This window comes from Gavia stellata, chromosome 19 (genome assembly GCF_030936135.1).
Source record: "Gavia stellata isolate bGavSte3 chromosome 19, bGavSte3.hap2, whole genome shotgun sequence".
Classification (NCBI taxonomy): domain Eukaryota; kingdom Metazoa; phylum Chordata; class Aves; order Gaviiformes; family Gaviidae; genus Gavia; species Gavia stellata.
In genome coordinates, this window is record NC_082612.1 from 14,101,365 (window position 1) to 14,211,085 (window position 109,721).

A 109,721-nucleotide genomic window follows, 5' to 3' on the forward strand; every position below is an offset into this window, starting at 1 on the left:
CAGGGCAGCCTCATTTTTGAGCCTTGACTCTGTAGGGCAGAAAGAATAACTCCTCAGGTAACCTCCTCGTCTGTGCCACGTGGAATGGAATGCACTTGGCACAAAGGCAAGAGCCTGACTCCAAAAGTTGCAGGGATTAGTACATCTCATGTGAGGCAGCCAAACTTCTCCCTGAATCACATTCTTACTGGCTCTTATTAAAATACAGCTTTTACTCTGCATCACTTTTACTAATGGCTTTGATCTAGACATGAATAACAACTGCACAACATCCATATTCACTAGGCTACTGTGGGAGTCTGTCTGAAACCAGCTAATAATTTACATGGAAATTGTATCTACCAGAGGGAGCCCGTACGGCCAATATAATAGAACAATATTGACACAGCCAAGAAAAGTTAATTAGACCTTTTAGATGAGGGCTACACAGTTCAGACAAGATACAACCCTTAGTTCCACAGGCGCATGGTTTTACAAAATTCAAAGGTAACAGATTATGTAATTGCATAAGTTTTTAGGATCTGCCCTTCCAAACTGAGTTGTTTAAATGCTTCTGCTGTACGTAACGTCTGAGAACTATAAATGACGTAATCAAGACAAAAGATCAAAATGTTTTCTAGCTTTATTATTATCATCATGAGAGCTTTGAAGTATGCTGTTGCATCACTGAAAGAAGAAAAAACCCCAACTGATCCAGATCCCCCTTGTGATACTCAAGAATTTGGAATGAAACCAGTAGGTCTCTTTACACAGACTACTCAAGACCAGTAAGATAGATTTTGAACTGGTTCTGATCAATGTGCAGCAAAAATGAGTAACTCTCAACACAATTCTGAAAATGCAAGATGTGCTTGGTTTTCAGTATCTCTGAAGGCAGCTGCCAGCAACTTCACTGACACCAACAGAAAAGCTTAAATAGAACTAAGCAGTTAGAAGAAACTACTAAATAGCAGCATTACATTTAACATTTCTGTAAGCTGCACCAATTCCAGTGCTTAGTGTCTTATGCCCTTTATCCTGCAAAGTTACATGCATTTACCTTTGGACATAGAAGCTGTCTCAGGAGTCCAAATCAAGATTATGTCTAAAAGTGTGAAAGGCAAACTGTGAATTTTGAGAACTCTCATCCTATAGTCGGACAGTGCTTCACAAAAACTAAGATTCAATTTTCAGTGAGACTTCAGAGAGATTCCTAATTACAATTAAGAAAAAATTATTTGTCAACACCCTAAACATACAGTCTTTTTCTGAATACAAATTAAAAAATTAAAAGACAGGTAGATGCTGAACATGCAGCCCCCTGAAAATGAACTGGATCCACTATTCACTATACTGTCTATAATCAAGACCAGGGCCATTTATACTTTTAAATTAATTGCAAGAAAACATTCTATTCCAGGAGGACAAAAGACAGCTATTTCTAAAGAGGTAAATAGTTTGAGGTGAATTTCTAGTTTATATGTTCAAACTATGCCTAATTTCCGTTAAGAAGCAAACCAAGACGACTAAAGTGGGGTTTTCTTTGAACTCGATTTCTCTTCCTTCCTCCCATCTACTATCACAGACCATCACACACACTCACTTACACAGTGTCACTTGTTCACATTACCTGATTGGTTTTGATGTGACTGTTCGTGTAAGAAAAATTACTGACGTTCCTAAGTTTTTAAGATTACATTTTAAATTTGTGGCTCCCAAATCTGTCCCTTGCGCTTGCTTGGACTGTAAGTAACATTTTTTGAACACTTTAAGTTACTTTCCCTCTTTTCTCTATTAAGAAAACCCTCCAACAAAAAACCATACACAGCCCTAGAGAAAATGAAGAACAACAACAAAAAACCCCCAACTACGGTGAATACATGGTTCTTTCACAGAAAGAGCCTGCAACATCCGTGTTTGCTCAGCACGTATCTGACAAAGCACTTAGAACTCAGAAACCTTCTAGCTTAACAATTTCCGGAAAAGAGCTCAAGGTTCAGATGAGATACCACACAGAGTAAGATGTGTGTGGTTGCCAACAGTATGCAATAACACCTGTGTGTTGGACTCATTAAAGATTTAACCAGAGAAGTCACGTGCACACTGAAAAATGGCTGACAACTGCCATGCTTAATGCACGTCTCAAAAACTGTGAAAAAAGGAAGCAAAATGGAGTTACCTTTGGATGAGGAGGATGGCACTTTCACCAACATTTCTTTGGCAGATGATTCAGGTAAGAAACTACAGTAATCTACTGATACAATACAAATTCCATGGGCTGAATAGTAGTACTGGGTGAGCACGCAAATCTGTAGATCCTAAAAATACATTGTACCTGGTAATTAGCAAATGCCCTCAAGTAAACTTCTCTAGGTGTGTAGTTGAATAAGTCTCGTGATTAGTTAAGAATTGAGATTTTGGGGCTAGGGAAGCTACCATGGTTTTCATATAATAGCATATTGTAATATACCTTTGTTACATGAGCACATATAGCCTTTCACTGCTTAGAAAGAAGTTACAGAAATGTTAACTCAGTAGTTACTACTATCAAAGAAAATGTAGATAATGCTGGCCTTTCCTCCTGAATACGGAACAATAATCTCCTTGACATGCTCTAGTGAGAGCTCACAAGAAGTGATGCAAATTAATTGGTAACTGAAATAAGCTGATCCATTTAAATCCCCATTATTAAGCATTTAATTGCTTTAAAAGAAACTACAAAAAACAAAGACTGCCCCCCCTTCTAGCTTATGGAATAAAAATTATTTGGAATGTGAAGTAGGATAGTTCTACTCTAAGTGAGTTAATATGAACTGATAATAAATTATTTGAAAGGTGTGGCCAGAGTATCAACTTGATCATGTCAGCATGGCTGCCGTAGAGCTGTGCTAATTTACAGTAGCTAGGAATCTGGATTGCTTATTAATGAATAATACAAACCCTATCCCCCCCCCCTTTTTTTTTTTTTTAAAGTGTAAAGAATGTTATTGTACATGCTATCTTTACCTCCCATACAAAAAAAACCCACGGAGTTGATCTTATTTATAGAACACATTTTTTTCACAATTTCAGGTTAGTGTGATGCTGCTGAACTGGATGTTTGCATGCACTTTTTTTATACAGCATATAGCCTAATGACATCAGGATGTGGTTGACCCAAACTAGTCACAATAAGATAAATTGGCAGACCTGGGTCCAAGTTGTGTGGTAATGAAGGGTTCTCCTGACAGCGAATCTCGCTCTTTTGCTGTAGCAAGGTATAGAACAGTACGGCAAAGGTATCTTAGGACACTGTTTCAGGACTTGCTGCACAGCTGATAACACGGCAAGAACAGATGAGGGGCTCATGTTCACAACACAAAGAGGACCATAAACAAGGCTTCTTTATGCAAGATCTGCTACCAATATCAGAGCTTATCTCCCAGTAGCAAAGAGGTGGGGACAGTCACTCAAAAGTAGAGAGATCAATTCAGAGTAACTGAAAATAAGTGCCATTTTCAGGCAAGCTTTTAGCTTGAAGGCATAGAGGGAGAACACAGTAAGATTCATAGTGAACATGATAACCCTGTTCCATTTCTTCTGCCAGAGGGCAACACCTGGAAGCTAGAGAGAAAGGTATAACAAAATTCCTAACCTATAATAGGAAGAGATTATCATATACTTCATAGGAAACAGTCGTCTTTATCTCTCCCAGTGGAAGTTAAGCTTAATTACAGTAACTCTGGAGCACAGAAGCTAACAAACAGAATGGGCCTTATAGCTGTAACTGTTAAGGCTGGAGAAGAACATCAATTCCAGAAGAGCAGGGAGGATAAAAGAAAAGTTTAACACAGTGAGAGAGAAAAAGATTCCTTAGGATGGACGACAGCAAGTTCAAGCAAGGAATAAGGGAACTAGACTTGCAATATGTAGATCATAAGTGGACTTTGCCTGAGGATGACCTGATGTTTTAGAAGCAAGTGTTCCATGATTAAATTTTAAGTAGGATCACAAAGATGCACTGGTTTTAATAAGCTCTAGTACGTTTGTAATTGTGTAAGGCTTTCCCCCCCATTTCTCAAAATGTACTGGAAAAGATACTAAACAGACAAGTAGAACAACCTGCTATGTATGTACAATCTGAAGCATAATCAGAATACAGTCTTCATACCAAAGTTTCTTTAGTACTGTGAAAAGCCATTGTGGCAAAGCAACAGGGGTTACCTGAGCCTGATTAACTGAGTGCAATGCATGAATATTTAACAGCTATTGCTCTTTCAAAACAGCAGCGTTTCTCTATTTTTTAAGTACACAGGTATTAAAAATAAATAATTTCCATGTAAATCAAGATGAACACAAAACAGTAGCAAGATAGAAACTTCTCGATAAAGTATTTTAATAGCGATATCAAAAGCGCATGAAATCAAGGAAGGCATTCATTAACAGCATTTGTGAAAATATTTTCACCTTTAATAAAAGAAATACCTTTTAATTTAGAAACTCATAACACTGGATAACATTCCCTCAAAAAATGACCTACTCAAGCAAAAGCATAGAGGAAATTAAACCAAAAATAAAAACAAAACAGTGAGACGATGCCCAACATACTGCAAACATTTCTTTATTGTTCTTCTGATCAATGCTGTATATCAAGGCTCTCTTTCTTCATTGTATAAAACCTAGAAATTCTCTTACTCTTTTTTCAAACGCACTTTGCAGAAAGCCAACATTAAGAACTACATTTCTCATGTAAACCCCTCCTTTTAAAAAGTAGATACAAACCCCTAAATGTTTACGCCTAACTTACAGAAAGGCAAAACAGTTTTTCATCTCATTAAGCTACCAGTGAAGCTTTATGGAACCTTGTTAAATGTCCTTCCACAAAATTTGGTGGCAAACCTACAGCTGATGATTACAAGGAGGATCAAACTGTTAACAGGCCAACATTATGTCATATATATTGGTATTCACAGCCTAAAGCTGCAAAGATTTCAGTTGCTCAGTCTACTTGAAAATGCATTTTTGTGGAGTCAGAGTAGAAATGAGAACATTTGCACTCATGCACAATCTTGCAAAAGATAGGATGCAGTTATGTTAGAGGGCAGGCCTCCTCAGGGTTAAAGAGAAAATACAACTTTCTAAGGCTTTCTTTTTGTAGGATTTTTGTTTTCCCCAACTGTGTGCTTACAGGGTATGTAATCTGATGAGGTCCCATTCTCATTTGTGACCTAAGGCACTACCAAAACACAGACAATAAGTAAGGACACAGACAATAGTTAGATCAATATAAGCCAAAATAGCTGCTCATTTTGTACAATTTGATTTGGTTGGAAAAAGTGAAAACTAAGAACTACTCAAATTCTGCAGCTGACAGAAGTCTGTAATTGTAAATTTGCACAAGGATGTGCAGGAGGTTACTTGGAAAGAATAACATGAATTGCAAAGAATTCTGGCATAAAGCAACATTACTTGAAAAAAATCTTCTCAGAGTCTGTCTGTCATTTCCGCAGAGAAACAAAATGATGAAGATTTGATGTAAAGGGTCTTGCAAGTTAGTATTGCAAGGAAAAACAATTAAGCCATTTGTATTCCTTTTCGTCTTTTTCTTTGAGGCAATAATTAAAGGAGAAAACAGTACAGTGCAAATAGCAAACTCATCTCAGAAATATGTACAATACCTTCTTCTGTTAATGAAAAGAAGAATACATCCCTATTCCAGTGGCGAACAGTGAAGCCTCTGTCATCAGCCCACTTACGCAGGCGCTTCTAGCGCCTGTAACGGTGCCAAAAAGGAAGCGAAAGGCTCGTTGGTTTGCACTGTGTGCCATGGAAAAAACAGGCTGTCCACCAGAGTTTTAGAAAGAAAACATCTGAAAGTGTTTGTCATTAGCAGCAGTGACTTAGAATCCGAGTCCAGAGCAATCAAATTCTCTCCTGTCATTTTGTAACGGCACGCATGTATGCATTCAGGTTAACTATTAATGATGTCTTATTTCCTAGGGAGATTGTTGCTATTTTAAGCAAAAACTACTCTTTCAGTGAAACTGAATAAATTAATTCCTTTTGCCAGCAATGTCAGGTAGTTTTAGGAAAGCTTAATTGCAACTTAACGTACAGGTAAGTATACATCATTGCATTTGTAAAGTGAAACTTGTTGCTATAAATTTAATATAGGTGACAATATTATGAATGCCTCCTCTGCTTTAACCAAATGCCCTAGAAAATATAAAATGAATCAGTAAGAAAGAAAGGGATTAACACTTGTTCTTAGTTACATCTAAGTCAGTTTTGACTTCAGGAGCTCTGACACATTGCTAAAAATGACAAGCTCTCTTTATAACTCTGCAGTCAGAAAATGCACTTACCTGAAGCGAGTGATCTAGTATGTGGTGAAAAAACATTTTAATAAACCAAACAGTGGAACATTACTTAGGGCAGTGTTCAAGTATTTCCAGTAATAAAGAGAATCCTCTTATTTCTTCTTTTAAACTGCAGAGTGGATATTAGTACATTGTTACGCTGCTCCACAGGAGAAGAAAATTAATTTCCAGCATTTGTGAATATTATTTAATTTTCTCAATAAGGTATATGTTCTCTAAAGTAGAGAGCAGTACGTTTGTAAACAAAACTAAAAAAAAAAATCTCTGAACATGGGTTGTGCCCAGTGTCTCAGCCTCATGCTGTATATTCCAAAGACTCAAAGTAAGCAGTCACATCGCAACATTGGCCGATTTGCTCACACTTACATGTAATTAGTACTTACCCCATTAATTTTGCTGCTCCCAGTGAGTGGGGAAACCACAGAGAAGCAAATGCTGCCAGATCCCTGTCAAACAGAAGCCAGTTTTTAGAAGGATTGTTTCACATTCTCCTAGGAACAGTCCCCAGACAAGACCTGCCATGCTAACAACTTAAAGAACAAAGAAATGACACTTTCTAACACAAGAGTTAACAAAATACTACAGGCTGATAAAAGCAAGAATTGTTATACAACAGCTTGAACTGGCCTCCTCCAGTCAAAGGGGACACCAAGCACACCCCTAAAATGCAAGGTGCTGTTTGCTTGCTCTACACACGCATAGGTATGCCTTCCCCGGGACACGTTCTGCATTATAAAAGGAATCTTATTGGTTGGGATATACTCTAAATCCCTAAAGCTTCAAATTTAAAGTGCACAACTTAATTAACATTCTGTTACCCAATGCAAGACAGGTGAGGTAAGGAATTTGAAAAACAAATAGGTAAGTCAGGTGATATGCTAAGCTTCTGTTGTTTTGGTTGATTTCTCATAAAAAATGCTTTGGGCTGTGGGTTTTTTTCTGTGGTGTGTTGGGTTTGGGGTTTTGTGTTTGTTTAAATCTGGTGATGCATCAGATATTTAGAATCCTGGGCCTGACTTCTTTGTGCTGGAAAATACAGGGAGGGTTAGGAAGGCAAAACTTTTTAAGGGAAAGCAAGATGAGCTAGGCTTTCTCTCTGTGGAATTTGCACCCAGCAGCATCAATCCAAGAGTGTGCAGACCAGGGCTGTGCACGGCAGGGTTGCTTCCCGCTGGCTCAGCACCTCAGTATACTTCCCTTGAGAATAGGGAATGAAGGACAGGGAAAGAAAAAATGTAACATGCATGGATCTTGCCACAATAAGGGGTTAGGACATACCCAGGTCACACAGAAACAGTTTCTAAACGTTGGGGCCCAGGAGCATGGGCCAGCTGCACAATCTCAGATACTAGGGTAAAGGGATTCATACTAAGCACCTACAGTAGGAAGATGCATTGTGTGACATCCAATATGTCTGAGCATATTGCGGTAAAAGCCTAAGGAAGCATCTGTGCAACTGTTTTAACATTAACCTAGGAACACACAGCACTATGTAGACTAAAGACGCCATCTGTTCTCTGCTGATGGCCCCTCTGCAATGCTAACAGGGGAGGCTCAGATAAAGACAATTTTCTCTAAAGGAAAACCAAAAAACCTCTCACACAGGTTAACTTCTGAAAAGGAGTTTCAGCCTAGTGCTCAAGCTCAAACATCAGAGTTAAGAATCAAAAGAAAATACTACAGTCAGAAACTACAGCCATGCAAAGCAGAACGAACCCTCAACAGTATATGTACCAAAATGGGAACAGTAGGTAAACCAGCAACGCTTGGAATTACTACTCTGTTTTGGCTACAACAGCATAGGAGCCAATATAGCTACTTTCTATTCCATCCCATAATTTAATGTCAAGGATTTTACCACTTGGCTCATTTTGGGACAGTTTAGACAATAAACTGCAAATGTAATTCAGCAAGCAAACTGGAATTTCTGCAAAGAGATGTATTCCCCCAAGATTAGGCCTCAATCATTTTTTTCCCCTTCTTATAGTATAAAACACAGCAAGTTCTTTACCAGGTGAACAAGCTCTCCGTCCATCTGTATCCATCTGCAGACTCCGACGGTATTTTTTTTCCCCTTAATCAAAGTGCTGGAGACTGTCTTGCTAGAAAGAATTATGAGAACCTGTTGATTGCCAGGCTTGCCACAGAGCAAGTGCAGCAAGCACAATTATAACAGGGTGAGAAGCACCTGTCATTTTAAAAACAGCAATCAAGGAGAGTTACTAACAAGCTCCTGAAGCTCAACCACCACCTGAGAGGACTTCTTGTAGGGATTAAGGAGGATTACTGGGTTAAAAATGCCTAATGTAGAGAAGGTGATATACTTTTAAGTAAACCAGCTAATGCAACTGAAAACAATAGACTCATTTTTCTAGTACAGGCAGACTGTAGGACTCTAATTAAAATATGTTTTCATAACTTGAACAGCATTCAGTCTAATCTGAGTTTATCTGATTGTGAGGTTTAACTTGTTATTAACACGGTGTTAATAATATTGTGGAGGCACCCAGAAGATGTAGATATTAGAAAGACGTGTTTTCTGAAGCGTATTAAAAAAAAAAAAACAGTAGAGGGCACACTTCCCAAATGCCTTTTTCTTCCTGAGCATCTGCACAGCATCAAATCACTTATAACTGGGTATATGCCAGCAACATACAGATACAGTAAGGTACAGATACAGTGCAAGGTGTGGTTCAAGCTATATAGTACCTATACAGATACTACAGGTTATGCAGTGCAGTCATTTCAGTGAAGCCACTAACATTAGTTTGGGTCCTGCGTGTTGTCTTTACTATGTCTCATGAACTGTCCTTTGAGTTCCGAAGGGAGCAGTACCCTGTGCAGCATGTTCTGCGGGGGTCATTCCCTCCAGGGAAAGAACACAGCAACAGGAGCGTTGGTTCGGAGCTACTAGATCACAGAATCGCTAAGGTTGGAAAAGACCTGTAAGATCAGCAAGTCCAACCATCGACTAACACCACCATGCCCACTAAACCATGTCCCGAAGTGCCACGTCTACACGTTTATTGAGCACCTCCAGCGACGGTGACTCCACCACCTCCCTGGGCAGCCTGTTCCAGTGCTTGACAACCCTTTCAGTGAGGAAATTTTTCCTAATATCCAGCCTAAACCTCCTCTGGAGCAACTTGAGGCCCTTGCCTCTTGTCCTGTCACTTGTCACTTGGGAGAAGAGGCCAACACCCCCCTCACAACAACCCCCTTTCAGGCAGCTGCAGAGAGCGATGAGGTCTCCCCTCAGCCTCCTCCAGACTGAACACCCCCAGCTCCCTCAGCCGCTCCTCATCAGACCTGTGCTCCAGACCCCTCCCCGTGAGCCACCCGCACGGCAGGTTTGCTCGGAGGTTCCCGGGGCTCTGCCAGCCTCCCCGCAGCCGAGGGAGTCGGGCGCGGAGGACGCCGGCCTGGCCTCGGTTTCTTCCCGACACAGGGCGCAGCCACCAGCCGCCGGCTGAGGGCCGCCGCTCCCAGCGCGCGCACCGCTGCGCGAGCACAAAACGAACGTCTCGCCAAAACGCGTATTGGCTCGACCGCGTGCTTACTGGTTACTGACATGATTCTACCTAGAGACGTGATTCTACCGACAGTTCAGCGGGATTTAAGGGGAAAGGGCCGCGGACGACTAAAAAACACCCGCGAGGCAGGCGGGGGCTGAGGACGCCCCCCTGCCCCACGCGCGGCGGGGCGGGCCGGCCCCGCCGGCCCCGCCCCGCCGCCCCCATTGGCTAGCGCGGACGGAGCCCTGTGCGCGCGCAGGGCCAGCTGCCGGGGAGGCGGCGCAGGCGCAGCGGGGAGGCGCACAGCTGCGGCCGGGCCGGGGCGCGGGGCGCAGCGCGCAGGGAGGCGGCGGCGGCGGCAGGTGAGGAGGCGGGGCGGGGCGGCGCGGCCGGGCCGCGGCGGCGGTAGGCAGGATGCTCTAGGCCGCGGGGCGCGGGGGGGGGTGCGCTGCGCGGGCAGGGCCGCGGAGCTGCCGGCGGGCCCTGCGCGGAAGCCCTCTGCAGTGCTGCCGCCCCCCGGCAGCGGGTCCGGCGGCCGAGCGCTGCCGTTTAACCGTGCCTGCTCCGTCCTGCAGCGAAGGGCAGGGAGGGGGTGCGGCGGTGCGAAGGCGCGCGTCCCTGCAGGCCTGATGCCGGTGGCACGGCGGCCCCTGATAACGGCGGAAGGGGGCGGGCAATGAAGGGGGCCCCTCTGCTCCTCGGTTTCTTTAATAGCCCATTCCAGAAAGATCGGTGCTGAGAAGGCGGCAGTTGCATCATTGGAAGACAGGGTTGTTTTATGTGTTAAGAGAGTAATCTGGATGAGTTGTTTTTGTAAACCGAAGCGTAGTTACTTGAAGAATCATATTTACATACCACATAAGGCTCTAAGAAAAATAATGTTAAGCCTAAGGCAGAACAACTTTTTTTTAAGTGCTGGCTTTTCAACACCAATGAGAGAAATGCATCTCAACTCCAAATATAAAGGCCGTTACATTAACGGTTGCCTCACTGTTCTTTTTTTTGTTTCCCTTTAAGCAGAGCATCACTCAGGAAGACGCTCTTCAAAAGTGGAAAGAGCCCCTTCTACAATGATGAATGCCGACATGGATGGTATAAGTTCTTAATGTTCTTGTTCTTCATTGTTATTTTTTCTACTTAATTTCCAACCATTACAGAGGGTGCATTAAAACTCATATGGTTTATTGCAGCTGTTGAGGCTGAGAATCAGGTGGAATTAGAAGAGAAAACACGGCTTATTAATCAAGTTTTGGAACTGCAGCACACACTTGAAGGTTAGCCATTTGACACATCAGATTTATTTTACAAACACACAATAATAAGCAAAAGAAGAGAGCCTTACTGTTCTGCCCTACCTCAGTCAAGATGTCCAGAAGTATGTCAGATACGCAGTTGAAGGTACATAAGCAAGGTCTCAGAACTATTTTTTTGTTTTCCTCTTTATGCAACATAATGCTTGCTCAACTCTCGTAATAGACACCAGGCAGGAGGGGCGATGTGGTTCCCTTTCCCAGGCTCCTTAATTGACGTACATCATCAAGTCTGCTCATCACTGAACTTTTGTTTCCAGATACTTTAGTTTGCAACAGCTTAATCCAAAAATTCAAGAAAAGAATAAACAGACAGACTAACAGTAAGATTGTGTAACAAGTTTGTCAAAATACTGTACTACAAAATAATAAAAGAAAAATGGGCTTTAGATAAAACTTGTGAGTAGCACAGTGTTTTATAAGATAATACCTTATGGCAACGTTTCCCGCATTAAAAGTGTGAATAGTTGGATGTAGGCACATAGAACATATTCATTATTGTATGCAATAGTGTCTAATATTTTTCTTATAATATCACCTTCGCAGATCTCTCAGCACGAGTAGATGCTGTTAAGGAAGAAAACTTGAAACTGAAATCAGAAAACCAAGTTCTTGGACAGTATATAGAAAATCTGATGTCAGCGTCTAGTGTTTTCCAAACAACTGACACAAAAAGCAAAAGGAAGTAAGGGTTGACTCACAGATGATGTCATTGTATTGCTGCTGTCTTTTTTTGGTTTAATTGGCATAGGCTACATGAGCTAAAATACCTTAGTTTGTGGCTTTACTGGATACCTGAAGATTATAAACTTTGGTGATAAACAGAATTAAGAACATTACCATGAACAGGAGACATAAGTTTGTGTATTGTTAAGATTAAGCAATGTGCAAATGTAGTGTAGAGACTTAACTAAACTCTTTCATATTTGTTTTAAAAATGAGCATATCTTGTTAAAAATTGGATTCAGTTTGTCAGGTTAAACAAAAGTCTGTTGGCGCTCTTTGAGGTCTTAGGGTAGTGTTCTGACTAGCAAAATAATACAGCTGTTATATTGTGTGGAAACCTCATTTGATAAAAATACTCAAAGTCTAATTGCATCACCTTTTTCACCTCAAATGTATTTAGATTACTGTATTGTACTGTCCATAACTCTGCAAAGCAACTTTAAACAAAAACCTAGAAACCAGTTAGGAATTTCTATGAAGTAATAACAGTATGATGTTATTCGCAGGGCTTGCGTACAGAAAAACAGTGAAGATTTTTTGGGAATGGGGAGGGTAAGGGAAGAGGAACAAAGATAAGCAATATGCATCAGGGAAGTACCAAACTGATGCAGTATCAGAGTGTTTGTAGTTTGTAAGATGTACGCTTCAAACCATTTTCACTTTCCTGGTTCCTCAAAGAATGATCAGGCACAGCATCATGATGTATGATATTCCTAAAGTTTTTCAGTGGTGTGATAAAGAGTGAAATTAAAAACCCAAGTAATAAGCTTTACAGGAACAGAAGGTCAACAATGTTCCTTGTGCTCATTGTGAACAATCTGCAGAGACGAAATGAGAACAAGTCTTTCCTTGCCACCTTCTACTTTCCTCCTGAAGTGCCAAACTTGTCTTTGCTTCAGGCCTTACAGCAACTGTTTCCCTGCCCCAGAGCCTGAGCTGTGAAATACCTCTTGAGGCACTGCACAAAAACACCTAAGGCAGAAGACTGCAGGGGAACAAAGTTGGCTTTTGCCTCTCAGATCTGTGCTGCTCTGAGCAATGCCTAATGTCAAGCTGCCCTGTTTTTTACTGGCTTGGCTGTTTGTTAGCAAGTTTTGTAAAGGAGCTCAGCCAGATTATTGGTCTGAGCACTTCCCATAGAGGCGGCATGTCTAGCATGATCAGTATTAAGGGAGAGCAGAAGCTGGAGCACAAACAATGATGTAAGTTTTAGCAGTACTCAGCTGCATCTGTTTCATCTTGCCATACAGCAGCGTTGCAGACTTATCTATGGCTGTTAACTAGAACTGAGGTCTGTCTCTTCACTAATGAAGCCATTGTACTTTGCCTTTTAACAAAAGAAAACCACTAGTTCAAGATTCTCTTTCAACCTTGCTGTGATGGATTCTATAAAATATAGCTGCAGGAACTGAATGAGTGGATGTAATAGTAGAAAAAATCCCTCTCAAACTCCCAAGTTTCTTGGCAGCTAAGGACTGCTGTGTTTCAAGTGTAGGCTGGCATTGTGAGGTTCCCCCGTCCCGAAGGAGGGGTCTCCCATGTCTCCCCAATTAAGATGACTATACAGTGCTCACTGAAGTGTCAGCAAAGTCTGACGATTGCAAACAAAGCACTAATAGTTCAGTCTCGAGGGCTGTTTACAAGTTGGAGTCAAGAAACCTGATGATGAAAAAGTTTTACCCACCAAGGCACAAATGACTGACATCATTTGTGCCACGGGCTCCTGTGAACATCCAAAATTACTTTTAATCTTCTATGGACTACTGTCTCACTTTACTGCCTAAATGGAACTCTAAATACATCCAAGAATTGCTAGCAGGTAGAGTAGATCACTTAGTTAGTCCAGGGTTTGAGCATTAAAAAAACAATCACACTAAGCACTTGAGTTCTAAAGATTGCATTGCATTACAGCCATCCTAGCTTTAAAGCCATGTCACTGCACATCTCCATCTGCACTGCAGGAGATCAGGTGGTAACAGAGCATGCGCATGTTAGACTTCAGCAATTGCCCAAGATCAAGTAATCTTCAAATCATCGTTTTGTATTGTAAGATTGGATAGTGGTATTTTATCCATCGGTGTGTATATAGTAGTCATTTCATCTAGATACCATTTCACATCCCACTACTGTGGCCTTCATTTAACTTATGAACATTTTAAAGATGTTGTATTTCTGCCTTTACACTAAATAAAAACTTTTGATTTGTCTCTATCAGTTTTGTTTAATATTTGTTAACCCTAAAACTTCTCATAAGTACCTGTTGTCAAAAGGTGGACAAGTAGTAGGGTTTGCCATCGTCTTAATTGTTTCTACATAGCTGAAGTACCTGAAAGACTAGATGTCATTAGCAAATTTTGAGATTAAGCCTGGGTTAATTAATTTATTTTCAGCAAGCTTCTAGTTCCTGACTCACTTGGTATTTTCACCCATGAATCTTACATTTCTGTATGCTTTTCTGTTCTGGCTAAAGGAAAAGGATTGGTAGACTGCATCCAGTGTTGTCAAAGCTACAACTTGAAGTTCTCCCACAGGGAGAGGTGCAAGCCAAGCTAGAATAAAAGAGATTTTACCTTTTCCTACATAGGTAACGAGCTCTACAGTAGACAGAAACCAGAATTATTACTTCATCATACCTTCATGAAGGTAGAAGCTAACTGAGGAGTAACTTCAGATGTAATGAAATAAAAAGGCTTCAGTCCTACTTAGCCTTCCCTGAATATAGAAAATTCTCAGTCCAGGATTTGGTGTCCTCGGTACGACGGCTTTTACTAAGCTATGATGTAGCCGGTGGTTGTGCAGGCTGCAGAGGTCAGATACTCGTGGAGTTCCAAAGATGACTGACAGTTTTAATAGCAAGGCATTCTGGAAGTGGATTATCATTAAGTTTGTTAATTTCAAAGCCCTTTCAAGCAGCCATGATAGCAAGATAAAGTATTTTTTCCCAAAATACCTGTTCAGATATAAATGGACTACACACAGGAACTGCGGCTGAAATCTCAAATGTTGCAAGTGTCTATGAAAGGGGGGTTTCCCCTTTTGCCTGGCTTTCTAGATTTAGAGCCTCAAATCCCCAAAGCTCTGATACTTCTCCCCTAATTACTAGCATAAGACTAGGTCCAAGTAAGCAGATGTGCAGAAGGACGTCTTCTATCTCCAGGTTCCACGTAATCGAAGTCATTAAGTCAGTATTGAAGTGAGATAGGTCTTCCAGAGCCAGTATTATTGCAAACAGCACCCTTGAGTCATGGCCTCACAAGACCATTTTACCCATAATAAATGGCTCCTTATTAACTGAAGTGAGGTACAAGCAAAGATGTTGACGGGGCATTAAGCAAGACTTTATGGGATCCTTAAGTTCAAAACCCTAAGGGAAGACTAGCATCCCCTGTGGGGTGACCAATCCCTGGAGTAAGTACCTCACATCAAACAAAAAAAACCCCCAAACAAACAAAAAACCCAACCCCAAACCCACACCCAAATGCTGTAACACTTCCAAAGGAGTTTTACCAGGCTCAGACCAGATTCATTCAAAAGGCGTGCTGAAATGCTTCCTGACAGCTCACAGTAGTGTTACTAGCAGGATGCCGCATTGGTAACAACTTCTATCTATTGCTGAAAAGTCACAGGCAGGAGGAGGAATCTGAAGTCTTCACTTCTTACCTGTGGTATGTAGACCCTAAATAAAGAGGAGGGAACTTGCATTTAACTTCAAAAAAAAAAAAAGAAAACAAACCCAAACAAAAACCTAGAGGCCTTTCCATGTAGTTCACACAAAGTTGAGTCCAATATAATTAACTTTTGAACACTTCAACATGAGCACTTGAAGGCACTGGCTTCTTCGTTAGGGTTAATTAAGCACTCATTTGTTAGAGACTTCCATGGAATCTTTGCTGACTCAATTTGCTGTGAAAATATTTCTTTTTTAAGTGAACTACTTGCCAGGCACAAGGAAATCTATTAGGTTCCTTATGAATTAATGTATTTCTACTACTAGTTTTAATATATGACTACTTTTGCTAGCATTTTACATCCCACTAATATTATAGGCAGCTGCCAAGCAGCAAGAGGTTTCTGGTGACTGCAGTTTTATTGTTTGTTTTAATATACAGCTGAACTTTAACAAAACAAATTTTTTTTACAATATACAGTTTATTTAAACTATATTATGAGAATGCCCAGTTACTCACATCTGTAAAAAACTTAATCCATCAAAAATTCTTATCTATATTAATAAATTTCATGTTAAGCAAGAATTATTAAATATTTTTAGGAGGCAATGTACACTTAGCAAGTATTCTATAAACAGAGGTTATACCACTCTGGCTTGGAACATGAAAACTAAAAAAGTTTGAAAAAATCATCTGTATATCACTTCTGCCGATGTAATATCTGCATTCAAAAGTAAAACAAGTCACATCAATTACCACTTTTTCCATGACTATTCTATTTTAAAATATCTTTTAAAAATAAATTACTGTAACCAATGTCTAAAGTGAACAGGTGACCACCCATGTAACAAGATCAACTAAAATAAATAATTTACAATAAAAATTGTTGCTAGCACTAAATCATCATACAAAAACAATTATTGCATTTAGCTCTGCACAGAAGAAGATACCTTTTCTCACAGCAATGTGAACTGCTATAGATGCTACATCTATACTATCATCCTCTTTTAGCTGAAAAGTGTAAACAGCTAATTTTGTGCTAGAGCTGCAAAAATGTTTTAATTTATTCATGTTTTTAAAAATATTTAGTTTATGTCCAACTAATACTAATTTCTAGGAATCTTCAAATCTTAAGATTATCTTCACCTTAAAATCAGTTGGCCGACTTTTATTCTGAATTCAAAACATCAGCTAACTCCTCACAGATAGTATTTCTCCTTAAAAAAGGGAATCAAGGAAGTTTGGGAAGGTGAAAAGAGGTTAGAGAATTAAAACAGGAGGTTAAGTAGCAATGAGTCTCCCTTTTTCCTTCAAATCTCAGGAACTTGTATGCTGCCAGGCCTACTGAAGTGGCATACCAGAAGTTATATTATCCAGACCTACAAATACTAGCTGGAAGTAACTCAGTCCTTTCGTACTCTTCTTTTGCGCACTGATTTCAGTGGACCACGTCCAGAACCTGTGCTTTCATCAGCTTCTTTCATCTGAAAAAAAAATAAAAATTCAGCATTAAAATTTTAAACTAATTTTAATTTAATTATTGAAACTGGCATGTTACTTTATTCTTCCTCCCACCCCCCCCAATCATATTATCACTAAAAGCAACGCTTAAGTGATAAGACATTTCTTTTCCACGATACTAACTTAATGATAAATAAAGTGGGCAGAAGACTTTTCCTTTCTGTATTCAGAAGGAAGAGAATAGTACATCTAAACTGATGTCAGAAATTTGGTTTTGCCATTTACTCACTGGTTTAAAAGCGGCGACTTCTTAATGAATTTAGCAACTTCTTTAAAGTGCATCTTCTGCTAATTTTAATTTCACTTCTTAAGCAAGAAGCATTTAAAACATTCTATCTGCCACCTTTGGAGAACTACAAATAGAACAACTGTTCTTAAATCAGATTTGTTCTTCTCAGTTTAAAAGCGATTAGCTTACAGAGGTGCATGAAAAGTCTTTCCAACATGAACTCTGTTCTCATACAACGCATTGCTTCCTCACTTTCCTGTATCACCTAATGGCAAGCACCTCATTCAGGAGTAACAGCTCGCAGAATGTGGCACAACCTGAGTGAGGACATGGTGTGCGTGACACCTCCCAAGTAGGTCACTAGCTAACTCATGACAGAAACTTGTACACCCTGAAAATACCCAGAGAAGAGCAAGCCATAACCTCATTGTGATACCGTGTCAGGGCATACACACACTCAGATGTTCTTACTACTTTCACAAAGAGTCATATGCATCTTAAATGGGGTTCATCAGATACTGTATTCCTAGGTAAATGTACAAGGAAAAAAACAACAAACTTCTTACAAGAAGAAGGGGAAGTACTGAATAAGGGGTAATTAATGAAGAATTTCAGTGCTGAAACAATGCAACCTCATGCAAGGTACAGTTTCCTAGAGGAGTTTTATATGAAAAGGAGTTAACATCACATTAAACAACTCCCTTCATTTGTGAAGGAACTCATTTAGGGAGTGACAAGCACAAGATGTCCAACAGAAATACTATGGGTGGATCTAAAGCATTTCAGACATGCCAGGGTTTCTAAATGAAAAGAATAATGACGAGCAAGAAAAAAGCACACACAAATTCCATTCCGTAATGTTGTTTTCTGAAAAACATTTTATAGATTATCTGGTGACTGGATTAATCTGCACAACAAAAATGAAACTGCAGGTGCTGAATTCAAAACCAGTATGGTCATTTTGCTTAAAACCTTATTTTGGAATTAAAAAAAGAGTTAACTGAAAGCTTAAGGTTTTTCTAGGTCTCACTGAAAGGCTATTCGATTAGAAGCACATGTTCCATCAATTAAGTAGCACGATAAAAAGAGATTGACATCTACTGCAGTATCTAAATTTTCAAGACTTGCAATTCACTTAATAACCTGTTAAAAACTATACTCCTGTAAAAAACTTTCATGTTTAGAGACCTGCATGATCACTCCTATAGTATACCTGCATTTTACAATAAATATCACCTCCTAGCCAAAATTACACAGGAAGAGACATGTTTCACAAACCTATACATAGCATTTGAGGTGTCAAACTCAAATGAAAACATATCCCCACCTCATGATTTGTTTTATGGCTCAACAGAAGAAAAACTTTTGTTGTAGGTAACTGGGCTTAGTTAGAAGTGTGATGTTGAACAAGGGCAAGGACAAAAGAGGGCAAAAAACTCAAACTTACCTCATCTTCTGAACCAGATTTATTTGACTTATCACCTTCTTCTTGACTTCCATCTGCAATTTCATTTTCTTCTTCATCATCAATATCTTCACCACCTTCACCCTCATCTTCTGCAGAAGAAATTAATTTTACTTTATAAGCAGAACTATATTAAAAAATGCAATATATCCAGACACAGTAGTAAGAAGCCAATTTCACTCTTAGAGTGAACTGCTTGTTTACAGTAACCCATAAAAACATCTCTGCAATACAGAGAGTAGAATTCTCATGAATTAGTAGAAATTGATCACTCTTAGATTTAATAACCAATTTTAACAGCTTCAGCATAGCCTCTTTTCACAGTAGCAGATACTCTCTTCAGACTTGTAAGTAATCGACTAAAACAATGACCTTAAGTTGGTTTCCCTTAGGAAAGTCCTTAAAGCCAAGTATTGTATTAGACAGTTTTGAGACCTGAGTCCAAAATAGGACAACTCAGGCATGCCAAATCTGACTAAATTCTGACTTAAATAGCAAAGTACAATACTGCAGTTATCAGTCATCCACCATGGGCGAGTGGATCAGGGAATTTCAGCATGGAATTCTTTTAACATACTGTTTTGGTTGAGGGATAAAAGCAGCTCTGTGCTTACCCCCTTCTTATGCATTAGTGCAATGCAGAAACTAGTCAGAAAAGCACTGTACTCCCTTCAGCTCACTCAAGGTATGTCCAGCTTGCATTCCTAGGATAAAACTACTCTCAAAAAGCAGTAAGCTTTCTATGAGACCTGGTGTCAGTTAGACCTTTGAACTGACAGGGACTGGAGAGGAAAAGAAAAGTAAAGAAAAAAAAAGGTACCTTTTTACTCTCCAGAATTCCCTGGACAAACCATAGGCTAAGCCACCCAGAGGTGGCTTCTACTTTCTTACTGAGGCCATTTCACTGCACTGAAGAGCAGTGCATGGACCAAGTATTGTGAATTCTAGGCTGCTCTCTGGCCAGCATGGAGGTTTCCCTTCTAGGGTAACCAACTCTCTATATTCTGCATATTTTGTGAAGGAAGCCAGGCACCCAACTGTTTTGATTTCCACTTTGGGCTTCAGTACTTACAAGCTGGCACTCCCATGCCTGCATTTTAGGTATCTATGCTCATTATAAGAACGAAACCTCAGCAACCACAGCATGATTCAAAGCAAAGTTACTGGGGTTTGGCAAGTCTCTTCCTTTACTTCAAAATGAGGTCTTGAAGTGAGAATTTCTAGAAATTGAGTACCCTTTGCAATACTTTCTGTCAAAAGTAAACAAGAAATCATATCTAAATCTGATAGAAAGAATATAGGATGGCACTTTACAACTTAACAGTCTGACAGTGGCTCAGCTAAAAACAGTAATGAAGCACATATAAGATGTGACTCTCCTGATTCTTGGTGATGAAAACCTAGAAAACCCGAATTTATTAAAGTATTTGAGACTTCCGTAGAAGTACCAAAAAACTTTGCCTGCCGTATAGCTATAAATTGAGCCAAACAGTTCGTAACAATTAGCAAAGCTCTAAGAAATTAGTTTTCCCATCTGCAAATATACCTGATATATGTCTACAATAATATGTCTCTACTCTTATCAAAAGGAGAAATATGACAAAAAAAATGGAGATCATAGTTTAAGATAGACGTAGACAAAGATTTCTGTTCTAAAAATAAGCCCTTAACAGAAGAACTTGGCAAAAATTCACAAAGCCTTTGTGCTCATATTCTAATAAAGAAAGTAGAAATTTTAAGTGATGCAAATCCAGCACCTCACATAAGTACTAATTTCAATAGAGGGGAAAAACAAACCAAACCAAAAAACTTCAGACATCAGAAGTAGTAAAAGCCAGAACTGGACAATTACACTATTTAAAATTACTAATTTTAATTTAGTCTAATAATAATTTAAACAGTATTTCACATAAATAAATTTAGAACTTCACAAATAAGTGAAATTCTGAAATTCCATTTCTTAGCAACATTCTTTTATTTCCTGGAATATTTTTCTAGAGGGCAAGAAAAGCAAGGAGACAAAGCAGATGAGTAGACAAGTCAAGAACACATCATCCTTTAGCAATGCCACAAAAATTAACATAGAACAAAATAAAACAGTAGATCCCATGGACTATGCCCTTCAAGAAGCACTCTGCCAACAACTCATTCTCACTGGAGCCAGAGAAATCTACAAGTGTTTCTGAAATCTGTTTTTGTGCCACACTTTTTCTTCCTTTTTTTTTTTTCCCTCTTTTTTAATGGCCCCACAATAAAATCTGGGTATGAAGTTATTCAGTATTCCACAGCTCAAACCCTGTTACCGTCAACTCCAGAAAACAAAGAAGCAGATAATTACTATAAAGGAATTGTAAAAATTATTAGGCTCTAAAGAGACTAGTAGAAAATATTTATGACTACAGATACCATACTGAGCAATCTCATAGGAAACTCACATTCATATCTGAGGAAAGCTGGCATCCACCAGCTTGAAGTTCTACCATCAACAAGGAAGCAGTGGGAAAAAACCAGAAAGGAGAGACCACTTTCAAGTCCTGGCCCAAATTACTTCCCTTTCCCAGTACCTGAAGGAGGAGCCTCCCTTTCCATCTTCTTTGTATCCTTTACAAGTTCTCTTTTTGTCTCCTCCATTTCTCTTCTCTCTGTAGCAAAAAGAATCAGCAGAAGGAGGCAGAAGACAAATTCTCTAATGCTTTCAGATACAAAGAGGCAAAAGAGCAATAGAAAAAAAGGGAAGATTTCAACGTGCAAATGTAAAAGGTGGCAGGAAGCTAAGGGAAGCTAAGCAATTCTTTAAGAAACTGGGAAGTCATATGACACCAAAGTATAATCCTTCCCTCTGAAGCCTAGAATTTACTTGAAAACCTTGGAATAGTCATACAAAGCTAGCTATGTTAGTTTTACTCTGTGTTCAGTTTAGTAACTAAAAGTAAAGGTCTAAAATGGAACCTACTTTTGAAACATCATGAACATCTGTTCCAAGTGGAATTCTTTAAAAAAGTTGTGGAAACTAAACAGTGTTCCTCTGCGATTGCCTGGACCTTATTTCTAACATTCAAACACACACTTTAACATATTAAGTGATGTGTTGTAATTAACTAAATTAACTGACTGACTTAACAGAAGAGTATTGGAATTCGGGTATCTCAGATAGCCTTGCAATAGTAGCATAGTAGGTACAAAACGTACCTATGATCTGCATCAAGACTGGTAAAAGAAAACAGATTCGTTAATTCAGGAGCAAAGAGCAGGTAGAGTAGAGTAAGATCAAAAGGAAAATGTGGGAAGAGAGAATGCTGAAATGCTGTACCTGCAATTTATGCTAATTAAAAAATATATGTAGCATAATTCAAATAATTAAATGCCTAGGTAAGGCTCTCACATGGTAAGATGGACTAAGTTTGGTGTGACAAGCACTGTGCCAAACAACATACTCAATTCTGTACGCACTGGCACAGGAACATCTGATGCTGAGTAAACTTTTAAGTCATATAGGCAGAAGCCATCACCAATCACAGAACATAGTGCAGAGTCAGGCAAAACCCACAAAGTTTCAGTCAGTAATACAAAGTGATGTCAGTACTAAGAAAAAAACCAAATCTATGAATGTCTGCTAGGTTTCTACCTTTCCATGCCAGACACTTGTCACTTTCTTTCCTCCTACCAAAGAAGAGTGAAGTAAGAGGCAGAATCCTGCACAGGTCTGAGGCTAAGGACTTTCTCATGGACATCAAGATAACGCACTACAAATTAGGTGATTTGCTTTTTATTCATTACTATAGACTCAGGGAAATGCTAACAGAACATCAAAGCCATAGTTGAATAGAACCAGTAATCTTTGATACAGTAACACAAGATGATTTTATCCTTGGATGCTGAAATACAGGTCAACCTACTGAATCACCGATTTCTCCCTTGGGGCAGCAGGACAGACCTCTGCAGGCATGCAATACATTGCTAGAAAGCAACACAAAGGAAGCAGCAGACTTCAGTACTTCAAGTCTACTGTATTTTCAGGCTTTAACAAGTTACTAAAATCAGTGACCAACAGAATAGTTCAAGGTACAGCCTCCCAGAGAGGACTAAGCAGAAAGACTTGTTCCAGACACATTTTAAAGACAACAATGTGTCTTTAACCACTTCAGGTACATATATCTGAACCATTCAAATGTGTTCAATATATGAAATATTTAGAAGGGAGAAAATACGCATCACTGTCTATAAACATAAAAGGACTGTTGGAAGCACATTAATTTCTTGAAAGTGAAAAAATACTGAGGAGACCCTTACTTTCTGTTTGTATTTATCAAAGAGCTATTAGCTATGGAATGCCACTTGCTAGAGGTTGTCAAAGAAAAAAGACGACTCAGAGCAAGGCAGGTTTTGCATATTCTAAGATAACTGGTTGTAATTATTGGCAATCCAATCCATGAACTAGTCCTATTCATGTCTTTAATCAAAATGCAAGCTGGCTGGCTCATCTTACCATCTTCAGCAGTATCTTCATTTTCTTTTGCTTCTAATTCTATTTCATCATCTTCTAACTCCTCTTGGTTTAGTTCTCCCTTTGTAATTGGCTTAGATATATCCATTTTTTTGAAGTCAACATCTTCATCTGTTTTCTACAAACGGAGAATCAATTTACATTTAAACTCAAATTAAGAATTAAACACAATAGTCACTGTAAGCTAAGTAATATCAATGTGTGGAATACCTGTCCTCTGATATCTGAGGACAAGCTGGAACGCAAGGGGGTTTATTTTCTGCCAAATTGCTTTGCCCTTTAACGCGACACAATGGCACATTAAAAGTGCGTATTGTTGCAGAGATGCTGAGTTTACAAATAAAATATTAAGAATAAAACCAAATAAAAATATAGTAAATTTCTCTAACCTTTGCTGGCCAGCAGAACAACACGCCTAGACCAACAGGGAGAGCTAAAGTCAAGATGTAAAGAACCCAGAGCCATGGGTGGTCTTCTGCAGCAGTCACCAGTTGACTAAACATACCGGGCTATATTAAAAACAATTAAAAAATTTGCATTTACATCCCTCTCAACACTTCAGTATGTTCATAAAGTGTACTGTATATATTTTAAGCTTTATGTTGCCCAAAGAAAACCCTTCTTCACCTTTGCTTTTTAATGACTAATATTAGTTATCATAAAATATCATGAAATCCAGTAATACAGGATTTCAATACTAGTAAAGTAACAACTTGACAGATTGAAAATAAATAGCAGGTCTAATTAAGAAGGAACAAACCTGGTACTCCAAACATATTAGACTGGCCACTACTCAATTTTGTAAAGCAACATTTGGAGTCTTAGCAACCTCACACCTTACACCCTTCGCAGCTACTCTATTTCTTCCCCGTGCTGTGGTAACTCAGCTGAAAGCTCCCAAGGTATCAAGAACCTCAGAGCAGCAGCCAGCCTCCTGAAGAGCAATGGCTTGCTCCATCTGTCCTACCACGTTCTCTCCTTTGACAGCCAATTAATCAGGGAGTAAATTGTCCTCCCAGCCCAGTCCTGACGTACACAGCAGAAGTAGGCAGGCAAGCGCCTGGTCCAGTAAGACCTCTAGAAAGGGAACATCAGCAACTAAGGTAGGAAGTTTGAGAGGCACAGTGGAGTGAGGGGACTCGAGGGAATCAATTTTGCTATTGTGTGTACAGATATAGATGCAGGCCCAGACATAAAGCCAAACATTTCAGGGAAAGGCTGTGGGAGGAGGTGGCCTTCCTAATTGCACGGGCGGATATGCTGTTGACACTTGCTTATGCTGTGACAAACAGCAGCCATCAGGAATTGGCCACATTTGCCACCAACCCATCGCTTCCTTCCCACAACTGCAGGCCTGCTCGTGCCACTCAGTCAAAGGAAATACAGGACTGTTGGAAAGAAGCTGTAGCCAGTGAAGGCAGCCACTAGAGGGGCTCACGATCCCGCATGTTGGGACAAGTTCCTCCTACAGCATGGGAAAGAGATCTAGCAAAAGCTGTGGTAGCTGGCCAAGTGAGTATACAAACGAAACGTGGATGCACACATAGAAACAGAAGGACAGATGCAGCTCCATAAACATACGTGCATTATTTTCAGAACTGCATAATCTGCATATGAGCAGCCAAAGGCCTAAAATTACTAAACAGAAAAAACACATGACTATTTATCCATCCCTCACGAGAAGGAAACATCTAAAGAATGGAGCTGGCCACAAATGAAAAGAAAAGAAAAAAGAAGAAAGACATCTTTGAGTGTAAGTAACTCAGCTTCCATCTGCTGACAGGTACTGAATTTCTAGCATCACCGTGAACAGCAGAAGACTCATTAACTATAATGAAACCAATTTCTCGTTAGGTGTTTAAGTAAAATGCTGTACCCTTTTAATTTCAAGAGGATACTGATCTGGGAAAGGTAAAAAGCCAAACTACAAGAAAAAAACCATCATAGTTACTCAGCAAGATTATTAATTGCAAACAAATTAATATTCTGTTAGCATTAATTAACAGAAAATTCCTCCAATAGCACGTCTTCCTCACTACTTCTGGCTATCAAGAACATAGTAAAGTTTATACCTCATTAGCACTTGCTACTAATTTCTTCAAGCCCCAGCCATCTGCTGCCCAACGATCTGCTACTTCTTTTTCTGAGCATATAATGAAGTTATCAAAGTAGATATCAGACGTCATAGACCAGAGTTCTAAACCAATAGCACTGACAGTGGTCATCTTGAACGGGTGAAGATCTTCAAAATAGTCTGGGTTCGGTATTTTCCGAGGGCTCCAGATTCCCTTTTAAGGAAAAAAATATAATCACATTACCTATACCTCACTAAAAAACAAATTGTGAAAGAAATTTTAAAATACTTAGAACTTCACGACTATTTGAAATGCATTATTTAAAGAGACAAACCAGTAGAGTTTAACCTACATAAAAACAGAATTGCAAATACCCTATAGGATTTTGGCAGATGGGTCTCAATTTTCTGGCTTAGGACCAGGAAAAAAAAGCAAATTAAATACAAAAAAGCTCAAGATGTTTAATGAAGGTATTCAGACTCATTCTAAAATAAAAATATACTGTAAAAAAGCCTAGATAAATATACTACTACTTACCTGCTCTGTTGAACTCTGTATCTTTCAACAATGACCTACAATATTGTTATTACCTGATAGTTAGGATTATCTATCATAGGTGCTTTCCATTTTCCTTTATAGTTTGGATTATTCTTCATGGGACGCACCCAGTGTCCACAACCAGGTGCAGTCTCACACTTCGGATTGGGGATCTGAGGGGCCTCCCACTCCCCATCCATTTCTTCATCCCTACAGAGAAAAAAAAAGTTACAAACAACTGATTTGAGATCGGACTGGTCTGAACACTAGCAGTCAGTCTGAAGTTAGGGTCCATACACATTTTGCTACAACAACCTCAGAATTTTGACTAGCTCACAGAACTTTACGCGACAGTATAAATGCTTTTTTTTTGTTAAGGAGTGCTACACTTTTTTTTTTTAAAGGTCACATGTTCATAACTACCACAGCATGACTGAATGCAGTTATATTCGTGCATCTGCAGACAAATTGAAACACTTCTCCGTAAGATGCTTGGAGATCCCTTTGAGACTATTATATGATGATTTCAAGTTATCAACTTAAACTGTTTCATGGTTTAACATGGTAGCAAATTCTCTCAAAGAGTTCCTTCATATTCTGTTTATCTATCTTCAGAAAACAAAAGGCAATTGACATGTTCCTGTTTTTCTAAAAGCAGCCCCCCAAAACAACACAAATATTTGGCCATACCTTACACATTCCAACTTACTACCTCAAAAGACAATGAGATTTGGATTGTTCTGATCCACAACTCATAATTTTGCCAGAGAATAGGCAAGCTTATCTACAAGATATGTTAACAGCCTGCACTTACTGATCAAGTCCTTACCAGTCCTTCGGTTTTTTTGCATTAGGGTCTGGAACATACTGTGGTTCATTATCAAGCCATCCTTCAGGCTTAACAGCATCAGGATCTTCTATTTTGGAAGGCTCATCTTCATCCCTTCAATTACAGACTTATGTTAGAAAATGCAGCAGCCTGGCATTGAACCAATGTTCTGTTCAGAGGACTGTAACTGGCATGAAAAGGATGATTTTCAAAGGCACAACAGAATTAGACACACTGATCATGAGAATTAGACATCCAATTATCTCTTTATAAATATTTGAATTCTATTTACATTGTTTCAAAGTACTACTTAGTCCAGAAATTGCTGCCATCAACTGGCAGGTGTCAGTCAGGTCTTCCCATTAAGTTTTTCCCCTACTCTTCCCCAGTTGCTGTATAAACAAGTAGTTCACACAGAAGGAAGTAGAAATCACTGAATGTAAATTAAGACTATATGGTGAAACCCCCCCCCCCCCCTTCCTAGTCTTTCAGGTATAGTAATCTTAGTTAATTGCAACCATGGAAGGTACAAATCAGGAAAAAGCACAATTATTCCTTTCCTTAGGAGATGACCAGATCCTTGTACCCACCTCAATTATGTCTTCAAACTTCAGTGCTTTTAGTAGTGAAACATACCCCGATTGTCATTAGCAAAAAACCAGAATAAACCCAGTCAAATCTTTCAAATGAATAACCTGCATGTAAAAGGTATTGTAGAGATAAAAACGTTCTCCTTACCAGTCATCTGGTTTGACAGCATTTGGATCAGGTATTTTTGGTCTCTCATCCCAATCATCAGGCTTCTTATCACTAGGATCCTCTATATCTTTGGAAGGGTTTACTGGAGGAACCATATCCTCAAGAAGACTTCCCTTGCTGACAACTGATTGGTCGATTAACATTTCAAATGTATCATCTGGTTTCAGCACTAAATTGAAGAAATGTGTGTGAAAAAAATAAGGGAAACATTCATTTTACAAATATCTTTAACCAAAACCTATATAATCAGCACAGACTTAGACAAATAAATGGCAAACAGACTCCCCACCCAGGTGCTGGATCTGGACACAAAACATTGACGTTTCTACTGTGGGGATGTATAATCAGTATGAGGCCCCCAAAAATGAAACTTGTAGCAAATTCAATTGCTGAAACACATCCAAGCACATTCTAAGAGATTTTTCAAAAACTTACCACTTGGCCAAAAATCTGCTTTGTTTATTTATTTAAAAACACAGACAACGAAAGACAAACCTCTGCCCCAAAAGGCATTTCTGCTACCAAATTACAATTTCACACCTGAAGGCATGGAAACACAACTGTGTCAGTAACACAGCTGAAGGATCATCAAACCAGTATTTTCTCCGATTCAAATCTGACAGCCATTTCCCTCAACTGCCAGACTGCGAATACAGAGAATTATCTTTAAATGTTTAAGTATTTTAGCAAGCGTGAGTAACTGAGAAGCCAGGGTCACAGAACTGAGCAGCATCAAGACTCTGTAACAGACATTGTATCCAGATCCATTTCTAATAACCAGTGAGCACATTTATAAGTGCTTAACAAGTATATTCAAATGTCCATTCAATGCAACAAAGATTATTAATTCAAAGTAAATACTATTCCACTTTTATGAGAGTTTTGTAAAAATGGGTGATGAAAACCAGAATAAGTCTTCCAACGACAGTGTGATAATATCTAATGAAGCTCTTGCAGCCTAAGTTTTCAACAGTATCAAAATACCCATAAATGCAAAAATTAAACCCCCATATCACTTTAGATACAATACAAATAATTGACTTTTAAACTTACATTATCAGTCACATAATGCATTAGAATCATACAGCTCTGTGGAGTCTATTTGAACAATTAGAACAGAATAAAGGCAATCTGAGTTTAAGTATCTTTAATCATAATTTCTAATGAACAGCCCAAATACAGGAACACATGCATCCCTTTACCACAAGAACAGTGTTTTGTTTCACTTATTCCTATTATCCAAAAGTGAAAGTTTGCCCATGGCACAGCAGTTGAACATGCCTTCCATTATTATTCAATGGAAGTTCAAAAGTGCAGTCAATTTTGCTGGATTTGCAGTATGCCACAAATTAGCCCATTCTTTGATTACTTATTCTTCCTCAGAAATTAGAAAGAGGAGGAAAAAAGAACTAAGAAATCAAGCTTTTGTCTCTGCTATACTGTTCATAGGTACAGAAAGATGTCACATGAATTAAAACCAGCCTATATGCATTAATCTTCAGAGAATGTGGTAACATATCTGTTCATGCACACTGCTGCAGATGCCAGTGTTAGTGAGAACTTTTAATATCTGGAGGAGAGTTGTGTGCAGCATGCTGCAGATTTAACTGAATTCCTCTGAACTCTGATGCCTTCTTAGAATATTGGATGGTTGTGGTTTTTTTAATATCTATCTTAACAAGAGTATTTTTATCATAATAAGTACTGAAAGTATTAATCAATTCTTCACACTAAAGGCTGGCCAGGGCTGATACGGTTTTTTCCTGTAATTGAATATTAAACAGCAGCATTTCAAAGCCACTTTAATGTCCTGCAGTTAAGCTCAGTCATTAAATCATTTAAGCCCAGTCATTAAATCATTTAAGCCCAAATCGTTAAGCAACCACCCCTCAGAATTAACAGACTATTACAAACAAAAAAGCAGACTCAAATACAAAGCTTCAGTGGACAGAAAGACATCTTTAATCTCTCCTTTCCAATTTAAACTTAAGAATCAAACAATACCAAGAGTATATAGATGCGTCTTCTTGTCCAAATAGAATTTTTTTAGGTCTACGTCAGGACGTTTTGCATGTTTTTCATCATATTCTCCAGTTTTAGGATTCTTATGTCGGAAGATAAAGTGTAGTTTGTAATCTTCTCCACATTTATCTGGTCCAAACATAATAGTATAAGGTGTTTTGTCAAAAAAGTATTCCTGTAAAGCAAGAAAGCTGAGCATGTGTTATACTGTACGTTTTATGAAGTCATTTGGGGTACTTCTTTTCCTTGATGCTGTGGCATACAGCATAGTTACCTTTTTCTAAAAGGTAACTGAAAACTGGTAGGGTAAGTCATGAAAGGAATTGAACAGTCCTCTTGAGTGACTGGCTGCTCTCTGTTCTCAAGGAACGGACTAACCGTAGAGGTCACTTAAGCCTCTTCAAGGGAAGGTGAATATATTTAGACCTTACCCTTACGGTAAGTGGAAATGCCTGTCACAAATCAAAACACCCAAATATCTATAACCTTCTACAAATATTACACTAAAAGACGGAAGGGAAATAGTTACTGTTCTTCATATCAATTTTATTTTTCAATAAAGATAAAACCCAGGATATTATTTTCCAGTATTTTATCAGTCGTCTTACTCCACATTAAACAATAACAACAAACCACCCTGAAAATAACAGATATAATTACTCTCCTTCAGAGTATGTTGCAGTAAGCTGTTTAGGTATGTCAGTATTTTTCAACTATTTACAGGATTTTTGTATTTGGAATATGCAGTAATGTGCTGCCTTACATTCTTAGGCAACTGCTTGAAGGAAGAAGACCACTTGACTCCTGGAAGTTTTCTTCTTGAGAGATATATTCTGACATAAACCTATTGTTTGAAACGAGTCTGTATTTTTAAATTTTTTGAATGCAAAGTAAAACATGTTCACTTTATGCACTACAGAATTGCATATATTTTAAGTTTGGTCCCTTTTACAACACTCAACAGTCTTAGGAAAATGTCACTGCTAAGAATTAACAATAATTAACTGACTATTCTAATAGCAATAAGCATATATACAGCATTGAGACACATCCAATTTTAAAGTTAGAAAAACAAAAAAGAGAGAACATTGACTCTAAGTTACCTCATCCCACAGCCAGTGAAACTCCAAAAACAGTACAGGATGAATTGTGAGCCAGGCCGTAAACAGGCAAATTTTGCATTTGCTGTCCTCTGGTTTACCTTCTAGTAAGACGACAGATACTGGAGAATTACAGTTTCATGTGTAATTGAGCTGAATATCTTGGTCTCACACCTTCTTGTTCAATTTTCAGTTTTACTATCATTTACACATCTTTCCATTACGAAAGATGTCATGCCTCTACTTACTTTCTCGCAGTCTGTATTTTTAATACTTATCTATTAGTAGTCAAGTTGCTTGAGCTTAAAACATACACTGGCATATAAATTTTAGGAAAAAGGAAGAGCACTAGGAAGTTGCACTGAAGCTTTTATTAATATATCTTAGAAATGCTTAGAAGCAACTTCTTATGCGTGTTGTCATCTCCTAGACTCTTGCAGAGCTATGTAATACCTCTTCCATCTTACTAAGATCTTACTTATCCCTTCATGGTTGTACTGCTGAGTCAACGTAAATTCCTCCTAGCTCATGATGTAACATTCTGAATCTGCATTGATCATTCCAAGTCTGCCCAAATGCATAATCCTATTCTGTAACTGCTGCTACGTACCAAACGCACCAGCTCCCATTGAAGCAGCTACAGCAACTGTTGTATATATCAGCCAACCCTACTCTTGTCAACACAACATTTGCGTTGCACAAGCTCCTAGGCCACAATTCACTGCCAGTTCTGAATGTAAAAAAAAAAAGTTGCTAAAATATCCTCCATGACAGGCTAGACAGGTTGTATCTACACTCCAGGGTAGCAGCAGAAATATTAAAAGCTGCCACAACCAGCTTGCATGCGCCAGAACTGAGACTTGGCTAGAAAAGGCAGCATTTTAAGCAAGGAATACCTGACTGCGTTGGCATAGTAATAGAGAGTTTTGCAGACAAGTTTGGAAAGGGCAGGCAAGTTCCATCAATATATTGAGAAACAATCTACAAAATGATCCAACATACTAAGGCACTTATTAATTTTTCACACCTAGTGATTTAGACGTTTTCCTGGGAACAGAGATCCTCCATCACTTTCAGTTTCTAAGTCCAAGTCACGACCCTTTATAAGATGCCACGTTGTGTGCCATGCAGTAAAAAAAATTGTTTCACAAGTTATGAGTTGAGATTCTATGGCTTATATTATTGCAGAAAGTCAGACTAAACAGATACAAAAGTTCTTTGTCCTGGATATAAGACATCATTCATGCAGAACTAAGAGTATGTTAATCACAGCAAACTCTTCATTCTAACCTTCTCAAATTCACAGTTTGAGATTTCTTGTATGAATACAGCTCTTAACAGCTTACTTTAAGTTTTAGACTACCTATAATTTTCATTAAAATAAATGGAAAATGTAACATCATTATCAAATATTCCACCAGTAAAAAAGTGCACAACTCCAAGGGTTTTGTGTATGTATATATAAAAATTATATGTATATTGTTATCTTGCCTAATTTTCTGCTTAAACATTTGGGAAGCTTTTAAGAATTTAGGATACATTGGGAATTAATTTCTTATTGACATTTCAGAAGAACAACTATGCATTCCTCAAATGAACAACTCATAGCAAACGTTAAGTAAGAGGACATACCAGATTCAAGTCATCACTACTGGAGAGAAGTTTAATATATGCACCACCACAGTCAATGCCTTCTTGAAAATTCACTTCATATCTGGATAAAGAGCAAGTTAAAGAGAACATTCCAAGTATCAAACAAATACAAATTAAATTCTAATCTGCAGTTCTAATTATGAATACATTAAGACTGTGTATTAGTCACTACTGTCAAAACACTTCCACATGACCAAAAGGTTTTAATTGCCACACAAGCTAATACAGCAGCAATGTCAGTCAAAAAACGCCACGGTAGCAACTGCTACAGTTGGTATCACCAGTAAGAAAAATTTCAAGGTGGTATCAACCAGCATGCAAACATCAAAATAAAGTAAAAATGGACAAGAGTGCTAGAAAGTTTGTGCCATCTTTGAAACTGTCCGTATGACACGCTGAATTTAGCCAGAGGAGTTATCTGGATATGTCTGTAAGTACAACAAAGCAAGTCTGAATATCAGAAAAAAGTAGTTCTATTGCCATGGTGCTCATCATCACTAATACTGCTATAACGTGTTCAAGATTCAAGCTGCTTTTACAGAGCTACACGGAAGTATTCTGTAAGTGGAAAAACACTGTACTCAAACTACATATGACTTAGATAGTTTAAAGTAAGACTGAAAATTAATTAGCTTTTTCAGCTATACTGTAAAATACTAGATTTCTGTCCAAAAATACTTCAAAAGAGTTTAAATATCACTTAACACTTGTACTACAATCTTACTTGATTATTAAATCATTCATACTTACAGTTCTGATAGCTCTGGCTATGATAGGTCAATGCTATATGGAAGTCAGTATTTTTCTGCAGGGATTCACATTACTTTCTTGACTTAATATTTGTTATTATTAAAATCTGAGTAATTACTTACTGAACAATCAAAGGTTTATTATCAAAAATAAATGCCTTTGTTAGCATAGCTGATATTGCATGATGCTTTGCCACCGATTTTAACACTAATCCTCTGTCTCCAGGCACTGTGTTTTCTTTCAGCTCTTCTACTTCCCATCTTCCTAGAACACACACACAGAGTCTTTGAAAAAAATGTAGGCTGAAGTAAAGAAATCATAGCCTTGTTGAAAGCAAAGAGTTAACAGCAAATAAAGACTAGTTGCCAAAGTAGGGAAGAAATTTTGACATCTGATGTCAAAGAAGTTAAACAATAATCATCCAATTCATTACTGGTAAATCTACTGTGGATACAAAACATCACTTAAGCCCAGCTTACACTTCCCCAAATTAACTGCTCTACAGCACTCAAATACAACACCACCACCACCACCGCATTCATGGTACACAAATTTGCTGCTCACATCTTTCTATCAAATCAGTGACAGAATGTTTTAACCAGCACTCTTCAAGAATTAGAAACCACTAGAATTCCAGCTCCACAGTTAGATGATAAAATAAAAACTGTGTCATGCCAAAGATCCATCTAACCCAATGTTCTGGCTCAGACAGCAAGGAGGGAAGAAAGCTTAGGGAAAAAGAGTGCAAGTAGTTGTAACAACAGGAAGTGACAAGCTTTTTCTTTTTTTCTTTTCACAAGTAGCTGTTTCTACAGCAGTAAAAATCCCAGTTTCATAACTGTTAGAGCCAAAAGAAAGAAATTTATCAAAATCTCACTTTTAGGTGTAAAACAGAATTTACCAACTAAAAAAAAATTCAGCCATGGACTCCAAAGTAGGAACGAACGACATCCTTACCATAAACCAATGGAATTGAATAGAAAAGCGCACCTATTTAACATAAAACATTTTTACATCACAAAATTAAATTAAGTTTATTGCACAAACCTGTAGGATGTGTGAATATCCACTGGCTTTCTGTTTAATTGCAATATTATATGAAAGAATCAACACATTTTAGATATTCAAGCCTAATGCTTGCATTGCTAATAGAGACTGTTTCAAAGCTCTGGTTCATATTTAATGACTTATTGTAAAAATCTATTTCAGCCTTAAGAAACCGACAGATAATTAAAGAGATGCCTAGACTTCGGGTATGCATTGCTCTACACGGAAAAGCCCACTCTCCCATTCCACCAAAAAGATATTAGTTCTAGCCAATTAAGATAGTGCTAGCTTTCAGTATTTTGAAGATGGCACATGTGTAAAGTATATGTTATTCCTTGCTCTTCTCAAATTTACAGAAATCTACAAGAAAACTTTCATATTGTAGATCTGTATCTTTAGACTGTGGTATCCCACAATGCCTAGAGGAACATAAAGTATTTCTCCAGATTTTAGATTTGTTCCTACCATCGTCACATAAAAAGCATCACTCACAAGGTACTGTGTAAGCTAGATACCTGTATGGTTCTTCCCTTCACGCTTATATAGAATTAGAATCTTTCAGGTCAAATCTAATCACATGGGAGATGAAGCTTCGCGGCCGCCCCGCAAAGTCTTTCCAAGAAGTTTGGGAAAAATAGAGTTGATTACACATGTGGGCAATATCCAAAGAACAAGATTTCTAAAAGGGCAGTTCTATTTTCTCAGAGATTAGCAGCAGCAGCGTCACTGATTTCCGCCCCCCCCCCCCCCCCAGGAATGAACACAGCACAAGAGAAAGACTACTTTTACAATTCACTGTAATCTTGAAGAAAGCCTGTCAACATGAACAAAAGGAAGACAACGTAATGAGTTCTTCAGCATGTATTTTAGAGAAGATTCATAAACTGTGAAATCTGAACGAAACAGCTATTTACTTTTATTCAACTGAAGGGCGATTTGTGAAAGGTCATTAAGGAAGGGCAGATATGTCAACAGCAAATCCCTAGTTTCTTCTAGTCTGCTAAACAGGAGGGAGAAGAATTCCGTCCTTTTCAATAGCATTCCTTCCTGGCAACTAAGACCAAGCAATAATGCCAGGCAAAACAGCAAGACAAAAAAATATTAAATTGGAAAATAGTCCAAAAAAAGTATTTTCACCACAGACTTTGTTAATGTTGAATTGTCTGGGTGACTTTAATATGACTGTTTTGACCTTAGAGACAATTCCTGTCTAATATGAGGCCAAGTAATCAGACAAATGTCAGTTCTTACAAGCATGTCATCTGTATGGATATCTCCTCTGCAACTTCTTTATTTTTACCAGTTATTCCTGGTAATTGCTAAACCTAAAAACATCTGTTCTGTACTGTTTTGCACACCAAAGTCTTACAAGTTATGTGTGCTTACCACTTTCTATTAACATTAATTGATTTCATTTGACATAAGAGCAGTAGCAAATACTTTGCTTTTGCAGCAGAAACTTTTTCTGTTCTCCCCACTTTCTCTTGAATGAAGTAAATTCAGGTTGCAAAATTATTGCCACATATGACACATCTGTCAAACATTTAAAATTAAATTCAAGCAGGCAATTCTAGCCTAGGAATTTATAAGTCAAGTGCAAACCCCAATGATTAAAAAAACATTAACACACCTTTTTCATTATTAACTTCCAAATTTTTTTAGACTACTGTAACAATGAACTGTACAAGAACCACTGGAGAACCCTACATTCAAGCACAGAGAATCTGAAAAAGTATTTTTAAGAAAAACATCATTCAGTTTAACTTTTTTGTTTCAGAGGCTAGCGTGGGAGATCAACCCATGGTAGGACAGATGCAGCAACACGGAACATGCTGCTTTAGAAACATGTTTAACAACTGAAATTGAAGTGGTAAATCTCTCTGACATGATTTCAGATAAGGCAGTTCTCAAGAAGGACTATTCATAAACAATCAGTACCCAGAGGGTATTCTAGTATCATTAATTGCAACAGATTGTTGGGATGACAAAAAAATTATCTTCACATAAGTAACCCAACAAGCAACATTTCACATGTCAGTTCCAGGGTAGCAGTCATTATACAAACTAACATTTTGACCTATGTCATCTAGGTTTTCAGAGATAAGTGCAGTGTAAGGGGTAGTTATTTCTCAAAGAGCAACAGAACATCAGAAACTATATAACGAAAGTAAACAGTAAAACTGCTTACCATCATATTTAGCAATGTTATCATCTGTGTCTTCTTTCTTGGTTTTAGACAACACCCACCTAAAACAAGAAGTGTACTAGTCATTGAACTATCTATGCAAAGCTGTATTATGTAACAAGCACAGGAAAACCAGCTTTTGCTTCCAGGCTGTGAATCTGTGATAATGATTTTGACAGTCAGCATCACGGAACTTTGTGTAGTTCGAAGAACATGAAAAGAAAAACTAAAATAGATTAGTCTAATATAACATTTCAAAATACTTCCTAAGAATGTAAATGAATATACAACTATAACTCTAAAGTAATTAAATTATTCTGAATAAACTTCAGTTTTACTGAAGCTGAGTTTGGCAGAATGTAAGAATATTACGTAAACTTATAATGTCAAAAATAAATGGGAAATAGTAAGGTTCAAGTGTAAAACCTTCAGTATGATAAGGAAAAAAAATCACCCCAAGAAACCTGAACACTATCTGACAGTAAGAGTACACATGCATAACAGAGGACAAAAGGAAGAGGTAAAAGTGTTCAAATGACAAATGCAATTATGCACTGAACAGATTCCAAATGTATTGCACATAGGGGATCCCAACAGGGCAAACAAACTCCTGATCTCTTTGATACTAAGAACAAGGCAAACTCAGCTTATCAAATCGAGGTTACCAAAAAGATATGCACACACCCTACACACAAAGTGTTCATTTGGAGGAGGAGGGAAAAAAAAAAAAAGGAAAAAAGGGCAGTCCACCCTCATCTGGTCATACAGTGGTTATATCATGAGCCATGCAGAGGAATATCTTAAGCCAACAGTGTTACTGAACTCTTCATTATATCAATTACAATACTATATTCTCATGATTAATTAATAGAAAGAACTATTTTCATTAATTCCAAACTATCCTCTGCGTGGAGTATTTCAGGGATGAATACTTTTTCTTTTCTGCCTGAATTTCAGTCAGATTTGTTCACTGTTAACAGAGATGCTGCAAAAGCTTCACAGTATAAATGGCAAACTAGATCCTTGGTCTACCAGGAGAAAGACCAATGAGGAAATAAAACATCTCTACAATCATGCAGAAGATTTTCAAGGCCCGTTCTCAAAAAAGCTACTCTATTCTGGTGATCTACCTAGTTAGTTTATATGTACTCTCTTCCCCAATTTTAGGGAAGAAGGCAACATGCTGCGTATTTTCTCATACATCTTAGTCCCATATTTGTTATTCTTATGTAAATTACATACAACTAGACCAAAAAATCCCAAGCATTGTAGCTAAAGCTTTAAATATTAGGTTTAGCAGGACTAGTTTTTGCACACATCTCACGACGCTAGAAATTGGGATGAATTATACCATTCAAGTATCCCAGTTAAGTTTTTGCATTTGTTAATCAAGTTTTTCAGTTGTGGGTTTGGGGATTTTTTTTTGTTTGTTTGTTTTTTTGCATTTTTTTAACAACTGATATCACCACTTCTATTTAAACATCTCTCCTATCATCATTGGTACTGCTTTTGTATTGCACTTCTCAACATTTAGAAGTGACATATCATTAAGACAAGTGGTACACTGAAGACAGGAACTTGTTAACTCATTTTCCTTCTACATTTAGTATAAATATGTAACAAAAAATAAAAAAATACGAAAGAACATAACGTGAGTAATGACAGACTAATGTTCAGTGGCCTGAAGTTCCCTGTAACTCTACAGAAGAGAACAGTTTACAAACAATTGGAAAAAGGGAGTAAGATTCAATCTTAGAAAAGTTACTGGTGCCTGCTACCATGTTATTTTGTTTACAGTTTAAATCGTGCATCCTCAACAGACATACATGTCTTACGGTGGCAAAACCTCACTCCTATAGTAGTTAGATCTCAGTCTTCTCACAAGTAAAAAATAGGCAGCTTTAAGTTCTACCATAATGAATGTATCATATTGCATCTCCTTTCACCTCTCTGTCCGGCTGTTCACAGGAGACTTAGTTTTTGTTCCATCAATTTTAGTAACATATGAAAACACCTTTTTTCATGATTCTTCACAAATTAAGACATAGCTCTTTTGTTCGACAGCATTAAAGTGTACAGGAAAAAATATACCAGTAACAAGACCCAATTTGTCATTAAAACACAGAGACTTACTTTCATGTTTCAAAAGCTTTTCTCATAGCAAGAAAGTACTCTAACAACTCATCGCACCAGCTCTTACTAAAGAGATTTCTACTGCATTCACAGATTCTACCTGGATGCACACTTACTTAACTTGAGCCAGTGACAGTGTGCTAACCCAGCTTGATTCAAAAAAGAAAAGTCAGTGATCATACAGACCACATTTACATGCTCCTCATTTGTTTTTCCTTGATATTCTACACATTCTACATCTGAGCTAGAAAGGGGACTGAAAGCCAAGTTGTTTTCCAACTAAAAGTAGGAAGCCTATTCCAAAAATATAAAGTAATATATTTTATTCACTCTTATTGACAGTGCATGGGTGGCAACTGACTGTAGCTCACAATACACAGCTCTTCATTGAGCAACACAAGCCACCCAGTAGCAGTGATACCTTACATTGCCATACTGTTGGAAAAAAGCTTGTAAGATACAAAAAAGACAAAAAATTCTGGCTTAAAAATTGTTGAGATACACCTGAAGATTTTTCTAAAATGTCAATGCAGTAAGGTCAAACTACCTAGGAACACTTTGGTAGTCTCAAATATCTAATTCTTATTGAGTATGGGAAGCAATACAATAAATTAATAAAAAATCTGCTAAAAAAAGTCTTCCCCAATAGAGGGTTTATCTGTAACGCTGAAGGCACTGCCTCCTTACACATACCTAAGCGCACTTGAAGAGGAAGAAAGAGTTTGCTACTGCAGTGTAATGGCTATGCACTTCACCTTGCAGCTAGTTAAACTCAATTGGCTAAAACTTCAAAGTTAGATTATTTTTCTTAATGTCCATACACCCAGAGTTTATTAAAAGCTTCCTTAAAATACAAAAAATATAAAACACAAAGAATTTCACATACCTGAAATGTTAACTGTCTGGCTTAACATTATGATGTATGTGGAGCAACCATTAACCAGCCTTTCCAATTCTAACCCCTGTAAAAATTAATTTTTATAAAGACACTAGCAGAAAAAAGAATACAAAATAAGTCCTGCCATTCTAAGTTAAACTGCCGAAAGTAAAAGTTTATAATTTTAAGGCATAAACTTACCCAGCCAATACTCCATCAAAGGTTTCTGTGAAATACACTTCCCCAGTTGGCTTTGGAGTCTGGTACACAACCTAAAAGACACATACAGATAAACGCTCTAACATAAATTACAATTTTTCATTTGAAATACATTATCATACTTCCAGAAGTAGTCCACCCTGACAGACCACCAGATTTTGTTCATTAGAAACATCTAGCAGCATAAAACACCTTTCCCTGCCCCCCCATGCCTCTCTTATTTCTACAATTTGGATGCATCCCTCTAACAGTGAGCAATTTCCCATCTGTGAATTTTAAAAATTGCTTCCTGTGTTCAAAGCTCATAACTAAAGTACTGTTACACATCTTATTTGTTACAAAAGCCCTGAAAATTTTCTGAACTTGCACCAATTCTCTGCTTCCTCCCTATTTCTTTCTATACAAGTTTTCCATTCTTCCATTTTCCTATCTGCTTGGCACATTACAGCTGGGCTACACAGTATAACCAGAAAGTTGAAAACATAATTTATGAATATTGCCCACATTTATTGTGCAGCACAGCATAACAAATGCAGAAAGATTTTCTGGGAATAAAGACAGTGTCAAAAGGCAGCTGTGAGTGATGAAATCAAGAAACTGGTCTAAAGTCAGTCTCAATAAGACCAAGATACTTTCTGCTTTCTTCTCTAGAAATGGCATGTTAGGACTTACAACAACAGGTTCTGTATCTAGACTGAAGCACAGACTAGCAAAACCTTCTTCACGACTATCCACCACAGGCAGGAGATCCGATTTTACACTTTGGCATAGCAGAATCATTCATTAAGCTTGTCCTACACGTCACATACAGCAACTAAGAAACTCAGACTGGTGGGTTTGACACCCACTCAGTGACAACTGTCTGTTACCCTGCTCTTTTTTAAATGCATTTGTCCATCAATTTCTCTACTAGGTATAACTATGTATCTTAAAATTGAACAAGCTTTAACTAAAGACTTCTGTAACCTTACCTCTAAGGAAGATTTCTCTCCGTCAATATCAGCTTCTTGAGACTGCTTGTCAAAATCCTCCACTTCAACATCTGCATCCGGAGTGTCTTGGCTTTCAATTTCTGCAGTCACTGAGCTAATTATCAGGATACCCAAGCACAGCCAGTCCCACTGGAAGTGCATCCTGGTTATCTGAAGAACTGGAAGTTTTAGATTTTAAATATCATTGCAAGGATATTATCAATACTATTTCAGTTTTACCCCAGACTTTGTCTACAAGAGAAAAAACACATTAAAATAATAAGAAATAAACATAATGAAGTATTGTCACTATAGTACTTTACTAAAGTGCTATATCTTAATTTGAAAAACTTCTTACTACATAACCCTGACTCAGACTCTTTTTCCCCTCCTGTTGTCCCTACAGAAGTGTTTGTAGTCTGTTCCCTTATCTTGCTAGGTCACAGATCTAGCAAGAACTTGACTGCAGTATATACGCGTTTTTAAGAACTAAGTAAGACTGCTTTTCTTTTTCTCATTCCTTAATAATTTGAACAAGTAATCAAATTGAATCAGTCTCTACAGTGTAGCAAAAAGTAACATCCCTTTCATCAGGGAAAATAAAATTGATAGAATTAGGACATATTATTATCCACTGCCAGAATTACTCATTTGTATTTGGCTCTTCTTCCACCGTCTATGTTTAGAGGAGTGCAGAGTTATATCAACTCCAGCTGTAAGTGTCAAAAGTAAGTATAAGATTGTTTCAGAAAACATTTTCTGTTTCAAAATTATGCAATAAGCGCAAAAGTTTAAGCTTAATGCAAACATCTTTCTAATTTCAGGGAAATCTGAAAATCTTTAATCCGAGTAAGTATGAATGTTAACAGCAGATAACTACCCCAGCCTCTCAGTCTAATCTGCTGCAAAAAAGAAAAGATTGTTGCCCAGTATTTTTTGCTTCACATCTGTAACACATACAAACCCAGTGTTATATTAGAGTATCCAGTCGTCTGGAGCAGTGTAGTATCAAGCACATGCCTATGCAAGTTTCCTCAATGGTCTTGCCAAAAATGCTTCTCTCTGAATTTGTTTTTGTCTGAATTTGGAAATAGAAGGAAGACAGATTCTAGATACCACTGCACAGGTATTTATCTTTTGATTCTTATTAATTTCTACCCACAGTAAGTTCAAAAAGAAAGACAAACACTGGTATTTAGTTTGCTATTGTAAGACCTTTTCAAACCTTGCATTACTTTTAGCCACAACTAGCCATACAAAATATTCTGCTACTGAGGTGCTTTCTGCACATGAGAAAGCAGTCACCCTCTTAGTTATATTATCGCTCTTTAGAGAGTAAATTGTTTACCACTACAACCCTGAATATCCCAGCAATTCAAGATACCACCTTATACTGGAAGTGTGAGCCTCTTTCTTTTTTCCTGGCTTTATCAGATTTGCTAAGCAATTCAAACGTTAGAATTGCACCAATTATTTATCTGTCATTCAATTGATAATATCTGCAAGTTCTATCAAGCAACACATACAGAGATCAAACAGTATCAGGGCTAAAAAACCCACATCCCAGTATGACTGTACCAGACATGTCCAAAAAGAAAACTAATCTTTTTTTCCTTATTCCTTTTAAGATCTATTAATTTAATATTGACTGTACTAATTATATTTAGAGTCAAACCCCAGAATTATCATAAAGTAGTAAAGTGTTTCACACACCAGTACTATGTCAATATCAGGAAATCATCAAAAGCCTCCCTTCTTGGGACAAACACCTATTTTCCATAAAACTACAATAATTATGTTACCATTCTTTTCTTCTCCCCCACTATTATCCACAATCCATGCCATTCTCTGCAGGACTTTTCATGCTGCTCTGTATTTTGCTTGAGGATGGCAAGTCTATGACTCCCTCTTTTCTCAGTTATTAACACCGTGACACATCTCAAAAGTTCTCTGCAAATTTTACTATGTTTTTTGTATTTATTTTTTAAAATTCTAGTTAAAAACTACAGATATTGTAGACCTCCTTGGCCAATTCTAGAACTTAAAATAATCTTGCCCTGAAGATTAAAAGTCATTCAGTTTATCACACATGAACATGCAATCTTATGGTGTACTTTTGAACACCTTTGTCTGGAGGCTATCACACTTAGTTTCACCACCCCCATTTTTCTTGTTCTTAATCATCGTATTGGGACAAGCAGTTGAAGAATTTCATATTAATACTTTCCAAGACGCCTTAGCTCTTAGCTAAAGTGGCATATATTAATCAGGTATTCGACTTGCTTTTTTAGCATAAAACTTGCCTACCTTACTTTAGCTAGTTTGTCATGCAGGTGGTCTCCTCCTCTTCTCCTAAAGCAGATGAAGAGTTACATCTTTCTTTGTCAGTACATTTCAGGTGTATTTTGTGTACGATCCAAAACGCCTTTCACTTACATAGCTGTAATTTTACTGTAGTTAGCCCCATCCACTTTTGTTCCATACACAGACTAGCAAGGGCAGCTGAGAAATCAGACTAGTACTCACCTTTCCACACAGTTCTCTTCCAAAACTCCTGATGCTTTCGCTTCATTCATGCTGAGTCTTACCACTACTCCCTGATCCTAGCCTAGGACATGCCTGATTTCATTCAGTCTTCAATTATATCTCTTACTTTTCCCTTCAAGAAGAGAAGGCACACTTTGACCTCTGACCTTTTGACACACTTTTAAAATAATCCCAGAAACACTGAAATACGTTATCAAGAACTATTACAGGTATCACTCAATTGCCAGGCAAAGATGGTTTTAAAACAAGACCATCACATCTTTTACTTTTGTGCACTCTGCCAGCACTACAGTCTTAGAATGTAAAATAAATCTTTCAACTAGCCAAAGAGTTTTTGGTCTCAAAACAGAACTCCACACTACAAATTTAATTGTCTTTAAAACCTACTGAACTTCCCTAATCAACACATGTTTAAAGTTCCTCAGCACAAAAAGACAAGTTATCCCAGTCTATGGCACTCACACGAACGCCAGACATGTTTACTAGCAGTCTTGGCCTAAACGCCGAAGACCAGTGACTTTCAAACCATCTTTTGGGGAGATACAGCAAATAGGTAATCGCAAAACCATATATCTTGACAGTAGTTTCAGTTAGGAATACGCTATCGCTACAGTATGACCCATGAGAGAACTGGATAGTCGTTCTTCAGTTTGCCAAGCTGTAATCATAGAAGTTGGGTCACAGAAATTTATCCAGTAATAACTACACCTCCAAAATGGGATTCCCAATTGCTCCTTTTGGGATGGGCTGCTTATATTCAGCTTTCTCTAGGTAAACATATTGACAATTCTGTCAATACCTATAACTTCAGACCTGTAAATTTAAACTTAATTTTTGCATAGCTTGGTCAGTCTCTACCATGGGAACACGGGTAACCACAGCACATCTACACAGCAGAAGAGACATTTAAGCCAGCAGTACTACTGCAAAGCATTCCCTTGGGACCAGCAACAGTGCTGCAACATCAGCACAATATTGCACCTAAAGTAAAGAGCCACTGTTTCTGAGACACATACTAGTATTTAGGAAAGACAACGGGCATAAACTGAAAGAATATTGTGACTGGATATTACAATTTTTTCCCCCCACGAGGGCAGGCAAGCAGTGGTACAGGCTGCCTAGCCTCAGTCCTTGGGGTTTTCCAGGACTGACTGGGTAAAGCCCTGAGCCACCTGAAGTGACCTCAGAGCTGACCCTGCTGTGAGCAGCAGGTTGGCGTAGAGCCCTCCTGGGGTCCCTTCCCAGCCAAATGATTTGATTTCTACAGACGGTTGCACAGAGCAAGTATGTCAATCTTCAGACCTCTGCACCATGGCCTTTCACATATTCTACACATGCCATTGAATTAATGGCATTGTTACCCTATTTGATGCAGAGCTAAATAGAAGTCAGGATCTTTTAGTCCATTATAACTTTTCCTTGGACTTTGAAGAGGATCATGCCTTTTTCATGAAACTGTCGGTGTTCTGCTTTCTCAAGCAGAAAGGGAGTAAGACTGCCATTAACGGTCTTTCTCACTCAGAGGTCTAAAGCTCCTGCATCCAGTACCAACACATGGGCTTTTCCCAGGGCCAAATACCAATTCCATCCAGGCCAACGGAAAGCGGTGGTTTTCCCCCATCCCTTCTTCCATCCATAACCATGTGCTGCCTCATTCCTCCCCCATACAGCTGCACGGGCATCCACCTGACTAAAGACAGCATCCAGCTGAAACTGCTCCACGAAAAGCACCCAGGAGTTCTTACCCAACTTTTTATTTTTCCTTTATTTTGTGTGAAAATTGTACTCTCCTATCTTTTGCTGAAGCGTTAAAAACATTGTACTGAAACGAATGCCAAACGTGTAATTCAGCAACTACTCAAGCCGCAATGCTGTACCCGTGCAGGTGCCTTTTCGAGCTCTTTTGTTGCTATAGTTAGCTTGAGTAAAACCTCCGGGAAGAGGTTATTTTCCCATTAAAAAAAAAGTTGGAGTCAAGCGGCCACCCGGTGCTGAGGCAGTGCCCAAAACGAACCCGCTTTCCGGAAGACAACGGAGGGCGGACGACCGGGGCAGGAGCCCCCCCCGCCGCCCAGCCGCGCCCAGCCACGGGGGCCGCGCTCCCCCCGCCCGGCGGCTCTCCTCAGGCGCGGGGCCGCGCTCCGAAAGCCGCCCCCGCGGCTGCTCCCCCCGCCCGAAACCCACCCCCGGGCCCCCGTCGCCGGCCGGGCCAGCCGGGGGCGCCACAGCGGGCTCGCGCTTCCAGCCCTCCCGCCGCGGGCAGCCTGACGGCCAGCAACGGCCGGCGCGCGAGGAAGGGAGGGGGGGGGGGGGCAGGAGAGCCGCTGACCTCCGCCCCCCCCCCCGCCACCCACAGAGCGCCGGCGGACACCCGCCCTCGCACCTGCGGGGCGGCGGAGAAAGGACGGGCGCTGCGGGGGGCCGACACGCACCCTCCCGCCGCCGCGGGCCCGGGCGGCCGCCGCTCCTCCCCGCCCCAGTTATCGAACACCGCGACGCGGAGAGCATCCCCCCGGCGCCGACGGCCAGCCCCCGCGCGGGGCGAGAGGCGGCCGCAGCGGCAGGCCCAGCACACCCCCTTTCCCGCGGCGGGCGCATTACCGGCGGCGAGATCCCCTCCGCGTCCCGCTAGCCGGACCCGGCCGCTTTTCCCAGGGCATCACCGGCTGCGCATGCGCACCGCCTCCTCCGACGCTCCGAGGGATGCGGGCGCCGAGGAGCAGGTGCTGCCGCTCCGCCCTAGCCAATCAAGGCGCAGCAGGCGCGGCCCTGCCCAATCCGCGCGCGAACCACGACCTCAAGGAGCCGCCACGGAGCGTGTGTGTGTGTGTGTGTGTGTGTGGGGGCGAGGTCGGCGGGCAGGTAGCCGCGCCAATCCAGGGCGCCCTCCGTGCGGCGTGAGCCAATCGCGGCTCGGCCCGCGGATGCCAGCCTCCCCGCACGTGGTGCCCGAACCAATCGCCGGGCAGCCCCTTCCCAGGCTGCCTCTCGGCTTCGCCGCGGCGACGCCATTTGGCGCCCCGGCCCGCCGCGGGGAGGCGGTGCGGGCCAGCCCCCGCCGTAAGCTGCCTCTTGCCCCGCCTTGGCGCCAAACGCTCTGCCCCCCTGAGGAAAAGTTGCTGGGGGGACAGCAAATTCAGCTGTGTTGGGCTTGAGGCGCACTCGTCTGTGCTCCGGGGTGGAGTGTTTCAGATATACTTTGCCGTCGTGGCCACGGTCAGAGGGACTTTAGCTTTAGCCGTGGCGGTACCGTCCTGCTCCACGCACCTGTGGTCAGGGTAAAGACGTGGAGGCTTCTCCATTGCTAACTGAAGCAATTTAGCTCAAATTAACAAAGCCTTTATTACAATTGGAGACTCAGACTAGCGCTCCAGTCTGCATTTGAGGGCTGGCTAAGTGGAGCAGCTATTGCATTATTCCAGACTGATTTTTCGGAAGCTTTAGGCAGGCCTGCTGAACGCAGCAGCTACGGGGCTACCGCCCTGAGGAGCCTTCTGGCTCAGCTTGGGTTGTATCCTTACACTCTGGGCAGCATACAGTTCAGGAGCATATAAAACGTTATCCGTGCCACCGATACTTGAAATGTGCAGGAGAGGGCTGAGACAAAAGTGTTTCCTTGAGGGATCACAAGGGACGTAGAAGCTGTTGTAGCTGCCCAGCTGCTGACACACCGGGTCAGGGTTTGGTACATTTGCATGTGACACGGCGTCGACGACTCGCATCATCAAAGCCTTCCTCCTAGCCAAAGGCTGTAGTGCTTGCCGTCCTCACTTCAAGCTCAACGTTCATTCTGGACACCAGCTGTCACGCCAATATTTGTGAGATGAACCATATAACTACAGCCACTGCCTTTCATTCGTCCTGTTAAATCTCTTTGAAGGGTGCGTCTGTAACTCTTCACTGAAGACTGCTTTTGAAAAGCAGTCGCCTATGCAGCCAAGGACATGTGTCATTGCAGTATCAGCCATCCCCTCGAACGCAGGCAGATTTCACTGCCCAAGAAATCCTTGTTAAGGCACACACAGGGCTTTTCTTTCTACTGCCTATGAAACTGGGTCTGTGAAAGAAAAGAAGGAAGGAGATACCAGAAATGGTGATAGCCATAAGAAAAAGTAGTACTTTTCTCTCATATAACTCTAAGCCTCTTTCAGCCAGCGCTCAGGCCACAAGAATCTGTTTTACGTTATTTGATTCTTACCATGTTGAGGAAACTGTCTTTTGGACATAACAATTATGGCCTATATACCATTAAGCTAAGCTTCTCCCCCTCTAAAATAATTTAGAATGATAATTTTTATAGATTTCTCCATTTGATTTATGTCTACCACATACTAGTTTATTGACTCAGAACTGTTTGGAGTTACCATTAGAATGAGTAATATGCATTGCAAATCCAAATGCTCTTATTTATTTTTGTGATATTCTGCCTTTCAAGTATTACAAGGTCATTGTAAACTAATGCACAAGCTTAAAACTTAAATTGATTATATTTCTCTTTTGATAGTGTCATCAAAACTTAAGATTGCCATAGATTATTACAATTACAAGCTCCAAAGAGCAATGTAAACTTCATAACTTAAACGCAGTGCATATTTATGTCACAGAAAAGCAGCACAATTTCTTCTCGTTAAGGCTCAGCTCCTTTAATGTACTTCTCAAAAGTACATTAATTAAGGGTTTGAATTAAGGCATAACAGATCTTTCTGATCAGCATTAGAATCATAGAATCATAGAATCATACGACTGAGAAATGGTACCATAGTCTTACAGAAACGTCAATCTTTAGACATCTCTAGCTAAAAAAAAAATAATTAAGGAATGTTCTTCAGCAATCCATCATGAAACAAAGACAGATGAAAACTATCCTCGCAGCTTGAAATACACATAAATCCTTTTAGAAACGATCACACAATTAAAGATTTCTGCTTACTGCAGAATTCATTGTTAATATTCCTAGATTCATTGTAAGGCATCTATGAGAGATTCATCTGGAATCTTACATTTATGCAAATAAATAATAGTTTAAAAAAAAAAACAAACACAACCCAAAACACTCTCAGACAAGACAATTAGTTTGTGCAACCAGTAATACAGCTAACAAATGTGTGACTTAGGAGTAACAGAAAAAGTAAATGTTGGGGAAAATTGGGATCCTTGTGTATGGGTCACTATCCACTTACTTCCTCAAATGTGAGAGAGAAGATTTTCAATTCAATAAGCAAATACGTCTTCAACTTCGGATTAAATATCTCCTAATTAATCTAACAGATATTCCTGTTAAAGAGTCTAGTCTCTTCTCAGTGTACACTTAGCATCCATTAGCATTTACAGTAGATGTGTGCTTGTATTAAGCTGTGCAAAAAGCCATTGTAACACTGATGAGATTAGGGGGCCACATAATTAATGGAAATAAAAACATTTAAAAAAATCGGTAAAGCCAAGTTCATAACTGCCTTTTGTATTGAAGAGAAATGTTAGCATTCCCCTTTCAATAGTCCCTCAAAGGATTTATGACAAGAATGGAGACACACCGTTCAGAGAAATGAATAACTGTGCTCCAGTGAAAAATAAAATGGGTTGAATAAACCATCATTAATATTGAATTAGCTTGAAAAATGTGCTTTCTTCCCACACAGGCATTTAACCTGATTAGGTATGCATACAATGAGCCTGAAGTAGTCAATATTTTCGAGACAATGTTTTAAACCACATGAAAGTACTGAAGTAAAATTTCCTCCTGAAGGAGCTTGGTGATCTGGTATGGAATCTGAAATTCCTTTCATAGTTGTTTTTTGACTTAGGTTTACTGCCTTTGTTTTTGTAAGTTACAATCACAATGCCTACACTGCAAAAAACAGTCACCCATAAAGTTAGAGGATGTTCCTTATCCCCTGGATCCGTTACCTGAACTGAAGCTTCCCACGAGGAGGCCTCTTTGCAGCCTTTAAACTGGCCTCAGAGCTGCGGTGTGGGAAGGCGTGTGCATAGGATTATGAAATGGAAAACCACAGGTAGCAACTTGCTTGCAGGGTGGAAAAGAAGCTGCCCGTGTTCTGTAACTGCTCCTTGCCTAGCAGAGACTGTTATGAATAAACCCAGCTAATTCACTCACCATTAACATGCAAAAGTATGTAAGTGCACTTCCATTACACTCCATTGTCTTAAACTTCCCGGGGCTGTAACGCTCACTTTTCAGCTATCACTTCTTCAGAGAAAATCCACAGTTCCTCTCATGCGGTTCCTTCCATTTCATAGTGGAGCTGTGGTTCTGCAGACTGTGCAAGAAACCTCTGCACTCCACAAAGCACAGGGAAGAATCAGGACTAAGCAAAATATTACTTTAATGGTGCGCATACAAGCATTCAGTATTTACTCTGTCAACATTTAAAACCTCATTTACGTCAAAGTGATGGGAAGTGTATTCTGTGATTGCAATGGTTATGTAAAATATGTAAAAATAGAAACGGAATGAATGAAGCACAAAGCTGGCAACACAGAATGAAAAAAATGTATTTACAAAAAGTCCAGTCACTTCCTAATATAATTTCAGGTACTCTGATGAGCTTTTTGAAATTACGCTTCAACAGTTAGAGGGAAATCTCATTTCACTGTGAAAATAAGAGTTTTTGATAACAAAATCTATTACCTTAGTATTTTCTGTGTGTTCACTGATTCATGATCACTCTGAAACTTCCTCCTTACAATGACACTTCCCTGTAACAAGCAAGTGTAAGGCAGCCTGAATGCAGACACTGCTCCCAGCTTGTCACTCTGTTGCAGTGAAACCAATGGCAAAAGAAGATTTTAAGTTTTTACTGGATCACGCACTTAATTAGTAAAACGTTCTACAAGAAATGCTCTTTCTACTTTGATGTCTACTTTCATCTTTTGATGGCAGGTGGAACAGGCCTTATAAGAGGGCAATTCAGACTATAGAGTTACAGTACATTTACAAGAACTTGCTATTCTGAATCGTTTGACAAGATCCTGAAGATGAAGATAAATCCCCGTGACACGATGCGATTTCAATGACAGTACAAAAAACTATGATATGCTAAGAACTGAACTAAGGCATTAGGAGAAGACCTACACTTTAATCATTTTCATACTCATACAGGTTTCTAAAGTTCTCCAGGAAAAAAAACAGTGTTCTGTAGCTTGTCTGTTGCTTTGTCTTTTTGGGTAGAGGGCCCTCCTCACTTCAATTTGTTTTTCCCCAAAGATGCTAAAGCACGTCAGGTTAAGAGACAGAATGACTTCAGAGAACTCAATTTTGTCTTCCCTTAACGTCATCAAAGTTGTGTTTTATTCCCTAGTACAAGTTTCCGTGACTAAATGCCTCAGACTCCTGTATCAGCAGAGAAAAAGATGATCTGCAAGGCGGTTTTCAGCAGGGTCAGAGGGAGGCAGCTCTGCCCTTCTCATGCAAGGTAGTTCGATGTAGAGCCATTTCCTTTCCCTTCTTTCCCTAGCTGCAGTTTTAGCCGCTGCTTTTTAACGATCCACTGGTCTCAGTTTCACTCAACCCTTCTTTTTACTGTAAGTGCTGATGTGGATAAAGGTGTCCCTCTGTGTATCTGTAAGCACGCTGCATTACTGCATTAACTCTTAACCTGCATTAAACTCTTAGCCTAACGAAGGCTGCAATATTTGGTCCAAGAAATACATGCATGCATAAGTACATATATGTATCTACACGCACATATATATAGCACCACAGTATATAAATAATACTGTAAATTATCAAAATATTATTAGAGGCGGTCTTTAGAAAAACACCCTTCTGAACTGTTTTAATGTAAGAAAATTAATTTCATCTTATTCTAAATAAAAATACTCTTGCATTAAGAATAAAATTCTACATTAATTTAACCCATTTAATACAAATCCATGCAAAAGTGTACAGTGCAGCTTATTTCTCACTGTCTGCTGTTAGGATGCAATGTGTGTGCAGGAGAATGAGGGCGCAGTCATGCTTCAAGTGCGAAGGAAGTGATACAGGAATTCTGCACATTAACAGGTAGATGTCCAAGGTGGATTGTCATTACCCAAAAACATTCCAAATGAGACTACTGTGATTTACCTTTTATTTTCAAATTTATATTGAGTTTTGCCTAGGGACCAGGATTTAAGTATCAGTACATGCTGATTATCAAATCATAGGATCCAAAATTTTATTTAAATAGATTTTCTTTCTACAAAAATATAGTTACACATAAGACCCTTATTATTTCCTGTAGTTAATTCAATGCACAATTCATTGAAGAGTTTTATAATCCTCCGAACAATACCTGTTTAAGTTTCAAGTTATTCAAATGGTAACTTGTAGGCACTTCCCATTTAAAAAAATATTAAACATAACTTATGCTACATTAAGGCTGAAACACACTTCTGTTAAGTTTGAGATCCATTTTCATATTATTAAGTTGTTCCTATCTCTGTGGACTGGTCTAAATATTTGCAATGAATATTGACAACTTTTCCTTCAGTTCTACTTTCTCTCCAAAGTTGACCAGTGTTCTTAGTGGAGTTGAAAACTGTGTCCTTAATATTTTTCAAAAATGTCCATATTTTTGGTTCTGGTGAAACTTATCATACTTTTATGCTTTAGACCCTGAGACAGCCTGTAACACCTTATCCATTGTTTATAATAATATATACTGAATGTTGCCAAACTAAGGTGAGATTTTTATATATGACACCTTACTCAAGAACATTTGATAGACATTACTAACGTAACAGGGTTCTTTATAGCTTTCAATATATAAAGATTTAATAGTTATCTCAACTCTTTCCTAGTACACAGTATTAAGAATTATATGGGTTTGGATTTGTTCTTTTTACCCAGCCAGTTTTTTGTTGTTGTTAGCCTAGTTTTCAAATGATCTGTAACAAGCAACACGTCAAAAATGTCTTTTTTGTTCAGTTTTCAGATGTCTTGATAAGTACCTGAAAAAAACAAAATATACTGTTTTCTGAAATCTGCAGAAGCATTGCCTAAGACATTAGCTTTTCCCTCCTTCCAACTATAGCTATAGTTTAAGGCAGTAGCAATTGTCTTCAGTGACTTCTGCTGAATATTTTCTACTTACGGGTGCACTTACTCGGACACTTGGGAGAAACTTGAAGAATAAAAAAAAATCACATGTTAATCTGAAAATGTTTGCACATTATAATTAATATCCAAGATGGTGACTGAAAAAAGCTAGAAAAGCCTCCCTGTCTCCTTTGGTTGGTTTGTTTATCATGACTCAGATTCCAGTGGCTATACTTACAGCACTGCAAAACTGGAGAATCATCCCATTTGAGCATTTCCAGCACTACTTCTGTGAAGTAAATCTACCTTCTTCCCTGAATAATTAATGTAGTCCTCCACTTGCGTGAGTTTTCCCACACAAAATCCCATTCAAAGTTAAATAAAAATTAATGGTTATCAGTACTATATGGTAGGAAGAACTGAAACTAATTTAATAAGGCTTTAATTAAAATGCTTTTATTAACATGCTTACCTCACTAAGTATTGCCCATACAGGAGAATCAGAATTGACTGATAAACGAATAGCCTGTATTTTTCCTATTGACGGATTGATACTGCCTTCTGCAATTCCATTTTCAAAAGCCCCTAAATAAAAAATAAAACAAGACCCGTACAAACATATATTAGAATGAAATATGCTTCCAAGTGAACTTATGCAAAAGCTCTAAATTACAAATTATAAATTAACTCCAGGGATACAACATTAGGGAAAAAAATCTTTTGGAAAAAGTCAAACAATAGCAACTAAAAGATAAAGCTATAAGCAAGAACAAGGATTCATTCCTTCAGTTACAGCAACTAGGAGCTGGAGAATACAAGAAAATAAAGAACCTATAGCTACAAATGTTAAAAAATAAATTCAGATATGTTAGTAGTGACCATATGGCATACACTATACATATGGCATAAAAGGTCATGTTAAATAATCTAAAAGAATTTTTCTGAGAAGTGTGATTATTTTTAAAAAGATGTATTAAGAATCATGGACCAATTCTGACACATTTCTTCACCAGTTCAATGCTTTTTAACTAACCTTGTTAAAGTGGCATAAAATCACTGCAGACAAATGAAAACCGCTCATCCCATGTATGATACTCATTTCCTATCAACTTGCATATGCAGCTGTGAGTTGGCAGCATTTCGGTTTAGATCTCTAGTTAGAGCAAAACAGCCACGAGGAGGTGGGAGAGGGGTGCAAATCAAAGCAAACAAGAAGCACTGGTGAGGTGGAAGTGGTTCATGGGGAGGAAAGAGCAATTACGTGGTAGAGACAGAAGAAAGTGGCAAGCAAAGCAGATCTCCCAATAGTCCATTTTTTGTTCACATAGTGGCGTTTTTAGTTTAGGTAGTAGTAGAAACCAGGCCTTGGCAAGCATGGGGAGAATCTGCAGTTCATTTAAGAGCAGTGGCACACCACCCTGAGGAAGGAAGAAGGGGAAGCAGGGCTGGGGGCAAAAAGGGGGAAGGTGCGTTGCATTATGCTTCATCTTTATTTCAGGTTGGAGCACAGGTTAGTGCTGTCATAATCATAAGAAATCCTTGTCTTCAGCTAAGGCTGCAAAATCCAAACCACAGTCTATTTATCCTATTAAGACCTTGCGGAGACTGCAACTCGTTTTTCTTCTGATTAGATTCCTTGGCTTTTGCCACTGCTGGTAGGGTTCGTCATTATTTAAAACAAAATAGGATAGTCATTGGTCAAACATCATATACTATAGTATGCAGTAGCACAAAGGGTTTCTTTTTCTTACTAGTTCACCTTGGAGTGTTGTATTTATTACAGAGTTAATGAAATTCTCAAATGCAGAAACATTTTATATGTAAGAAAAAATTTCTGGTTTTGAAGTGACAATAAAAAATTTACCTATTTTTAAATACCCATCTTTGGTTGCTGAGGAGTTAAATTTACTTCCATTGTCAGCCAGTTCTTTTCTTATCATTTCCTGTAAAAAATAAAACAATAAAATCTCCAGAAATATTTTCTAGGGCATGCCATTTTATGCTGAACATCATTCTTAAAATGAAATAGCACAGTGTATTACAGTTGGAAATGAGAGACTTACGTCAGCTGGCAACACTTCCACGGTAGTGTTAAACAGTTTATCACCAGGGTGCTCCATGTTTCCACTTCTGAAGAAGTACCTGATGATAAAGGTATATTATATCCAGGTATTTTATACTTTAAAAAAGTTCTAGGGAAGTAATTCTTTCCAGCTTTGAAGGAAAGTTTCAAATACATTTTATTTAATTAGTTGTGGGATACAGAGAACAGAAACAGGCATTGAAACTTTCCGATGTGTGACCAAACCATAACAGAGGCTTTTTATTTTAAAAGAACAAGCATTAAAACCATCTTTCTCTGGAACCACGAAGGCAAGTGTTCCCCCTTTTCAGTGCTCAAGTTCCAAACAAATGAACTTCCCAGGTTTAAATGGCTAAGGAAGATCTGCCCTCTGATCTGTTCCAGTCATCCTAAGGCTGAGGTGAGATGGACTTCTGGAATGCAATGGCAGCAAAAATCCCTGTTTCTACTAGACCATATGCTACATGCTAAGAGAATCCCCCTTTTTACCAATACTGATCAATTCAGGTTCCTCTAAATAATCTCCTTTATAGCCAATGAGCAACAGCACCATCAAAGCAAGAATCCAAGCAAAAACACCTATGAGATTTAAAAAAAAAAAAAAAAAAAATCCCTGTTTTGTTTTAAATTTCTGGCATTAGAGTTCTTAGTTTTTTCGACCCAAAAAAGATCGAAATTAATACCTAAGAACTAATAATTCTTCAATTAATACCTAAGACGACCACCAAATATTCTAGGATTAACTATACATTTTCACAGGTTAGCAAGGTGATGGGGCTGGGACCGGCCATTAGGCAATACCATATGTAAGTTAGCTTCATCCAGTACAGCTTCCCAGTAACAGGAAAATGATGCAAAAATATAGGCTACCCAAGTTTCCCAAAGCATAAACCAGTTAATTAGCAGTGTTGATCACAGAACACCAGTGTTTACTATAACAACTGTCATTTACTGCAGCTCACTAGATGGAGATATAGACTTGCTTTCTCAGATTTTTTTTTAAATAAATGAGAAATCTACAGTCTTTGCAGAAATGGAAGTCTCTTAGTTTTGTGACCAGTTTTGGGAAGAAGCGTAACAATAGTGAAGGAATTTTCTCTCTGAATATCATTACAGGGATATGGTAATTATGGCAATGTGTGTCAGAGACACTCTCCTGGAACCATGTTTCTTGCTAGGTTAGTTTTAACTCAGATCTGTTCTCCAGTCTAACACAGAAGAAGAAACTTTGCTGAACCAGGCAGGAGTGCTTCTTTTGGTGCCAACCTTAATTTGTATTTTTCGTAGAGTGAGTCCTTCCGAAAAACACTTCTCTATCTTAAGCTATGGGTGTCTCTTCCTTTCAAAGACACCCAAGCTGAATGATATGAAAACACAGAAGATAGTTTCATCTTTTAGAATGAAAAAAACATTCAAGGTGGGACTTGGCTGTAGATCCAAACATGTGAAGTTAGAAATCTGTTTGTGATCAAGTGTTCAAGCTCTCATTACAGGCAATGGAGATATACTCAATCCAGTCAACGAAACTTAGCAACCGACTCACGTGACCAAATAGAGAATGAGATGAATAGCTGTCCAGCTTCCATTGACTGTCGAGTAGATCTCTATCTGTCATGTATAGTAGGAGCTTACACACCTACCTTACATAGACATCTCTACTGTAAACTCCTACATTCAAGTCTCTGAATCTTCAACTGAATCTCACCTTTACTAATTCACTCTTCATTATTTTCCCACAATAGTGGTATTTTCTCTTCGTTTTCACCTACACTGATAAGTGTCTGGTCTGGGACATGGCCTTTGACTTGACATCATGCAAACAGCCTTTCTGTTGACAACTATAGAAATAAAGCTTTCACTGACTCCATTGATGAAATTCATTAGTTAAAACCAAATTCCTTTAAGAACTATCATAAGAGAATGTAAAATATTTAACTGAAGAAATAAGAGGAAAAAAATGTAAGAAGCTCTGCAATTACCAAGGAGGAAATGTATTTCAGGATGGGAATTCAAGAGGGGCAGCAGATAAATAGCAAATCATAGATTTTTTTGTCAGTAACAAGGCTATGGTTTATGTGAACAGTTGAGCACCGGTGATTTTGAACAGACTTGTAGGCTTCCATATTCCATATCATGTAATACTTACTTTTCAACTTTTAGTGGATTTAAAAAGGTGAAGCTGATGTAGTCCCCTGCCACCGGAGCTGAAGCCCAAAAACAGTCTTTTCCTTCATAAACTTTTTCCAAGGTATATTGCTGGTATATTCTTAGGTTTGTATACACTTTTGCAGGTGGATTATTATGTGCTTTATGTAGCACATTTTTTCCAAAATCTTTATCCTGTTGGATATAAAGAAATGTAATTTCACTCAATGAAAAAAAAGTGCTCAAATATCTTGAATTACTACAGGAAGCTATTCCAGAAAATAACAACCTTGGTGTCAAAAAATGCGCAATCTCTTTCTAAAAGAAATAGACTATTCATTTCAGTGCAATCACTGAGACTCAACGTTACAGTTTGTAGACAGAGCTGTACTGATTTTTTCTTAGTTGCCTAGATTTTATAATAGACTTTTCCACAGTAGGCTATTTCATAGTTGTCTACTATGCCTTCTGCCAGAACGTCTGATATCGGTCTCTGCTAAAGGCTACATGAACCTGTAGTCTGATCCAATACAGCAATTCGAATGATGTCATGACTAGTCTAAGTGGCGCCATCAGGACATCCCTGAAGTCTGGTGCTTCATTGCTCTTATCAGATACGTGGTAGATCCACTGTTCGCCCTCCAAACTGTCCCTAAAAATCTATGGCCATCACGATAACCACACCCTTGTCCTACCAGTACACCTTCTTAATAGTCCCTTGTATTGGGATTGTGGACTATTCGGCCAAAACAAACCATCAGAGCCATTTGTATTTGTACGGTGCAGAGCACATGAAACCTTGTGCTGTGAAGAGGGTTCCTACATGCCATGAAATGCTACTACAGCTGGTACAAGTGTTCAGATTAGAGATGCAAAGATGTTTGTGCAGAAGCAGTGTGCCCCACCTGCAGTTTAGATGCCAGATCAATATTCTCCCCCAGATCTGTAAACCAACATTCTTGGATATGGAAAAGCCATCTAATGCTAAAAAGGCAATGCTTGAAACTGATTTGAGAAACAAGTCCGAAGACTAGCATATAATATAGAACTATGGCATTCATTTCTTATCCTTACTTTCAAATTCTGTATCTTCCCAGCCAATGATGAATAAATTCCCACATGCTGAAAGAGAGATGGTTTAGCACGGATACGTAACTTTGCCTTTTCCTTTTCACAGTGTATCTGGAAAGAAAGTAAAAGGGAGTGAAGTTTTATTTAAATAAAGGAGAGACAAACTAAGTTCCATAAGACAGTTTCATTATGTAGTTGAGGGTATGGGTCCAGGTTTTTTATCCATATTTAAATGAGTAATCCTTAGATTAACAGTCACCTTATTTCAAATACACCATTTCTAGACCTAAACTCGTAATTCCACTTGTGGTGCTACATAGATTTGAAGGCTCAACCACCACTAATTCAGGGATTTCTGCACTGTATACTGTCAGTCACACCTCAGAGTGACAAAAATGGACCTCAAATCTGAAACGGATTGAATTTCTTTCAACTGTTTCTGGCAAATTTCACATTTCAACTCTTGGCCTTGCCATATCATTCTAATTAAACTATTTTGACCAAAACTGACCTTCTTGAGATAGATTCTGGTTATATTTCAATCTTTATCATTTTGGCTCTTTCTGCTATGTTTGAGAGGCTTATAACGTACTATACTGTAAGTTATGTATCTTTTATCTTATAATTACATAAAGCCTTTAGATAGGATATTTCAATCCTGATTTTCCAGTTTAGTACACCTTGTGACATGACATATACCAGGGAATTAAATAACTGTAATTGGTACCGATTTCTGAGTTTCTTCGTTTTTGAATGATAGCAAATGACGTCTTTAAATGTAATGTTTTGCTCTGTATCTATAGAGCATCATAGTTTGACACAATGAAGCAAACATGCTACAATAATTAATGAGACATAATGAAGCATAATTGCATAGAACAGAGCAAAGAGATAAAATGAGACTCCCTGGGTTCTACTCTCAGTTCTGCCATAGAATTATTGTATGAGTTTGGAATCTCATTTAACTTCTCTGTATCCCAGGTCTCACATCTTTAGATTTGAGAGGATAATGCATTTACCTCTTCAATCAAGTGCTTTCAGTTCTATAAAAGAAAAATGTTACATAAACTATATCAATGCCTTCTAAAGCTAGAAGTGACAGAGTCTTCACTCAGCAGGCTTAAACACCAAAAATCATGGGGATTTATGGTTTCCACAGAAGTACTAATTAAAAGTTCAAAACCAGCTGGAAGACTATAAAAAGAATGAAGTATTTTTATGTTTGCCCACAGCAGATTTTCAGCAAAACAATGTAAAAACACAATACATACAAATTGATTTACTGGCAGCCATTCCTTTGAAAAAACACACTACACTTTTGCTAGAAAAAAATCATTATAAGAAAATAAATGTGTGATCTTTCTACTGACAGGGTTTGCAGTTCATCCTCTATAATAACAACGTAGTCTCTAGCGTGTCTCCTTTTATGCTATGGCAGCACTACCAAAGGAGCTACTTATGGTAACAGCAGAGAAGAGTCAGCACAGAATAATCAGCAGCACAGGACTGGTGTGGTCGTTTGTGCAGAAACTGAGATAAGGCTCCTTGTTGAGTCAGGGCTCCCATCTTTGCAGCCTGCTAGTCCCCACCACACTTGATAGATACATGCCACTGCATGTGATCACAGAACCATAGAATGGTCTGGGTTCAAAGGACCTTTAAAGATCATCGAGTTCCACCCCCCCTGCCATGGGCAGGGACATCTTTCACCATCCAACCTGACTTTCAACACTTCCAGGGATAGGTCATCCACAGCTTCTCTGGGCAACCTGTTCCAGCATCTCACCACCCTCACCGTAAAATAGATCTTCCTTGTGTCCAATCTAAATCTACGCTCTTTCAATTTAAGACTGTTGCCCCTTGTCCTGTCACGACAGGCCCTGGTAAGAAGTCTGAAGTACTGAAAGGCCACAATAAGGTCTCCCCAGAGCCTGCTCTTCTCCAGGCTGAACAGCCCCAAACCTCCCAGCCTTTCTTCATAGGAGAGGTGTTCCATACCTCTGATCATTTTTCAGCCGTCCTCTGGACCTGCTCCAACAGGTCCATGTCTTTTTTGTACTGGGGACCCCAGAACTGGATGATGGTTCACAGGAGGTAAACATGATGAAGTTTCTGAACCACGCAGAGATCTGATGGCTCTGATGATCACAAACTCTCTTTTCCAACTCGGTGAGCAGCTGTAGCTGAATCTCGGTATGTTAATACTCAACCCAGGCTGACAACATGTGCCAAACGCCCATCACCACAGGATGGCACAAAAAAGCCACAAACAGGTGCCCCGTTGACCCTCCTGTGAGGCATAGCATGTGATCACTTAGTGACACTCTCAGTGGCTTGGAAAGGGGAAAGCGTGAGGATTTCTGTCAGCTTGCCTTCTCTGGCGCCTCTAGGGAAGTCCACTGCTTTCATCTGTCAAGCAGAGGAGGAGCAGCAGCTGGGATCTCTGCCCTTCTTCCAGCCTCATTTTCTGCATTCTCATGAACAGTCCCAGCAGGTCATGCCACTGGTCATTCCCACCCAAAGGCGGCACGAGACTGTCTTGTCTCAATAGGTTTTTGCTACTCACAGCAATTGAAATTGCAATTACAGAAGTGAAACTCACTAGAAACTTGCGGTACCACTCTGCTTTGGCTTGGCCAGAGCAGACTTGCAGGAGCTGCCTACCTGCCTTTCAGGAACACAGCTTCGTTTTAGGTATGAATCAGGTCTTACAAGCTAGAACAGTCATTTAGAAAATAAAAGTAAAATGTTTCGTCTATGGAATGGAAGCTGGCGCACGTTAAACAGATCTGGGTGATGTTAACATAATAGTATCTTTTTTTATTCTGTTATCACAGGCAGGCAAGAACCTCAATTAGAGGTACTTGAGGTTCACTCTTAGCTCCTATGAGCCGGCCTAACCCATGGAGTAGGATTTCAAAGCTTACGCCTATCTGTAGGAAGTGGGAATTGAGACGCCTTACTAAGTGTAAAACCAGGGACCTTCTGATATCCCCAGGAGTCACCTCTGCTGCAAGGTAAAACTTGAAGCTTGTTTGTTCTGCTCCCCTCAATATCCTGCTCTGCACAACTCCTATCTGCCTCTTCTTTCTTCTTTATCAACACAAAAGTAACGTGTGCGAATGCCTGGAGAGGGGGCTGGCTACACTAATTAAATAAAACTCTTGAACCTTAAAAACCAAGAAGGAGCAGAAACTCTGGTCAGTCCTCTGTGGCATAGTCTGTTGTACAAGAAAAGTGTGAGTAGTGACCAGCACCAGACTGGTGAGGGAAAGAATGCAAAAGGACACGAAGAAATACTTAACATATCATTGGGCTCACCTGTAGTGCTAGAAATGGCACCTTTTGCAATTCAACACAACTGTTTCTTTCATTTTCAGTGAAAAGTACTATTTAGTTCATTCGATCTACATGTTTCCCTGCATTTATTATTTTTTCAGGCAAACAGTCAATTTTTTTTCCCAGGTAGTAAAAGATTTAAAGCAAAACACTTACGTTCTGCTTCCTTAAAGAAAGGAATTGGTATGCAAAATTCAGAACAACTGTGATTGTAAAATTGAATGCTGTACTGACTTTCATAGTAGAAGGTCAGCAGAAGGTTACAAGAAGTGATAGTCTACACAGGTTTACATATTCAAAATTTTCTTTGGTGCTGCAGGGTTGCCTACATGACCAGCTGCAGGCAGATGGGAGCTTGTGCTGCACATGTTCTGAGCTGATGGAGGCAAAACAGCTCTGGTGTGGAAACGTGAATTTCTGTGAGTCAGGCATCTCCATATGCCCTAATGGGCTCAAATGCCGTGCCACTCTATGCAGATCTACAGCAGATCTTTCCCCACCAATTCCAAAGTAAGTCAGCTTTGATAGATTTCTATTCTGCTTTTGAAAATAAATTATTTTGTCACTGAGACTGTTTGAATATTACTTATGTTCATAAATTCATAGACATACTTACTGCATCCTTTTCTGGATTGCACACTTTAACCCAGAGCAGGTGGTCTATAAGCCAGTCTATGGGCTTATCTTTATAGAACATGAGAAAAAAATCCACTATGAGTGGCAGGTCTTCTGATTTAAACAATTTTCCTGAAAGCAAGACAAGAAGTTGCATATTCAGACATTTTTATTGCTGTACAAAAATCACCAGCTTTATGTTTACTCCAGCCTTAAACACATGGATGTAATTCTGATATTTAGTGGACATTTCACACAGACTCCAGCTTTGGAGATATGCTTATCCTCCAGCTTGTTGGGATTTTGAAAAGATTTCCATTCCATGCCTGGAGATATTCTCACATAGTCAAGCAGTTGACTAATAAAGCATGCAGTTATACCCTAGTTCCAAACACAAATCTGCCAGTCACCTGTATCAGCGTGTCAGACGAAACGAAGTCTGAATAATTCCTCAAAATGCTACACGTGCAGTTTTACTGGCAATACTCTACTGAATATCTTTCAGTTAAGACCTAGATATGAAAAATGTTGGTTTTAAAATACTATCACTGTTCATTTAGTTCTCTTGCTATTTGTATTAGCAGATTTTGTTAGATTTCTTTGTTTGACCTAACACTTAATAAGGTGTTATCGCAAGTAAATTGTATTAGAATCAAAGAAAAAAATATAAAAAGAAATTTACTACTAAAAATAATAAAAACCCTTCCCTGTGATATGGGATGCATGTTCTGCTCCACAAAGGAAAGGAAGCCCATTTTTTATAGATTATTCAAATTCCATTCTTGAAAAGAAGACTACACACTACAGGGGCACATAGTGCCCTGAGGTGGAAAAATTTGCTGCTTATGGGAACCCAACTACTAGATCCTGTGCTGAGGAGACTCTACATTAAGAAGACAATTTTAAAGAGCACAGAAAGTAAAAGACTTTCAGTGCGAGCTTTCCTGAAGAACCAAGGAAGTTTTGATGTGTGAGTCCTTCCATGTTTTGAAATGTAATTCTGAGTGAGACCTACTTGACCTATGCAGCTCCAAATCCAATTGGCCCTGCTGAGGTCTTAATACTTACCAATAAATCCAAGCTGGGAGAACTCGAGAATCATCCACTCTTGGGACTGTTCAGCAGCAAAGTTTTTTATACTTTGAATATAATCAGATTTGGCTATAATATCATCTTCCAGCTGGGGAAAAAGAAAAGCAACAAAAAAACAGAAGGCAAGTGGTGGTGATGTTGCCCCATGCAAGTGATAACTACATTGTGTTTGACTGCTGTACGGCGTGTATTGAAGTTGTGCCAAACTACAGTGGATTGCTATTTCGCTTCTACATATCTCTCTATTCCAGTATCATTCATTAAATATTCATTTACAGGAGTGACTATAACACCATGAGTGCTGCTCACTTTTTCGAGAAAGGAGAAGTCCCTACCTTAAAAAGATCTCACTTAAAAGAAAACGTTAAGCAAAAAGATAGAGGTTAAGGAAGAAGACAGTAGGCTGTTGGTACTGAAGTTGTATAAGCATTGATAAGCAGCAGGAGCAAATTGTTTGAAAAGAGAGGCGTCTAAAGCAGATGGTTAAAAGCTCCATAGAGTAGCCTGGGCAGACTTTGTCATACCCAAAAGGTGACCCAAAAGGAAAAGGTACCCAAAAAGGAAATGAAAAAGGCCTTGGCTGCATTTTTGCATGGCTTTCAGAGAAGAATGGAGGAGCTGAAAAAACCAGAAGCTGTTCCAATTACTAAAGCTGAGTATAATGAGTCCAAACAAGGAGTTTAGAGGTAATGACAAATAATTAAAGAGCAAGTAATTGAGGGTTTGAATTCAGTACGGGGGTGAAAAACGCAGGAAGAGGCAGCTAAGCCTTCAGGAGAATGTTGCTGGGGTGCACTGTAATGATACTGTTAATTTGATCTAACTGCTGTACTTCATTGGCCCTGGTACTTGTCTGGCGGTGCTGGAACCTGATTCAGAAAGCTAAATACATAGAAAATTAATGTTATGAGAAAAAAAGAGCATGGTTTCCTGCTGGTTTTGTGTCCTCAACTGACTGAGCGCAGTCAGCAGCAAGATCTTGAGAGAGCAGGCCCACAGCTTTTAGCTGAATTTGGCCATTACTACCAGTGTAGGGCTGGTGGGGGAGAAATGCGTTGTCAGCAGTGAACCCAGGAGGAAGTAGAATGAAGTTTGAAAGACAGCATTAAGAGATCTTGTTCTGATCCTGTCAGCTTTTGCTGATGGTCAGATAACAAAAAATAGATAGATGGAGATGAACTGATCAAGATGAACGCTTATTAACAGATTCTGAGATCTGGGGATTGAGCTGAGGTGACAGTTATGCAGAAAAGAACAAAAAAAAAAAACCCAAAACATGAACTTAAAAGAAATCCTGCATAAAATTAAATGAGCCAATAGGATTATCCAGTAGCTAGATGTAAAGGGAGAAGAGCAAGGAAGCAAAGAGAGTTTCAGAGAATCCTTAAAGAGAAATTGAAGGGCACCCAAAAAAGGATGAAAGGCAGAAAGCGGAGTATCTCAAAAACCTAGTGAGACCACCATATCAAAAAACACTAGAAGAAGCATACAAAAGTGGTAAAGATTAAAAATATAGAGGCTGCGATGCAAAGTGGGTGTGAATGTGGTTATGAACTGAAAGTAGCTTTGCATAGTGAGAAGTCTGAAACAGTCTTTTCTGAAGCTGACAGTTAAAAGTGAATATTGGAGAATGTAGTTTGATAACCTGTGTAGCGCAGGCCATTAAAAGTTGTTTATTTAACCCTGTACTGAGCCCCATAATTTGTGTTCAACTAAAGCACGTCTTCTTGAAGAGCATCTGCCATTGCTTAGAGATTTCAGTATCAGTTCTTTTTCAGTAAGTTATACTACGTGTAATTATCCTGAACGTTTAGTACATGGTACCCAAATTCTAATTTGAAGTTTTCTGGCTTCAGCTTACAGCCACTTGTTTTTCATATGCTCTTATCTAACAAAGGAGATTATGCAGTGGCTGTACACAGCTGGATCAGGAAGTTTAAGATATGAACTGTCTAGTCCACTTGTCCCATTGCCATGAGAAGGCCAGCAGAACACATGATCACAGCTAATTTCCCTTCACTCATCAGTACTTTGAGATGAAAAAAGATATGTGCACAATAGCAAGGCTATGTAGATTTCCTTAATGATAGATAATAAATGCATTTACATTTGGTTTTCTTATGTGGGTTATCTGTCTGAGAAGTAAAAATGAAGAAGCAACAAAAAAGTGGTAGCATACAATGGAAGTGTAGGCATCAGACAGGAAAGTTATCTTCCCTTCTAAATTATATTATGGTATTTTTATATTTTGAATCACCATTCAACAAATATGTGAAGACTGTTAAGCTGAAAAATCTTATTCTCTCATTTTCCACAGGAAACAAACCTCCAATAGTTCACTCCATAAAGATTTTTTTTTTTTTCAGTACAAGCATAAAGAAAATTTCAGCTAAAAATGCACTTTCATGAACGTTATTCCTTTTAGGAACTCTACCAAATAACAGGCTTGACCTAGAGTCTGGGGGCGGCGGGAATAAAAATCAGTACAAAGACTCTAATTACTTCACTGAGCTATTGCTCAGGCCTTAAAACCATTAGAGAAACACACCAGAGAAATTGTAATAATGGTGTACAGGTGAGTGCTGCTTGCAATATATATTACCAGTATATACATATATGTTATATACAAATACACAAAACTCCGCCAGCCTCCATAAGGAGAAAACTCATGAGGTGAAAAAAGCATAGCAGTAGTTCAGTTAACCAAGTTTGACGTTTATAATGGATTTTAACTGAAGATACTAAAAGATTTATTTAATGTTTTATTTTTGGTTCACCTGAGTGCTAATAGAAAACACTTCCCAAAAACTGCTGTATCTGAGTTTCTCAAAGATGCTTTCAGATTTGAAATGTTTAATCACTTCAGAATGAACTAAGCCTATATGAACACAAAGTACAAATGCATCTCCTCATTACTAGGTTGGGATTCGAATGCCTGCTTTTATGGCTATGTTAAGATCCCATTATCTTGTCTCTGATATTATTACAAGCGTCTCAAGGGGCTCTGGTGGACTCCAAGAAGTATAGTGAAAGCAGAAACAAGTATTTCAAAGTTCTCTTAGCTTTTTATGATTAAGAAAACTTCACAAAAAAGCCCAAAAGGAGCAGTAGCTGGCTCAGGGGAAAAAAGAAAAAAAAAAGGACAAGCAAAATAGAAGAGATGCTTCAAGTAGAAGAGGTGAGATGAGATGAGATGAGATGAGGTGACTGATGGGATTTTTTCAAAGATTATGTTTGATCAGTAGGTTCATCCACAGTGTAACCCCGTTAGCTTCAACGGACTTCACAAAGCTACTTGCTTAAATCCTGATTCAGCAGTATCCTAGAATGAGTTTTTTGCGTGTTTGTTCAGCTAAGATATGTAGATATCAAGAGAAATTACATATGCTTATCTTCTTTCAAAAGTCAGAAGTTAGTATCAGTCACCCAAATGGTATTATTTCTGACAAAACAGTAAATAAAATCTAAGTTAGTTCAAGTTTTCCCTCAGATTACTGAAGTAAATCTTTGTACCAGGCTGAGGAAAGGGCTTTTTAAGTTATTTGCTTTCCATTAATACCAGGTTTCCAAATGGAGGGAGATCATAACTAATTTTATGGCAGCATGTGTTCCTTCTTTTCACCTGTACTCTACAGAGTATTTTCTGGGCAGACCAGCATCTGTGCTACAGAAGCAGCTGCAGACTGGACGCACAGATGAAGAAGTGGATATACTAGGTAACAGTATGAGGAAAGCAATTTCTTCCTAAGAAAATTCTGAATGCAGCCATACCTGCCACCAGACCATCACAATCCAGGCTTTGCTCTGAATAACACAGTTCAGTCCTTATATAATGTCCCAGATAAGAAAACACATATTCTCAAATTTCTTTAAAAATACAAATACATAAGGAAGTCATTTCCATGTAAACATGAATGCTTGGAGAACTTTATAATAGAAAGGGCCATTAAGTGTCTGTCAGCATGCTTAACATTTCCTTTCACCACGTTTCCCATGCCTTAATGCTCTAATGCACTTAGTAAACTTGGGTGGTGTTCTTAAAAACACACAAAAGTCACGGAAAATACTTTATTTGTCCACCTGCCTTCTCAGTGCCTATGCCAAATTTGAGAACGGAGCATAGACTTTTGAGTAGCCCAGCTCAAATGCAGTTGTGTTAAATGCTGACAAGACTTATATGAGATGCCTGCTCCTGCGGTCTTCTCTTCTGGGAATCTTGTGATGTACTTATGTGATACAGAGTCAGAGGCCTGTTCGAGCAGGAGAAGATCCAGGAAAACTAAGAACTAAGCAAAATGCTGTTCTGAGCTTTTTTTAAAACTGTTGAGATTCATGAGATTCATGAAATTTTCTGGATCTGTTCCGTTACTGAACAGTCATGATAAATTTTGGAATCTCTGGTGGTGATTATCGTCTTTATGGAGTGCAAATTAGTACAAATCTAGAATGATGGCTAAACCTAAGCCTGACTGCATGGGGATCTTCTTGAAGTCTAACACTCTAAATCTTCTGGAGAATTTAGGATCTGTATCAACTTGCAGTTTAACCTTGTCTCCAGTATCACCATACTGGTGTGTCTCCCTGTCTGTAAGGGTTTTTTGGTTCATTGTGATCTGGGCTATAACTTGGACCTACCACCACTATTCTGTCTTGCTGCACCAAGTGAAAACATATTAAACTCTGACTTTCTTAACCTAATAATAAGGGTTTTGCACTTCAGTTACCTTGTAATTCAACCTCACAAATGACAGGAAGGTACAGATGGATTTACACAAATGGTACCTGGCTGCAAGATGTATATAAACACAGAAATACGTGGATGCTTGTAAAGAGCACAGGCAAAATACACCGAAAATTACAATAGATTGCTGTTTTTATTGAGGCCTTTGAAACAAATTAAAATTGCCAAAGCTAATAATCAGTACAGATGTATTGCAGCTACATAATGATAATATGAACATACCTGTAAATAAAATGTTCCCTTAGGTTGAGCATATAGCATTAAAAAGCTATAATCCAAATTCTGTTTACTTCTCCACCTAAACATAAGCAGCAAATTCTGATAAGCTTTTCTGGGGGGTTGCAAGAGTTATTTCTAATAATAAAAGCATTTCTAATGCTCTGCAATATTTTCTCTACAGTAAAATTGTAAGGTTGAATATTCTAACTCATTGTTAAGTGAATAAAAATTCTTCTATGATCAGTGTAAACGTTTGTAAATAACTTTACTTTCCTATAAAAGTTAACATTAACTAAGCAAAAAATTTTGATCTGTATCAATGCAGCCTGAAACAAAGTGTCTAACAAGTACATTCATGTCAAATGACTTAAACATTCTACTCATTGTATTATGAACAGTAGAGATCAACACACAATTATTATTTAAAGATCACAAAAGCACTTATTTATGCTTTTACTGATGAACAGCACAGAATACAGGTTGGATAAACTTCATTTTCAGGTTTAAATGTAAGCATAGATTTTTTTCTACAAAGTACAGTCTCTCATTTTACCAGAGGATGAAGCTGATGTTTGATAACCAATGCTAAAAGACTAGAGAGTAATTTATCAGTATTTAATTAACATAAAAGTGTATCTGATTCAAATCTAATCATATCTGAAACTTAAGTATAAGTATGTAAATATGTTTATGCTCTGAAAGAGACAAGGTTTATCTATAAACCCAATATACACGCATACATACACTTGCTGATTTCCTTCAATCTAATCCTAAACTCTCAGTACGGCAGCTCTCTTGCTGCATTGTTGGGGTAGCTTCTGATAAATTAGTTACTGTTGATTAAAAGAAAATTACTTTCCTCCAATGAATCAATTTTGTTAGGTTATAATCTCTGTCTCAGTGAATTTGGAGCACATGAGCGAATGAAATCACCAGTTAGGATATATTATTAATAGTACTATAAAAACTCCATGATCACCAAAAGTTAGGTCATTAATTAAACCCACAGTAGTTGTTACTAGTTAGCTGTGGGGCCACATGGGGTTTCCTTTGTGTGTTCACAGAGCCTCTCCCGTATCTGTAACATAAAACATTTTCCTGTTTTTTCCTTTATGACCAGATCATCTAGCTTATCATCTCTTGGCATTATCCACCTAGTTTAAAACTTGTGGGATGCCTAGAGTCAAGACCCAAAGGAGAAGCCTTGGATCTCACCCTGAAGCTGATGTGCAGCATAGCTTTTCCCAAGATCCCCTTGTGTAATAATTTTTTTTTAAAGTACACTTGAGGTCCATTAGCTCTGAAATACAAAAATATTAGCAGCTCAAACGATGTTGACTTTTGCAGAATTTTCCATTTTATACTCGTAGCAAAAGTTCTTAGGTTTTATACAGCTATCTTACCTTACTCTGTCCTCTGCATCCCCAAATGTTGTCTTCAGGTTGGAAAGATCTGGATAGTAAGAAGCAGGAGGAGAAATAACCTCTAGGACTCCAGACTGGATTTCTCTGGGGAAGCTGTGAAGAGAAGCTTAGTGAGACCCCATTCCTCAAAAAGACATTTGAGGGCAACCACGGACACCAGCTCCCCACAGTTAGGTCTGCTCCTCCGTAAGTGGAATTCACAACTCTAGCAAAGAAACTAAGTCACATAGGTTGTAAATTAGGAATCAAGAAGGGGTCTTTGACAACCATCAGAACAGGCAGGACTGTAACTCATCAAAGGCACAGAAAACACTGAGGAGACGTGTGTCTCGGAACTCCGGCCCCTCCTGCATCTATAGATGCTTACTTGTAATCCTGAGATGGTTGCCAGAACGCAGCAGTAATTCACAACCAAATCCACTATCTAGAACTACACACACCTGTTCCCCCTTGCATGAGAGCTCCTAGCTTCCTTATGCTTGCTCCAACTTTAATTCTACATTCTAGCCAAAATGATACTGTCCTGGAGTGGGGGTTTGGTATGGGGAGTCTGGGTCTAGTCTCTGCTCCAAGGATTAAATTTTCCATTTAAAAAGTCATTGAAAAAATGCATAATCAACTTTGGGAGCCAAACCTGGAAGTCAAATCTCCCCCTTCCTCCAGAATAAAAATAATAAAAATTCTTCATTTTTTAATAGGTATAGAATCACTGAAAGAAGGAGTTTTCAGACCCGAGTTCCCCATTTCCTATGATTACTGAAAAAAAGCTAACATTAACAAGCGTATCACAGCACAAGCATGCTTTTGAAAAAGAATCTCAGTCCTACTCGGTAACACCGACAAAGCGTCTACTCCACAGTAATTTTTTCAAAAACCATAAAGAAATCATAAAAATTACTTAAGTGCTGAAGTTGCTGTACACATTGTACCTCAGTGGTGCTCAACAGTACCGAGGAGGACTGCCTCGTCGCCTTGTCCTAGCTGCAGTACTCCCAGCTGAGCTGAACCCTCCGCAGGCAGGACGTTATTGCTAGTGCTTAGCTAGCGGGCTCAGCCTGGGGAGCCTTCAGGGGGAAACCGGCACCCGAAATACAGCCTGTGAAACCCTTGAGCAGAGCAGGATGTGCAGCAAAGCCTCAAAAGCGAAGGAGAAGGGCAACCTCCCTTGGGATCTGGTTCAACTTTTTTTTTTGGGGGGGGGGGGGGGGTGTTAATATTCTAAAAAACATTGATACAAAGGTTGAGAGCTCTCTTGTAGTCATTTTAAAGAAGAGAGGGGAAAGGCTGTTTCACTTCAAATACTGGCCAAAGTGAGGTTCTGTCAGAGTAACTAATTCATGATTGAGCTTGTGCACCAAAGAAACCAGCAACACCAGTACTGCAGCACAATGCAGATTTGATCTCTTGCTCCTTTCAGCCAGCTGCCCTTCAGGGCCTTCAGCCTTCCCTGTTTTGTGACTGTTAGTTACACTATACCATTTCTTAAAAAGCAGCTTTTGTAAGACAAAAGAAATCTACCAATGAATGTATTTTTTTTGCCAAACATTTTAATTTAGTAGTTGTTCTTAAGCTGCTCTAAGGTTTTTCACATGCACATGATGCCATAAATGTCTATGGGAAAGAATGATAAGAGCAAGCCACACTGCAGTGGGACTCCAGCCTTCATTTGATAGCTCTAACATTAATTTGGCATGGCAAAGAATATCCGTCTCATGTTACCCGTTTATAAATAGAATCAGGTTGCTGTCCAAAATCCCTTGCCTTCATGAAAAAGAGGCAAATGAGAAACAAAACCAGCTAGAAAACATGACAGACATCAGCGTACATTGCAGGGCCGTGAGGTCTGTGGGGACCTAATACACGTTAGCCTCAGGGGCCTCGAATTGCTTCATTAATCTCATGGGGAAAAGGCTGAGGTTCAAGTAAATATTTATCAGAGGCTTAAGCTGAGACCTTGCCTGATTAGTTAAAGCATATTTATGAAATAAGAAAAGCAAAACAAACTGATATACATCCTTCTGTTCCGAATTTCACAGTGTGTTATGATACACATATTAAGAGTGTACCTATGCCTCATTTCTTAGCAGTTCCATTTCGGTACGGTAGAGTTGTAATTTATTGCTGAAATGCTCTAATTCTTTCCATAAAAGCTCAAGATGTGTTTACTGGCTGCTCAGTGTTACACTCTGTGGGACTTACCTGGTTTTAACACTTTCTGCCACACTGTTAACATATTCTGCATTCACCTAAAGAAAAGAAGGGGGGGTTCATTTCAAGTCACCCATTTTTGTATTAAGCAAAATTCTGTAGGGAATATTTACATGCAAAAAACTTCATTTTTATTCTTCAATTCTTTTCATTCCAAACAAAAGCAATATGTTATAGCAGCATTTCTACTAAAGGACAGTATGAGGTTTTCAAGCCAACTGAACTTTCAACGTAATTGAAAGTAGAACTGAACTACCTCCAGCTATGGTTTCTGCATTTTGCTTTTGCACTGCTTCTGCAGGAGGCCAAGCCATTTTCTGCATAAAATTCTGTTCTACAGCTTTCACTTATGCCAGAAGAGCTCAGTCATATAACTGTCAGTAAAAAGTGCCGTTTCAGGTTAATCACCCAAAAATCACAAAAGAGGCCTACGGTTGTTGAGAAAAGTCACCTAAGCAAAATTTTCTAAAGCTAGCGACACTGAAAATTTTTATTTAGAGTTTCTTCCTAATATAACAAACTTACGGCTCTTAGTCTGGAAATTTTGAGGACATACTTATTCATTGCTGCTGTTTCATAAAAATAACAGGTTTAGTGTGGAAAACACATCTGTTAACTATATTAAACAGTGCTAAGTTTTATGGATTTCGAAAGCAATACAATACCTGTCTTAGCACTTCAGATTTTTTTAAAATACACAAATAATCATTACCAGATATATATTAAATTTGTAATAAGTAAAAAAGATGCAATGTGATAAGAACTGTGGTAGGAAAAAAATACCAACAACTTTGAAACTCACTTTCAGTCAATAAGTTACTCTGACTTAACCCATAATGTAAACGTTTAACTTGGTCTTCTGAAACTTTCTGGGAAAAAGGAAGGTGTGGATTCATTATCAGTGAACACACCTGGCCCCCTCTCATAAATGTTCTTATCACCTCTCATATCGGCACGGTCAACTGGCTCTAATTTACTGCATGGCTGAAAAATGGAAGCTGCAAGAACATGACTTTGGGGACAGGACTGATTCTTACAACGGCAGTTTAATCCTAAATTGGCTGAAACGGACTATTACTACAACCAAAGCTACTGTTTGTTAAAAGTGCCACGTTAGGGCTGTCCACAGTGGGCAACTGTACTACTCAGAAGTTAACCATTAAAAACTCAAAGAACTCTCTGAAGCCCTGTAACAGAAGGTTTATCTGAGTGGCAGCTAGGCAAAGCTCATCATTGCCAGGGCTCTTCATTGGGAAATAGCAACTGTAGAATAAGTTCAGCTCCTGAAAATTATGCTGAAGAGGAAATACAGCCAGTAAAATTGGGCCTATCTACTTATCGTTGTGTTCCAAACAGAAAAGTGGAAGACATGACCTAACTTAATAAAGTGAACTATGTTGTTTGACAGCGTCACAGGTGCAAAAGCTGCTCTAAGTGATGACTGAACTAAAAAAGCAAACTTTAACTGTAATGAATACATGTATAAACTTTAATGTTGTTTATGGAAGGACAAAGAAATATGAAGAAAAAATATGACGTCTGAATAATTGCACAGTCTTTTTACCTGCAAGTAACTATCACTAGCTGATTCCCTTCTGTAGCTTTTTTTCCAATGTGATCAAGACATTTGGAATGAGAAAAAAATCATTTACCCCTACTATTTTACCTTGAGCACTGTTTACTCTCCAAAACATGGAACAGTTCAAGTCTCTGAAGAGTTTTCTTTTTCACAAGCAATGCCAATACACATGCAGAAGGCAAGGCTCCAGCATATCAAGGTACTTTGCAAGATATCAAACCAGCAGATAAATAACCTGAACTTTTGTTATACTGAGTAAGTTTACCTTTTTCAAGTTCTATGGAACTCTTCTATGGAGGATTTACATTTCATTCTTGAAGTAGAATACTTTCAGAGAGAAATAATAAGTTCATACAGTTTTATTTGAAAATCTGACTGCAACAACTGTGTTTGTAAATGTAACATGACTTTTTACTCTTCGATCATCCGAGTTAAGGTTTTTTTCCATGTACGAACACTGGGGCACTAACTGCTCACTATCTCCTCCAGCCCTGAAGAAATCCCTCCCAAAGGCCTAGCTAACAGTGTTTTGCCTCTCCTGCACTATCACACTAAGACATAAATCTCCATATTGTCTTTCTATCAGCATACTGCACCTTTCCATGCAAACTTACCTCTGCTACAAAGATGATTATTACGCAGTCGTTCTTTTGCTCTTCAGAAAGTTCGTACAGTAGGGAATGCAGTGTATTAATCAGATAATGTCCTTTTTCCCTTTTCACAGTAGGAATACCCATCACCAGCGAGACTGCAAAAAAAGAAGTGCACAAGCCACGTAATTTTAAGTCAGGTAAAGGGCAACTGAAATTACATTTTAATTTTTAGTTGATGTGACCACGAGACTCAGCGACAGTTAATATTCCTATAGCACTGTGACAGCATTAGCTTTACTACCTGGAAGGAGAGATGCCTCCAGCTACGTTTAGGTTAGAGACACCTGTGTCTGTGTTATAAGCACCAGGTCTACACTGTGTAGACTGTCAACATTTGAGAACTGGTGGGTATTGCTACCTCTGGCAAACACATAGGTATCTGCTATTGAGTTTCAAAAGCGGGTATTGCAAAAGAAGTGCTAGCTCTTGGTATGGAGTTGGAGATCTGAGTAGTAAGAGTTAAACCAACACTGCTTTACTGAGCGAGTTGTCACAGGAGGTGAGCACTGTGTATCTCAGAAAGGAATCCACAAATCAGAGTCTCAAAAATCTTTCTGAGCAGTTTAAGTGATACGAATCCATGGCTTTGACATAATCAATAATAAGGAGAAAGGAACTTAAGATGTTACTATGATTAAGAAGAAAGGAACTGAAATTCCTAGTGAACTGAAAGATCCCCCAGTAGCAAACCTGTGCTATATTTCATCACTAGATTGCACGCAGTACCTCTCTTTTTTCATTGGTGAGGGCATTACTGAAGTCAGTGACCTAATATGGCTCAGCAAACGTGTAGAATTCTTAGTCCTTGCAGAAGATTCCTATTTACCAAAACCTCGTGAGCTGGTAAGGAAGCAGCAGATTTTGAAGGAAAGGAGTAGGTGCAGTTAGTGACTTGCTCCAGACTTCATCATTTGTGCCAGCATCAGCTCAAAAATGCCAAAGTTCCAATGTTCCTTCCAAGCACATAACCTGCTAAACCACTGGAGTTTTGTTTGGTTTTACACGCTGAAGGTCAACCTGTACTTGTTAAAGTGTGGTCTTGCTATTGTGATTTTCAGGTACAAATAAATGAAAATTAAACATGCAGCAAATGCAGCATTCTTTTATTATTTTATTACTTTTCTTCTTGGGCTTGTTTTTTTTTTTTTCTTTGCTTCCTTGTGAATGTGTCTGGTTTTCTGAGGTTAGTCAGCAAAATGGTTTGCTGACTACTTGTGGTCTTTGCATGCTCACACTGATCTATGGGCTCATAGATGTCACTCCAGTGAGAACTACAGCACTGCTCCAGTAGAACCACTAGCCCATGTCATGGTCACGGCCAAGTTACTTTTTTAGTTAAATCAAAAGTGTTGCCAATGTTTCTTTATATAAGATCACCCTAGAGAAAAGTCAGAATTTCAACAAAATGCAAAACTCAGCAAAATAGTTGACTAGTTCCTTGTTTGCTTACTGCTTTTGAATGTTCTTTTTACCTATCGCACACCAATTAGAAGAAGATGTAACTTAATCATTTGTATTATAATTCATTGGAATTCATTATGATTTGTGCAGGTGTCAGCTGATTTCTCATGTGGATGAAAAAGTTACACTGAAGATTTATTAATATCCTTCAAATGATTACATCACCTTCCCATTTGTTTCTAACTTTAGCAAACTGTGTGAATTGTAAATTATCCCTGGCTTCCTTACTTATACTAATTTTGTGGGAAAAAAGTGTCAGCTAATGCATCTTTGCCAGATGAATCCATGACTAAGAACAAAAATAACATTGCTTTCAGTTACAACTATTTTTTTGTTGATATTTGAGAAGGTTTATCAGAATACTTTGGGAAAGACTTGAAATTGGGATGGGAGTGGTAAAAGTGCTTTTGCCATCCCCATAAAAATTTATTCAGTTTGGCAACAATATAAAGTTTAGGGAGAAAACCCCCTCTGAACTTTGAGAATGCTTCATTGCTAGAACTTAATATAAAATATAAACATATAGAAAATATAAGCCAAACTTTATTTCCTACCTCCAGTTCTCTGTTGCCCAAAAATAACATTTGGGAAAATGGCATCTTCATATTCTTGAAGGTGAGGTAGATAGTAGTACATGTTTGTAAGATGCACAGGGAGTTTTCTGGTGAGGTTTAACACTTTCCACTTCATATCATCTGAAAGAAACAACAAACCCACATATACACATAAAATAAAAAGCCACCAGCGAAGCCTATTATTTCAACTGTTTTCCTCAACTGAATACTAGCGGATTACCACACACAAGGTTATTCCAATCAGAACTATTTCTCAGAAGTGATTATCTGTCACATATATACCCTCCTGCCATAAGAAACTGAGAATCACCCCGTACAACCCCCCCCGCCTCGGTGACGGTGCAGAGCTCCAAGCCTGAACGCCCTGGGAACCCTGCCTGCACTTCCCTGTGCCTAAACAGATGCAGGATTGAGCCATCTTAAAACACAATAAGCAGTTATTTTTTAAAAGCAGCAACTGTTTTTTGCACAGTTGGCAAGCAACTTTTTAAATAAAAAGAAACACAGATTCTGATTAGTAACTTTCTTAATTACTTAACAAACTTAAATGCTTTCCCCAAAATGTAACATGTGGTGGTTTTCAGGGCTCAAACAGAAGTTCTCAGGTTATAAAAAGTCCTATGGCAAAAAGGACAACCAGATGCAGGCCTTCAGAAACTATTCAAGAAACAAATGACTGCAGCAGTTAAGAGAAAAGTAGGGAATATTTATTTTTTCTTTACTAGTTTAAAGTAAAGATTAAAATAATTAGAATATTTATTCATGTTGAAATAACTCAAGTGAGACCTTATAAAAATAATCCTATTTTTAAAAAATAAGCCATACAAAACCCAGATACCATTAACTTACTAGTTTATCTTCCTTGATATAAACATTCCTGAATGTTCCAGTGGTTGTAAAAATTCTTTAAAATAAATCTAATAAAAACTTGAGCAACTTAATTCTAAAATCATTATAAAATCAATTATAAGCTTGCAAAAAAAAATTGTGCTTAATGTAAGATACCCATGGGGGTAGAGATTATATGTACCATGCAATTTTAAAAAATGTATTTGAATAGATTAAAATGAAGACTATATTTACGAAGGATAGCAAATGGTCTTTCTAGTATTTAAGAAAACTGCTTGGAAACAAAACTGAAGATCACTCCAGATTTGATTTTCCAGTTGTCAAAAGGCTTAAATCTTGCTTTCCTGACACAAGCAGCATATAGCGCTTATACTAGATTTTTGTCTGTCATTCTCTGTTGCTGAATTTTTCTATACCCTACTAGCTACTTACGACATGTATGTCTTTCTGTCCTGAAAGAAAAATAAAGCTCCTATGAATTTATCTAAGGTAATTCATACTTCAGTGGGTGCCTCCTCCAGACACTTTATCAGTTGTGCAGAGGCTGGTACTAGGGCACTTCGTGGTATCTGAACACCATCTCAATCAGTTTTAGCCAAGAAAATCATGTTAACAGCCTTCCAAACTGCAGAAAACTTGAAAACTCAGTTTCGCAGTCAGCAAGGCAACGGAAGGTTTATTGATTTAGATGGAAAGTTATTTTTCCTAAGAAATGCATCTAAGATAACTCCCCAAATCTACCACCCTTCAAAGTTACTTAAAACAAGTCTTACAAATGACCATCATCAGCTTTATTCACTCAGCTTAGATCCATGAAAGCAGAGGTTGACTGAATGGGCAATATTTATTTGAAGTTGTTCAACTTCCAAAAGATATTCCCACTGAAAATTAGGACTCAACAGAGATTCCCCACCTTACAAAAAAGAGTTATAAAAAAAACCCCAAACAAACATATATATATCTCTGTATGTCCTGACGTTTGTGTATGAGAGACCTACAACTCCTCCTACTCTGCTTTGCCATTAAATATACTGCAATTTTGCCACATAGAAACTTTTTTTTTTAAAAACACCTTCATAACTTTTCAAGGACTTCCCATTTTTATTTGGAAGTAGTACCTATCAAGGGTTGGGCAAGGGACTTCAGTTTTATTGCGTACAATAAACCTTTTCATTCATACAATAAAACTTGGCTGGAATGGGAAGCAGAAGAGTAAGTAAAAATAAAAGGAAAACTATTCAGTGATTTTAAGTTATTTCTGCTTTGAATCCTGTGAATTGACAGCTTTAAGACTTTCTGATATTCAGCTGGCTCCAATAAGAATGAAGAGCAGAGGCAAGGGGAACTTGCACGCTCCTCTACCGCTATTACGTGCATTAGGCAGTAACTCTTTGTCCATGGTATGTGGGACTACTGGTAGCTGACAACACAGTCTCTATTCTAAAGCTTCTAAGGCCACAACCCTGCCAACACTCAAGCATTTGTCTATCCGCATCTGAACAGTCCCGCCAAATTAATATTGAATAAACAGACAAAAAGAGGCAGGGAAGAACAGGATAAGAAATGAAGCTGACTACACTAAGCAGCAATGCACGTCGTTCCTGCTTCTCCTGTAAGAGTCCTAGTTAATTCCCTATTTTAATTGGATACTAGCCCGCTGTACTGAATGCAAATAAAGATTTTAAAAAAGTAGCTTTCAGTAGCATCCAGGCTCTTTTTGAAGTCGGGGTGTGCTGTGGAATGCCCCTTCTAGTTTCCCTTCTCTCCCCGGGGAAATAGCTCTTCCAATCTGAACAGGGAGGAAGGCAGATCCTGCACTACTACATCATTTCTTTTAGGGGACAGAATTAAACTGTCCAATCTATTGTTTGCAACTACAGTGTGCAGACAGATGGGGATGTACAACAGTCTGTAAGGCAAGGATCTACTATATTTTTAAATGAATAAGAAGTTTAATTAAACAATGGGAAGAAGCCAGATCACTAGAGTAAACTTAATTGCATGTTGGTGTCCCTTAGAAAAAGAGAAAAGAAAAAAGGCAGAGAACCCCCCGCAAAGGTTTTCTTTTAATTGGCATCACTTACAAGCATTCACATTTCCTTCAGATTAACAAACTACTTGCAAGATACAAATAAATTCTAGAGGGAACATCCTTAGGCTGTATCTAGCCAGCAAGACCTCATGGGGCTTCTCAGCTCCTGGGCTGAAGCAAGCGCCCAGCTGTACTGGTCTGCCTGCTGAGATGAGACTGCGCAGCCACCACGTGCACCTCAGTGCCTGGGGGCTGCTGGCAGGGTGGCAGAGCACTCACGGTCAAAAAGTCCTCCCCCCCGAAAGTCACTCCACCCAGATAGGAGGAGGACCAGGATTGTGGGACATCTGAGAAGGTGTACGTGCCTTCCAGGTTAGACACAGCCCCAGTATTTATCAGGGTGTAGCTGCATAGTAAAAGCTGATAAAAATAGTTTATTCAGTGCTCTGTAGTTGGCAAGAGAGGGATAAGCCCTGTCAGAAACTTGATGAGCAGTATGTACAGCTTTGCCACTATGACACCACTGCAGTCTACTGTGCCCCCTTTTTTTCCTCTCCTTATTTGTTTAGTTACTAACTGATCCTATTTAAAGAGGGGCTACAGATTACCTCCCCACTCTTTTTTTTAAAAGTAGGAACTTCTACCTAATACTAATATAATCAAATCCATGATTTTTCTCCCCACACCAGTGATGAAGAAAAAAACTTTGAACTCTTAACACAGTACCTTTTTATACATACAAACCTGTATGATTTGTTGTCAAGTTCATTCTTTTTGCAACTATACGTTTAATTTCATCTAGGGCACTGCTCAGTTCATGCGATCTTTTTTTATTTTCCTTTTCAGCATACAATAATCTTTGCCGAAGTTCCAGAAACTGGCTTTGGTACATGTCTGAGTCATTCCCTGCAATGAGAACATAATTTCAAAGAGGTGAATTATATGATGGAACAAAGAGAAAGTTTAAGAATAGGAGATGGTCCAGAAGAAGACGTGACCAGGAGTGTATAAACAGTAATAAAAGAGGCCGCTCAAAGTTTATTCATGGAATGAAGAAGTCTGGAAGAGTATTAAGAAGTAGAGTTTAGGGAGCATAGCTGGGTAAAGGCTTGCAATTGAAGACAAGATGATGACTATGACATCCATCATAAGGAAAAAGTCAGTGAAAGACTGTGAGTTGCACGGGAAGGTGCTCTCCAGTAAAGCAAACAACATTTTTCACTTAGTGACAAATCTTGATGACCCTTGTCACACTGAAGAGTGTAATTATGTAATAGCTTGTCTTTTGTATAAAACACTATCAAGATTAAAATACAGATAGTAAGGTATTCACTCTTCATCTATGAGTTAAAAAGCGTCTGGAGTATATTAAGAACCATTAGTAAAGATGGTTATTTGAACTCCTGAATGTATTTAATGAGATGACAACAGAAACTTTTCTGGATTGAAGGATACCTTCATAACATATAGCCCACCTTTGATGAAATACTCTACAATCATATCGACATTAGAAACACTGTACTCTCAGTCATGGTTATCAGATAGCTCTGCTGTTCTGCATAGTATTCTCAGATAATGTCAACATTACTTTTACAGAACATCCACTTTCTAAGAAGCACGTACTGTCAGAACTTCTCAGTTATCACAGATGATATACAAGACTTATACCTGTCAGTGCCTCCACTGCCTCATTGCCACGTGAATCAAGATTCTTAGACTTACTAAAATTAATATAAGGCAACACTTCAATAACATCACTCACTTTGCAACAGGAAGTAAAGAAAGGAGAGGGCAGAAGGGGACTTGTACTTCATTGAAAAATGTTTTATAATGCTGGGGTTTTTTTGGGTTTTTTTAGTAACATGCTGTTATTTAGACACGTCTCCCATTGTATTTGTGGACTGTGCTGAGTCCCATCCTTGGCAGGACTCATTTTCTAGGACCCACCATTATCTCTCAGCAAAAGTGAATTCCTGGGGATTCTAGCCTGTAAAAGAGACAAAGAGCAAAATGCGCAGGTAATACAAATTTGTGAGGATTTGCAGAGCCATTTCAAACTGGAATTAATTTGCATTTTAGATAAACAGGGTTATTTTATTTACAGTAAACACAAGTCCTTAATTTAATCAATAAAGTATGATTGGAAGACCCCAAAGTTTAAAACATCTAGGAAGAAAGTAGTTAGAAAAAAGAAGTAAACATACTATTATTATTATTATTGGTCTCATTCAAAATTTAAAGTATGTTTAGTAAAATGCCCATAAAATGAATGCTTCCTGAAATTTTCTGACAGTCTTAGAAATGTTTTGACTTGCAAGAAAGGCAGCCATAGCTAGAAGTATTCTGTACTATGCAGCCATGAATGTAAATTTAGCATTGTTGAAGGGAGGGGAAAACTGGATTATTTCATCTGCGTGCAACAAGAAAGTTCTACTTTACTGAAGTAGGCTTCCCTAACAAATAATCAGAGGGTAAGTAAATAGATAAATAAACAGAAGATCAAATGAGGAAACAGACGGAGAGTCCATCTTTTAACAACCACAGGGGAAAGGTTAAAATAGATTTCCAGTACAAATCTGTCATGAGGCATCAGGCTACAGAGCTAGAACCCCAAACAAGCTAAATTATTGGAGCACCTAAGGAAGATCCCTTTCATCAACTACTATGTAGGAATACACTTTCTTGTTTTATGCTTTTCTTTCGCAGCCATATGTCCAATGCCACAATCCAATCTTTAGCTTTTTGCTTTAGAATGTATACGAATAAAATGGAAACAGAAGGTTTAAGCTGGTTTAGTGACTGACCGACATTAATCATACTGTTTTCATAGCAAGAAAGTGATTCCAAATAGAGCATCAATACATGTAAACAAGGTGGAGATTTATCTTGCAATTCCAAGACAAATTCAGAGGTATAAACTAAAGATACAGTAATGGATGTGCATTTTTCTTTAAATTCCAATTGCCTTTATTAGGAGTTAGATAGCATCAAGGACCAAGAAAAAGTGGAGGTTTAACCTGCAGTAAAGTTCCACATGCTCATGGGAAGATGCAAACAACAAAGAGCAAGCCTGCAATCTTCGGATAAATACACGTTATCACAGGATGCAACTTCCTGCTTCTGAAAAGGGAATCAATCATGTTGTAATGGAGGTGTTTCATAATTAAATGCTGGAAAGTGTTGTTCCACTGACATTTCCAGTCCTGTAATAGCATAAGATTTTGCTAAACCAAACTAAAATTCCCCTCGGTACAGCTATATTATAGGAGGAATCAGTAAAGAAATTGCAGATGAACAATAGCACTGTAGTCCCTCTTTTTACAATTCTTTCAGCTGTCCAGCATCAGGGTGACTCAAAACCACCGGTGTCACTACTGGGCTGACATTTTGGCAAGCACCAAGTAATTGCAGTTTTATTTGCTTACTTACAGGTGAGTCTACCAAAATACCATAGATGCCTCTGGCAAATAAAAGGTCAATACTCAGCAATCACTGAGTGCACCCAAAGAAGCTGGCATTTGTAATTGGCCTTGTCTATTTCTTCAGGCCAGAAGAGGGAAACCACATTTTTGAGTCTTTCAGAATTGAAGCCTCTGTTCACTTAGTAGAGCAAGACTTTTAGTAACGGCTTATCTTATTCGATTTTGACAGCTGGGGAAGCAAGGGTCTGACAAAAGTTTGTTATTATAAACATACATAGTTTGAAATAGAACATGAAAAGTTCTAAGTGTTACTGGAGTGTATGTAAATGAGCAATATTAACTACTAGTAAACCTTTGGCAAAAAATTTGTGTTTGGAAAGCCGTACTGAACTTTTCGTATTTTGCTGTGCAATAAGGTACTGTCATGAACAGTATTACTGCTATAATTGTAGCAAGCTAAGAAGATAGAATTAGAAGCATTATGAAGCTAAATACTCTAAATATTTAAATGGTCATTAAGCTTAAATGGATTTTAGTATGTGTGTGTGTGTGGAAAGTGTTGCTCTTGAAGTATCTAAGGATCTACAGAGAACTACACCAGCTGCTCGCAATAGCTTGCTTGGAAAGAAGCAGAGAGGGCGTTTTCACAAATACAGCTCACTCTGGCAAGGAGGGCCAGGAGAAAGGAGCTTCGGCTGTATCATGAAACACTGTCCATTCCCAGCGACAGCCTGGCTTGGCAACACCTTGTCTACCAATGGTTCATCAGCAATGGGGAGCGTCAGGATAAAACCGGGAAATGGCGAGGTGAGGACCTATGGCAAAACTACAAAAAGCAAATGAAGGTAAAGGCTTCTTTTCTCCTTGGTGAGCTGCAGACGAATCACTCTGCTGGGCTAAGGAAACCCTACCAGGACATTTCAATGGGGTTATGCTGGCTGCAAGCCAGGGGAGAAAAAACCCCACCACCAGCCAGACTCAGTGATAGCACTCAAAGCTTTTGCAATGAATTTTCAGCTTTACCACAGCATTTCCTCTGACTGTTTACTACACATTGTCACATATACTTAGGGCTACTGTAATTCTAAGATGGCAATACTTAAAACGGTTTTAAATGCAATCTTGTGTTTTATCTCCTAATAGATACATATATATAACTTTCTGCCCCGGAAACTGAAACTGTTTAGAAACAATACTAATCTCTAAAGCAAATACTCATTCTGAAAGTCAACCGATTATTTCTCTTAGCTCGACAGACACATACTTCCTATTATCATAAATGCTTCCAGTTTTATTAACAATTGATTTCTGGCAATTTCTAAGAGCTGTGGAACAATTCACCACTATCTCCTCGTAGCATTCAAAGGAAAAAGAAAATAAAAGGCAAATTGGGAGTGGCAGAAAGGAGGGATAGTAACTGCACTAATAACTGTGGCGGTTTGTTATCTTCCCGTAACTGATCTAAAATAGAGAGACCTTTCTAAATCTTGTTACATGCTTTGCAAGCTTGGGTTTTGTTCTCTCAGAGTAAGTTGGGAAAAAAAATCCCCCAAACAATGCCTCTGTCTTAGTTCAGAACAGCCAGTTCTTACGCAAACACTTAAATTCAACAATGTGCTAAAGCCTAAGGGTATTTAAGCGCCTTTCCAGGCAAGGACGCCTTCCTGAATTTGTGCATGATCTTTAAATATTTTGTTTATAGCATTAAGCACAGCATTATTTGTGTCTTCCAACAGGTTACAGACAGCCAAGATAAACTAGCATAAAATCAGAAGCTGCTTCACCTGCACTGGGTACATTCACCTGTAATGTTTAATGTTTGTCAGAACTGGGGTAGCTTCGATTGCTGAGCTTTAAGCATAGGAGACAGCATGTCTTAATGCGTATCTTAAATCTTCATGAGCCTCTGAAGTCAGTCAGTGCTGAGGTTGGTTTGTTTTACACAGTTGAAAAGGGAAGGTTAAGTGAGCAGGTTAAGAAGCTTCTAATTGTTTCCACTCATCTGTCCTGGCCATGCTCATGGACTGTGCTGCAGGGGCTATTGATATGGCAGATGGTGGAGGCTACAAATAGGAGGAGAAAGATTCATTTCAGCCAGGCACAATTCTCAGCCAGCTGGCTGAAACCTTTGCCCAGCTGTGACGCAGCAGTATCAAACACGCAGGCTTGATAAGCCAAAGCACAGGGCTCAACGTGCAGCGAGGACTCTCTCACCATGTTTTTATAGCTCTCTATGTAGACATCTAAGCAAGCAGAGGAACCAGGCAGCAGTACATTCTGCTGGTAGGTCTACTCGTCTTTGACAGTATCCATATGAGGAGCTTCTAGATGGTGGAGGCCAGCGGAGAGACACTGTATTAACCCAGTGACATCAAAGAAAAACAGTGTGCCAGCAATTTGGGAGGGGAGTTAGGGTTCCTCTGTGCCCATACAGAGAATATACTAAGAAGAGAATCAGAATGGCTTTCCAGTATTAAAACATACAAACACCTTACGAAGCTAAAGGCAGATCAAAGTTAATACCTGAATTTTAAAACCATATTCAATTGTATAATGAACATGGACTCGCTATTGGGTTTGGCATAGAATACTTTGTACTGAACCATTTACATACTGTATCTAACTGAAAATAGATAAGCAAAGTTGTTTCAAAGAAAATACAATTAACTTCCAATAATATTTTCTTAAATGTTGGCAAACAATCCTCATTTTAGATCCGAGTCTTTTCCTATATTAGAATGTAGTGAAAAGTGATCTTAAAACATTCAGTCAGAACATCACTATATAGGAAAGCAATAGTATTAAAATAAGTGGAAAAATGTACAAATTGAATGGATATTGCATGGTGCTTGCCCATAACTGGTATACTTTGGTTTTAACATAGTAACGTTAGTAACACGATATAGGTTCTTAATAGCAGTGGAAAATTCTGATTTGAATATGGCCTTTATCAGTTAAATAAAAAGTACTCATTCACTTCATTCAATGGTTATTGCTTGGTTCTGGTTCTTGGTTAGTATTTTAAATATTTTTACTGTTCTGCCTGATGTAGCAACAATCACTCATTTATACACACATCTAATTAAATGCCTAGCTACTAACTAAAGTATTTCTGGATAAAACTGCGTTCCTCAAGAGTCAGTGTGCAACATTAGGAAAGCGTGAAGGTCGTATGTTTACCCTTGCTTAAGTACAGGTTGTGATGAGACACTGCACAGCAAACAAAGAGAGGTCTGAAATGTTCCCTATCCCTTTCTCTACGAAAACCAGGAGTAACTAGTCTCATTTTGTACCTGAATCTTTATAGGATTTACGACTCAGTTCCTCTACTTTTGAGGACAAGGCAGCCACTATTCCGCCTCCAGTAATCGCAAGAAGCAGCAGACTCTTAGTTCAGTAAATTCCCCATTTAGAAGCCAGTAAAACTATACAGCCTTTGTAAGTCTTGGATGTGAATTTTGATATAAAATTTGGGATCAATAAATACTAAGTCTTAAGTCCCATTTGAAGTTGTTGTTTAATGCCTAAATGAAGAACTACGCAAAGAAACTAAGTAAGTGATCACTGGACTGGAGAAACTCTTCCCTTACTGCACTGTGAGTTTTGGCCACATCCTGACTGCATGTTGGGGCAAAACCTGGATGTGCAGTAACCTATGTATGCTCTCAGGTCCACTGGAAGGAAATATACGTGTGAAGGCAAGGAGGGAAGATGTAGCCTACCAGTCAACTGGAACAACTGGGGAAAATGGTGGTTAAACACAGCCTACCAGGCCTAGAGAAGGCAGGGAAATTGGCTTCTGCATGTTCATAAATCTGGATAAGCTGTATTGGCTGAAATGAGAATGGTGTAATTCAAGACTCCTTATCAAATCTGTCAATTTGCCACTATTTAATTGAAGCTTTGAGCCAGAGTGTGCCAGTTGGGTCTGGCCAGGAAACCTGCAAAGAACTCCATCACAAATGACAGAATCTCCTGGGGACCTGTGCTTGGGTGCACAGCAGGAGCAGGGGTTGGCCAGCCAAAGCAAAGCATCACACCGTGGGCAAAAGATTACTGGAAATAAAAGAAAAGTGTAATCAGCTGTTTGGGCTTTCAACTGTAAAAAAAATTACTTTCATCAGAAATACCTTTTTAACCCTTTGTACCCCTTTTACTGATTAAAAGTTTTGTCAAAAATTTAATGTTAAACAATTTGATAAACCTTAAGCATACTTCTGTGAATGCAGTTAAGTACAGTTTCTCTCGTCTTCATCCCACCTCAAAGGAATAACTAAAGAAATCCAGGTTTCACAATGTTTGACTCAACATATATATAGTAACATACTTGGGTCCTTGTGACATCATATTTTAGCATCACTTTCTCCTAACTTACAGACAAAGCTCAGTTTTAATTTACTTGGATAAAGTATCCCACAAATTTAGGTGAAGAGGGCAGCAACATGTTACAAATCAATTCAAAGCGATCTAATCTTGTAACCCTTACAAGCAACATGAAGCAGCACTGCCATGTGAGATGACCTGATTTACCTCACTGCTGTGACTTCTAAAAACCTCATTGTTATGCAGCCAAGACACCAAAGTTTCTTTTTATTCAGGAATAGTCGTTCCTCTGAAGAAACTTTATGTAAGTTCATAATGAGTTTATGATGCACTCTTGCCTCCTCTTTTACTGTTTTTCAAGATTTGCTACCTCCTTACGTTTACTTTCATATTTTTGTATACCTGTGGTATTTCTTACTGAGTAATATTTACATGGAAAACAGTAGCTGACACTGCATGAGAAAATCACAACATATATTGTAAGTTGTATACTACTTTCCATAGCTACAAATCCATATGAAGCGGATTTATATGAGAGCAAATACTTTTGGTTAGGTGAATTAACAAGTGGATTGTAACTCAATTGCACAACAGTAGGAACATCTGCATCATCCTGACAACAGCCTTCCCTATTCCCAGATGCAAACTGTTTGCTTCAGACAGGTTTTGCTTGCGGCCTGGGGAGGGACCAAAAAGCTCACAGCAAAACCATGCAGGACATGGAACATAGGTATTGCTACAGCAGTCCAGCTGATTACTTGCTAATAGCAGCCTGTCTTCCCAAGCACTCTATAGAGGCTGCTGAAGTTCAGACAGACCATGCAAGTTTAGACAGACAGTATCAGGCTTTGCTGAAGATCTGGTAGATTACCAATTGTCTCCGTAATTACTTTTATCGCTCTTTTTGGCCACAAAAATATCAGCCTATTTAAAACGAAACCTCTGCTTATATTTATAAAGCAATGGAAAAAATGACTATGAAAACATCTTTGTAAGGATAGTTAAAATGTATATAATATTATCCACAATAGCTGAAGTCCAGTGGCTTTGGTAGATTCTGAACTTTCACTTTTAAGTGCATGAGTGACGCGGGAGCATCTTCCCTGCCATGCCAGTTCAAGTTACCTGTACTCGAGTTAAGTCTCCCAACTGCACATCAACACTCAGGCTGCACTGAGTAGTTAGAAGCAGCACCAAACAGCCAATTATTTACTGCTGTCACTGACCGCAAACACATTTCAACTCAAATCTCTCAAGCTAGCTAGCCCCTTAGTATAAGGCCTTTAAAGGTCGCTGGCTTAAGCTATTGATTTTTATTTGCACAGAAATCAGGACAGAGCCAATACCCGATGTACACTTCAAGGGCTGAAAGGCTCCGAGACTGCAAGCAAAGCGAGCAACATTTTACAGGGCTATTTTATACTTTTCATTATGGAAGCACTTAAGACCACCGTTCTTGAGCTAGGATGCCCTGTCCTAGTCGTACAACAAACAAAAAAGACTATTTGCTATCCCAACATCACTGCAATCCAAGAAACAATAACTGGATAGGAACTGGAGGGAATACTACAGCCTACTGCTGCTTAGTGCGACACGCTGTAGTCAAAAATCAAGAGCAGCCTAAACATTTTAACGGGCAAAACAGAGAAGAAAACTGAAGTAAGAGGAGATTTAACAAATGTGTGGAAGAAAATGAGCCAGAGAAGAACATTTGACAAATGAGCGAAAGAGAAGGGAGCTGACAAGCTAAGACAGTACTTGACCTCTCAGTAACAGGTGGGATAAGTGAAAAGGGCATTAGAAAAGACAACAAACATTGCAGTTTGAGATGAGTGGGACCTCCTGTAGCGCTCTAGGCACATCAGCGGAGAGGCAAGTTCAGCAGCACAGAAGGGAAGAAGAGAGGTTTAACAATATCTAAGCAGAGGTATCTACCTGTTTTCAGAGGAAAACATTAATTTCAAACCACCTTCTTAAATAGATACTCTGTGACAACAACAGACCGTTGGTCGCTTTGCTCCCAATACTTCTCTCTCTGTGGAAGAAGGTAACAACATAGGGCTGTTCCTGGGTTTTTTTGGATGGGTAAAAGGCTTCCATCTTCTAACACCACTCAGGAGCAAAGACCATCTTTTTCCAGCAAAATAAACTTAATACAAGGTCATTCACCACATGCTGTTACCTCCTCCTCTAGTTACTAGGATCAACTGTTTTATTTACGCATTTGTGATATTTACCAAGCTGAAGAGAGAATGTGCCTCTGAACACTACATATTTACAACTGTAGTGGTTAAAAGCTTGTTAAGAGAACAGGTGCTAATAATAATAATTAGGAAAATGATACCATCTGACAAGAATTAGTTACTCTGTTTACTGTGGAGGAGACTACAACTGTGGAAAGAGAAAAGTTAAAACAACACATATACATATATACCACACCATGTATTACCCCTCCCCCCAGAAAAAAACCTAACCCCAGAGCAAAACACCCCAGCACGGAATGCCAGCAGAGAAAGGCCAAAAAGCAGAATGAAAATGGAATTTCAGCAACGAGGAGTCACAAAGTAAAATGGTGATAGGGGTGGTAACTGCGGGTGGGACAAACGCTATCGTCTCTTCCATCTTAGTTTCTTAAGACACACCCTGCTTTTACTTCTTTTTCTCCTTCCCCGCTCCTAGCAGGATTGCCACTGAGAAAAGTGTCAAGTGTTGAAAGATAAACAACCGTATAGTTGGGAAGAAATGATAAAGGCAGGAGGATCAGCACTGTCTTGACTCTATTCAATATTCCGTTGTGAGGCCAAGATCTCTACTGCCACTTCTATTTGTTACAGAAACAATTAATACAAATAAATTAACAGCTAGTCAGAGTTCTGTGATCATTCCAGAAATTACTAATTGGCTTATTCTAATTCTTCTGGATCTATAAACCCAGACCTTTTGTAAAGGTGTATATAGGAAGCACTGAAAGATCCACTCCCTCACCCCAAACAAACTGTCAGACAAGCAGCCACGTCAGCAGGCCTCAGAGGTACTATTTGGAGAGATCTTCTAATTCATTTTCAGAAAATAGCATCAGTTTTATCTTTCTTATGTAGGCTCAGAGAACCTTAGACATGGCTTTCTGGAGATCTATCCAACATGTGACAACTACATAACCTATCAAAGATATTATGTAATTTTAAAGTTTATAAATACAAATATAAAAACTGAGGTATTTTTTCTCTGGATTGAACATTGCGTTCTGGTGCTGGAAACATACACACGGAAAAGTGACTGTACAGGAGGCATAAATACAACTGCAGAATAGATAACGCTACTTTGTCCTCCTCAAGTAATATTCAAAAGAAGAACACGGCCACGGCAATCAGCTTTAGACTTGTTCTCTCCATCCTAATGCAGGACGGCTGTTAGAAACTTTTATTAAAATGGTTTCTTAAACTTGGGAGATTTTTAATCGGACAGGTTTGACCCGAGGATCCAACCCTGCAAGCTGTTAGGCAAGCTGGTAACTCGGTGCCCCTAAGCCATGACCCTGGGGAACAGGCGAGACCCGCACCCTCCACCTTACGCGGGGCCAAGCCCCGCACTCGCGCCCGGCTCCGCTCCCCTCCCCTCCCCGTGAGAGCCGAGCGGGTCGCCGAGCCCAGGGCGGGCGGGAGCGCGGGGCAGCCCCCCGTCCCAGGCTGGCGTCCTGACCCGGGAGGCTGAGCCGCGGAGCGCGGGCACCGTCTCCGCGCCCCACGCCGGCAGCGGGGCCGTTACCGGCCCTCCTTCCACGGGGGGCCGGAGCTCCGGGAGCGGCCCGGGGCGACCCGACGCCGCCCGCGCCCCGACCTCCCCGCTGGCCCCCGCCCCTAGCCTGACTGGGTACCACTCGCCGGGACGGTGCCGCACGCCGGTCCCGGGACGGCCCCGCTGTCAGACGGCCGTTACAGGCGGGCGGCCCCCGGCCGTCGGGCGCAGCCGGGGGAAGGCAGCGCAGCGCCGCGGTGCCCCCGACGGCCCGGCGGGAGGGAGGCAGCAGGTGCCGCCGGGCCGCCCGCCCTTCGCGCCCCGGCTGGACGGGACGGGGCGGCCCTCGCCTCGCCTCGCCCCCCGCGGCCGGTGCCCGCTCTCACCTTGGCTCCCCTGCCACGCCGCGTACCACAGCAGCGGGAAGGCGGCGCCGAGGCACAGCGCCGTCAGGAGCGGGCCGTGCCGGAGCCGCATCTCCCGGCGGGGCGCTGCCCGCTCGCCCCCCGCGGCGCCTCCTCGCCCAGCCGCGGCTCTGCCGCCCGGCCGCCGCCTCCGCCCGGGCAACTGCCGGCCGGGCGTGTCCGCGCCGCGCTAAGCCGCCCGCCCCCGGCGCCGAAAGGGGCCGGGGCAGCGGGGGAGGGCATGCCCCGGCCCCCGCGCACCCCGCTGCCCCGCGAGGCAGAGCCGCCGCGCCCGCCCGCTTCGCAGCGGCGTTGCCCGGGGAGCGGGCGCCCGTCGGGAGGGAGCCGCAGGCTGCAGCGCTGGCACCCGCTCCGCCCGCCGCCGGGCCTTCCCACCGGAGACACCAGTCTCGTGAACGAGTGCCCACGCCAATTCCGCTGCAAAGCCGAAAGCCCTGGGCAGAGCCCTCCCCCGACATCAGCCCTCCCGGTGCTAGGACCCGAACTGAAAACCCCCTCGACTGCCGCCCAGTACGGGCTCTTTTCACAGCCACAACCGTCTCGGCTCAGCGCTTGGGCAGGTACTGTTTAGCCCAAGTCACAACATCATCATGGTTACGAGTATGTTGTTAATTTAAAGCCAATGGTGCATTTGTTTGCATACTGCTTGTAAGATTGTATCAGGAAGCCAAGCTGTGGTGTACAATTAATACACGCATTTAGCAGAGTCGGATAAAGAAACACAGCTTTTCACTTCATCTTTAAAGAAAAAGTAGGGAAAGCAGCTGCAAAATCTAACCTGATGTAATCTGTGTACGCTGGTAAAGGTATTTTACGTGTGCTGTCGGGCCCTGCTCCACCCATGTGCCCTCCCGTTACGGCAGGCACGCTTCTTTTTGGGTCCTTAGCAATCTGTAAGCAAACAAAAAATTAGTCACTGTTTAGAACACATCTTCTATAACATAGTTAGTAAAGGGAAATCTTATTTACAGAGCTTCCCAGAATCTCTTACAGGGACATAGTTTTAACAGAACCAGCTGTTTTATGAGGAAGAAGGCCTTCCTTTTCACACCTGATCAGCAGGTCGACAGCGGCTTTCGCTGGGACATGTTCACTACCTGCTCACAAATCCCATTCCACACCTGCAATAAATATGGTTTCCCATTGTGCACTGCAAATATCTGAAGAACAGTGTCAGAAATCATACTGGACTTGGTCAGCTGGTAACAGCAGTAAGCTGATTGCTTACTGTTAGCTGTTACCTATTTCTTTATTACTAGCATATGGAACGTATTACCTTAGTTACCCAAAGGATATAGTATTTTATATAATTCGGTGTATAAAAATACGGTTGTATTATTAATACAATATGTCTTCCCTCCTTTTCTCTACTTGTTTACTTAACAGCTGCATCTCATCTTACACCAAAACCCTAAATCATTTGGAACAGTGTTGTGTAAAGCAAACCAAAAACCTACAACACTGGTGTGCGGACACAAGCATGCTGGAGTCCTGATGTGCACGCTGCCTTTACGTGTCCTCTTTATACTACCAGCACTGTAACTATGTTCCTTTTTGAAAGTTAATCTCAGACTCCCCAAATTGTACGTTGCTGCTCTTGCAAGGTTAGTGTAACCTCCCGTGTTTGAACGACGATACAGATGGGTCTACTTATCTATTGACTAATTACTTTGAATTATAAATGTTATCATTCGTTAATAATGCAGGAGACTGCTAGTAGCCTGCATCAGTATACAAATGGAGAACTACAAATCTGAGTATGGCCCTGTGAATCACCATGAAACCTCGAGTTAAACCTCACTGTTCTTGATCTGTACTCATCCACTCTAAACTTCCCTCTTTCTTCTGTTTCTGTGTCTTTGATATCTTCACTGACAAATCTTCTTTAAGCTACACTTTGAACATGTATTTGTAATTGTTCATATTAACCAATGTGATTACGACTCGATCCTCTTACGCTGTTGTCTCCTCATCACCATTTCCCTCTACAAGTTAACAAACTGAAAAAAGCTCAAGGCACTACTTTTAATGGAGGACCAATGTAGATTTTGGCACATTTGCAGTAAAATAGAGATTTAGAACTAAGAGGAACAAATAAACATTAAATATGTCACGTGTAATGACTAAAATGCCCTTTAATTGACTGGCCGGTGTTTTATCTGTTACGAAGCCAAAGTGAACATGTAAATAATGTGGTCAAGCAGGAGGGCTACTGAAGATAAGAATAACAGAAATCTAACACACACTTAATTTTAGCTTATTTTCAGACCCAGTAAGAAAAAAACCCCATCACATATTGCCGGAAACTAATAACAAACCTACACTCTGTACAGGGAACATCTGTGGAGACTGCCACTGAATGCATTAGATGTTATTTATCAAGGCTTACTCTAATGCAGACGCAGTTACTCAGCCACGCTGAGTTGTGGTGATCATTTACTTAATGCTGACTTCTTAGGCCAGCGCACTAACTTACGATGAGGTAGTGCATTAACTGTTCCTCAAAAAAAAAATCGAAATACCTCATCACTGAAAATGTCGTGAACTTCCACTGCCTTGGGACCTACTTGCAAATAGGCCAACTAGCCACAACTGGAATAAGGTGCACAGGGTTTTTTGGGAGGGGTTAAACGTTTTAGACCAGTTTTACATCCCAGCAGCAGACTTTCTGCATTTTTTGCAAACTGATCATCTTTAAAATTACTATATAGAACATGTTGCTGAGTAACCTCTAATACTTACACTAAGCAAGTCATTCAATGGCCTAGTTCCATCGAGGTGGCTTACCTGCAAGAAAGAGTTTCTAGGCTTGTCCTCATGCTTTGTAACTGACTGTCTTTTCTGGCTAAGATGATTGTCTCACATTTTCGATACCGTTTTCACACATCTGTGTGTAAGCAAGAATAGAGATAAGAAAGATTAAAATAAATATTTGACAAAATACAGGCTCATGGGTGGAACAAAGAATGGATAATTTTGCACAAGGGTTGCAGCTGTCCTTCATCTACAAGGGTACACGAACAAAGAATAACTGCCAGTAACAATAGGTGATAGTCGCTGCCATGGAAAGTTTTCTGACCGCGTAGAGACCCAACTGATATTGTTAGTTAAAGTCCCCTTTTATTTGCCCTGCTGTCACGTAAGAAATGTGATTTTAAAAGGTAAACAGTAGGTCATTATCCTTCCTTCAACCAAAGTCTCTGGGAAGCTAATAGTGGAAGGCAACTACTGAACACAAAGAGAGGAAGCTAGAACTTATTTTCTTAATCTACTGCTTTATATTTTTGACTGTCCTAATATAATTTATGAATTGTCTGAACATGATGGTATGGAAGCATCTTGCATGATTCAAGTACTGACGTCTGTGTAAAATCAAACATGCTCACAGCTGGATCACTCGGTTCTGTAAAGAACCCAAGGAAGCTTGAAGTTGAGTGTTTACACTTGCTTGTTACACACTGATCAAGTTTGGAATCTGAAGAGAAATTAACGCACCCGAAATTACCAAGTTTGGTATAATCACCTTTATCTTCACAGTAGAGAAGATCTATATCTTTTTACCAACAAGCTATAAAAAGCTGTGAAAAAACCTGTCAAAAATGCTTGCTTTAATATTTTTAAATAAAGAAATGTAATTGGTTACAGATTTTACTTTAAAATGTAGACTTAAGTAAAGAAAACATTGTACAAGCAAAAAAAGTATAGACTAGATTAAAATTTGCGTCTTTTAAACTCTCAGATTTCAGAAGTGCTTTAAAACAAGACCTTAAAAGTTTTCAAGCTTACCTCAACAAGTCTAACTGTAAAGCAGAGAAGTATGTTGCCATGTATTGTCAACACCGGATACTCTATGCATCAGTCCTGGAGACTGGAAGCAAAGAGAACTGACAGAGAAAACAACTATTGTATACTGTGTGTATTTATTGTTACGGTAAAGTTTAAGACTGGTATAAACCCAAACAGGAAGTGGAACAAATTCCAAAACCTGTAGTAGAAGAAGTTTCTTTGGTTCTTAACAATCCATACAAAAATGAATTTCTATTCAAGTATAAATAACAGAAAAAAATATTCATATTGATATGAAGCTATTTAATCAATTAAAAGATGCAACGGAAAGTGAAACTCTTGAAGCAGTAGGAAGGTTTTATTTTGGTATATATCAACAAAAGTCCCATCAACTACAAATGTGCCTCAGTGTTGTTTGCACGGACCCACACTTTAAGGGTGCATCTGCTGGACTTTCTAAGTAATTCCGGTAGCTCATGCTCCTAACAAACTATCTCAGAGCAATCCATGCATGGGCATAAAGACTGACAGTAAGGACCTGACCACCCTTCCACTTCATGCTGTTACAACTCCTCCGCCTTCCCAACATCAAACTGTGACACCCGGCTGCTGCCGAAGCCAGGAGTCTCCTGACGAGCAGCTTTCAGCCTGGCTGCGTTTAAATACCGCAGCAGCGGTGCTCTGCCAAATCGTCAGATGGGAGGTGAAGCACAATCTTTTTTTTTCCCTTTTGTTTCCCATACAAGCTAGGTGGGAGCTGTAGCTGACCCAGGTCCTGCAGTGCAGACAAATTTCTTTCTTCCAATTTCTTTTATCAGTTCTTAGGCACTGGATCTTTGATATTTTTTCAAGACATTTTCTGGGTTTTGGCTATCTTGGACTGACTTATATGTAGGTAATGTGATAGAACCATCATGCCATCCTGTCACCAAGTAGGAATACTTTCTAATAGAGAGAAGTATTTTTAGTTTATTTTGCTATCCTGTCACCAAGTAAGAATACTTTCTAATAGAGAGAAATATTTTTTAGTTTATTTTCGTCCAGTAGCACTCCAGTGCTTTAAAAGTCAGATTACTCACTTAAGAAGTTACACTGAAAAAACTGACCACCTGCTGCCTCGTAACGTGCACCATCTCTCCTCATATTTAAGAGTAGGAATCAGATCTGCGAACAATTGAAGTTCACACACCAGTGATTCCCCCACATGAAACCCTGCACCCCGACGAGTGTAAAAATCCAAAGGGAGGATGCCGAATGTGTTGGTCCACCCTCTGAAATCCTCTGTGGGACACAGGCCACCAGACCTGCTGTGTGGCTTTTGATTCTGTGTAAAAGGTACTTCAACTTCCTCACATTAAAAAATGTACCAGAATGTGGTCAAGCAAGTCTGTCAGCTCCCTTTCAACCCTCCAAATTTTGCATATGATTTAGAGGAATAGGAATTCCTTCCTGCTGTCCTCAAAGGAACGGCTCAACCCATGTTTACTGAAATAATTGGTAATTAAAACACAATGGAAGTACTGACCGGAACTAAACGAAAACACTCAAGCTGAACCTCCGTTCAGCAATGGCAAAGCAGGGTCCACGGCAAAGCACCCCTCCTTAAAAGCACCCAGCCCAACTAAATTCATAACATCTTTCTGATTATTGTTGCCTTCAGCTGTGGCAGAGGCAAGGAACGAGCCTTCAAGCGCAGTTTCGTAAACACGCACAAGCGCTCCCCAACTGTAAGGCATCACGAACGAGTCGAGGGTGTTGACCAGCGAGACGGTACACCGATTTCTGGCCCAGGTACGAGCTGGGCTGCCCGTGCCAGGTTAGCGCTGGGGTCAGCCCTGAAGCCGGAGTGGCGTGTCCCGGCTGGCAGGCCCGCGCAAGGCATAACCGGCGGTGTGAGGGCCTGGGCGGCACCGCCGCGGGAGGCCCGCCTGTCACCTCGGCCTGCGCCGCTGACGCCTGACTAGCAGCCGAAGCCTCCGGGCTCTGGAGCTGCTCTACCCGAGCCAGGCCGCCCGCTCGCGCAAAGCCAGCCCATGGCAGCGCCTGGCTGCCCGCTCCCCCGTCGCCCGGAAAGGAAAGGCGCTTGCAGAGGGAAGGGAGCTGCGGCCGCCAGCGGCTGCCCCGCTCGGGGCTCTCTCCGGCTCCCAGCGGGGCGGGCAGCCGCGCCCTGACAGCCTCGGGAGGGGGAGCGCTCCTCCGCCCCGGAGCGGCGGCAGCGGGGCCGGACCCTCAGCCGCCAAGGCGGGGCAGCAGGCGTCCGGGCGGGCGCCGCCGGCTGAGGGAATGGAGCCGGGCGACCGTTACGGCCCTCCGAGGAGCGCGCGGCACGGCCGGTAACGGCCACCGGCACAGGGAAGGACCCCCCCCCCCCGCCTCGCCCGGCCGGCACTTCCGCCCCCCCGCCCCGCGATCACTTCCAGGTCGGGGAAGGCGGCTTCCGGCGGGAGGATGCGGGGGGCGGCCGGGCGCTGCTAACTCGCCGCCACGGTGGGCGCGGGGCGGCCGCGCTCGGCGCTGCTGGGGCAGGTGCCCGCTCCCCTCGCCGCGGGGGGGGGGGCGTACCGCCCTCAGCCCAACGGCTGCGCGGCCTCGCGGGGGCGCTGACCGTTAGCGGCTCGTGAGGGCGGCGCGGGGCTGAGGGGGACCCGGCCTGGGGCGGGTGGTGGCGGTGCTGCGGCGGGGAGCTGCGCCCCCGAAGGAGGGTGCTCTCGGCCCGCGGTGTCGGGGCGGGGAGGCCGGTCACGCAGGGGGCTGCCGCCGCCCTGCCCCTGCTGCTAAGGCGGGGCTTTCTTCACGCAGAAGATGTTGTTGTACTTCTGGGGGTTCCTGTACAGCAACTACCTCCGGTTTTGGCTGAAGTGGGTCCTGCGGCTGCTGACGCGGAAGTGCGAACTGCAGCGCGTCTTCGACGGCTCGAGGGCCGGCGCGCAGCGGACGCTGAGCATAGGTAACGGAGGGTGCTGGAGCCGGGGCCGGGGCCGGGGCCGGCCGAGAGCTTCAGGGGCGCCCTGACAAGCAGTCTCTGGAAAGCCCTGCCTGTCCCCGCCCCGAGTGCAGCCCCTGGGTCCCGTCTTCACTGTTCCCTTCTTCCCGCTCTTCTGCGAGAGCTGTACTTCGGAGTGCCAGAGCTGGTTCCCTTGCCCGCTTGCTGAGGTACCGCCAGTGAGCTTCAGAAAGTGCATCCGAAGTCTTACATTTCTCCCCACAGTCTTCCCCTCACTTCGTGTATTTTTTTTTTATACCTTCCTGTTATTAAAAAGCCACAAAGACCAGACACGAATGCATTTTTGGGGGAGGGAGGAAGAGCGATTAAATGCACAATTCTGCCTGATGCAAATTTTGATCTAAAATAGTAATTTAAGAAACTAGTTCGTAGTTTTTGCCGTTTTAACAATAGCTTGAGGAAGTGACTTTTCCTCCTTGTTCTTCAATAATAAACACAAAAACGTTTCTAAGAATGGAAAAACATCAAGAGACGTATTTTTGTCTTGACACCTTTTCAAATTTGTCTTTGTTTTTGTACATGTAATTGATCGATGTTTTAAAAAAATCCGAGTCTCTTTTCAGCATTGTACTTGAGGATTAAAAAAAGAAGTCTGTGTAAATTAAGACTTTTAGTTACCTGCTACCTGTTGATTTTAATTTTAAGATTGAGTAATTTTTGATTAATTACATGTATAAAAGGAATGCAAAATTTCCTAATACATGCCACAAGAACACCTATTGTCAATTATTTAAAACAATTTGGTTCAGTTTAACTGTGACATTTACCTTTTTTGTATTGCAGAACATTCACTGGAATCATCAAAGAATAAGGTAAAAGATGCTAGAGATTAAACTGTAATAAAACCTTCTTTCAGGACAGATCCCAGGAAAGAACACGTGCATTTATTTTTTGAGGGTGGAGGAAAGTAGAGGAATAAAAGGCAGAGAGGAGAGAAGAGAATTTTGGGTTCTGTATGCTAGGGTTAGTCAAGCTTTCTCAAAAATAAGCTCATGTCCCCTCAAATGTTTGTTTCCATCTCTCTGAAAGATTACCTGCTCTTTAGCAGCGAGTCAGACAAGTTGTTATACAGAGCTTCTGTTCTTGGCGAGGGTCAGTTCTCCCTGTCACGACAATCTCTTTCCCTGTTTCTATAGAAACCAGAAGCGTGATACAGATAAATGATAAGGATAAAGCAATTAAATGCGGTGTATACAATAGCATCTTGGTTTGTTGAGAAAAAAAAAGTAACGCAAGTTTGCAGGTAGACATTTAACTGACAAGCTCGTTCCAATCGTTCTGCGGCAGTTAGACATAAGCTAAAACTCTAAACCCTCAAATTTGTATATCTTGAACAAAACTGTTCCCCTTTAGACAGTGAGGTGACTGCATTCTCCCTTTTCTGAGCTGATGACTGAAGTATGGTGTTGAGAGCAAATTAGTAACGCATCTTTGTTGCGGTAGAGCACAGTATGGGTGGGTCTTTTAGCTTCTCTTAATTAAGTGGTTATAGCAAATATATTAATGTTCAGTTTTAAAAGCGTTAACCTTTTGCTTTACTGAAATGAAGCTGCTTTGGTGGTAGCATGAATTGTATTAAAGAATGCATTGCAACCATAAAAACTTTAGAAGACAAATTGTTGTGAAGTGATTTAGGTGGGCAGTGTGTAATTACCAAGTATTATCAAGACTGCAGAAAAGCAGTATCTTACATTAAGTTATTGTTCCACCCCAGCATTGAAACCTCAGCTTTGTTAGTTGACTGTCTCCTAATTCTGAAGCATTATTTCCTTACTCCAGGGAAGTTTTATCACTTTTGCTCCTTGATAAGTCTGACAAAGTTACAAATTATGCTTTTATGTAATTATTGCAGATCTTTTATATGCGATTTGAGCCCATTTATTGTAAGCATTTGCAATAAATTGTTCTCCTTTTATAGTAAAGAATGCATAACGTGGCAGGTATACAGAGGCTGTGGAACAAGAATAAAGCCGATGAAAGATTTCTGCATTCCTCATGAGGTCTTCTACTGTGTTACCTTCCTAGGTTTTAAGAAATGCTGTACATGTTGAGGAGGCCGAAGTGGAGAAGTGCGTCAGAGATGTAATGAAAGAAAAGAAAATTGAGCAGAAGGATACAGGGTACGTTTGGAACCCGGACTAAGTTCCTCATGAGATAGTTCTGACTTCTTGGCGCATTCTTGCAGTTGCTTCATCTGATAAAATTTTTAGGCCATTCAGCACAGATCTTTTGGAATGAAATTAGAAAACAAGGTGTGGTTATGTCCTCTTCAGTTCTAGAAAACAAACAGCAAAGTTTTCATTGACGTGGATTTAGGATAACTGCATCTCTGTCTTGCAGGTCCCTTCTGTTACTCCTTGTTTCTAAGTAATATGATTATCGCATAGGTTGATTTCATGAACTGTGTAATTGGTTAGATATATTTGAGAGAGTAGAGTGATGGCTGATTAATGCTTGGATTCATCTGCATAAGTAGTTATGAGTGATTGAGAAGCTATAAATATTTCTGACAAAGCTTCACTTTAAGACTTACAGAAAGTTTGGGAGTAGGTGAAGGACAGAGGTCAGGATGATATATGGTGTTTTCTCATGTCATCACAGATTTTAGCTAAGTTATTTTTTTCTTCCATAATTTAAGTGAATAGAGCCTGACTGTGCAGCACTGGAATTGGATAGAGCTTTTTTTTTTTTTTTGAAGTAGAAATAAGATCAGTATAACAGTATACTTAAACAATATGCTGTAGTTTGAAAGATAAACATGAAGCAGTTGCTAATTCTAGCGTTTACATTGCATTAACATAAGAAAGGTCTTATCTGGTAGTCCAAGCAAGAATTTATAGCTTACTGTGCCTCTTAATAGCTTCTGTGTGGTGTTTTGTTATTATTTCAGGTTTAAGACAAATCTACATATATCCTTACTGCAGATATCAGGTTATAGAAAACTTTATTTGAATGTGGAAAGTCTGAGGAAGGTCCCATATGATTCGGATAACGAAGAACATGAGGAACAGTTAATTGAGGTGAAAATAATCTTTTAAATACAAAACCTGTTTGTTTGCTTTCTCCCTCCAAGTCCAACAGCTTGAATGAACTTAATTTATTGGTACTATTCTTACTAGCTGGCCTATTTAAAGCTCTTTTCTACTTGTGAACTGTTAAGCCATTATAGAACCGGCACATTAAAATACAACATCAAAGCAAAACAAATTAGTAAACTAGAGTTACTTGCACTGGGATTATTTGGTGTGAAATCAGACATAACAACAGAAGATAAGTAGCAAAATAATTTTGTAACAGGTCACTGAAGAATTGTAACTAAGAAGATATTTAACCTTATGCACATGTCTAACTTTGTAAACCAATAATTACTAAATAAAAAAGGCGCAATGTTTTCTTACTACTGCAACTCAGTCAATGTCAAAGAGGATAGTTTAATGCTGGAAGATAAAAACCATCAGTAATGTATTTTAGGTAACAATAAATAATAGCAAATAATATAATACTGCTTGAGGCTTTTTAAAATAGCTTCCACTGTGCAAATATATTAGCGTGTAATTTTCCTAGCATTTCATAATTATCTCAACTTGCTATGCAAGCCCCAACATTGACATATTTGTTGAGAATTTGTATTTCAGTTTGTAGCTGTCCTATCAGAAAATGATGCATAAATTAACTTTCTGAAGCGAAACAAGCCTTTGTTTCTTTAGTATTGATACAGTGGCTTTGTCCGTGAAGGGAAATTACCACGTTTAGTGTTAAATGTAATAATTTTCATAACTGCTGAAATAAGCCATTGTGGTATGACTCCAGATTGCCACTAACAGAAAACAGCATGCAGATTGTATCCTGTTCCTTGGTGAATGGTTTCTAACGTGCAGCAGCAAGTGTTCTGAATTATGTGACTTGGAATACTTTAGCAGCTGTGCGTAACATGGAAGCATATTTGTGCAGCTTTGGAATTTGCTGATGCCTCATGAGAATCTGAAGGCCAGAATCACCAAGCAGTGGTGTGACATTGGCTTCCAAGGCGATGATCCCAAAACAGACTTCAGAGGAATGGGCCTGCTGGGGTTAGTGAATCTGGTGTAAGTGAAAAGAAGTATTTTATTTCTGTTGTAACTAATTTTCAATGTCTGCGTATTTTTCTCTAGTTAGTGCTATTTCTAATAAAGACCAAATAGAAGCAAATAAAAATGGTGGCATCTGTACAGTGAAAACCAGTATTTTCTAAATAAGTCAACATTTCTAGCGTCTGCACATCTGTAAACATGTGGTTGGGTAGAGGCCAACAAGTGAGGGGAAGAACAGAAAGTTGCCCAAGATGCCTTATTTTTTTTGTTGTCATAGTAGATTTGATAGATTATAACTTAAAAGTTTTTGACAAGTTACTTTACAAAATTCCTGAATTAATCACTGTAATGAAAAATAAATAGGTTTGCATAACTTTGCTAAGCTAATTCGTGGACTTGGGTGAACTTCATATTTGATGTTCAGATGACAATGATTTTTTAAATTTTTTTTTTTTTACTGTATTAGTTCATGCTGAATATAATTTAATTTGCTACCTTTCCCTTGGTTTTTATTTTGTGCCATTTTTCAGTACAGAGTAGTATTCAGCTTTAGTTTAAAAATTAGTAGTTTAATTTTGATGTTGAACACAATTTTTCTTTTATGTGAACTTAAAAAAAACAACCTGAAGATCCTATTTTACACTGACAGGTATTTTAGTAAGCATTACACCGACGAAGCTCGTCAGATCCTTTCTCGTTCAAATCACCCAAAGCTGGGGTAAGTCACTATATGACTTTTTCTGTCTTGTTCTGTGTAAGAGCTCATGTGAAGACTGCCAAGTATGTGTACTGAAAATAAAGAGGAAAATATTTGTGGTTTTTTCCATTGAAGGATTAAAAAAGGGCCACAGTAGAAAGGCGTGAGAAGCTGAACACAGCCTTTTTTCAGAATAGACTTCTTGGGACAAAAATGTTGCAAAGTATTGGCTTTGGTTAACACAGTGAACACATTTAACATCATACTTAGCTTTATTTTTAATAGGCTTAGATTAGGTTTAGAAATGGATACTTATTTTTTGCTTTCTTACTGATCCTGTGTTGGGAAGGTATAGATTGTCTCTTAAGGTCCCTTTTTTTGCTAGGTTTCTGTTCTGTAATAAGTATATGCAAATAGATGTTTTGTTGTTGTTCAACTTTAACTTCATTTTTGAAAACTTTGCATATTGAAACATTTAGCTCATTTTACAGGGAAATGGACTCTAAAACCGGTCAGATACAGACGAAAAATGGTAAACCTTTGTATATCATCTGATCCATCTAGTCCCCAGTTAATTCAATCACCTACCAAGAATGGGAGGCTTTCATGACTTCAATTGTAAATAATATTACCCTGTGCAACTAGGTCATGAACAGGCTATCGGGGACATTTAGGTCACTTAAATACCCCTATCCTTGACACAAATTAATACTTTATTTTTTTTTCCCCAGAAACACTTGTTTTAACAGTCCTTTAAGAATTTCTATTGTGGTGCTTTCTACACCATGCAACAGAAAACCAGATTTTTTCAGCTTGAAGAACAGGTTCTGTTTATACTGTAACAATGTTTTTGATGCCCAATTTTTCATATTCCAGCAGATTTAATGATTTCAAATGAGGAAATTGAGGTCAATGTTGATAAGCCTTCCCAACTCTTTATTGCATAATGGAGGCATTTGCCATACTTCTGTATAGGAAACTAGTGTTTTTAAATAACTTTTACACGGTTGGATGCACCAGGGAACAGAAAGAGTGGTCTGTAAGCTAGAGTCAGCTTCTCCACAAGTATCATAGGAAAAACTGAGTCTTACAGTTACCCTAATGCAGACTGTTTCAGGGAAGCTTTTAAGTCCTTCGATCTGTAAGGTAAAACGTGACCTACAATTGGTGTTGCAGATACTCTTATGCAATAGTTGGAATCAATCTGACAGAAATGGCATACAGCTTACTTAAGAATGGTGCTTTAAAGTCTCATCTGTACAACGTGGTCTCTGGATTGCCACAGATGGAGCACTTCCATCAGTTTTACTGTAAGTATCTGTAGTTTCTTTAGTACAGACTACCAGGGGGAGGCCTATAATGTAGCGTTTAGGTTTTTTGGAGTGCATTTCCACTCTTCTCATTAGCCAGAGCAAGCTGTTTATCTTCTGGATCAGGTATTGGAAATGCACCTGATGCTTAAACATTGTGGTACAGAAATGTATATTTAAGGGATAAATTTGGGCGGCTTTCTATGTTAGAGCCTGCAGATTTATTTTTTTATTCATTATTACAATGTCCAAAAGCTTGCTGTTGACCAGGAGGGACACTCCCCATTTTAAGGGATTGAACAGAGTCTAAAGGATCATTCTAGGTCTAGCAAGATCAAGGCAGAAAATTGTGGAGGTAGTTTTTGCAGATCTGTATTTTATTTCTTCACAGGTTATCTGGTTTATGAGTTTGACAAGTTCTGGTTTGAAGAAGAACCAGAAAGCATTATGCACTTCAACCAGTACAGAGAGAAATTCCATGAAAAAATTAAGGGACTTCTACTGGATTGTGATGTGATGCTAACCTTACAAAATACAAAGAAACCTTAACTCCTCTGCAGTCTATAAGGTTCTTCATCAAAAGTGGAATTATGCATTTGGATGGAAGTTTTACATGTTTCACCAAATACTGTATAACAACAGGACTTTTTTTTTTTTACATTTAAAAAAATATCAAAATTCAGTTAAAGCTTGGACAATCAATCTCTGTTTACAGGTCTTTATATGCTATTCTCCAAAGGACAGCTTTTTAAAACGAAACAAAAAACAACCAACAAAAAAAACAACCCACAAATCTCAAGAGCCTCTGGATGACTGGCTTTCACAATTTCTTTTACACTTCTTGGTGTAGGAACATGAAGTAGGTATTTATGCCGCATCATGTTTTCTGTGAATAGGTTTGACTTACTTAATTGTCTTTTTAAAACTTTTTAGTTGAAATTACTCTGGTTTTAGACTTTTTGGGTTCTTGTTCTGTACATGTAGTCAATTGTTCACTCAACAACGTTAAATTTCTCTGTAATGAAGAGGTCCGCGAAGGGGATGTATTAGTCACTTAACAATTTTGGAGAAGAGGCTTAATCCATCAACATAGTGATGTACTTACTAGAAATTACTTCTGGCTAAGGAGGTTTTTTTATCTATGGATTTGTACCAACAAATTCCTATGTTTGGAAGAAGCTTAGTTTGCAAACAAACAAAAAGAACCACAAATCATCAGTGTGAGGATCAGATCCTCAGACTGAAGCTACTCCTTCTAAAAATATTCCTACTGTAAAAATTTTCAGTTCTTTCTAATCTGCCAGCTGCTCAGGCTGCTTGGCTCTGTATCTGTTGTCAGCCCTTTCTTTTAGCAGCTGATGGGGTATTCTCAGTGGGAAGTACAAGAGAGTTTAGCCCTTTTATAGAGTTCACTTATTATAAACCTGTGTTGCAGCTGCAGTCCCTGTTTTGTGAAAATAAATTCACACCTGAGCACATGTCTCTAACAAAGGTGTATTTTCCATGGAAGGGATGCAACTGTGACATGTTCCTTAATCTTGGCATCCTCAGACAATCTAGTCAGTAAGACTTCATATCTATATTGTGACTAATTATTGCTTAAAGCAACTTTAAGCAGATTTGGTATGACCATCACTTCATTTTCTAAAACCTACTATTAAAATAAGTGCCTTCTGCTTTATTCAATCAGTGTTTGATTTTGATTCTGTAACCAGATCATAGCCTTAGAAGCCTGAGTTATTTGGGAAAGACTCTTTTAGTATATACCTAAATAGCATACAGTGGCACAAAATTTCTATGCTAATAGAAGCTTTCATGCTTTTTTTTTTTAAATCATCTCAGGTAAATTAGTTAACTTCTAGTCACTGACTAATCATTAAGAGATTCCTGAAGAATACAAATATTGAACACGAGGAGAAGAAAAAAAGACAAACACCTTTTTGTAATGAGTGGTTACACTACATAAGTATTAAATGTATTATTATAATATGTAATACTGCATCTCTTTGGAGATAATCAAAACCCAGCTGGACATGGTCCCAAGCACCCTGCTTTAGGTGACTCTGCTTTAGGCAGGGGCTTGGACTAGGTGATCTCTGGAGATGCCTTCCCACCTCGGTAATTCTGTGAGCCTGTATCGTGTAACCAGTGACTCGAACTGCAGCCACCCAATTGCTCTTGATTCCTTAAATGCTGGTGAGCTCTTATTTGTGGGAAAGCTTCTGATCAGGGTAGACAGTATATATGTAGGAGGTAATGAAGTTCTGTTTTCTTTTTATGATACCTTAGGTATAGAGGAGAGTTAAACAGTTCTCAAGTTTAACATGTAGGGTGGAGAAGGGTTCATCTCATCTGTGTTGGGTTGATGCTATTCTACGAAAGAAAAAAAGTAATGTGAAGATGCTTGTAGGGAGAGTATTTATGGTTATGCCATGGCTTGTAAGCTGAACAGCTAAACTGACTAGATAGATACAAAACTGACCCCAGGAAGCCCAGTTCTTTCGCTGCTCCCAGCTACTTGGGTGGAGAGTGTTCTGGGGTTCAGGTCCTGTGGTGGAGCTCTGTTCCTCTGACCCTTGTAGGCACTGGAGGGAAATGGGAAGCAGGCTCTTCCCAGCAGCTGAGAAGTCAGTTGTCTGTTACTTTCTAGCCCCAGCTTCTGTCACGTTTGTCTTCGTTAATAATTTTTGCTCTCACTTGTAGATCTCCTTCGCAAGCAACATGAGACTGACATTGGGAATTTCAGAAGTGACCCCAATATGTTTAGCAGCAGCAGCAGGAAAGGAGATCCCATTCTTTATTTTCATCTACTGCTGGCTAGCAAGTAATAAAATTGCTTGAGCCATCTCTCTCAAACACTTTCCTGTGCTAGAGTCTGCAACTTTTGGGTTTTTTGCAACAGTTGCAAAAATAACCTGCACCCTCTTTCCAGCCTTGAAATTTTCCCTTGGCTCCTTGTTCACTAGGAGACTGACATTTAATTACTGCTGAGGCTAAAGCCTGACCATCAAGTTTCAGATTTCCTATCACACACCAAAGACATTTTAGTGTAGAATGTAGATTGAGCCCAATGTGAGATGCATCTTCATTAGCTTTTTTTTTCCCCCCCTTTTAGAAATCAAAGTGTGAGCTAGGAGTAAACGGTGGCAGTATACAAGGAAAAAAGTAAACCCAACCATCATCAGATGAGTAAGATATATGGGAATGCATTAGTTTGCATGTAGTAATCAAGGTGAATGCTTCTGTTAAGCTCCAATGCACCTTCCCAGTAAACAGTTAGAATTTGCATGTCGTTTTGTGCGATTAAGTAGCGCAGTCCTGTCTAGGAGTCACTCACTCTACGTAGACTAGTACTGGGTGTCCCTGTTTTGCACCAGTGGTAGGCTAATCGTATTATGGTGGTAGCTAGAAAATACATGGAAAAAGGTAAAATTGTGTTTAGGGAAGGGAAGAACAATGTTCTACTAGTCAGCGGTATTTTATACTAACTCTGTTGTAGGGCGACAATCCTAAGGTCATGGAAGATTCAAAATGGAGGTAGGCCACCTTTCTGCAAGTTGATATAATCAATTTGTGTAACATCAGCATTTGTTGCTCATGGTTTATTCCAAGAGTCTTAAAACCTTGGTAATTTCTCTTGTTATTTATTAACTGTCATGTTTTAAAGTATGTATTATCTTATCAGAATTTGCAAGTACTGTTAGTTTTCTAACTTGCTGCCTCTTTAAAGCATTCACTGTGTGAAAGCTTATATGCAATGGTAATTTTAGAAAAAAATCTAAAACTGCAGACAACAAGGTGGTTCTCTAAATTTTTTGTTGTTGTTGCTGTAGCAACTGTTTAACAAACTACCTCCACTTTTGTTGTTTAGTGTTTGCTTGAAACATGGTGCCACCCCATGAACAAATTAATCTGAAGATAAGCAGTTTACCACAAGCAATAATCTGGCCTTTCAATAAGTAAACACATTGCTTCATAAGCAACCAACTTGATTGGAAAGCGATTTGAAGACAGTGCTACTTCAGAAGACAGAAACTGAGAATGTTTTTAAACTGGTTGTGCTTCTGTCATCTGATACAGCAGTGTACAGAGTAGGGCATTTTGTCCTAAAGGACAATAGGAAAAGGGGCCAATTTAAGCACCACAGATAAATAGGTTTGGGGTTTCACTTTTTGAAAAACAAAACAAAAAATGTAAACAAAATTAAACACACACACAAAGCCCCAAGCATTCATTTTCCAGATTTTCCATACCTAGTTTAAATAACAAATATTTTACAAAAAAAATGTTGGTTAGCCTTGTTTTAAGAATTATCGTGATGAAAAGGTTTTTATTTAGTTAGGTGGGAGTTCAGCAGTCACTATTCTTGAAAATACTGCTCGTGAATGTGTGGTAAAGATGTAACCTGTTGTTTCTTTCCGTCATACTTGTTTTGTGTTGCTGTAGTATAATGGTGATCAGTCTTTGGGCTGATGTTTCTTGTGCCAGTCTATATATTGTCTTTCTCTAGGGAAGAAAAAAACCAGCCCAACGCAGCTTGGGGGCAGTTTCTTCTTATCACACTGTGCTTAGATAGCTGCATACTAATAGAAATTTCTGTTTACTACAATATAAAAGCAATAATGTAAACTGTGATGTCTGTGTAATGGAAAGAGATGTTTACAGTGGTAGCAAATAAAGAACGAGTTATTCCAAAATATTGTCAACTTTAGCGGCCTGCTAGAAAACGTAACGATTTCCAGTTAGCCACGCTCTCAGTTCATGCACATGCACTGTGATATGAGAGAAAGCTTTACCCTATCTTTTTTATTTCCTCCAGCGCTGAGAACTTGTTTAGAGGTCCCTGTGGTTCTTGTACTGGGCTTGCATATGTGCCCAGGAAAGGCTTTATTAGGAAATAACGCTATAGCACAAACTGTCGAAATGGCAGGCAGCGGAACATCTGTGTCTATGGAAGCTGAACTGGAAAACACAACAGCTAGAACAAAGGCTAGCTGGCTTACATACATTTGCTAGTTTTTAAATCGTCATCCAAGAGATGTACCTTAAACACCAGAAGAAAGGAGTAAGATCCATACAAAAAGTGTTTGTTTTTAACTCTGAATATTAGTCTGATACCATAGAAAAACATGCTTACATACAAGTCCACTTGAAACCTCACATCTATTGTAACAGGTATTGGTACAACAGGAAAGTCTGAGTTCCACACATGTGAAATTGTGTGTATTATGGCCTTTAACACTCCCTCATTGCCCTGACCTTCGTCAACATGCTACTCCAAACAGAAGTCACAGCTACAGCATCTTGCACAGACCAGCAGCACCAGTGCCAGGCGAGAGGAAAGGCTTCCTGCTTCGCCAGCCCAGGGCCTTCCCCAGCTGCCGTTCTGTTCGACACCTGACCGGAAAGGTGGCGGCATCCCTTTTTTTAAATTCTCTTGGTCTGTACCACAGAAAGCAGACCTCTCTTCCTTCATATATAGCATACACGAAAAGGATATTGGGTTGGAAGGAGGCAGAGTCGTTTTGCCGAGTTTCTTTAGCTAGAGTACTACATTGCTCTCTTTAGTGATGGACCAGAATTTTCATTACAGAATGTAAGAGAATGTTACACAGGTAGGCTGCCATACTCTGCTGCAAGTGGTAGAGGTTTATTACTACTTTATTGCAGCCCCTCTTGAAATCTTCTCTTTAAAAGCAACTCAGTTTTAAGCTTTTAAAAAAACCCAAAAAACCACCAAACCACCAAAAAAAAAAAATCAACCAAACCCAAAACAAACCGAACCCAACCAAAACCCAAGAAACAAAACAAGGGTTTTGTTTGAAGGACCTGGGAGTTAGCTCTTGTGAGTTAAGTTGAAGTGCAAGCGTTTTTGTTCAGGAGAGCAAAACTCCAGGAACAAAATTGAGAGTTGCAGAAGAGTTCTGGAAAAAGAAGGAGAAACCCTGATATGTTTTAATGTCTTTTTGTTTTTTACCAAGAAAATATTTTTCCCTCTGTATCTTCCACCATGTCTTCATGTCCATACAAGCTATGTTAAATAATGTACTTGTTTTTTCAGTTCCATTTGTATTTCTGGGGTAGCCTTTGTTTCTACTCCTGAATTTTGGAGACGGAACGCTTCTATTAATGTACCAAAGCGGCACTACGTGAGAGCTACAAGATCTCACCTATAGCAATTCTTACTTCTTCAGAAGCGTAGAACAGGCCCTGCACTATGGAAACATCCCACTCCTCCAAACCCCAAATGTCAACTTACGCAAGTACCAGTTATTTTAGAAAATGGGATGAGGAAGCAGCTATTCAGGAAATTTAAATTGAGATACTGAGTACCGCAGAAAAGAGAAGAAGCAGAGTTAAATTACCTTCCAATGTGACACGCTTTGAGATGTTATCTGCCACCATTTATTGGGAGCATCTTGCTCTGCCATTAAGCCTGATTTCCTGTATTTCACCCCTTGTACTCCCAGCACTGAAGCACTCTTACGCAGCCATGCTGCCGATACCAGCGTGTCACGCATTTCTATTATTAGCCATATTCTGATGTAATGTTCACTGTCACAGTTTTGTTCTAATTATTTGTTGTCGGGCTCATTTATATTTTCACTATTGAATAAGTCAGCAGTTTAAATAAGCATTAAAAGTCACAGTTGCCACTTGAAGTACGTAACATTTGACTCAAGACTATCTTCTAGTGGAAAGAAATAGAAACAGCATAAAAGAAAGGTTTTCCCCCAGCCAGAGGATAAGGCTCAGTAACAGAGGTGACTGCTTCACTTTCGTTCTTGCTATAACGTTACGCCTCGGTGTGTATCTGAACCGGTGAGCTCTAGTCACGGACCAGCC

At 39.5% G+C, this 109,721-nt stretch overlaps 4 protein-coding genes across 12 annotated transcripts; 2 read left to right on the plus strand and 2 right to left on the minus strand.

Annotated features, from left to right (window-relative positions):
- The first annotated feature begins 2,112 nt into the window (after nucleotides 1-2,112).
- On the plus strand, nucleotides 2,113-14,100 carry SCOC (short coiled-coil protein). Of its 3 annotated transcripts, none has more exons than XM_059826830.1 (4): nucleotides 2,113-2,212; nucleotides 10,874-10,945; nucleotides 11,044-11,127; nucleotides 11,710-14,100. In XM_059826830.1, the coding sequence occupies exons 1-4, from the start codon at nucleotides 2,113-2,115 to the stop codon at nucleotides 11,850-11,852; spliced, it is 399 nt and encodes a 132-aa protein (XP_059682813.1). In that variant the 3' UTR covers nucleotides 11,853-14,100. The 3 variants fall into 3 exon arrangements, with proteins under 3 accessions (XP_059682813.1, XP_059682815.1, XP_059682816.1); XM_059826832.1 differs by having other exon boundaries at nucleotides 2,149-2,212; nucleotides 10,871-10,945; XM_059826833.1 differs by lacking the exon at nucleotides 2,113-2,212 and adding an exon at nucleotides 10,183-10,215.
- Nucleotides 14,101-16,077: 1,977 nt separating this feature from the next.
- On the minus strand, nucleotides 16,078-45,618 carry CLGN (calmegin). Of its 6 annotated transcripts, XM_059826752.1 has the most exons (17): nucleotides 45,582-45,618; nucleotides 42,741-42,785; nucleotides 40,434-40,612; nucleotides 39,445-39,515; nucleotides 36,237-36,295; nucleotides 33,124-33,265; nucleotides 32,231-32,312; nucleotides 29,481-29,673; nucleotides 27,456-27,645; nucleotides 26,718-26,831; nucleotides 25,942-26,098; nucleotides 25,349-25,564; nucleotides 23,666-23,785; nucleotides 23,259-23,394; nucleotides 21,337-21,414; nucleotides 18,755-18,864; nucleotides 16,078-17,041 (listed from the first exon to the last, which is right to left on the minus strand). In XM_059826752.1, the coding sequence occupies exons 3-17, from the start codon at nucleotides 40,593-40,595 to the stop codon at nucleotides 16,961-16,963; spliced, it is 1,911 nt and encodes a 636-aa protein (XP_059682735.1). In that variant the 5' UTR covers nucleotides 40,596-40,612; nucleotides 42,741-42,785; nucleotides 45,582-45,618; the 3' UTR covers nucleotides 16,078-16,960. The 6 variants fall into 6 exon arrangements, with proteins under 6 accessions (XP_059682735.1, XP_059682740.1, XP_059682736.1 ...); XM_059826757.1 differs by lacking the exon at nucleotides 42,741-42,785 and having other exon boundaries at nucleotides 45,582-45,616; XM_059826753.1 differs by lacking the exon at nucleotides 45,582-45,618 and having other exon boundaries at nucleotides 42,741-42,825.
- Nucleotides 45,619-51,856: 6,238 nt separating this feature from the next.
- On the minus strand, nucleotides 51,857-90,060 carry MGAT4D (MGAT4 family member D). The gene is made up of 15 exons (XM_059826892.1): nucleotides 89,970-90,060; nucleotides 78,848-79,009; nucleotides 75,202-75,342; nucleotides 73,148-73,281; nucleotides 70,946-70,992; nucleotides 68,726-68,839; nucleotides 67,326-67,401; nucleotides 62,339-62,450; nucleotides 61,272-61,402; nucleotides 57,320-57,427; nucleotides 56,247-56,440; nucleotides 54,081-54,159; nucleotides 53,882-53,960; nucleotides 52,490-52,602; nucleotides 51,857-51,929 (listed from the first exon to the last, which is right to left on the minus strand). The coding sequence occupies exons 1-15, from the start codon at nucleotides 90,058-90,060 to the stop codon at nucleotides 51,903-51,905; spliced, it is 1,608 nt and encodes a 535-aa protein (XP_059682875.1). The 3' UTR covers nucleotides 51,857-51,902.
- Nucleotides 90,061-96,544: 6,484 nt separating this feature from the next.
- Nucleotides 96,545-104,927, plus strand: ELMOD2 (ELMO domain containing 2). Of its 2 annotated transcripts, none has more exons than XM_059826772.1 (8): nucleotides 96,545-96,741; nucleotides 97,582-97,610; nucleotides 98,824-98,918; nucleotides 99,689-99,818; nucleotides 100,750-100,883; nucleotides 101,518-101,586; nucleotides 102,742-102,875; nucleotides 103,267-104,927. In XM_059826772.1, exons 1-8 carry the CDS (start codon nucleotides 96,597-96,599, stop codon nucleotides 103,422-103,424), a joined length of 894 nt encoding a protein of 297 aa, XP_059682755.1. In that variant the 5' UTR covers nucleotides 96,545-96,596; the 3' UTR covers nucleotides 103,425-104,927. The 2 variants fall into 2 exon arrangements, with proteins under 2 accessions (XP_059682755.1, XP_059682756.1); XM_059826773.1 differs by having other exon boundaries at nucleotides 100,750-100,868.
- The last annotated feature ends 4,794 nt before the right edge of the window (nucleotides 104,928-109,721 follow it).

Bases quoted from the DNA above. Each gene is read 5' to 3' on its own strand.
- SCOC (XM_059826830.1), top strand. From the start codon at position 2,113: ATGCACGTCTCAAAAACTGTGAAAAAAGGAAGCAAAATGGAGTTACCT. The intron at 10,946-11,043 runs GTATAAGTTCTT...GGTTTATTGCAG, and splicing joins GATGAATGCCGACATGGATG to CTGTTGAGGCTGAGAATCAG. The intron at 11,128-11,709 runs GTTAGCCATTTG...TCACCTTCGCAG, and splicing joins ACTGCAGCACACACTTGAAG to ATCTCTCAGCACGAGTAGAT.
- CLGN (XM_059826752.1), bottom strand. From the start codon at position 40,595: ATGCACTTCCAGTGGGACTGGCTGTGCTTGGGTATCCTGATAATTAGC. The intron at 23,786-25,348 runs GTATAAACTTTA...TTTTTAATATAG, and splicing joins TAGTAGCAAGTGCTAATGAG to CCCGGTATGTTTAGTCAACT. The intron at 17,042-18,754 runs GTAAGTTTGAGT...TTTTTTTTTCAG, and splicing joins AATCTGGTTCAGAAGATGAG to ATGAAAGAAGCTGATGAAAG.
- MGAT4D (XM_059826892.1), bottom strand. From the start codon at position 90,060: ATGCGGCTCCGGCACGGCCCGCTCCTGACGGCGCTGTGCCTCGGCGCC. The intron at 75,343-78,847 runs GTTTGTATGTAT...TGTTTCTTTCAG, and splicing joins CTTGACAACAAATCATACAG to ATGATATGAAGTGGAAAGTG. The intron at 61,403-62,338 runs GTAAGTATTAAG...TCTTGCTTTCAG, and splicing joins CTCCCAGCTTGGATTTATTG to GAAAATTGTTTAAATCAGAA.
- ELMOD2 (XM_059826772.1), top strand. From the start codon at position 96,597: ATGTTGTTGTACTTCTGGGGGTTCCTGTACAGCAACTACCTCCGGTTT. The intron at 97,611-98,823 runs GTAAAAGATGCT...TTACCTTCCTAG, and splicing joins TGGAATCATCAAAGAATAAG to GTTTTAAGAAATGCTGTACA. The intron at 99,819-100,749 runs GTGAAAATAATC...ATATTTGTGCAG, and splicing joins ATGAGGAACAGTTAATTGAG to CTTTGGAATTTGCTGATGCC.